At 41.3% G+C, this 139114-nt stretch overlaps 51 non-coding genes across 51 annotated transcripts; all 51 read left to right on the top strand.

The window, feature by feature from the left end:
- Positions 1 to 1689: 1689 nt before the first annotated feature.
- TRNAY-GUA (transfer RNA tyrosine (anticodon GUA)) lies at positions 1690 to 1775 on the top strand. The gene is given in 2 exon segments: positions 1690 to 1726; positions 1740 to 1775. It is a non-coding gene; the product is annotated as a tRNA-Tyr (tRNA).
- Positions 1776 to 2910: 1135 nt separating this feature from the next.
- Positions 2911 to 2996, top strand: TRNAY-GUA (transfer RNA tyrosine (anticodon GUA)). Its single transcript is given in 2 exon segments — positions 2911 to 2947; positions 2961 to 2996. It is a non-coding gene; the product is annotated as a tRNA-Tyr (tRNA).
- A 557-nt stretch (positions 2997 to 3553) lies between these two features.
- On the top strand, positions 3554 to 3639 carry TRNAY-GUA (transfer RNA tyrosine (anticodon GUA)). The gene is given in 2 exon segments: positions 3554 to 3590; positions 3604 to 3639. It is a non-coding gene; the product is annotated as a tRNA-Tyr (tRNA).
- A 562-nt stretch (positions 3640 to 4201) lies between these two features.
- On the top strand, positions 4202 to 4287 carry TRNAY-GUA (transfer RNA tyrosine (anticodon GUA)). The gene is given in 2 exon segments: positions 4202 to 4238; positions 4252 to 4287. It is a non-coding gene; the product is annotated as a tRNA-Tyr (tRNA).
- A 7527-nt stretch (positions 4288 to 11814) lies between these two features.
- TRNAY-GUA (transfer RNA tyrosine (anticodon GUA)) lies at positions 11815 to 11900 on the top strand. The gene is given in 2 exon segments: positions 11815 to 11851; positions 11865 to 11900. It is a non-coding gene; the product is annotated as a tRNA-Tyr (tRNA).
- Positions 11901 to 13678: 1778 nt separating this feature from the next.
- TRNAY-GUA (transfer RNA tyrosine (anticodon GUA)) lies at positions 13679 to 13764 on the top strand. The gene is given in 2 exon segments: positions 13679 to 13715; positions 13729 to 13764. It is a non-coding gene; the product is annotated as a tRNA-Tyr (tRNA).
- A 562-nt stretch (positions 13765 to 14326) lies between these two features.
- TRNAY-GUA (transfer RNA tyrosine (anticodon GUA)) lies at positions 14327 to 14412 on the top strand. The gene is given in 2 exon segments: positions 14327 to 14363; positions 14377 to 14412. It is a non-coding gene; the product is annotated as a tRNA-Tyr (tRNA).
- Positions 14413 to 20738: 6326 nt separating this feature from the next.
- Positions 20739 to 20824, top strand: TRNAY-GUA (transfer RNA tyrosine (anticodon GUA)). The gene is given in 2 exon segments: positions 20739 to 20775; positions 20789 to 20824. It is a non-coding gene; the product is annotated as a tRNA-Tyr (tRNA).
- A 560-nt stretch (positions 20825 to 21384) lies between these two features.
- TRNAS-GGA (transfer RNA serine (anticodon GGA)) lies at positions 21385 to 21470 on the top strand. The gene is given in 2 exon segments: positions 21385 to 21421; positions 21435 to 21470. It is a non-coding gene; the product is annotated as a tRNA-Ser (tRNA).
- A 5728-nt stretch (positions 21471 to 27198) lies between these two features.
- On the top strand, positions 27199 to 27284 carry TRNAY-GUA (transfer RNA tyrosine (anticodon GUA)). Its single transcript is given in 2 exon segments — positions 27199 to 27235; positions 27249 to 27284. It is a non-coding gene; the product is annotated as a tRNA-Tyr (tRNA).
- Positions 27285 to 31948: 4664 nt separating this feature from the next.
- TRNAY-GUA (transfer RNA tyrosine (anticodon GUA)) lies at positions 31949 to 32034 on the top strand. Its single transcript is given in 2 exon segments — positions 31949 to 31985; positions 31999 to 32034. It is a non-coding gene; the product is annotated as a tRNA-Tyr (tRNA).
- Positions 32035 to 32591: 557 nt separating this feature from the next.
- TRNAY-GUA (transfer RNA tyrosine (anticodon GUA)) lies at positions 32592 to 32677 on the top strand. Its single transcript is given in 2 exon segments — positions 32592 to 32628; positions 32642 to 32677. It is a non-coding gene; the product is annotated as a tRNA-Tyr (tRNA).
- A 1206-nt stretch (positions 32678 to 33883) lies between these two features.
- TRNAY-GUA (transfer RNA tyrosine (anticodon GUA)) lies at positions 33884 to 33969 on the top strand. The gene is given in 2 exon segments: positions 33884 to 33920; positions 33934 to 33969. It is a non-coding gene; the product is annotated as a tRNA-Tyr (tRNA).
- Positions 33970 to 34529: 560 nt separating this feature from the next.
- TRNAS-GGA (transfer RNA serine (anticodon GGA)) lies at positions 34530 to 34615 on the top strand. The gene is given in 2 exon segments: positions 34530 to 34566; positions 34580 to 34615. It is a non-coding gene; the product is annotated as a tRNA-Ser (tRNA).
- A 13269-nt stretch (positions 34616 to 47884) lies between these two features.
- Positions 47885 to 47970, top strand: TRNAY-GUA (transfer RNA tyrosine (anticodon GUA)). Its single transcript is given in 2 exon segments — positions 47885 to 47921; positions 47935 to 47970. It is a non-coding gene; the product is annotated as a tRNA-Tyr (tRNA).
- Positions 47971 to 48527: 557 nt separating this feature from the next.
- TRNAY-GUA (transfer RNA tyrosine (anticodon GUA)) lies at positions 48528 to 48613 on the top strand. Its single transcript is given in 2 exon segments — positions 48528 to 48564; positions 48578 to 48613. It is a non-coding gene; the product is annotated as a tRNA-Tyr (tRNA).
- A 562-nt stretch (positions 48614 to 49175) lies between these two features.
- TRNAY-GUA (transfer RNA tyrosine (anticodon GUA)) lies at positions 49176 to 49261 on the top strand. Its single transcript is given in 2 exon segments — positions 49176 to 49212; positions 49226 to 49261. It is a non-coding gene; the product is annotated as a tRNA-Tyr (tRNA).
- A 3716-nt stretch (positions 49262 to 52977) lies between these two features.
- TRNAD-GUC (transfer RNA aspartic acid (anticodon GUC)) lies at positions 52978 to 53063 on the top strand. The gene is given in 2 exon segments: positions 52978 to 53014; positions 53028 to 53063. It is a non-coding gene; the product is annotated as a tRNA-Asp (tRNA).
- Positions 53064 to 54268: 1205 nt separating this feature from the next.
- TRNAY-GUA (transfer RNA tyrosine (anticodon GUA)) lies at positions 54269 to 54354 on the top strand. Its single transcript is given in 2 exon segments — positions 54269 to 54305; positions 54319 to 54354. It is a non-coding gene; the product is annotated as a tRNA-Tyr (tRNA).
- A 4321-nt stretch (positions 54355 to 58675) lies between these two features.
- Positions 58676 to 58761, top strand: TRNAY-GUA (transfer RNA tyrosine (anticodon GUA)). The gene is given in 2 exon segments: positions 58676 to 58712; positions 58726 to 58761. It is a non-coding gene; the product is annotated as a tRNA-Tyr (tRNA).
- Positions 58762 to 59318: 557 nt separating this feature from the next.
- TRNAY-GUA (transfer RNA tyrosine (anticodon GUA)) lies at positions 59319 to 59404 on the top strand. The gene is given in 2 exon segments: positions 59319 to 59355; positions 59369 to 59404. It is a non-coding gene; the product is annotated as a tRNA-Tyr (tRNA).
- Positions 59405 to 59966: 562 nt separating this feature from the next.
- TRNAY-GUA (transfer RNA tyrosine (anticodon GUA)) lies at positions 59967 to 60052 on the top strand. The gene is given in 2 exon segments: positions 59967 to 60003; positions 60017 to 60052. It is a non-coding gene; the product is annotated as a tRNA-Tyr (tRNA).
- Positions 60053 to 63768: 3716 nt separating this feature from the next.
- Positions 63769 to 63854, top strand: TRNAD-GUC (transfer RNA aspartic acid (anticodon GUC)). The gene is given in 2 exon segments: positions 63769 to 63805; positions 63819 to 63854. It is a non-coding gene; the product is annotated as a tRNA-Asp (tRNA).
- A 1205-nt stretch (positions 63855 to 65059) lies between these two features.
- TRNAY-GUA (transfer RNA tyrosine (anticodon GUA)) lies at positions 65060 to 65145 on the top strand. Its single transcript is given in 2 exon segments — positions 65060 to 65096; positions 65110 to 65145. It is a non-coding gene; the product is annotated as a tRNA-Tyr (tRNA).
- Positions 65146 to 68244: 3099 nt separating this feature from the next.
- Positions 68245 to 68330, top strand: TRNAY-GUA (transfer RNA tyrosine (anticodon GUA)). Its single transcript is given in 2 exon segments — positions 68245 to 68281; positions 68295 to 68330. It is a non-coding gene; the product is annotated as a tRNA-Tyr (tRNA).
- A 557-nt stretch (positions 68331 to 68887) lies between these two features.
- On the top strand, positions 68888 to 68973 carry TRNAY-GUA (transfer RNA tyrosine (anticodon GUA)). The gene is given in 2 exon segments: positions 68888 to 68924; positions 68938 to 68973. It is a non-coding gene; the product is annotated as a tRNA-Tyr (tRNA).
- Positions 68974 to 70181: 1208 nt separating this feature from the next.
- On the top strand, positions 70182 to 70267 carry TRNAS-GGA (transfer RNA serine (anticodon GGA)). The gene is given in 2 exon segments: positions 70182 to 70218; positions 70232 to 70267. It is a non-coding gene; the product is annotated as a tRNA-Ser (tRNA).
- A 2450-nt stretch (positions 70268 to 72717) lies between these two features.
- Positions 72718 to 72803, top strand: TRNAY-GUA (transfer RNA tyrosine (anticodon GUA)). Its single transcript is given in 2 exon segments — positions 72718 to 72754; positions 72768 to 72803. It is a non-coding gene; the product is annotated as a tRNA-Tyr (tRNA).
- A 3145-nt stretch (positions 72804 to 75948) lies between these two features.
- TRNAY-AUA (transfer RNA tyrosine (anticodon AUA)) lies at positions 75949 to 76034 on the top strand. Its single transcript is given in 2 exon segments — positions 75949 to 75985; positions 75999 to 76034. It is a non-coding gene; the product is annotated as a tRNA-Tyr (tRNA).
- Positions 76035 to 77839: 1805 nt separating this feature from the next.
- On the top strand, positions 77840 to 77925 carry TRNAY-GUA (transfer RNA tyrosine (anticodon GUA)). Its single transcript is given in 2 exon segments — positions 77840 to 77876; positions 77890 to 77925. It is a non-coding gene; the product is annotated as a tRNA-Tyr (tRNA).
- Positions 77926 to 81002: 3077 nt separating this feature from the next.
- On the top strand, positions 81003 to 81088 carry TRNAY-GUA (transfer RNA tyrosine (anticodon GUA)). Its single transcript is given in 2 exon segments — positions 81003 to 81039; positions 81053 to 81088. It is a non-coding gene; the product is annotated as a tRNA-Tyr (tRNA).
- Positions 81089 to 86769: 5681 nt separating this feature from the next.
- TRNAY-GUA (transfer RNA tyrosine (anticodon GUA)) lies at positions 86770 to 86855 on the top strand. Its single transcript is given in 2 exon segments — positions 86770 to 86806; positions 86820 to 86855. It is a non-coding gene; the product is annotated as a tRNA-Tyr (tRNA).
- A 560-nt stretch (positions 86856 to 87415) lies between these two features.
- TRNAS-GGA (transfer RNA serine (anticodon GGA)) lies at positions 87416 to 87501 on the top strand. Its single transcript is given in 2 exon segments — positions 87416 to 87452; positions 87466 to 87501. It is a non-coding gene; the product is annotated as a tRNA-Ser (tRNA).
- Positions 87502 to 93179: 5678 nt separating this feature from the next.
- On the top strand, positions 93180 to 93265 carry TRNAY-GUA (transfer RNA tyrosine (anticodon GUA)). Its single transcript is given in 2 exon segments — positions 93180 to 93216; positions 93230 to 93265. It is a non-coding gene; the product is annotated as a tRNA-Tyr (tRNA).
- Positions 93266 to 97701: 4436 nt separating this feature from the next.
- On the top strand, positions 97702 to 97787 carry TRNAS-GGA (transfer RNA serine (anticodon GGA)). Its single transcript is given in 2 exon segments — positions 97702 to 97738; positions 97752 to 97787. It is a non-coding gene; the product is annotated as a tRNA-Ser (tRNA).
- Positions 97788 to 100283: 2496 nt separating this feature from the next.
- On the top strand, positions 100284 to 100369 carry TRNAY-GUA (transfer RNA tyrosine (anticodon GUA)). Its single transcript is given in 2 exon segments — positions 100284 to 100320; positions 100334 to 100369. It is a non-coding gene; the product is annotated as a tRNA-Tyr (tRNA).
- Positions 100370 to 100929: 560 nt separating this feature from the next.
- Positions 100930 to 101015, top strand: TRNAS-GGA (transfer RNA serine (anticodon GGA)). The gene is given in 2 exon segments: positions 100930 to 100966; positions 100980 to 101015. It is a non-coding gene; the product is annotated as a tRNA-Ser (tRNA).
- Positions 101016 to 101574: 559 nt separating this feature from the next.
- Positions 101575 to 101660, top strand: TRNAY-GUA (transfer RNA tyrosine (anticodon GUA)). Its single transcript is given in 2 exon segments — positions 101575 to 101611; positions 101625 to 101660. It is a non-coding gene; the product is annotated as a tRNA-Tyr (tRNA).
- A 3097-nt stretch (positions 101661 to 104757) lies between these two features.
- On the top strand, positions 104758 to 104843 carry TRNAY-GUA (transfer RNA tyrosine (anticodon GUA)). The gene is given in 2 exon segments: positions 104758 to 104794; positions 104808 to 104843. It is a non-coding gene; the product is annotated as a tRNA-Tyr (tRNA).
- Positions 104844 to 106698: 1855 nt separating this feature from the next.
- On the top strand, positions 106699 to 106784 carry TRNAS-GGA (transfer RNA serine (anticodon GGA)). The gene is given in 2 exon segments: positions 106699 to 106735; positions 106749 to 106784. It is a non-coding gene; the product is annotated as a tRNA-Ser (tRNA).
- Positions 106785 to 107343: 559 nt separating this feature from the next.
- On the top strand, positions 107344 to 107429 carry TRNAY-GUA (transfer RNA tyrosine (anticodon GUA)). Its single transcript is given in 2 exon segments — positions 107344 to 107380; positions 107394 to 107429. It is a non-coding gene; the product is annotated as a tRNA-Tyr (tRNA).
- A 4989-nt stretch (positions 107430 to 112418) lies between these two features.
- On the top strand, positions 112419 to 112504 carry TRNAS-GGA (transfer RNA serine (anticodon GGA)). Its single transcript is given in 2 exon segments — positions 112419 to 112455; positions 112469 to 112504. It is a non-coding gene; the product is annotated as a tRNA-Ser (tRNA).
- A 559-nt stretch (positions 112505 to 113063) lies between these two features.
- On the top strand, positions 113064 to 113149 carry TRNAY-GUA (transfer RNA tyrosine (anticodon GUA)). Its single transcript is given in 2 exon segments — positions 113064 to 113100; positions 113114 to 113149. It is a non-coding gene; the product is annotated as a tRNA-Tyr (tRNA).
- A 2453-nt stretch (positions 113150 to 115602) lies between these two features.
- On the top strand, positions 115603 to 115688 carry TRNAS-GGA (transfer RNA serine (anticodon GGA)). Its single transcript is given in 2 exon segments — positions 115603 to 115639; positions 115653 to 115688. It is a non-coding gene; the product is annotated as a tRNA-Ser (tRNA).
- Positions 115689 to 119433: 3745 nt separating this feature from the next.
- On the top strand, positions 119434 to 119519 carry TRNAS-GGA (transfer RNA serine (anticodon GGA)). The gene is given in 2 exon segments: positions 119434 to 119470; positions 119484 to 119519. It is a non-coding gene; the product is annotated as a tRNA-Ser (tRNA).
- A 2447-nt stretch (positions 119520 to 121966) lies between these two features.
- Positions 121967 to 122052, top strand: TRNAS-GGA (transfer RNA serine (anticodon GGA)). Its single transcript is given in 2 exon segments — positions 121967 to 122003; positions 122017 to 122052. It is a non-coding gene; the product is annotated as a tRNA-Ser (tRNA).
- Positions 122053 to 129125: 7073 nt separating this feature from the next.
- TRNAY-GUA (transfer RNA tyrosine (anticodon GUA)) lies at positions 129126 to 129211 on the top strand. Its single transcript is given in 2 exon segments — positions 129126 to 129162; positions 129176 to 129211. It is a non-coding gene; the product is annotated as a tRNA-Tyr (tRNA).
- A 1208-nt stretch (positions 129212 to 130419) lies between these two features.
- TRNAY-AUA (transfer RNA tyrosine (anticodon AUA)) lies at positions 130420 to 130505 on the top strand. The gene is given in 2 exon segments: positions 130420 to 130456; positions 130470 to 130505. It is a non-coding gene; the product is annotated as a tRNA-Tyr (tRNA).
- A 560-nt stretch (positions 130506 to 131065) lies between these two features.
- Positions 131066 to 131151, top strand: TRNAS-GGA (transfer RNA serine (anticodon GGA)). The gene is given in 2 exon segments: positions 131066 to 131102; positions 131116 to 131151. It is a non-coding gene; the product is annotated as a tRNA-Ser (tRNA).
- A 4379-nt stretch (positions 131152 to 135530) lies between these two features.
- Positions 135531 to 135616, top strand: TRNAS-GGA (transfer RNA serine (anticodon GGA)). The gene is given in 2 exon segments: positions 135531 to 135567; positions 135581 to 135616. It is a non-coding gene; the product is annotated as a tRNA-Ser (tRNA).
- A 967-nt stretch (positions 135617 to 136583) lies between these two features.
- Positions 136584 to 136669, top strand: TRNAS-GGA (transfer RNA serine (anticodon GGA)). The gene is given in 2 exon segments: positions 136584 to 136620; positions 136634 to 136669. It is a non-coding gene; the product is annotated as a tRNA-Ser (tRNA).
- The last annotated feature ends 2445 nt before the right edge of the window (positions 136670 to 139114 follow it).

Below are 139114 nucleotides of genomic sequence, written 5' to 3'. Positions count from 1 at the left end.
TGGTTTCCTGTGAGGTGTTTTGGATCCCCATCTCTTGCTATGAACTGACAAAACAGCAGAATCCCCTTGACAATTTTGATTTCTCAAGGGAAATGGGAGAACACTATACACCATCCAAGATATTAAAATATTGTCAAGGCCCAACACGGCTGAATACTCTGAGGAGATGGCCTGTGAGGCGCGCCTTTCAACTTTTCCCCCTTAGTATGGTGGTCAGTAACATGCGGGAGACTGCGGAGGGGGTCATTTTTTTAATTGGGAACTGATGTGCTTTTACTCAATTCGGGAACCTCACAAGCTAAATTTGTAGTATTTTGCACGAATTGCAATAGATGTTTGCATGTCGACGGTTGAAGTGGAAGCTCGTATTGAGCTTGCTAGAGACTGATTTGCCAAGCCTTCGATAGCTCAGTTGGTAGAGCGGAGGACTGTCGTGGTAAAACTGGCATCCTTAGGTCGCTGGTTGAAATCCGGATTGAAGGACTTTTGCCAAATGCACATTTTATTGAATACTTGGAAAGTAAAATACTTGGAAAGTAAAATAACAGACAATTTATAATTATATTATATTTCATCACTGAAAATAGATACCTTTTGCTTTGAGGCTGTGGCCACGTTATTTTTCTGTCCGACACCAATCTTCGTTGGTTTACTGTGAGGTATTTTGGATCCCCATCTCTTGCTATGAACTGACAAAACAGCAGAATCCCCTTAACAATCTTGATTTCTCAAGGGAAATGGGAGAACACTATACACCATCCAAGATATTAAAATATTGTCAAGGCCCAACACTGATGAATACTCTGAGGAGATGGCCTGTGAGGCGCCGCCTTTCAACTTTTCCTCCTTAGTATGGTGGTCAGTAACATGCGGGAGACTGCGGAGGGGGTCATTTTTTTAATTGTGAACTGATGTGCTTTTACTCAATTCGGGAACCTCACAAGCCAAATTTGTAGTATTTTGCACGAATTGCAAGAGATGTTTGAATGTCGACGGTTGAAGTGGAAGCTCGTATTGAGCTTGCTAGAGACTGGTTTGCCAAGCCTTGGATAGCTCAGTTGGTACAGCGGAGGACTGTAGTGGTAAAACAGGCATCCTTAGGTCGCTGGTTCAAATCCAGCTCGAAGGACTTTTGCCAAATGCACATTTTATTGAATACTTGGAAAGTAAAATACTTGGAAAGTAAAATAACAGCCAATTTATAATTATATTATATTTCATCACTGAAAATAAATGCCTTTTGCTTTGAGGCTGTGACCATGTTATTTTTCTGTCCAACACGAATCTTCATTGGTTTCCTGTGAGGTGTTTTGGATCCCCATCTCATGCTATGAACTGGCAAAACAGCAGAATCCCCTTGAAAATCTTGATTTCTCAAGGGAAATGAGAGAACACTATTCACCATCCAAGATATTAAAATATTGTCAAGGCCCAACGCGGCTGAATGCTCTGAGGAGATGGCCTGTGAGGTGCCGCCTTTCAACTTTTCCCCCTTAGTATGGTGGTCAGTAACATGCGGGAGACTGCGGAGGGGGTCATTTTTTTAATTGGGAACTGATGTGCTTTTACTCAATTCGGGAACCTCACAAGCCAAATTTGTAGTATTTTGCACGAATTGCAAGAGATGTTTATGAGTCGACGGTTGAAGTGGAAGCTCGTATTGAGTTTGCTAGAGAATGATTTGCCAAGCCTTCGATAGCTCAGTTGGTAGAGCGGAGGACTGTAGTGGTAAAACAGGCATCCTTAGGTCGCTGGTTCAAATCCGGCTCGAAGGACTTTTGCCAAATGCACATTTTATTGAATACTTGGAAAGTAAAATACTTGGAAAGTAAAATAACAGACAATTTATAATTATATTATATTTCATCACTGAAAATAGATGCCTTTTGCTTTGAGGCTGTGGCCACGTTATTTTTCTGTCCAACACGAATCTTCATTGGTTTCCTGTGAGGTGTTTTGGATCCCCATCTCTTGCTATGAACTGGCAAAACAGCAGAATCCCCTTGACAATCTTGATTTCTCAAGGGAAATGAGAGAACACTATACACCATCCAAGATATTAAAATATTGTCAAGGCCCAACACCGCTGAATACTCTGAGGAGATGGCCTGTGAGGTGTCGCCTTTCAACTTTTCCCCCTTAGTATGGTGGTCAGTAACATGCGGGAGACTGCGGAGGGGGTCATTTTTTTAATTGGGAACTGATGTGCTTTTACTCAATTCGGGAACCTCACAAGCCAAGTTTGCTAGAGAATGATTTGCCAAGCCTTTGATAGCTCAGTTGGTAGAGCGGAGGACAGTAGTGGTAAAACAGGCATCCTTAGGTCGCTGGTTCAAATCCGGCTCGAAGGACTTTTGCCAAGTGCACATTTTATTGAATACTTGGAAAGTAAAATACTTGGAAAGTAAAATAACAGACAATTTATAATTATATTATATTTCATCACTGAAAATAGATGCCTTTTGATTTGAGGCTGTGGCCACGTTATTTTTCTGTCCGACACCAATCTTCGTTGGTTTCCTGTGAGGTGTTTTGGATCCCCATCTCTTGCTATGAACTGACAAAACAGCAGAATCCCCTTGACAATCTTGATTTCTCAAGGGAAATGGGAGAACACTATACATCATCCAAGATATTAAAATATTGTCAAGGCCCAACACGGCTGAATACTCTGAGGAGATGGCCTGTGAGGCGCCGCCTTTCAAGTTTTCCCCCTTAGTATGGTGGTCAGTAACATGCAGGAGACTGCAGAGGGGGTCATTTTTTTAATTGGGAACTGATGTGCTTTTACTCAATTCGGGAACCTCACAAGCAAATTTGTAGTATTTTGCACGAATTGCAAGAGATGTTTACAAGTCGACGGTTGAAGTGGAAGCTCGTATTGAGTTTGCTAGAGAATGATTTGCCAAGCCTTCGATAGCTCAGTTGGTAGAGCGGAGGACTGTAGTGGTAAAACAGGCATCCTTAGGTCGCTGGTTCAAATCCGGCTCGAAGGACTTTTGCCAAATGCAAATTTTATTGAATACTTGGAAAGTAAAATACTTGGAAAATAAAATAACAGACAATTTATAATTATATTATATTTCATCACTGAAAATAGATGCCTTTTGCTTTGAGGCTGTGGCCACGTTATGTTTCTGTCCAACACCAATCTTCATTGTTTTCCTGTGAGGTGTTTTGGATCCCCATCTCTTGCTATGAACTGGCAAAACAGCAGAATCCCCTTGACAATCTTGATTTCTCAAGGGAAATGGGAGAACACTATACACCATCCAAGATATTAAAATATTGTCAAGGCCGAACACTGATGAATACTCTGAGATGGCCTGTGAGGCGCCGCCTTTCAACTTTTCCTCCTTAGTATGGTGGTCAGTAACATGCGGGAGACTGCGGAGGGGGTCATTTTTTTAATTGGGAACTGATATGCTTTTACTCAATTCGGGAACCTCACAAGCCAAATTTGTAGTATTTTGCACGAATTGCAAGAGATGTTTACAAGTCGACGGTTGAAGTGGAAGCTTGTATTGAGTTTGCTAGAAAATGATTTGCCAAGCCTTCGATAGCTCAGTTGGTAGAGCGGAGGACTGTAGTGGTAAAACAGGCATCCTTAGGTCGCTGGTTCAAATCCGGCTCGAAGGACTTTTGCCAAATGCAAATTTTATTGAATACTTGGAAAGTAAAATACTTGGAAAATAACATAACAGACAATTTATAATTATATTATATTTCATCACTGAAAATAGATGCCTTTTGCTTTGAGGCTGTGGCCACATTATTTTTCTGTCCAACACCAATCTTCTTTGGTTTCCTGTGAGGTGTTTTTTTGATCCCCATCTCTTGCTATGAACTGGCAAAACAGCATAATCCCCTTGACAATCTTGATTTCTCAAGGAAAATGAGAGAACACTATACACCATCCAAGATATTAAAATATTGTCAAGGCCCAACGCGGCTGAATGCTCTGAGGAGATGGCCTGTGAGGTGCCGCCTTTCAACTTTTCCCCCTTAGTATGGTGGTCAGTAACATGCGGGAGACTGCGGAGGGGGTCATTTTTTTAATTGGGAACTGATGTGCTTTTACTCAATTCGGGAACCTCACAAGCCAAATTTGTAGTATTTTGCACGAATTGCAAGAGATGTTTACAAGTCGACGGTTGAAGTGGAAGCTCGTATTGAGTTTGCTAGAGAATGATTTGCCAAGCCTTCGATAGCTCAGTTGGTAGAGCGGAGGACTGTAGTAGTACAACAGGCATCCTTAGGTTGCTGGTTCAAATCCGGCTCGAAGGACTTTTGCCAAATGCAAATTTTATTGAATACTTGGAAAGTAAAATACTTGGAAAGTAAAATAACAGACAATTTATAATTATATTATATTTCATCACTGAAAATAGATGCCTTTTGCTTTGAGGCTGTGGCCACGTTATTTTTCTGTCCGACACCAATCTTCATTGGTTTCATGTGAGGTGTTTTGGATCCCCATCTATTGCTATGAACTGGCAAAACAGCAGAATCCCCTTGACAATCTTGATTTCTCAAGGGAAATGAGAGAACACTATACACCATCCAAGATATTAAAATATTGTCAAGGCCCAACACAGCTGAATACTCTGAGGAGATGGCCTGTGAGGCGCCGCCTTTCAACTTTTCCCCCTTAGTATGGTGGTCAGTAACATGCGGGAGACCTCGGAGGGGGTCATTTTTTTAATTGTGAACTGATGTGCTTTTACTCAATTCGGGAACCTCACAAGCCAAATTTGTAGTATTTTGCACGAATTGCAAGAGATGTTTGAATGTCGACGGTTGAAGTGAAAGCTCGTATTGAGCTTGCTAGAGACTGATTTGCCAAGCCTTCGATAGCTCAGTTGGTAGAGCAGAGGACTGTAGTGGTAAAACAAGCATCCTTAGGTCGCTGGTTCAAATCCAGATTGAAGGACTTTTGCCAAATGCAAATTGTATTGAATACTTGGAAAGTAAAATGCTTGGAAAATAAAATAACAGACAATTTATAATTATATTATATTTCATCACTGAAAATAGATGCCTTTTGCTTTGAGGCTGTCGCCACGTTATGTTTCTGTCCGACACCAATCTTCGTTGGTTTCCTGTGAGGTGTTTTGGATCCCCATCTCTTGCTATGAACTGACAAAACAGCAGAATCCCCTTGACAATCTTGATTTCTCAAGGGAAATGGGAGAACACTATACATCATCCAAGATATTAAAATATTGTCAAGGCCCAACACGGCTGAATACTCTGAGGAGATGGCCTGTGAGGCGCGCCTTTCAACTTTTCCCCCTTAGTATGGTGGTCAGTAACATGCGGGAGACTGCGGAGGGGGTCATTTTTTTAATTGGGAACTGATGTGCTTTTACTCAATTCGGGAACCTCACAAGCTAAATTTGTAGTATTTTGCACGAATTGCAATAGATGTTTGCATGTCGACGGTTGAAGTGGAAGCTCGTATTGAGCTTGCTAGAGACTGATTTGCCAAGCCTTCGATAGCTCAGTTGGTAGAGCGGAGGACTGTCGTGGTAAAACTGGCATCCTTAAGTCGCTGGTTGAAATCCGGATTGAAGGACTTTTGCCAAATGCAAATTTTATTAAATACTTGGAAAGTAAAATACTTGGAAAATAAAATAACAGACAATTTATAATTATATTATATTTCATCACTGAAAATAGATGCCTTTTGCTTTGAGGCTGTGGCCACGTTATGTTTCTGTCCGACACCAATCTTCGTTGGTTTCCTGTGAGGTGTTTTGGATCCCCATCTCTTGCTATGAACTGACAAAACAGCAGAATCCCCTTGACAATCTTGATTTCTCAAGGGAAATGGGAGAACACTATACACCATCCAAGATATTAAAATATTGTCAAGGCCCAACACGGCTGAATACTCTGAGGAGATGGCCTGTGAGGCGCCGCCTTTCAACTTTTCCCCCTTAGTATGGTGGTCAGTAACATGCGGGAGACCTCGGAGGGGGTCATTTTTTTAATTGTGAACTGATGTGCTTTTACTCAATTCGGGAACCTCACAAGCCAAATTTGTAGTATTTTGCACGAATTGCAAGAGATGTTTGAATGTCGACGGTTGAAGTGAAAGCTCGTATTGAGCTTGCTAGAGACTGATTTGCAAAGCCTTCGATAGCTCAGTTGGTAGAGCAGAGGACTGTAGTGGTAAAACAGGCATCCTTAGGTCGCTGGTTCAAATCCAGATTGAAGGACTTTTGCCAAATGCAAATTGTATTGAATACTTGGAAAGTAAAATGCTTGGAAAATAAAATAACAGACAATTTATAATTATATTATATTTCATCACTGAAAATAGATGCCTTTTGCTTTGAGGCTGTCGCCACGTTATGTTTCTGTCCGACACCAATCTTCGTTGGTTTCCTGTGAGGTGTTTTGGATCCCCATCTCTTGCTATGAACTGACAAAACAGCAGAATCCCCTTGACAATCTTGATTTCTCAAGGGAAATGGGAGAACACTATACACCATCCAAGATATTAAAATATTGTCAAGGCCCAACACGGCTGAATACTCTGAGGAGATGGCCTGTGAGGCGCGCCTTTCAACTTTTCCCCTTTAGTATGGTGGTCAGTAACATGCGGGAGACTGCGGAGGGGGTCATTTTTTTAACTGGGAACTGATGTGCTTTTACTCAATTCGGGAACCTCACAAGCCAAATTTGTAGTATTTTGCACGAATTGCAAGAGATGTTTACAAGTCGACGGTTGAAGTGGAAGCTCGTATTGAGTTTGCTAGAGAATGATTTGCCAAGCCTTCGATAGCTCGTCGCTGGTTCAAATCCGGCTCGAAAGACTTTTGCCAAATGCAAATTTTATTGAATACTTGGAAAGTAAAATACTTGGAAAGTAAAATAAAAGACAATTTATAATTATATTATATTTCATCACTGAAAATAGATGCCTGTTGCTTTGAGGCTGTGGCCACGTTATGTTTCTGTCCAACACGAATCTTCATTGGTTTCATGTGAGGTGTTTTGGATCCCCATCTCTTGCTATGAACTGGCAAAACAGCAGAATCCCCTTGACAATCTTGATTTCTCAAGGGAAATGAGAGAACACTATACACCATCCAAGATATTAAAATATTGTCAAGGCCCAACACAGCTGAATACTCTGAGGAGATGGCCTGTGAGGCGCCGCCTTTCAACTTTTCCCCCTTAGTATGGTGGTCAGTAACATGCGGGAGACCTCGGAGGGGGTCATTTTTTTAATTGTGAACTGATGTGCTTTTACTCAATTCGGGAACCTCACAAGCCAAATTTGTAGTATTTTGCACGAATTGCAAGAGATGTTTGAATGTCGACGGTTGAAGTAAAAGCTCGTATTGAGCTTGCTAGAGACTGATTTGCCAAGCCTTCGATAGCTCAGTTGGTAGAGCAGAGGACTGTAGTGGTAAAACAGGCATCCTTAGGTCGCTGGTTCAAATCCAGATTGAAGGACTTTTGCCAAATGCAAATTTTATTGAATACTTGGAAAGTAAAATGCTTGGAAAATAAAATAACAGACAATTTATAATTATATTATATTTCATCACTGAAAATAGATGCCTTTTGCTTTGAGGCTGTCGCCACGTTATGTTTCTGTCCGACACCAATCTTCGTTGGTTTCCTGTGAGGTGTTTTGGATCCCCATCTCTTGCTATGAACTGACAAAACAGCAGAATCCCCTTGACAATCTTGATTTCTCAAGGGAAATGGGAGAACACTATACACCATCCAAGATATTAAAATATTGTCAAGGCCCAACACGGCTGAATACTCTGAGGAGATGGCCTGTGAGGCGCGCCTTTCAACTTTTCCCCCTTAGTATGGTGGTCAGTAACATGCGGGAGACTGCGGAGGGGGTCATTTTTTTAATTGGGAACTGATGTGCTTTTACTCAATTCGGGAACCTCACAAGCCAAATTTGTAGTATTTTGCACGAATTGCAATAGATGTTTGCATGTCGACGGTTGAAGTGGAAGCTCGTATTAAGCTTGCTAGAGACTGATTTGCCAAGCCTTCGATAGCTCAGTTGGTAGAGCGGAGGACTGTCGTGGTAAAACTGGCATCCTTAGGTCGCTGGTTGAAATCCGGATTGAAGGACTTTTGCCAAATGCACATTTTATTGAATACTTGGAAAGTAAAATACTTGGAAAATAAAATAACAGACAATTTATAATTATATTATATTTCATCACTGAAAATAGATGCCTTTTGCTTTGAGGCTGTGGCCACGTTATGTTTCTGTCCGACACCAATCTTCGTTGGTTTCCTGTGAGGTGTTTTGGATCCCCATCTCTTGCTATGAACTGACAAAACAGCAGAATCCCCTTGACAATCTTGATTTCTCAAGGGAAATGGGAGAACACTATACACCATCCAAGATATTAAAATATTGTCAAGGCCCAACACGGCTGAATACTCTGAGGAGATGGCCTGTGAGGCGCGCCTTTCAACTTTTCCCCTTTAGTATGGTGGTCAGTAACATGCGGGAGACTGCGGAGGGGGTCATTTTTTTAACTTTGAACTGATGTGCTTTTACTCAATTCGGGAACCTCACAAGCCAAATTTGTAGTATTTTGCACGAATTGCAAGAGATGTTTACAAGTCGACGGTTGAAGTGGAAGCTCGTATTGAGTTTGCTAGAGAATGATTTGCCAAGCCTTCGATAGCTCGTCGCTGGTTCAAATCCGGCTCAAAGGACTTTTGCCAAATGCACATTTTATTGAATACTTGGAAAGTAAAATACTTGGAAAGTAAAATAAAAGACAATTTATAATTATATTATATTTCATCACTGAAAATAGATGCCTTTTGCTTTGAGGCTGTGGCCACGTTATTTTTCTGTCCGACACCAATCTTCGTTGGTTTCCTGTGAGGTATTTTGGATCCCCATCTCTTGCTATGAACTGACAAAACAGCAGAATCCCCTTGACAATCTTGATTTCTCAAGGGAAATGGGAGAACACTATACATCATCCAAAATATTAAAATATTGTCAAGGCCCAACACGGCTGAATACTCTGAGGAGATGGCCTGTGAGGCGCCGCCTTTCAAGTTTTCCCCCTTAGTATGGTGGTCAGTAACATGCAGGAGACTGCAGAGGGGGTCATTTTTTTAATTGGGAACTGATGTGCTTTTACTCAATTCGGGAACCTCACAAGCCAAATTTGTAGTATTTTGCACGAATTGCAAGAGATGTTTACAAGTCGACGGTTGAAGTGGAAGCTCGTATTGAGTTTGCTAGAGAATTCTTTGCCAAGCCTTCGATAGCTCAGTTGGTAGAGCGGAGGACTGTAGTGGTAAAACAGGCATCCTTAGGTCGCTGGTTCAAATCCGGCTCGAATGACTTTTGCCAAATGCAAATTTTATTGAATACTTGGAAAGTAAAATACTTGGAAAATAAAATAACAGACAATTTATAATTATATTATATTTCATCACTGAAAATAGATGCCTTTTGCTTTGAGGCTGTGGCCACGTTATGTTTCTGTCCAACACCAATCTTCATTGTTTTCCTGTAAGGTGTTTTGGATCCCCATCTCTTGCTATGAACTGGCAAAACAGCAGAATCCCCTTGACAATCTTGATTTCTCAAGGGAAATGGGAGAACACTATACACCATCCAAGATATTTAAATATTGTCAAGGCCGAACACTGATGAATACTCTGAGGAGATGGCCTGTGAGGCGCCGCCTTTCAACTTTTCCTCCTTAGTATGGTGGTCAGTAACATGCGGGAGACTGCGGAGGGGGTCATTTTTTTAATTGGGAACTGATGTGCTTTTACTCAATTCGGGAACCTCACAAGCTAAATTTGTAGTATTTTGCACGAATTGCAATAGATGTTTGCATGTCGACGGTTGAAGTGGAAGCTCGTATTGAGCTTGCTAGAGACTGATTTGCCAAGCCTTCGATAGCTCAGTTGGTAGAGCGGAGGACTGTCGTGGTAAAACTGGCATCCTTAGGTCGCTGGTTGAAATCCGGATTGAAGGACTTTTGCCAAATGCAAATTTTATTAAATACTTGGAAAGTAAAATACTTGGAAAATAAAATAACAGACAATTTATAATTATATTATATTTCATCACTGAAAATAGATGCCTTTTGCTTTGAGGCTGTGGCCACGTTATGTTTCTGTCCGACACCAATCTTCGTTGGTTTCCTGTGAGGTGTTTTGGATCCCCATCTCTTGCTATGAACTGACAAAACAGCAGAATCCCCTTGACAATCTTGATTTCTCAAGGGAAATGGGAGAACACTATACACCATCCAAGATATTAAAATATTGTCAAGGCCCAACACGGCTGAATACTCTGAGGAGATGGCCTGTGAGGCGCCGCCTTTCAACTTTTCCCCCTTAGTATGGTGGTCAGTAACATGCGGGAGACTGCGGAGGGGGTAATTTTTTTAACTGGGAACTGATGTGCTTTTACTCAATTCGGGAACCTCACAAACCAAATTTGTAGTATTTTGCACGAATTGCAAGAGATGTTTACAAGTCGACGGTTGAAGTGGAAGCTCGTATTGAGTTTGCTAGAGAATGATTTGCCAAGCCTTCGATAGCTCGTCGCTGGTTCAAATCCGGCTCAAAGGACTTTTGCCAAATGCACATTTTATTGAATACTTGGAAAGTAAAATACTTGGAAAGTAAAATAACAGACAATTTATAATTATATTATATTTCATCACTGAAAATAGATACCTTTTGCTTTGAGGCTGTGGCCACGTTATTTTTCTGTCCGACACCAATCTTCGTTGGTTTACTGTGAGGTATTTTGGATCCCCATCTCTTGCTATGAACTGACAAAACAGCAGAATCCCCTTAACAATCTTGATTTCTCAAGGGAAATGGGAGAACACAATACACCATCCAAGATATTAAAATATTGTCAAGGCCCAACACTGATGAATACTCTGAGGAGATGGCCTGTGAGGCGCCGCCTTTCAACTTTTCCTCCTTAGTATGGTGGTCAGTAACATGCGGGAGACTGCGGAGGGGGTCATTTTTTTAATTGTGAACTGATGTGCTTTTACTCAATTCGGGAACCTCACAAGCCAAATTTGTAGTATTTTGCACGAATTGCAAGAGATGTTTGAATGTCGACGGTTGAAGTGGAAGCTCGTATTGAGCTTGCTAGAGACTGGTTTGCCAAGCCTTGGATAGCTCAGTTGGTAGAGTGGAGGACTGTAGTGGTAAAACAGGCATCCTTAGGTCGCTGGTTCAAATCCGGCTCGAAGGACTTTTGCCAAATGCACATTTTATTGAATACTTGGAAAGTAAAATACTTGGAAAGTAAAATAACAGCCAATTTATAATTATATTATATTTCATCACTGAAAATAAATGCCTTTTGCTTTGAGGCTGTGACCATGTTATTTTTCTGTCCAACACGAATCTTCATTGGTTTCCTGTGAGGTGTTTTGGATCCCCATCTCATGCTATGAACTGGCAAAACAGCAGAATCCCCTTGAAAATCTTGATTTCTCAAGGGAAATGAGAGAACACTATTCACCATCCAAGATATTAAAATATTGTCAAGGCCCAACGCGGCTGAATGCTCTGAGGAGATGGCCTGTGAGGTGCCGCCTTTCAACTTTTCCCCCTTAGTATGGTGGTCAGTAACATGCGGGAGACTGCGGAGGGGGTCATTTTTTTAATTGGGAACTGATGTGCTTTTACTCAATTCGGGAACCTCACAAGCCAAATTTGTAGTATTTTGCACGAATTGCAAGAGATGTTTACAAGTCGACGGTTGAAGTGGAAGCTCGTATTGAGTTTGCTAGAGAATGATTTGCCAAGCCTTCGATAGCTCAGTTGGTAGAGCGGAGGACTGTAGTGGTAAAACAGGCATCCTTAGGTCGCTGGTTCAAATCCGGCTCGAAGGACTTTTGCCAAATGCACATTTTATTGAATACTTGGAAAGTAAAATACTTGGAAAGTAAAATAACAGACAATTTATAATTATATTATATTTCATCACTGAAAATAGATGCCTTTTGCTTTGAGGCTGTGGCCACGTTATTTTTCTGTCCAACACGAATCTTCATTGGTTTCCTGTGAGGTGTTTTGGATCCCCATCTCTTGCTATGAACTGGCAAAACAGCAGAATCCCCTTGACAATCTTGATTTCTCAAGGGAAATGAGAGAACACTATACACCATCCAAGATATTAAAATATTGTCAAGGCCCAACACCGCTGAATACTCTGAGGAGATGGCCTGTGAGGTGTCGCCTTTCAACTTTTCCCCCTTAGTATGGTGGTCAGTAACATGCGGGAGACTGCGGAGGGGGTCATTTTTTTAATTGGGAACTGATGTGCTTTTACTCAATTCGGGAACCTCACAAGCCAAGTTTGCTAGAGAATGATTTGCCAAGCCTTTGATAGCTCAGTTGGTAGAGCGGAGGACAGTAGTGGTAAAACAGGCATCCTTAGGTCGCTGGTTCAAATCCGGCTCGAAGGACTTTTGCCAAGTGCACATTTTATTGAATACTTGGAAAGTAAAATACTTGGAAAGTAAAATAACAGACAATTTATAATTATATTATATTTCATCACTGAAAATAGATGCCTTTTGATTTGAGGCTGTGGCCACGTTATTTTTCTGTCCGACACCAATCTTCGTTGGTTTCCTGTGAGGTGTTTTGGATCCCCATCTCTTGCTATGAACTGACAAAACAGCAGAATCCCCTTGACAATCTTGATTTCTCAAGGGAAATGGGAGAACACTATACATCATCCAAGATATTAAAATATTGTCAAGGCCCAACACGGCTGAATACTCTGAGGAGATGGCCTGTGAGGCGCCGCCTTTCAAGTTTTCCCCCTTAGTATGGTGGTCAGTAACATGCAGGAGACTGCAGAGGGGGTCATTTTTTTAATTGGGAACTGATGTGCTTTTACTCAATTCGGGAACCTCACAAGCAAATTTGTAGTATTTTGCACGAATTGCAAGAGATGTTTACAAGTCGACGGTTGAAGTGGAAGCTCGTATTGAGTTTGCTAGAGAATGATTTGCCAAGCCTTCGATAGCTCAGTTGGTAGAGCGGAGGACTGTAGTGGTAAAACAGGCATCCTTAGGTCGCTGGTTCAAATCCGGTTCGAAGGACTTTTGCCAAATGCAAATTTTATTGAATACTTGGAAAGTAAAATACTTGGAAAATAAAATAACAGACAATTTATAATTATATTATATTTCATCACTGAAAATAGATGCCTTTTGCTTTGAGGCTGTGGCCACGTTATGTTTCTGTCCAACACCAATCTTCATTGTTTTCCTGTGAGGTGTTTTGGATCCCCATCTCTTGCTATGAACTGGCAAAACAGCAGAATCCCCTTGACAATCTTGATTTCTCAAGGGAAATGGGAGAACACTATACACCATCCAAGATATTAAAATATTGTCAAGGCCGAACACTGATGAATACTCTGAGATGGCCTGTGAGGCGCCGCCTTTCAACTTTTCCTCCTTAGTATGGTGGTCAGTAACATGCGGGAGACTGCGGAGGGGGTCATTTTTTTAATTGGGAACTGATATGCTTTTACTCAATTCGGGAACCTCACAAGCCAAATTTGTAGTATTTTGCACGAATTGCAAGAGATGTTTACAAGTCGACGGTTGAAGTGGAAGCTTGTATTGAGTTTGCTAGAAAATGATTTGCCAAGCCTTCGATAGCTCAGTTGGTAGAGCGGAGGACTGTAGTGGTAAAACAGGCATCCTTAGGTCGCTGGTTCAAATCCGGCTCGAAGGACTTTTGCCAAATGCAAATTTTATTGAATACTTGGAAAGTAAAATACTTGGAAAATAACATAACAGACAATTTATAATTATATTATATTTCATCACTGAAAATAGATGCCTTTTGCTTTGAGGCTGTGGCCACATTATTTTTCTGTCCAACACCAATCTTCTTTGGTTTCCTGTGAGGTGTTTTTTTGATCCCCATCTCTTGCTATGAACTGGCAAAACAGCATAATCCCCTTGACAATCTTGATTTCTCAAGGAAAATGAGAGAACACTATACACCATCCAAGATATTAAAATATTGTCAAGGCCCAACGCGGCTGAATGCTCTGAGGAGATGGCCTGTGAGGTGCCGCCTTTCAACTTTTCCCCCTTAGTATGGTGGTCAGTAACATGCGGGAGACTGCGGAGGGGGTCATTTTTTTAATTGGGAACTGATGTGCTTTTACTCAATTCGGGAACCTCACAAGCCAAATTTGTAGTATTTTGCACGAATTGCAAGAGATGTTTACAAGTCGACGGTTGAAGTGGAAGCTCGTATTGAGTTTGCTAGAGAATGATTTGCCAAGCCTTCGATAGCTCAGTTGGTAGAGCGGAGGACTGTAGTAGTACAACAGGCATCCTTAGGTCGCTGGTTCAAATCCGGCTCGAAGGACTTTTGCCAAATGCAAATTTTATTGAATACTTGGAAAGTAAAATACTTGGAAAGTAAAATAACAGACAATTTATAATTATATTATATTTCATCACTGAAAATAGATGCCTTTTGCTTTGAGGCTGTGGCCACGTTATTTTTCTGTCCGACACCAATCTTCATTGGTTTCATGTGAGGTGTTTTGGATCCCCATCTATTGCTATGAACTGGCAAAACAGCAGAATCCCCTTGACAATCTTGATTTCTCAAGGGAAATGAGAGAACACTATACACCATCCAAGATATTAAAATATTGTCAAGGCCCAACACAGCTGAATACTCTGAGGAGATGGCCTGTGAGGCGCCGCCTTTCAACTTTTCCCCCTTAGTATGGTGGTCAGTAACATGCGGGAGACCTCGGAGGGGGTCATTTTTTTAATTGTGAACTGATGTGCTTTTACTCAATTCGGGAACCTCACAAGCCAAATTTGTAGTATTTTGCACGAATTGCAAGAGATGTTTGAATGTCGACGGTTGAAGTGAAAGCTCGTATTGAGCTTGCTAGAGACTGATTTGCCAAGCCTTCGATAGCTCAGTTGGTAGAGCAGAGGACTGTAGTGGTAAAACAGGCATCCTTAGGTCGCTGGTTCAAATCCAGATTGAAGGACTTTTGCCAAATGCAAATTGTATTGAATACTTGGAAAGTAAAATGCTTGGAAAATAAAATAACAGACAATTTATAATTATATTATATTTCATCACTGAAAATAGATGCCTTTTGCTTTGAGGCTGTCGCCACGTTATGTTTCTGTCCGACACCAATCTTCGTTGGTTTCCTGTGAGGTGTTTTGGATCCCCATCTCTTGCTATGAACTGACAAAACAGCAGAATCCCCTTGACAATCTTGATTTCTCAAGGGAAATGGGAGAACACTATACATCATCCAAGATATTAAAATATTGTCAAGGCCCAACACGGCTGAATACTCTGAGGAGATGGCCTGTGAGGCGCGCCTTTCAACTTTTCCCCCTTAGTATGGTGGTCAGTAACATGCGGGAGACTGCGGAGGGGGTCATTTTTTTAATTGGGAACTGATGTGCTTTTACTCAATTCGGGAACCTCACAAGCTAAATTTGTAGTATTTTGCACGAATTGCAATAGATGTTTGCATGTCGACGGTTGAAGTGGAAGCTCGTATTGAGCTTGCTAGAGACTGATTTGCCAAGCCTTCGATAGCTCAGTTGGTAGAGCGGAGGACTGTCGTGGTAAAACTGGCATCCTTAAGTCGCTGGTTGAAATCCGGATTGAAGGACTTTTGCCAAATGCAAATTTTATTAAATACTTGGAAAGTAAAATACTTGGAAAATAAAATAACAGACAATTTATAATTATATTATATTTCATCACTGAAAATAGATGCCTTTTGCTTTGAGGCTGTGGCCACGTTATGTTTCTGTCCGACACCAATCTTCGTTGGTTTCCTGTGAGGTGTTTTGGATCCCCATCTCTTGCTATGAACTGACAAAACAGCAGAATCCCCTTGACAATCTTGATTTCTCAAGGGAAATGGGAGAACACTATACACCATCCAAGATATTAAAATATTGTCAAGGCCCAACACGGCTGAATACTCTGAGGAGATGGCCTGTGAGGCGCCGCCTTTCAACTTTTCCCCCTTAGTATGGTGGTCAGTAACATGCGGGAGACTGCGGAGGGGGTCATTTTTTTAACTGGGAACTGATGTGCTTTTACTCAATTCGGGAACCTCACAAACCAAATTTGTAGTATTTTGCACGAATTGCAAGAGATGTTTACAAGTCGACGGTTGAAGTGGAAGCTCGTATTGAGTTTGCTAGAGAATGATTTACCAAGCCTTCGAGAGCTCGTCGCTGGTTCAAATCCGGCTCAAAGGACTTTTGCCAAATGCACATTTTATTGAATACTTGGAAAGTAAAATACTTGGAAAGTAAAATAACAGACAATTTATAATTATATTATATTTCATCACTGAAAATAGATACCTTTTGCTTTGAGGCTGTGGCCACGTTATTTTTCTGTCCGACACCAATCTTCGTTGGTTTACTGTGAGGTATTTTGGATCCCCATCTCTTGCTATGAACTGACAAAACAGCAGAATCCCCTTAACAATCTTGATTTCTCAAGGGAAATGGGAGAACACTATACACCATCCAAGATATTAAAATATTGTCAAGGCCCAACACTGATGAATACTCTGAGGAGATGGCCTGTGAGGCGCCGCCTTTCAACTTTTCCTCCTTAGTATGGTGGTCAGTAACATGCGGGAGACTGCGGAGGGGGTCATTTTTTTAATTGTGAACTGATGTGCTTTTACTCAATTCGGGAACCTCACAAGCCAAATTTGTAGTATTTTGCACGAATTGCAAGAGATGTTTGAATGTCGACGGTTGAAGTGGAAGCTCGTATTGAGCTTGCTAGAGACTGGTTTGCCAAGCCTTGGATAGCTCAGTTGGTAGAGCGGAGGACTGTAGTGGTAAAACAGGCATCCTTAGGTCGCTGGTTAAAATCCGGCTCGAAGGACTTTTGCCAAATGCACATTTTATTGAATACTTGGAAAGTAAAATACTTGGAAAGTAAAATAACAGCCAATTTATAATTATATTATATTTCATCACTGAAAATAAATGCCTTTTGCTTTGAGGCTGTGACCATGTTATTTTTCTGTCCAACACGAATCTTCATTGGTTTCCTGTGAGGTGTTTTGGATCCCCATCTCATGCTATGAACTGGCAAAACAGCAGAATCCCCTTGAAAATCTTGATTTCTCAAGGGAAATGAGAGAACACTATTCACCATCCAAGATATTAAAATATTGTCAAGGCCCAACGCAGCTGAATACTCTGAGGAGATGGCCTGTGAGGTGCCGCCTTTCAACTTTTCCCCCTTAGTATGGTGGTCAGTAACATGCGGGAGACTGCGTAGGGGGTCATTTTTTTAATTGGGAACTGATGTGCTTTTACTCAATTCGGGAACCTCACAAGCCAAATTTGAAGTATTTTGCACGAATTGCAAGAGATGTTTACAAGTCGACGGTTGAAGTGGAAGCTCGTATTGAGTTTGCTAGAGTTGATTCGCCAAGCCTTCGATAGCTCAGTTGGTAGAGCGGAGGACTGTAATGGTAAAACAGGCATCCTTAGGTCGCTGGTTCAAATCCGGCTCAAAGGACTTTTGCCAAATGCACATTTTATTGAATACTTGGAAAGTAAAATACTTGGAAAGTAAAATAACAGACAATTTATAATTATATTATATTTCATCACTGAAAATAGATGCCTTTTGCTTTGAGGCTGTGGCCACGTTATTTTTCTGTCCAACACGAATCTTCATTGGTTTCCTGTCAGGTGTTTTGGATCCCCATCTCTTGCTATGAACTGGCAAAACAGCAGAATCCCCTTGACAATCTTGATTTCTCAAGGGAAATGAGAGAACACTATACACCATCCAAGATATTAAAATATTGTCAAGGCCCAACACGGCTGAATACTCTGAGGAGATGGCCTGCGAGGCGCCGCCTTTCAACTTTTCCCCCTTAGTATGGTGGTCATTAACATGCGGGAGACTGCTGAGGGGGTCATTTTTTTAATTGGGAACTGATGTGCTTTTACTCAATTCGGGAACCTCACAAGCCAAATTTGTAGTATTTTGCACGAATTGCAAGAGATGTTTACAAGTCGACGGTTGAAGTGGAAGCTCGTATTGAGTTTGCTAGAGAATGATTTGCCAAGCCTTCGATAGCTCAGTTGGTAGAGCGGAGCACTGTAGTGGTTAAACAGGCATCCTTAGGTCGCTGGTTCAAATCCGGCTCGAAGGACTTTTGCCAAATGCAAATTTTATTGAATACTTGGAAAGTAAAATACTTGGAAAATAAAATAACAGACAATTTATAATTATATTATATTTCATCACTGAAAATAGATGCCTTTTGCTTTGAGGCTGTGGCCACGTTATGTTTCTGTCCAACACCAATCTTCATTGGTTTCCTGTGAGGTGATTCGGATCTCCATCTCTTGCTATGAACTGGCAAAACAGCAGAATCCCCTTGACAATCTTGATTTCTCAAGGGAAATGAGAGAACAGTATACACCATCCAAGATATTAAAATATTGTCAAGGCCCAACACGGCTGAATACTCTGAGGAGATGGCCTGTGAGGCGCCGCCTTTCAACTTTTCCCCCTTAGTATGGTGGTCAGTAACATGCGGGAGACTGCGGAGGGGGTCATTTTTTTAATTGGGAACTGATGTGCTTTTACTCAATTCGGGAACGTCACAAGCCAAATTTGTAGTATTTTGCACGAATTGCAAGAGATGTTTACAAGTCGACGGTTGAAGTGGAAGCTCGTATTGAGTTTGCTAGAGAACGATTTGCCAAGCCTTGGATAGCTCAGTTGGTAGAGCGGAGGACTGTAGTGGTAAAACAGGCATCCTTAGGTCGCTGGTTCAAATCCGGCTCGAAGGACTTTTGCCAAATGCACATTTTATTGAATACTTGGAAAGTAAAATACTTGGAAAGTAAAATAACAGCCAATTTATAATTATATTATATTTCATCACTGAAAATAAATGCCTTTTGCTTTGAGGCTGTGACCATGTTATTTTTCTGTCCAACACGAATCTTCATTGGTTTCCTGTGAGGTGTTTTGGATCCCCATCTCATGCTATGAACTGGCAAAACAGCAGAATCCCCTTGAAAATCTTGATTTCTCAAGGGAAATGAGAGAACACTATTCACCATCCAAGATATTAAAATATTGTCAAGGCCCAACGCAGCTGAATACTCTGAGGAGATGGCCTGTGAGGTGCCGCCTTTCAACTTTTCCCCCTTAGTATGGTGGTCAGTAACATGCGGGAGACTGCGTAGGGGGTCATTTTTTTAATTGGGAACTGATGTGCTTTTACTCAATTCGGGAACCTCACAAGCCAAATTTGTAGTATTTTGCACGAATTGCAAGAGATGTTTACAAGTCGACGGTTGAAGTGGAAGCTCGTATTGAGTTTGCTAGAGTTGATTTGCCAAGCCTTCGATAGCTCAGTTGGTAGAGCGGAGGACTGTAATGGTAAAACAGGCATCCTTAGGTCGCTGGTTCAAATCTGGCTCAAAGGACTTTTGCCAAATGCACATTTTATTGAATACTTGGAAAGTAAAATACTTGGAAAGTAAAATAACAGACAATTTATAATTATATTATATTTCATCACTGAAAATAGATGCCTTTTGCTTTGAGGCTGTGGCCACGTTATTTTTCTGTCCAACACGAATCTTCATTGGTTTCCTGTCAGGTGTTTTGGATCCCCATCTCTTGCTATGAACTGGCAAAACAGCAGAATCCCCTTGACAATCTTGATTTCTCAAGGGAAATGAGAGAACACTATACACCATCCAAGATATTAAAATATTGTCAAGGCCCAACACGGCTGAATACTCTGAGGAGATGGCCTGCGAGGCGCCGCCTTTCAACTTTTCCCCCTTAGTATGGTGGTCATTAACATGCGGGAGACTGCTGAGGGGGTCATTTTTTTAATTGGGAACTGATGTGCTTTTACTCAATTCGGGAACCTCACAAGCCAAATTTGTAGTATTTTGCACGAATTGCAAGAGATGTTTACAAGTCGACGGTTGAAGTGGAAGCTCGTATTGAGTTTGCTAGAGAATGATTTGCCATGCCTTCGATAGCTCAGTTGGTAGAGCTGAGCACTGTAGTGGTTAAACAGGCATCCTTAGGTCGCTGGTTCAAATCCGGCTCGAAGGACTTTTGCCAAATGCAAATTTTATTGAATACTTGGAAAGTAAAATACTTGGAAAATAAAATAACAGACAATTTATAATTATATTATATTTCATCACTGAAAATAGATGCCTTTTGCTTTGAGGCTGTGGCCACGTTATGTTTCTGTCCAACACCAATCTTCATTGGTTTCCTGTGAGGTGATTCGGATCTCCATCTCTTGCTATGAACTGGCAAAACAGCAGAATCCCCTTGACAATCTTGATTTCTCAAGGGAAATGAGAGAACAGTATACACCATCCAAGATATTAAAATATTGTCAAGGCCCAACACGGCTGAATACTCTGAGGAGATGGCCTGTGAGGCGCCGCCTTTCAACTTTTCCCCCTTAGTATGGTGGTCAGTAACATGCGGGAGACTGCAGAGGGGGTCATTTTTTTAATTGGGAACTGATGTGCTTTTACTCAATTCGGGAACGTCACAAGCCAAATTTGTAGTATTTTGCACGAATTGCAAGAGATGTTTACAAGTCGACGGTTGAAGTGGAAGCTCGTATTGAGTTTGCTAGAGAACGATTTGCCAAGCCTTCGATAGCTCAGTTGGTAGAGCGGAGGACTGTAGTGGTAAAACAGGCATCCTTAGGTCGCTGGTTCAAATCCGGCTCGAAGGACTTTTGCCAAATGCACATTTTATTGAATACTTGGAAAGTAAAATACTTGGAAAGTAAAATAACAGACAATTTATAATTATATTATATTTCATCACTGAAAATAGATGCCTTTTGCTTTGAGGCTGTGGCCACGTTATTTTTCTGTCCGACACCAATCTTCGTTGGTTTCCTGTGAGGTATTTTGGATCCCCATCTCTTGCTATGAACTGACAAAACAGCAGAATCCCCTTGACAATCTTGATTTCTCAAGGGAAATGGGAGAACACTATACACCATCCAAGATATTAAAATATTGTCAAGGCCGAACACTGATGAATACTCTGAGGAGATGGCCTGTGAGGCGCCGCCTTTCAACTTTTCCTCCTTTGTATGGTGGTCAGTAACATGCGGGAGACTGCGGAGGGGGTCATTTTTTTAATTGTGAACTGATGTGCTTTTACTCAATTCGGGAACCTCACAAGCCAAATTTGTAGTATTTTGCACGAATTGCAAGAGATGTTTGAATGTCGACGGTTGAAGTGGAAACTCGTATTGAGCTTGCTAGAGACTGATTTGCCAAGCCTTCGATAGCTCAGTTGGTAGAGCGGAGGACTGGAGTGGTAAAACAGGTATCCTTAGGTCACTGGTTCAAATTCGGCTCGAAGGACTTTTGCCAAATGCACATTTTATTGAATACTTGGAAAGTAAAATACTTGGAAAGTAAAATAACAGACAATTTATAATTATATTATATTTCATCACTGAAAATAGATGCCTTTTGATTTGAGGCTGTGGCCACGTTATTTTTCTGTCCGACACCAATCTTCGTTGGTTTCCTGTGAGGTGTTTTGGATCCCCATCTCTTGCTATGAACTGACAAAACAGCAGAATCCCCTTGACAATCTTGATTTCTCAAGGGAAATGGGAGAACACTATACATCATCCAAAATATTAAAATATTGTCAAGGCCCAACACGGCTGAATACTCTGAGGAGATGGCCTGTGAGGCGCCGCCTTTCAAGTTTTCCCCCTTAGTATGGTGGTCAGTAACATGCAGGAGACTGCAGAGGGGGTCATTTTTTTAATTGGGAACTGATGTGCTTTTACTCAATTCGGGAACCTCACAAGCCAAATTTGTAGTATTTTGCACGAATTGCAAGAGATGTTTACAAGTCGACGGTTGAAGTGGAAGCTCGTATTGAGTTTGCTAGAGAATGCTTTGCCAAGCCTTCGATAGCTCAGTTGGTAGAGCGGAGGACTGTAGTGGTAAAACAGGCATCCTTAGGTCGCTGGTTCAAATCCGGCTCGAAAGACTTTTGCCAAATGCAAATTTTATTGAATACTTGTAAAGTAAAATACTTGCAAAGTAAAATAACAGACAATTTATGATTATATTATATTTCATCACTGAAAATAGATGCCTGTTGCTTTGAGGCTGTGGCCACGTTATGTTTCTGTCCAACAAGAATCTTCATTGGTTTCATGTGAGGTGTTTTGGATCCCCATCTCTTGCTATGAACTGGCAAAACAGCAGAATCCCCTTGACAATCTTGATTTCTCAAGGGAAATGGGAGAACACTATACACCATCCAAGATATTAAAATATTGTCAAGGCCGAACACTGATGAATACTCTGAGGAGATGGCCTGTGAGGCGCCGCCTTTCAACTTTTCCCCCTTAGTATGGTGGTCAGTAACATGCGGGAGACCTCGGAGGGGGTCATTTTTTTAATTGTGAACTGATGTGCTTTTACTCAATTCGGGAACCTCACAAGCCATTGGGAACTGATGTGCTTTTACTCAATTCGGGAACCTCACAAGCCAAATTTGTAGTATTTTGCACGAATTGCAAGAGATGTTTACAAGTCGACGGTTGAAGTGGAAGCTCGTATTGAGTTTGCTAGAGAATGATTTGCCAAGCCTTCGATAGCTCAGTTGGTAGAGCGGAGCACTGTAGTGGTTAAACAGGCATCCTTAGGTCGCTGGTTCAAATCCGGCTCGAAGGACTTTTGCCAAATGCAAATTTTATTGAATACTTGGAAAGTAAAATACTTGGAAAATAAAATAACAGACAATTTATAATTATATTATATTTCATCACTGAAAATAGATGCCTTTTGCTTTGAGGCTGTGGCCACGTTATGTTTCTGTCCAACACCAATCTTCATTGGTTTCCTGTGAGGTGATTCGGATCTCCATCTCTTGCTATGAACTGGCAAAACAGCAGAATCCCCTTGACAATCTTGATTTCTCAAGGGAAATGAGAGAACAGTATACACCATCCAAGATATTAAAATATTGTCAAGGCCCAACACGGCTGAATACTCTGAGGAGATGGCCTGTGAGGCGCCGCCTTTCAACTTTTCCCCCTTAGTATGGTGGTCAGTAACATGCGGGAGACTGCGGAGGGGGTCATTTTTTTAATTGGGAACTGATGTGCTTTTACTCAATTCGGGAACGTCACAAGCCAAATTTGTAGTATTTTGCACGAATTGCAAGAGATGTTTACAAGTCGACGGTTGAAGTGGAAGCTCGTATTGAGTTTGCTAGAGAACGATTTGCCAAGCCTTGGATAGCTCAGTTGGTAGAGCGGAGGACTGTAGTGGTAAAACAGGCATCCTTAGGTCGCTGGTTCAAATCCGGCTCGAAGGACTTTTGCCAAATGCACATTTTATTGAATACTTGGAAAGTAAAATACTTGGAAAGTAAAATAACAGCCAATTTATAATTATATTATATTTCATCACTGAAAATAAATGCCTTTTGCTTTGAGGCTGTGACCATGTTATTTTTCTGTCCAACACGAATCTTCATTGGTTTCCTGTGAGGTGTTTTGGATCCCCATCTCATGCTATGAACTGGCAAAACAGCAGAATCCCCTTGAAAATCTTGATTTCTCAAGGGAAATGAGAGAACACTATACACCATCCAAGATATTAAAATATTGTCAAGGCCCAACACAGCTGAATACTCTGAGGAGATGGCCTGTGAGGCGCCGCCTTTCAACTTTTCCCCCTTAGTATGGTGGTCAGTAACATGCGGGAGACCTCGGAGGGGGTCATTTTTTTAATTGTGAACTGATGTGCTTTTACTCAATTCGGGAACCTCACAAGCCAAATTTGTAGTATTTTGCACGAATTGCAAGAGATGTTTGAATGTCGACGGTTGAAGTGAAAGCTCGTATTGAGCTTGCTAGAGACTGATTTGCCAAGCCTTCGATAGCTCAGTTGGTAGAGCAGAGGACTGTAGTGGTAAAACAGGCATCCTTAGGTCGCTGGTTCAAATCCAGATTGAAGGACTTTTGCCAAATGCAAATTGTATTGAATACTTGGAAAGTAAAATGCTTGGAAAATAAAATAACAGACAATTTATAATTATATTATATTTCATCACTGAAAATAGATGCCTTTTGCTTTGAGGCTGTCGCCACGTTATGTTTCTGTCCGACACCAATCTTCGTTGGTTTCCTGTGAGGTGTTTTGGATCCCCATCTCTTGCTATGAACTGACAAAACAGCAGAATCCCCTTGACAATCTTGATTTCTCAAGGGAAATGGGAGAACACTATACATCATCCAAGATATTAAAATATTGTCAAGGCCCAACACGGCTGAATACTCTGAGGAGATGGCCTGTGAGGCGCGCCTTTCAACTTTTCCCCCTTAGTATGGTGGTCAGTAACATGCGGGAGACTGCGGAGGGGGTCATTTTTTTAATTGGGAACTGATGTGCTTTTACTCAATTTGGGAACCTCACAAGCTAAATTTGTAGTATTTTGCACGAATTGCAATAGATGTTTGCATGTCGACGGTTGAAGTGGAAGCTCGTATTGAGCTTGCTAGAGACTGATTTGCCAAGCCTTCGATAGCTCAGTTGGTAGAGCGGAGGACTGTCGTGGTAAAACTGGCATCCTTAAGTCGCTGGTTGAAATCCGGATTGAAGGACTTTTGCCAAATGCAAATTTTATTAAATACTTGGAAAGTAAAATACTTGGAAAATAAAATAACAGACAATTTATAATTATATTATATTTCATCACTGAAAATAGATGCCTTTTGCTTTGAGGCTGTGGCCACGTTATGTTTCTGTCCGACACCAATCTTCGTTGGTTTCCTGTGAGGTGTTTTGGATCCCCATCTCTTGCTATGAACTGACAAAACAGCAGAATCCCCTTGACAATCTTGATTTCTCAAGGGAAATGGGAGAACACTATACACCATCCAAGATATTAAAATATTGTCAAGGCCCAACACGGCTGAATACTCTGAGGAGATGGCCTGTGAGGCGCCGCCTTTCAACTTTTCCCCCTTAGTATGGTGGTCAGTAACATGCGGGAGACTGCGGAGGGGGTCATTTTTTTAACTGGGAACTGATGTGCTTTTACTCAATTCGGGAACCTCACAAACCAAATTTGTAGTATTTTGCACGAATTGCAAGAGATGTTTACAAGTCGACGGTTGAAGTGGAAGCTCGTATTGAGTTTGCTAGAGAATGATTTACCAAGCCTTCGAGAGCTCGTCGCTGGTTCAAATCCGGCTCAAAGGACTTTTGCCAAATGCACATTTTATTGAATACTTGGAAAGTAAAATACTTGGAAAGTAAAATAACAGACAATTTATAATTATATTATATTTCATCACTGAAAATAGATACCTTTTGCTTTGAGGCTGTGGCCACGTTATTTTTCTGTCCGACACCAATCTTCGTTGGTTTACTGTGAGGTATTTTGGATCCCCATCTCTTGCTATGAACTGACAAAACAGCAGAATCCCCTTAACAATCTTGATTTCTCAAGGGAAATGGGAGAACACTATACACCATCCAAGATATTAAAATATTGTCAAGGCCCAACACTGATGAATACTCTGAGGAGATGGCCTGTGAGGCGCCGCCTTTCAACTTTTCCTCCTTAGTATGGTGGTCAGTAACATGCGGGAGACTGCGGAGGGGGTCATTTTTTTAATTGTGAACTGATGTGCTTTTACTCAATTCGGGAACCTCACAAGCCAAATTTGTAGTATTTTGCACGAATTGCAAGAGATGTTTGAATGTCGACGGTTGAAGTGGAAGCTCGTATTGAGCTTGCTAGAGACTGGTTTGCCAAGCCTTGGATAGCTCAGTTGGTAGAGCGGAGGACTGTAGTGGTAAAACAGGCATCCTTAGGTCGCTGGTTCAAATCCGGCTCGAAGGACTTTTGCCAAATGCACATTTTATTGAATACTTGGAAAGTAAAATACTTGGAAAGTAAAATAACAGCCAATTTATAATTATATTATATTTCATCACTGAAAATAAATGCCTTTTGCTTTGAGGCTGTGACCACGTTATTTTTCTGTCCAACACGAATCTTCATTGGTTTCCTGTCAGGTGTTTTGGATCCCCATCTCTTGCTATGAACTGGCAAAACAGCAGAATCCCCTTGACAATCTTGATTTCTCAAGGGAAATGAGAGAACACTATACACCATCCAAGATATTAAAATATTGTCAAGGCCCAACACTGCTGAATACTCTGAGGAGATGGCCTGCGAGGCGCCGCCTGTCAACTTTTCCCTCTTAGTATGGTGGTCATTAACATGCGGGAGACTGCTGAGGGGGTCATTTTTTTAATTGGGAACTGATGTGCTTTTACTCAATTCGGGAACCTCACAAGCCAAATTTGTAGTATTTTGCACGAATTGCAAGAGATGTTTACAAGTCGACGGTTGAAGTGGAAGCTCGTATTGAGTTTGCTAGAGAATGATTTGCCAAGCCTTCGATAGCTCAGTTGGTAGAGCTGAGCACTGTAGTGGTTAAACAGGCATCCTTAGGTCGCTGGTTCAAATCCGGCTCGAAGGACTTTTGCCAAATGCAAATTTTATTGAATACTTGGAAAGTAAAATACTTGGAAAATAAAATAACAGACAATTTATAATTATATTATATTTCATCACTGAAAATAGATGCCTTTTGCTTTGAGGCTGTGGCCACGTTATGTTTCTGTCCAACACCAATCTTCATTGGTTTCCTGTGAGGTGATTCGGATCTCCATCTCTTGCTATGAACTGGCAAAACAGCAGAATCCCCTTGACAATCTTGATTTCTCAAGGGAAATGAGAGAACAGTATACACCATCCAAGATATTAAAATATTGTCAAGGCCCAACACGGCTGAATACTCTGAGGAGATGGCCTGTGAGGCGCCGCCTTTCAACTTTTCCCCCTTAGTATGGTGGTCAGTAACATGCGGGAGACTGCAGAGGGGGTCATTTTTTTAATTGGGAACTGATGTGCTTTTACTCAATTCGGGAACGTCACAAGCCAAATTTGTAGTATTTTGCACGAATTGCAAGAGATGTTTACAAGTCGACGGTTGAAGTGGAAGCTCGTATTGAGTTTGCTAGAGAACGATTTGCCAAGCCTTCGATAGCTCAGTTGGTAGAGCGGAGGACTGTAGTGGTAAAACAGGCATCCTTAGGTCGCTGGTTCAAATCCGGCTCGAAGGACTTTTGCCAAATGCACATTTTATTGAATACTTGGAAAGTAAAATACTTGGAAAGTAAAATAACAGACAATTTATAATTATATTATATTTCATCACTGAAAATAAATGCCTTTTGCTTTGAGGCTGTGACCATGTTATTTTTCTGTCCAACACGAATCTTCATTGGTTTCCTGTGAGGTGTTTTGGATCCCGATCCAAAACGACAAGTCGACGGTTGAAGTGGAAGCTCGTATTGAGTTTGCTAGAATGGATTTGCCAAGCCTTCGATAGCTCAGTTGGTAGAGCGGAGGACTGTAATGGTAAAACAGGCATCCTTAGGTCGCTGGTTCAAATCCGGCTCAAAGGACTTTTGCCAAATGCACATTTTATTGAATACTTGGAAAGTAAAATACTTGGAAAGTAAAATAACAGACAATTTATAATTATATTATATTTCATCACTGAAAATAGATGCCTTTTGCTTTGAGGCTGTGGCCACGTTATTTTTCTGTCCAACACGAATCTTCATTGGTTTCCTGTCAGGTGTTTTGGATCCCCATCTCTTGCTATGAACTGGCAAAACAGCAGAATCCCCTTGACAATCTTGATTTCTCAAGGGAAATGAGAGAACACTATACACCATCCAAGATATTAAAATATTGTCAAGGCCCAACACAGCTGAATACTCTGAGGAGATGGCCTGTGAGGCGCCGCCTTTCAACTTTTCCCCCTTAGTATGGTGGTCAGTAACATGCGGGAGACCTCGGAGGGGGTCATTTTTTTAATTGTGAACTGATGTGCTTTTACTCAATTCGGGAACCTCACAAGCCAAATTTGTAGTATTTTGCACGAATTGCAAGAGATGTTTGAATGTCGACGGTTGAAGTAAAAGCTCGTATTGAGCTTGCTAGAGACTGATTTGCCAAGCCTTCGATAGCTCAGTTGGTAGAGCAGAGGACTGTAGTGGTAAAACAGGCATCCTTAGGTCGCTGGTTCAAATCCAGATTGAAGGACTTTTGCCAAATGCAAATTTTATTGAATACTTGGAAAGTAAAATGCTTGGAAAATAAAATAACAGACAATTTATAATTATATTATATTTCATCACTGAAAATAGATGCCTTTTGCTTTGAGGCTGTCGCCACGTTATGTTTCTGTCCGACACCAATCTTCGTTGGTTTCCTGTGAGGTGTTTTGGATCCCCATCTCTTGCTATGAACTGACAAAACAGCAGAATCCCCTTGACAATCTTGATTTCTCAAGGGAAATGGGAGAACACTATACACCATCCAAGATATTAAAATATTGTCAAGGCCCAACACGGCTGAATACTCTGAGGAGATGGCCTGTGAGGCGCGCCTTTCAACTTTTCCCCCTTAGTATGGTGGTCAGTAACATTCGGGAGACTGCGGAGGGGGTCATTTTTTTAATTGGGAACTGATGTGCTTTTACTCAATTCGGGAACCTCACAAGCCAAATTTGTAGTATTTTGCACGAATTGCAATAGATGTTTGCATGTCGACGGTTGAAGTGGAAGCTCGTATTGAGCTTGCTAGAGACTGATTTGCCAAGCCTTCGATAGCTCAGTTGGTAGAGCGGAGGACTGTCGTGGTAAAACTGGCATCCTTAGGTCGCTGGTTGAAATCCGGATTGAAGGACTTTTGCCAAATGCACATTTTATTGAATACTTGGAAAGTAAAATACTTGGAAAATAAAATAACAGACAATTTATAATTATATTATATTTCATCACTGAAAATAGATGCCTTTTGCTTTGAGGCTGTGGCCACGTTATGTTTCTGTCCGACACCAATCTTCGTTGGTTTCCTGTGAGGTGTTTTGGATCCCCATCTCTTGCTATGAACTGACAAAACAGCAGAATCCCCTTGACAATCTTGATTTCTCAAGGGAAATGGGAGAACACTATACACCATCCAAGATATTAAAATATTGTCAAGGCCCAACACGGCTGAATACTCTGAGGAGATGGCCTGTGAGGCGCGCCTTTCAACTTTTCCCCTTTAGTATGGTGGTCAGTAACATGCGGGAGACTGCGGAGGGGGTCATTTTTTTAACTGGGAACTGATGTGCTTTTACTCAATTCGGGAACCTCACAAGCCAAATTTGTAGTATTTTGCACGAATTGCAAGAGATGTTTACAAGTCGACGGTTGAAGTGGAAGCTCGTATTGAGTTTGCTAGAGAATGATTTGCCAAGCCTTCGATAGCTCGTCGCTGGTTCAAATCCGGCTCAAAGGACTTTTGCCAAATGCACATTTTATTGAATACTTGGAAAGTAAAATACTTGGAAAGTAAAATAAAAGACAATTTATAATTATATTATATTTCATCACTGAAAATAGATGCCTTTTGCTTTGAGGCTGTCGCCACGTTATTTTTCTGTCCGACACCAATCTTCGTTGGTTTCCTGTGAGGTATTTTGGATCCCCATCTCTTGCTATGAACTGACAAAACAGCAGAATCCCCTTGACAATCTTGATTTCTCAAGGGAAATGGGAGAACACTATACATCATCCAAAATATTAAAATATTGTCAAGGCCCAACACGGCTGAATACTCTGAGGAGATGGCCTGTGAGGCGCCGCCTTTCAACTTTTCCCCCTTAGTATGGTGGTCATTAACATGCGGGAGACTGCTGAGGGGGTCATTTTTTTAATTGGGAACTGATGTGCTTTTACTCAATTCGGGAACCTCACAAGCCAAATTTGTAGTATTTTGCACGAATTGCAAGAGATGTTTACAAGTCGACGGTTGAAGTGGAAGCTCGTATTGAGTTTGCTAGAGAATGATTTGCCAAGCCTTCGATAGCTCAGTTGGTAGAGCTGAGCACTGTAGTGGTTAAACAGGCATCCTTAGGTCGCTGGTTCAAATCCGGCTCGAAGGACTTTTGCCAAATGCAAATTTTATTGAATACTTGGAAAGTAAAATACTTGGAAAATAAAATAACAGACAATTTATAATTATATTATATTTCATCACTGAAAATAGATGCCTTTTGCTTTGAGGCTGTGGCCACGTTATGTTTCTGTCCAACACCAATCTTCATTGGTTTCCTGTGAGGTGATTCGGATCTCCATCTCTTGCTATGAACTGGCAAAACAGCAGAATCCCCTTGACAATCTTGATTTCTCAAGGGAAATGAGAGAACAGTATACACCATCCAAGATATTAAAATATTGTCAAGGCCCAACACGGCTGAATACTCTGAGGAGATGGCCTGTGAGGCGCCGCCTTTCAAGTTTTCCCCCTTAGTATGGTGGTCAGTAACATGCAGGAGACTGCAGAGGGGGTCATTTTTTTAATTGTGAACTGATGTGCTTTTACTCAATTCGGGAACCTCACAAGCCAAATTTGTAGTATTTTGCACGAATTGCAAGAGATGTTTACAAGTCGACGGTTGAAGTGGAAGCTCGTATTGAGTTTGCTAGAGAATTCTTTGCCAAGCCTTCGATAGCTCAGTTGGTAGAGCGGAGGACTGTAGTGGTAAAACAGGCATCCTTAGGTCGCTGGTTCAAATCCGGCTCGAATGACTTTTGCCAAATGCAAATTTTATTGAATACTTGGAAAGTAAAATACTTGGAAAATAAAATAACAGACAATTTATAATTATATTATATTTCATCACTGAAAATAGATGCCTTTTGCTTTGAGGCTGTGGCCACGTTATGTTTCTGTCCAACACCAATCTTCATTGTTTTCCTGTAAGGTGTTTTGGATCCCCATCTCTTGCTATGAACTGGCAAAACAGCAGAATCCCCTTGACAATCTTGATTTCTCAAGGGAAATGGGAGAACACTATACACCATCCAAGATATTTAAATATTGTCAAGGCCGAACACTGATGAATACTCTGAGGAGATGGCCTGTGAGGCGCCGCCTTTCAACTTTTCCTCCTTAGTATGGTGGTCAGTAACATGCGGGAGACTGCGGAGGGGGTCATTTTTTTAATTGGGAACTGATGTGCTTTTACTCAATTCGGGAACCTCACAAGCCAAGTTTGCTAGAGAATGATTTGCCAAGCCTTTGATAGCTCAGTTGGTAGAGCGGAGGACAGTAGTGGTAAAACAGGCATCCTTAGGTCGCTGGTTCAAATCCGGCTCGAAGGACTTTTGCCAAGTGCACATTTTATTGAATACTTGGAAAGTAAAATACTTGGAAAGTAAAATAACAGACAATTTATAATTATATTATATTTCATCACTGAAAATAGATGCCTTTTGATTTGAGGCTGTGGCCACGTTATTTTTCTGTCCGACACCAATCTTCGTTGGTTTCCTGTGAGGTGTTTTGGATCCCCATCTCTTGCTATGAACTGACAAAACAGCAGAATCCCCTTGACAATCTTGATTTCTCAAGGGAAATGGGAGAACACTATACATCATCCAAGATATTAAAATATTGTCAAGGCCCAACACGGCTGAATACTCTGAGGAGATGGCCTGTGAGGCGCCGCCTTTCAAGTTTTCCCCCTTAGTATGGTGGTCAGTAACATGCAGGAGACTGCAGAGGGGGTCATTTTTTTAATTGGGAACTGATGTGCTTTTACTCAATTCGGGAACCTCACAAGCCAAATTTGTAGTATTTTGCACGAATTGCAAGAGATGTTTACAAGTCGACGGTTGAAGTGGAAGCTCGTATTGAGTTTGCTAGAGAATGATTTGCCAAGCCTTCGATAGCTCAGTTGGTAGAGCGGAGGACTGTAGTGGTAAAACAGGCATCCTTAGGTCGCTGGTTCAAATCCGGCTCGAAGGACTTTTGCCAAATGCAAATTTTATTGAATACTTGGAAAGTAAAATACTTGGAAAATAAAATAACAGACAATTTATAATTATATTATATTTCATCACTGAAAATAGATGCCTTTTGCTTTGAGGCTGTGGCCACGTTATGTTTCTGTCCAACACCAATCTTCATTGTTTTCCTGTGAGGTGTTTTGGATCCCCATCTCTTGCTATGAACTGGCAAAACAGCAGAATCCCCTTGACAATCTTGATTTCTCAAGGGAAATGGTAGAACACTATACACCATCCAAGATATTAAAATATTGTCAAGGCCGAACACTGATGAATACTCTGAGATGGCCTGTGAGGCGCCGCCTTTCAACTTTTCCTCCTTAGTATGGTGGTCAGTAACATGCGGGAGACTGCGGAGGGGGTCATTTTTTTAATTGGGAACTGATATGCTTTTACTCAATTCGGGAACCTCACAAGCCAAATTTGTAGTATTTTGCACGAATTGCAAGAGATGTTTACAAGTCGACGGTTGAAGTGGAAGCTTGTATTGAGTTTGCTAGAAAATGATTTGCCAAGCCTTCGATAGCTCAGTTGGTAGAGCGGAGGACTGTAGTGGTAAAACAGGCATCCTTAGGTCGCTGGTTCAAATCCGGCTCGAAGGACTTTTGCCAAATGCAAATTTTATTGAATACTTGGAAAGTAAAATACTTGGAAAATAACATAACAGACAATTTATAATTATATTATATTTCATCACTGAAAATAGATGCCTTTTGCTTTGAGGCTGTGGCCACGTTATTTTTCTGTCCAACACGAATCTTCATTGGTTTCCTGTCAGGTGTTTTGGATCCCCATCTCTTGCTATGAACTGGCAAAACAGCAGAATCCCCTTGACAATCTTGATTTCTCAAGGGAAATGAGAGAACACTATACACCATCCAAGATATTAAAATATTGTCAAGGCCCAACACGGCTGAATACTCTGAGGAGATGGCCTGCGAGGCGCCGCCTTTCAACTTTTCCCCCTTAGTATGGTGGTCATTAACATGCGGGAGACTGCTGAGGGGGTCATTTTTTTAATTAGGAACTGATGTGCTTTTACTCAATTCGGGAACCTCACAAGCCAAATTTGTAGTATTTTGCACGAATTGCAAGAGATGTTTACAAGTCGACGGTTGAAGTGGAAGCTCGTATTGAGTTTGCTAGAGAATGATTTGCCAAGCCTTCGATAGCTCAGTTGGTAGAGCTGAGCACTGTAGTGGTTAAACAGGCATCCTTAGGTCGCTGGTTCAAATCCGGCTCGAAGGACTTTTGCCAAATGCAAATTTTATTGAATACTTGGAAAGTAAAATACTTGGAAAATAAAATAACAGACAATTTATAATTATATTATATTTCATCACTGAAAATAGATGCCTTTTGCTTTGAGGCTGTGGCCACGTTATGTTTCTGTCCAACACCAATCTTCATTGGTTTCCTGTGAGGTGATTCGGATCTCCATCTCTTGCTATGAACTGGCAAAACAGCAGAATCCCCTTGACAATCTTGATTTCTCAAGGGAAATGAGAGAACAGTATACACCATCCAAGATATTAAAATATTGTCAAGGCCCAACACGGCTGAATACTCTGAGGAGATGGCCTGTGAGGCGCCGCCTTTCAACTTTTCCCCCTTAGTATGGTGGTCAGTAACATGCGGGAGACTGCAGAGGGGGTCATTTTTTTAATTGGGAACTGATGTGCTTTTACTCAATTCGGGAACGTCACAAGCCAAATTTGTAGTATTTTGCACGAATTGCAAGAGATGTTTACAAGTCGACGGTTGAAGTGGAAGCTCGTATTGAGTTTGCTAGAGAACGATTTGCCAAGCCTTCGATAGCTCAGTTGGTAGAGCGGAGGACTGTAGTGGTAAAACAGGCATCCTTAGGTCGCTGGTTCAAATCCGGCTCGAAGGACTTTTGCCAAATGCACATTTTATTGAATACTTGGAAAGTAAAATACTTGGAAAGTAAAATAACAGACAATTTATAATTATATTATATTTCATCACTGAAAATAGATGCCTTTTGCTTTGAGGCTGTGGCCACGTTATTTTTCTGTCCGACACCAATCTTCGTTGGTTTCCTGTGAGGTATTTTGGATCCCCATCTCTTGCTATGAACTGACAAAACAGCAGAATCCCCTTGACAATCTTGATTTCTCAAGGGAAATGGGAGAACACTATACACCATCCAAGATATTAAAATATTGTCAAGGCCGAACACTGATGAATACTCTGAGGAGATGGCCTGTGAGGCGCCGCCTTTCAACTTTTCCTCCTTTGTATGGTGGTCAGTAACATGCGGGAGACTGCGGAGGGGGTCATTTTTTTAATTGTGAACTGATGTGCTTTTACTCAATTCGGGAACCTCACAAGCCAAATTTGTAGTATTTTGCACGAATTGCAAGAGATGTTTGAATGTCGACGGTTGAAGTGGAAACTCGTATTGAGCTTGCTAGAGACTGATTTGCCAAGCCTTCGATAGCTCAGTTGGTAGAGCGGAGGACTGGAGTGGTAAAACAGGTATCCTTAGGTCACTGGTTCAAATTCGGCTCGAAGGACTTTTGCCAAATGCACATTTTATTGAATACTTGGAAAGTAAAATACTTGGAAAGTAAAATAACAGACAATTTATAATTATATTATATTTCATCACTGAAAATAGATGCCTTTTGATTTGAGGCTGTGGCCACGTTATTTTTCTGTCCGACACCAATCTTCGTTGGTTTCCTGTGAGGTGTTTTGGATCCCCATCTCTTGCTATGAACTGACAAAACAGCAGAATCCCCTTGACAATCTTGATTTCTCAAGGGAAATGGGAGAACACTATACATCATCCAAAATATTAAAATATTGTCAAGGCCCAACACGGCTGAATACTCTGAGGAGATGGCCTGTGAGGCGCCGCCTTTCAAGTTTTCCCCCTTAGTATGGTGGTCAGTAACATGCAGGAGACTGCAGAGGGGGTCATTTTTTTAATTGGGAACTGATGTGCTTTTACTCAATTCGGGAACCTCACAAGCCAAATTTGTAGTATTTTGCACGAATTGCAAGAGATGTTTACAAGTCGACGGTTGAAGTGGAAGCTCGTATTGAGTTTGCTAGAGAATGCTTTGCCAAGCCTTCGATAGCTCAGTTGGTAGAGCGGAGGACTGTAGTGGTAAAACAGGCATCCTTAGGTCGCTGGTTCAAATCCGGCTCGAAAGACTTTTGCCAAATGCAAATTTTATTGAATACTTGTAAAGTAAAATACTTGCAAAGTAAAATAACAGACAATTTATGATTATATTATATTTCATCACTGAAAATAGATGCCTGTTGCTTTGAGGCTGTGGCCACGTTATGTTTCTGTCCAACAAGAATCTTCATTGGTTTCATGTGAGGTGTTTTGGATCCCCATCTCTTGCTATGAACTGGCAAAACAGCAGAATCCCCTTGACAATCTTGATTTCTCAAGGGAAATGGGAGAACACTATACACCATCCAAGATATTAAAATATTGTCAAGGCCGAACACTGATGAATACTCTGAGGAGATGGCCTGTGAGGCGCCGCCTTTCAACTTTTCCCCCTTAGTATGGTGGTCAGTAACATGCGGGAGACCTCGGAGGGGGTCATTTTTTTAATTGTGAACTGATGTGCTTTTACTCAATTCGGGAACCTCACAAGCCAAATTTGTAGTATTTTGCACGAATTGCAAGAGATGTTTGAATGTCGACGGTTGAAGTGAAAGCTCGTATTGAGCTTGCTAGAGACTGATTTGCAAAGCCTTCGATAGCTCAGTTGGTAGAGCAGAGGACTGTAGTGGTAAAACAGGCATCCTTAGGTCGCTGGTTCAAATCCAGATTGAAGGACTTTTGCCAAATGCAAATTTTATTGAATACTTGGAAAGTAAAATGCTTGGAAAATAAAATAACAGACAATTTATAATTATATTATATTTCATCACTGAAAATAGATGCCTTTTGCTTTGAGGCTGTCGCCACGTTATGTTTCTGTCCGACACCAATCTTCGTTGGTTTCCTGTGAGGTGTTTTGGATCCCCATCTCTTGCTATGAACTGACAAAACAGCAGAATCCCCTTGACAATCTTGATTTCTCAAGGGAAATGAGAGAACACTATACACCATCCAAGATATTAAAATATTGTCAAGGCCCAACACGGCTGAATACTCTGAGGAGATGGCCTGCGAGGCGCCGCCTTTCAACTTTTCCCCCTTAGTATGGTGGTCATTAACATGCGGGAGACTGCTGAGGGGGTCATTTTTTTAATTGGGAACTGATGTGCTTTTACTCAATTCGGGAACCTCACAAGCCAAATTTGTAGTATTTTGCACGAATTGCAAGAGATGTTTACAAGTCGACGGTTGAAGTGGAAGCTCGTATTGAGTTTGCTAGAGAATGATTTGCCAAGCCTTCGATAGCTCAGTTGGTAGAGCGGAGCACTGTAGTGCTTAAACAGGCATCCTTAGGTCGCTGGTTCAAATCCGGCTCGAAGGACTTTTGCCAAATGCAAATTTTATTGAATACTTGGAAAGTAAAATACTTGGAAAGTAAAATAACAGACAATTTATAATTATATTATATTTCATCACTGAAAATAGATGCCTTTTGCTTTGAGGCTGTGGCCACGTTATTTTTCTGTCCGACACCAATCTTCATTGGTTTCATGTGAGGTGTTTTGGATCCCCATCTATTGCTATGAACTGGCAAAACAGCAGAATCCCCTTGACAATCTTGATTTCTCAAGGGAAATGAGAGAACACTATACACCATCCAAGATATTAAAATATTGTCAAGGCCCAACACAGCTGAATACTCTGAGGAGATGGCCTGTGAGGCGCCGCCTTTCAACTTTTCCCCCTTAGTATGGTGGTCAGTAACATGCGGGAGACCTCGGAGGGGGTCATTTTTTTAATTGTGAACTGATGTGCTTTTACTCAATTCGGGAACCTCACAAGCCAAATTTGTAGTATTTTGCACGAATTGCAAGAGATGTTTGAATGTCGACGGTTGAAGTGAAAGCTCGTATTGAGCTTGCTAGAGACTGATTTGCCAAGCCTTCGATAGCTCAGTTGGTAGAGCAGAGGACTGTAGTGGTAAAACAGGCATCCTTAGGTCGCTGGTTCAAATCCAGATTGAAGGACTTTTGCCAAATGCAAATTGTATTGAATACTTGGAAAGTAAAATGCTTGGAAAATAAAATAACAGACAATTTATAATTATATTATATTTCATCACTGAAAATAGATGCCTTTTGCTTTGAGGCTGTCGCCACGTTATGTTTCTGTCCGACACCAATCTTCGTTGGTTTCCTGTGAGGTGTTTTGGATCCCCATCTCTTGCTATGAACTGACAAAACAGCAGAATCCCCTTGACAATCTTGATTTCTCAAGGGAAATGGGAGAACACTATACATCATCCAAGATATTAAAATATTGTCAAGGCCCAACACGGCTGAATACTCTGAGGAGATGGCCTGTGAGGCGCGCCTTTCAACTTTTCCCCCTTAGTATGGTGGTCAGTAACATGCGGGAGACTGCGGAGGGGGTCATTTTTTTAATTGGGAACTGATGTGCTTTTACTCAATTTGGGAACCTCACAAGCTAAATTTGTAGTATTTTGCACGAATTGCAATAGATGTTTGCATGTCGACGGTTGAAGTGGAAGCTCGTATTGAGCTTGCTAGAGACTGATTTGCCAAGCCTTCGATAGCTCAGTTGGTAGAGCGGAGGACTGTCGTGGTAAAACTGGCATCCTTAAGTCGCTGGTTGAAATCCGGATTGAAGGACTTTTGCCAAATGCAAATTTTATTAAATACTTGGAAAGTAAAATACTTGGAAAATAAAATAACAGACAATTTATAATTATATTATATTTCATCACTGAAAATAGATGCCTTTTGCTTTGAGGCTGTGGCCACGTTATGTTTCTGTCCGACACCAATCTTCGTTGGTTTCCTGTGAGGTGTTTTGGATCCCCATCTCTTGCTATGAACTGACAAAACAGCAGAATCCCCTTGACAATCTTGATTTCTCAAGGGAAATGGGAGAACACTATACACCATCCAAGATATTAAAATATTGTCAAGGCCCACCACGGCTGAATACTCTGAGGAGATGGCCTGTGAGGCGCCGCCTTTCAACTTTTCCCCCTTAGTATGGTGGTCAGTAACATGCGGGAGACTGCGGAGGGGGTCATTTTTTTAACTGGGAACTGATGTGCTTTTACTCAATTCGGGAACCTCACAAACCAAATTTGTAGTATTTTGCACGAATTGCAAGAGATGTTTACAAGTCGATGGTTGAAGTGGAAGCTCGTATTGAGTTTGCTAGAGAATGATTTACCAAGCCTTCGAGAGCTCGTCGCTGGTTCAAATCCGGCTCAAAGGACTTTTGCCAAATGCACATTTTATTGAATACTTGGAAAGTAAAATACTTGGAAAGTAAAATAACAGACAATTTATAATTATATTATATTTCATCACTGAAAATAGATACCTTTTGCTTTGAGGCTGTGGCCACGTTATTTTTCTGTCCGACACCAATCTTCGTTGGTTTACTGTGAGGTATTTTGGATCCCCATCTCTTGCTATGAACTGACAAAACAGCAGAATCCCCTTAACAATCTTGATTTCTCAAGGGAAATGGGAGAACACTATACACCATCCAAGATATTAAAATATTGTCAAGGCCCAACACTGATGAATACTCTGAGGAGATGGCCTGTGAGGCGCCGCCTTTCAACTTTTCCTCCTTAGTATGGTGGTCAGTAACATGCGGGAGACTGCGGAGGGGGTCATTTTTTTAATTGTGAACTGATGTGCTTTTACTCAATTCGGGAACCTCACAAGCCAAATTTGTAGTATTTTGCACGAATTGCAAGAGATGTTTGAATGTCGACGGTTGAAGTGGAAGCTCGTATTGAGCTTGCTAGAGACTGGTTTGCCAAGCCTTGGATAGCTCAGTTGGTAGAGCGGAGGACTGTAGTGGTAAAACAGGCATCCTTAGGTCGCTGGTTCAAATCCGGCTCGAAGGACTTTTGCCAAATGCACATTTTATTGAATACTTGGAAAGTAAAATACTTGGAAAGTAAAATAACAGCCAATTTATAATTATATTATATTTCATCACTGAAAATAAATGCCTTTTGCTTTGAGGCTGTGACCATGTTATTTTTCTGTCCAACACGAATCTTCATTGGTTTCCTGTGAGGTGTTTTGGATCCCCATCTCATGCTATGAACTGGCAAAACAGCAGAATCCCCTTGAAAATCTTGATTTCTCAAGGGAAATGAGAGAACACTATTCACCATCCAAGATATTAAAATATTGTCAAGGCCCAACGCAGCTGAATACTCTGAGGAGATGGCCTGTGAGGTGCCGCCTTTCAACTTTTCCCCCTTAGTATGGTGGTCAGTAACATGCGGGAGACTGCGTAGGGGGTCATTTTTTTAATTGGGAACTGATGTGCTTTTACTCAATTCGGGAACCTCACAAGCCAAATTTGTAGTATTTTGCACGAATTGCAAGAGATGTTTACAAGTCGACGGTTGAAGTGGAAGCTCGTATTGAGTTTGCTAGAGTTGATTTGCCAAGCCTTCGATAGCTCAGTTGGTAGAGCGGAGGACTGTAATGGTAAAACAGGCATCCTTAGGTCGCTGGTTCAAATCCGGCTCAAAGGACTTTTGCCAAATGCACATTTTATTGAATACTTGGAAAGTAAAATACTTGGAAAGTAAAATAACAGACAATTTATAATTATATTATATTTCATCACTGAAAATAGATGCCTTTTGCTTTGAGGCTGTGGCCACGTTATTTTTCTGTCCGACACCAATCTTCGTTGGTTTCCTGTGAGGTGTTTTGGATCCCCATCTCTTGCTATGAACTGACAAAACAGCAGAATCCCCTTGACAATCTTGATTTCTCAAGGGAAATGAGAGAACACTATACACCATCCAAGATATTAAAATATTGTCAAGGCCCAACACGGCTGAATACTCTGAGGAGATGGCCTGCGAGGCGCCGCCTTTCAACTTTTCCCCCTTAGTATGGTGGTCATTAACATGCGGGAGACTGCTGAGGGGGTCATTTTTTTAATTGGGAACTGATGTGCTTTTACTCAATTCGGGAACCTCACAAGCCAAATTTGTAGTATTTTGCACGAATTGCAAGAGATGTTTACAAGTCGACGGTTGAAGTGGAAGCTCGTATTGAGTTTGCTAGAGAATGATTTGCCAAGCCTTCGATAGCTCAGTTGGTAGAGCGGAGCACTGTAGTGGTTAAACAGGCATCCTTAGGTCGCTGGTTCAAATCCGGCTCGAAGGACTTTTGCCAAATGCAAATTTTATTGAATACTTGGAAAGTAAAATACTTGGAAAATAAAATAACAGACAATTTATAATTATATTATATTTCATCACTGAAAATAGATGCCTTTTGCTTTGAGGCTGTGGCCACGTTATGTTTCTGTCCAACACCAATCTTCATTGGTTTCCTGTGAGGTGATTCGGATCTCCATCTCTTGCTATGAACTGGCAAAACAGCAGAATCCCCTTGACAATCTTGATTTCTCAAGGGAAATGAGAGAACAGTATACACCATCCAAGATATTAAAATATTGTCAAGGCCCAACACGGCTGAATACTCTGAGGAGATGGCCTGTGAGGCGCCGCCTTTCAACTTTTCCCCCTTAGTATGGTGGTCAGTAACATGCGGGAGACTGCGGAGGGGGTCATTTTTTTAATTGGGAACTGATGTGCTTTTACTCAATTCGGGAACGTCACAAGCCAAATTTGTAGTATTTTGCACGAATTGCAAGAGATGTTTACAAGTCGACGGTTGAAGTGGAAGCTCGTATTGAGTTTGCTAGAGAACGATTTGCCAAGCCTTGGATAGCTCAGTTGGTAGAGCGGAGGACTGTAGTGGTAAAACAGGCATCCTTAGGTCGCTGGTTCAAATCCGGCTCGAAGGACTTTTGCCAAATGCACATTTTATTGAATACTTGGAAAGTAAAATACTTGGAAAGTAAAATAACAGCCAATTTATAATTATATTATATTTCATCACTGAAAATAAATGCCTTTTGCTTTGAGGCTGTGACCATGTTATTTTTCTGTCCAACACGAATCTTCATTGGTTTCCTGTGAGGTGTTTTGGATCCCCATCTCATGCTATGAACTGGCAAAACAGCAGAATCCCCTTGAAAATCTTGATTTCTCAAGGGAAATGAGAGAACACTATACACCATCCAAGATATTAAAATATTGTCAAGGCCCAACACAGCTGAATACTCTGAGGAGATGGCCTGTGAGGCGCCGCCTTTCAACTTTTCCCCCTTAGTATGGTGGTCAGTAACATGCGGGAGACCTCGGAGGGGGTCATTTTTTTAATTGTGAACTGATGTGCTTTTACTCAATTCGGGAACCTCACAAGCCAAATTTGTAGTATTTTGCACGAATTGCAAGAGATGTTTGAATGTCGACGGTTGAAGTGAAAGCTCGTATTGAGCTTGCTAGAGACTGATTTGCCAAGCCTTCGATAGCTCAGTTGGTAGAGCAGAGGACTGTAGTGGTAAAACAGGCATCCTTAGGTCGCTGGTTCAAATCCAGATTGAAGGACTTTTGCCAAATGCAAATTGTATTGAATACTTGGAAAGTAAAATGCTTGGAAAATAAAATAACAGACAATTTATAATTATATTATATTTCATCACTGAAAATAGATGCCTTTTGCTTTGAGGCTGTCGCCACGTTATGTTTCTGTCCGACACCAATCTTCGTTGGTTTCCTGTGAGGTGTTTTGGATCCCCATCTCTTGCTATGAACTGACAAAACAGCAGAATCCCCTTGACAATCTTGATTTCTCAAGGGAAATGGGAGAACACTATACATCATCCAAGATATTAAAATATTGTCAAGGCCCAACACGGCTGAATACTCTGAGGAGATGGCCTGTGAGGCGCGCCTTTCAACTTTTCCCCCTTAGTATGGTGGTCAGTAACATGCGGGAGACTGCGGAGGGGGTCATTTTTTTAATTGGGAACTGATGTGCTTTTACTCAATTTGGGAACCTCACAAGCTAAATTTGTAGTATTTTGCACGAATTGCAATAGATGTTTGCATGTCGACGGTTGAAGTGGAAGCTCGTATTGAGCTTGCTAGAGACTGATTTGCCAAGCCTTCGATAGCTCAGTTGGTAGAGCGGAGGACTGTCGTGGTAAAACTGGCATCCTTAAGTCGCTGGTTGAAATCCGGATTGAAGGACTTTTGCCAAATGCAAATTTTATTAAATACTTGGAAAGTAAAATACTTGGAAAATAAAATAACAGACAATTTATAATTATATTATATTTCATCACTGAAAATAGATGCCTTTTGCTTTGAGGCTGTGGCCACGTTATGTTTCTGTCCGACACCAATCTTCGTTGGTTTCCTGTGAGGTGTTTTGGATCCCCATCTCTTGCTATGAACTGACAAAACAGCAGAATCCCCTTGACAATCTTGATTTCTCAAGGGAAATGGGAGAACACTATACACCATCCAAGATATTAAAATATTGTCAAGGCCCAACACGGCTGAATACTCTGAGGAGATGGCCTGTGAGGCGCCGCCTTTCAACTTTTCCCCCTTAGTATGGTGGTCAGTAACATGCGGGAGACTGCGGAGGGGGTCATTTTTTTAACTGGGAACTGATGTGCTTTTACTCAATTCGGGAACCTCACAAACCAAATTTGTAGTATTTTGCACGAATTGCAAGAGATGTTTACAAGTCGACGGTTGAAGTGGAAGCTCGTATTGAGTTTGCTAGAGAATGATTTACCAAGCCTTCGAGAGCTCGTCGCTGGTTCAAATCCGGCTCAAAGGACTTTTGCCAAATGCACATTTTATTGAATACTTGGAAAGTAAAATACTTGGAAAGTAAAATAACAGACAATTTATAATTATATTATATTTCATCACTGAAAATAGATACCTTTTGCTTTGAGGCTGTGGCCACGTTATTTTTCTGTCCGACACCAATCTTCGTTGGTTTACTGTGAGGTATTTTGGATCCCCATCTCTTGCTATGAACTGACAAAACAGCAGAATCCCCTTAACAATCTTGATTTCTCAAGGGAAATGGGAGAACACTATACACCATCCAAGATATTAAAATATTGTCAAGGCCCAACACTGATGAATACTCTGAGGAGATGGCCTGTGAGGCATCGCCTTTCAACTTTTCCTCCTTAGTATGGTGGTCAGTAACATGCGGGAGACTGCGGAGGGGGTCATTTTTTTAATTGTGAACTGATGTGCTTTTACTCAATTCGGGAACCTCACAAGCCAAATTTGTAGTATTTTGCACGAATTGCAAGAGATGTTTGAATGTCGACGGTTGAAGTGGAAGCTCGTATTGAGCTTGCTAGAGACTGGTTTGCCAAGCCTTGGATAGCTCAGTTGGTAGAGCGGAGGACTGTAGTGGTAAAACAGGCATCCTTAGGTCGCTGGTTCAAATCCGGCTCGAAGGACTTTTGCCAAATGCACATTTTATTGAATACTTGGAAAGTAAAATACTTGGAAAGTAAAATAACAGCCAATTTATAATTATATTATATTTCATCACTGAAAATAAATGCCTTTTGCTTTGAGGCTGTGACCATGTTATTTTTCTGTCCAACACGAATCTTCATTGGTTTCCTGTGAGGTGTTTTGGATCCCCATCTCATGCTATGAACTGGCAAAACAGCAGAATCCCCTTGAAAATCTTGATTTCTCAAGGGAAATGAGAGAACACTATTCACCATCCAAGATATTAAAATATTGTCAAGGCCCAACGCAGCTGAATACTCTGAGGAGATGGCCTGTGAGGTGCCGCCTTTCAACTTTTCCCCCTTAGTATGGTGGTCAGTAACATGCGGGAGACTGCGTAGGGGGTCATTTTTTTAATTGGGAACTGATGTGCTTTTACTCAATTCGGGAACCTCACAAGCCAAATTTGTAGTATTTTGCACGAATTGCAAGAGATGTTTACAAGTCGACGGTTGAAGTGGAAGCTCGTATTGAGTTTGCTAGAGTTGATTTGCCAAGCCTTCGATAGCTCAGTTGGTAGAGCGGAGGACTGTAATGGTAAAACAGGCATCCTTAGGTCGCTGGTTCAAATCCGGCTCAAAGGACTTTTGCCAAATGCACATTTTATTGAATACTTGGAAAGTAAAATACTTGGAAAGTAAAATAACAGACAATTTATAATTATATTATATTTCATCACTGAAAATAGATGCCTTTTGCTTTGAGGCTGTGGCCACGTTATTTTTCTGTCCAACACGAATCTTCATTGGTTTCCTGTCAGGTGTTTTGGATCCCCATCTCTTGCTATGAACTGGCAAAACAGCAGAATCCCCTTGACAATCTTGATTTCTCAAGGGAAATGAGAGAACACTATACACCATCCAAGATATTAAAATATTGTCAAGGCCCAACACAGCTGAATACTCTGAGGAGATGGCCTGTGAGGCGCCGCCTTTCAACTTTTCCCCCTTAGTATGGTGGTCAGTAACATGCGGGAGACCTCGGAGGGGGTCATTTTTTTAATTGTGAACTGATGTGCTTTTACTCAATTCGGGAACCTCACAAGCCAAATTTGTAGTATTTTGCACGAATTGCAAGAGATGTTTGAATGTCGACGGTTGAAGTAAAAGCTCGTATTGAGCTTGCTAGAGACTGATTTGCCAAGCCTTCGATAGCTCAGTTGGTAGAGCAGAGGACTGTAGTGGTAAAACAGGCATCCTTAGGTCGCTGGTTCAAATCCAGATTGAAGGACTTTTGCCAAATGCAAATTTTATTGAATACTTGGAAAGTAAAATGCTTGGAAAATAAAATAACAGACAATTTATAATTATATTATATTTCATCACTGAAAATAGATGCCTTTTGCTTTGAGGCTGTCGCCACGTTATGTTTCTGTCCGACACCAATCTTCGTTGGTTTCCTGTGAGGTGTTTTGGATCCCCATCTCTTGCTATGAACTGACAAAACAGCAGAATCCCCTTGACAATCTTGATTTCTCAAGGGAAATGGGAGAACACTATACACCATCCAAGATATTAAAATATTGTCAAGGCCCAACACGGCTGAATACTCTGAGGAGATGGCCTGTGAGGCGCGCCTTTCAACTTTTCCCCCTTAGAATGGTGGTCAGTAACATGCGGGAGACTGCGGAGGGGGTCATTTTTTTAATTGGGAACTGATGTGCTTTTACTCAATTCGGGAACCTCACAAGCCAAATTTGTAGTATTTTGCACGAATTGCAATAGATGTTTGCATGTCGACGGTTGAAGTGGAAGCTCGTATTGAGCTTGCTAGAGACTGATTTGCCAAGCCTTCGATAGCTCAGTTGGTAGAGCGGAGGACTGTCGTGGTAAAACTGGCATCCTTAGGTCGCTGGTTGAAATCCGGATTGAAGGACTTTTGCCAAATGCACATTTTATTGAATACTTGGAAAGTAAAATACTTGGAAAATAAAATAACAGACAATTTATAATTATATTATATTTCATCACTGAAAATAGATGCCTTTTGCTTTGAGGCTGTGGCCACGTTATGTTTCTGTCCGACACCAATCTTCGTTGGTTTCCTGTGAGGTGTTTTGGATCCCCATCTCTTGCTATGAACTGACAAAACAGCAGAATCCCCTTGACAATCTTGATTTCTCAAGGGAAATGGGAGAACACTATACACCATCCAAGATATTAAAATATTGTCAAGGCCCAACACGGCTGAATACTCTGAGGAGATGGCCTGTGAGGCGCGCCTTTCAACTTTTCCCCTTTAGTATGGTGGTCAGTAACATGCGGGAGACTGCGGAGGGGGTCATTTTTTTAACTGGGAACTGATGTGCTTTTACTCAATTCGGGAACCTCACGAGCCAAATTTGTAGTATTTTGCACGAATTGCAAGAGATGTTTACAAGTCGACGGTTGAAGTGGAAGCTCGTATTGAGTTTGCTAGAGAATGATTTGCCAAGCCTTCGATAGCTCGTCGCTGGTTCAAATCCGGCTCAAAGGACTTTTGCCAAATGCACATTTTATTGAATACTTGGAAAGTAAAATACTTGGAAAGTAAAATAAAAGACAATTTATAATTATATTATATTTCATCACTGAAAATAGATGCCTTTTGCTTTGAGGCTGTGGCCACGTTATTTTTCTGTCCGACACCAATCTTCGTTGGTTTCCTGTGAGGTATTTTGGATCCCCATCTCTTGCTATGAACTGACAAAACAGCAGAATCCCCTTGACAATCTTGATTTCTCAAGGGAAATGGGAGAACACTATACATCATCCAAAATATTAAAATATTGTCAAGGCCCAACACGGCTGAATACTCTGAGGAGATGGCCTGTGAGGCGCCGCCTTTCAAGTTTTCCCCCTTAGTATGGTGGTCAGTAACATGCAGGAGACTGCAGAGGGGGTCATTTTTTTAATTGTGAACTGATGTGCTTTTACTCAATTCGGGAACCTCACAAGCCAAATTTGTAGTATTTTGCACGAATTGCAAGAGATGTTTACAAGTCGACGGTTGAAGTGGAAGCTCGTATTGAGTTTGCTAGAGAATTCTTTGCCAAGCCTTCGATAGCTCAGTTGGTAGAGCGGAGGACTGTAGTGGTAAAACAGGCATCCTTAGGTCGCTGGTTCAAATCCGGCTCGAATGACTTTTGCCAAATGCAAATTTTATTGAATACTTGGAAAGTAAAATACTTGGAAAATAAAATAACAGACAATTTATAATTATATTATATTTCATCACTGAAAATAGATGCCTTTTGCTTTGAGGCTGTGGCCACGTTATGTTTCTGTCCAACACCAATCTTCATTGTTTTCCTGTAAGGTGTTTTGGATCCCCATCTCTTGCTATGAACTGGCAAAACAGCAGAATCCCCTTGACAATCTTGATTTCTCAAGGGAAATGGGAGAACACTATACACCATCCAAGATATTTAAATATTGTCAAGGCCGAACACTGATGAATACTCTGAGGAGATGGCCTGTGAGGCGCCGCCTTTCAACTTTTCCTCCTTAGTATGGTGGTCAGTAACATGCGGGAGACTGCGGAGGGGGTCATTTTTTTAATTGGGAACTGATGTGCTTTTACTCAATTCGGGAACCTCACAAGCCAAGTTTGCTAGAGAATGATTTGCCAAGCCTTTGATAGCTCAGTTGGTAGAGCGGAGGACAGTAGTGGTAAAACAGGCATCCTTAGGTCGCTGGTTCAAATCCGGCTCGAAGGACTTTTGCCAAGTGCACATTTTATTGAATACTTGGAAAGTAAAATACTTGGAAAGTAAAATAACAGACAATTTATAATTATATTATATTTCATCACTGAAAATAGATGCCTTTTGATTTGAGGCTGTGGCCACGTTATTTTTCTGTCCGACACCAATCTTCGTTGGTTTCCTGTGAGGTGTTTTGGATCCCCATCTCTTGCTATGAACTGACAAAACAGCAGAATCCCCTTGACAATCTTGATTTCTCAAGGGAAATGGGAGAACACTATACATCATCCAAGATATTAAAATATTGTCAAGGCCCAACACGGCTGAATACTCTGAGGAGATGGCCTGTGAGGCGCCGCCTTTCAAGTTTTCCCCCTTAGTATGGTGGTCAGTAACATGCAGGAGACTGCAGAGGGGGTCATTTTTTTAATTGGGAACTGATGTGCTTTTACTCAATTCGGGAACCTCACAAGCCAAATTTGTAGTATTTTGCACGAATTGCAAGAGATGTTTACAAGTCGACGGTTGAAGTGGAAGCTCGTATTGAGTTTGCTAGAGAATGATTTGCCAAGCCTTCGATAGCTCAGTTGGTAGAGCGGAGGACTGTAGTGGTAAAACAGGCATCCTTAGGTCGCTGGTTCAAATCCGGCTCGAAGGACTTTTGCCAAATGCAAATTTTATTGAATACTTGGAAAGTAAAATACTTGGAAAATAAAATAACAGACAATTTATAATTATATTATATTTCATCACTGAAAATAGATGCCTTTTGCTTTGAGGCTGTGGCCACGTTATGTTTCTGTCCAACACCAATCTTCATTGTTTTCCTGTGAGGTGTTTTGGATCCCCATCTCTTGCTATGAACTGGCAAAACAGCAGAATCCCCTTGACAATCTTGATTTCTCAAGGGAAATGGTAGAACACTATACACCATCCAAGATATTAAAATATTGTCAAGGCCGAACACTGATGAATACTCTGAGATGGCCTGTGAGGCGCCGCCTTTCAACTTTTCCTCCTTAGTATGGTGGTCAGTAACATGCGGGAGACTGCGGAGGGGGTCATTTTTTTAATTGGGAACTGATATGCTTTTACTCAATTCGGGAACCTCACAAGCCAAATTTGTAGTATTTTGCACGAATTGCAAGAGATGTTTACAAGTCGACGGTTGAAGTGGAAGCTTGTATTGAGTTTGCTAGAAAATGATTTGCCAAGCCTTCGATAGCTCAGTTGGTAGAGCGGAGGACTGTAGTGGTAAAACAGGCATCCTTAGGTCGCTGGTTCAAATCCGGCTCGAAGGACTTTTGCCAAATGCAAATTTTATTGAATACTTGGAAAGTAAAATACTTGGAAAATAACATAACAGACAATTTATAATTATATTATATTTCATCACTGAAAATAGATGCCTTTTGCTTTGAGGCTGTGGCCACATTATTTTTCTGTCCAACACCAATCTTCTTTGGTTTCCTGTGAGGTGTTTTTTTGATCCCCATCTCTTGCTATGAACTAGCAAAACAGCATAATCCCCTTGACAATCTTGATTTCTCAAGGAAAATGAGAGAACACTATACACCATCCAAGATATTAAAATATTGTCAAGGCCCAACGCGGCTGAATGCTCTGAGGAGATGGCCTGTGAGGTGCCGCCTTTCAACTTTTCCCCCTTAGTATGGTGGTCAGTAACATGCGGGAGACTGCGGAGGGGGTCATTTTTTTAATTGGGAACTGATGTGCTTTTACTCAATTCGGGAACCTCACAAGCCAAATTTGTAGTATTTTGCACGAATTGCAAGAGATGTTTACAAGTCGACGGTTGAAGTGGAAGCTCGTATTGAGTTTGCTAGAGAATGATTTGCCAAGCCTTCGATAGCTCAGTTGGTAGAGCGGAGGACTGTAGTAGTACAACAGGCATCCTTAGGTCGCTGGTTCAAATCCGGCTCGAAGGACTTTTGCCAAATGCAAATTTTATTGAATACTTGGAAAGTAAAATACTTGGAAAGTAAAATAACAGACAATTTATAATTATATTATATTTCATCACTGAAAATAGATGCCTTTTGCTTTGAGGCTGTGGCCACGTTATTTTTCTGTCCGACACCAATCTTCATTGGTTTCATGTGAGGTGTTTTGGATCCCCATCTATTGCTATGAACTGGCAAAACAGCAGAATCCCCTTGACAATCTTGATTTCTCAAGGGAAATGAGAGAACACTATACACCATCCAAGATATTAAAATATTGTCAAGGCCCAACACAGCTGAATACTCTGAGGAGATGGCCTGTGAGGCGCCGCCTTTCAACTTTTCCCCCTTAGTATGGTGGTCAGTAACATGCGGGAGACCTCGGAGGGGTTCATTTTTTTAATTGTGAACTGATGTGCTTTTACTCAATTCGGGAACCTCACAAGCCAAATTTGTAGTATTTTGCACGAATTGCAAGAGATGTTTGAATGTCGACGGTTGAAGTAAAAGCTCGTATTGAGCTTGCTAGAGACTGATTTGCCAAGCCTTCGATAGCTCAGTTGGTAGAGCGGAGGACTGTAGTGGTAAAACAGGCATCCTTAGGTCGCTGGTTCAAATCCGGCTCGAATGACTTTTGCCAAATGCAAATTTTATTGAATACTTGGAAAGTAAAATACTTGGAAAATAAAATAACAGACAATTTATAATTATATTATATTTCATCACTGAAAATAGATGCCTTTTGCTTTGAGGCTGTGGCCACGTTATGTTTCTGTCCAACACCAATCTTCATTGTTTTCCTGTGAGGTGTTTTGGATCCCCATCTCTTGCTATGAACTGGCAAAACAGCAGAATCCCCTTGACAATCTTGATTTCTCAAGGGAAATGGGAGAACACTATACACCATCCAAGATATTTAAATATTGTCAAGGCCGAACACTGATGAATACTCTGAGGAGATGGCCTGTGAGGCGCCGCCTTTCAACTTTTCCTCCTTAGTATGGTGGTCAGTAACATGCGGGAGACTGCGGAGGGGGTCATTTTTTTAATTGGGAACTGATGTGCTTTTACTCAATTCGGGAACCTCACAAGCCAAGTTTGCTAGAGAATGATTTGCCAAGCCTTTGATAGCTCAGTTGGTAGAGCGGAGAACAGTAGTGGTAAAACAGGCATCCTTAGGTCGCTGGTTCAAATCCGGCTCGAAGGACTTTTGCCAAGTGCACATTTTATTGAATACTTGGAAAGTAAAATACTTGGAAAGTAAAATAACAGACAATTTATAATTATATTATATTTCATCACTGAAAATAGATGCCTTTTGATTTGAGGCTGTGGCCACGTTATTTTTCTGTCCGACACCAATCTTCGTTGGTTTCCTGTGAGGTGTTTTGGATCCCCATCTCTTGCTATGAACTGACAAAACAGCAGAATCCCCTTGACAATCTTGATTTCTCAAGGGAAATGGGAGAACACTATACATCATCCAAGATATTAAAATATTGTCAAGGCCCAACACGGCTGAATACTCTGAGGAGATGGCCTGTGAGGCGCCGCCTTTCAAGTTTTCCCCCTTAGTATGGTGGTCAGTAACATGCAGGAGACTGCAGAGGGGGTCATTTTTTTAATTGGGAACTGATGTGCTTTTACTCAATTCGGGAACCTCACAAGCCAAATTTGTAGTATTTTGCACGAATTGCAAGAGATGTTTACAAGTCGACGGTTGAAGTGGAAGCTCGTATTGAGTTTGCTAGAGAATGATTTGTCAAGCCTTCGATAGCTCAGTTGGTAGAGGGGAGGACTGTAGTGGTAAAACAGGCATCCTTAGGTCGCTGGTTCAAATCCGGCTCGAAGGTCTTTTGCCAAATGCAAATTTTATTGAATACTTGGAAAGTAAAATACTTGGAAAATAAAATAACAGACAATTTATAATTATATTATATTTCATCACTGAAAATAGATGCCTTTTGCTTTGAGGCTGTGGCCACGTTATGTTTCTGTCCAACACCAATCTTCATTGTTTTCCTGTGAGGTGTTTTGGATCCCCATCTCTTGCTATGAACTGGCAAAACAGCAGAATCCCCTTGACAATCTTGATTTCTCAAGGGAAATGGGAGAACACTATACACCATCCAAGATATTAAAATATTGTCAAGGCCGAACACTGATGAATACTCTGAGATGGCCTGTGAGGCGCCGCCTTTCAACTTTTCCTCCTTAGTATGGTGGTCAGTAACATGCGGGAGACTGCGGAGGGGGTCATTTTTTTAATTGGGAACTGATGTGCTTTTACTCAATTCGGGAACCTCACAAGCCAAATTTGTAGTATTTTGCACGAATTGCAAGAGATGTTTACAAGTCGACGGTTGAAGTGGAAGCTCGTATTGAGTTTGCTAGAGAATGATTTGCCAAGCCTTCGATAGCTCAGTTGGTAGAGCAGAGGACTGTAGTAGTACAACAGGCATCCTTAGGTCGCTGGTTCAAATCTGGCTCGAAAGACTTTTGCCAAATGCAAATTTTATTGAATACTTGGAAAGTAAAATACTTGGAAAGTAAAATAACAGACAATTTATGATTATATTATATTTCATCACTGAAAATAGATGCCTGTTGCTTTGAGGCTGTGGCCACGTTATGTTTCTGTCCAACACGAATCTTCATTGGTTTCATGTGAGGTGTTTTGGATCCCCATCTCTTGCTATGAACTGGCAAAACAGCAGAATCCCCTTGACAATCTTGATTTCTCAAGGGAAATGAGAGAACACTATACACCATCCAAGATATTAAAATATTGTCAAGGCCCAACACAGCTGAATACTCTGAGGAGATGGCCTGTGAGGCGCCGCCTTTCAACTTTTCCCCCTTAGTATGGTGGTCAGTAACATGCGGGAGACCTCGGAGGGGGTCATTTTTTTAATTGTGAACTGATGTGCTTTTACTCAATTCGGGAACCTCACAAGCCAAATTTGTAGTATTTTGCACGAATTGCAAGAGATGTTTGAATGTCGACGGTTGAAGTAAAAGCTCGTATTGAGCTTGCTAGAGACTGATTTGCCAAGCCTTCGATAGCTCAGTTGGTAGAGCAGAGGACTGTAGTGGTAAAACAGGCATCCTTAGGTCGCTGGTTCAAATCCAGATTGAAGCACTTTTGCCAAATGCAAATTTTATTGAATACTTGGAAAGTAAAATGCTTGGAAAATAAAATAACAGACAATTTATAATTATATTATATTTCATCACTGAAAATAGATGCCTTTTGCTTTGAGGCTGTCGCCACGTTATGTTTCTGTCCGACACCAATCTTCGTTGGTTTCCTGTGAGGTGTTTTGGATCCCCATCTCTTGCTATGAACTGACAAAACAGCAGAATCCCCTTGACAATCTTGATTTCTCAAGGGAAATGGGAGAACACTATACACCATCCAAGATATTAAAATATTGTCAAGGCCCAACACGGCTGAATACTCTGAGGAGATGGCCTGTGAGGCGTGCCTTTCAACTTTTCCCCCTTAGTATGGTGGTCAGTAACATGCGGGAGACTGCGGAGGGGGTCATTTTTTTAATTGGGAGCTGATGTGCTTTTACTCAATTCGGGAACCTCACAAGCCAAATTTGTAGTATTTTGCACGAATTGCAATAGATGTTTGCATGTCGACGGTTGAAGTGGAAGCTCGTATTGAGCTTGCTAGAGACTGATTTGCCAAGCCTTCGATAGCTCAGTTGGTAGAGCGGAGGACTGTCGTGGTAAAACTGGCATCCTTAGGTCGCTGGTTGAAATCCGGCTCGAAGGACTTTTGCCAAGTGCACATTTTATTGAATACTTGGAAAGTAAAATACTTGGAAAATAAAATAACAGACAATTTATAATTATATTATATTTCATCACTGAAAATAGATGCCTTTTGCTTTGAGGCTGTCGCCACGTTATGTTTCTGTCCGACACCAATCTTCGTTGGTTTCCTGTGAGGTGTTTTGGATCCCCATCTCTTGCTATGAACTGACAAAACAGCAGAATCCCCTTGACAATCTTGATTTCTCAAGGGAAATGGGAGAACACTATACATCATCCAAGATATTAAAATATTGTCAAGGCCCAACACGGCTGAATACTCTGAGGAGATGGCCTGTGAGGCGCCGCCTTTCAAGTTTTCCCCCTTAGTATGGTGGTCAGTAACATGCAGGAGACTGCAGAGGGGGTCATTTTTTTAATTGGGAACTGATGTGCTTTTACTCAATTCGGGAACCTCACAAGCCAAATTTGTAGTATTTTGCACGAATTGCAAGAGATGTTTACAAGTCGACGGTTGAAGTGGAAGCTCGTATTGAGTTTGCTAGAGAATGCTTTGCCAAGCCTTCGATAGCTCAGTTGGTAGAGCGGAGGACTGTAGTGGTAAAACAGGCATCCTTAGGTCGCTGGTTCAAATCCGGCTCGAATGACTTTTGCCAAATGCAAATTTTATTGAATACTTGGAAAGTAAAATACTTGGAAAATAAAATAACAGACAATTTATAATTATATTATATTTCATCACTGAAAATAGATGCCTTTTGCTTTGAGGCTGTGGCCACGTTATGTTTCTGTCCAACACCAATCTTCATTGTTTTCCTGTGAGGTGTTTTGGATCCCCATCTCTTGCTATGAACTGGCAAAACAGCAGAATCCCCTTGACAATCTTGATTTCTCAAGGGAAATGGGAGAACACTATACACCATCCAAGATATTTAAATATTGTCAAGGCCGAACACTGATGAATACTCTGAGGAGATGGCCTGTGAGGCGCCGCCTTTCAACTTTTCCTCCTTAGTATGGTGGTCAGTAACATGCGGGAGACTGCGGAGGGGGCATTTTTTTAATTGGGAACTGATGTGCTTTTACTCAATTCGGGAACCTCACAAGCCAAATTTGTAGTATTTTGCACGAATTGCAAGAGATGTTTACAAGTCGACGGTTGAAGTGGAAGCTTGTATTGAGTTTGCTAGAAAATGATTTGCCAAGCCTTCGATAGCTCAGTTGGTAGAGTGGAGGACTGTAGTGGTAAAACAGGCATCCTTAGGTCGCTGGTTCAAATCCGGCTCGAAGGACTTTTGCCAAATGCACATTTTATTGAATACTTGGAAAGTAAAATACTTGGAAAATAACATAACAGACAATTTATAATTATATTATATTTCATCACTGAAAATAGATGCCTTTTGCTTTGAGGCTGTGGCCACATTATTTTTCTGTCCAACACCAATCTTCTTTGGTTTCCTGTGAGGTGTTTTTTTGATCCCCATCTCTTGCTATGAACTGGCAAAACAGCATAATCCCCTTGACAATCTTGATTTCTCAAGGAAAATGAGAGAACACTATACACCATCCAAGATATTAAAATATTGTCAAGGCCCAACGCGGCTGAATGCTCTGAGGAGATGGCCTGTGAGGTGCCGCCTTTCAACTTTTCCCCCTTAGTATGGTGGTCAGTAACATGCGGGAGACTGCGGAGGGGGTCATTTTTTTAATTGGGAACTGATGTGCTTTTACTCAATTCGGGAACCTCACAAGCCAAATTTGTAGTATTTTGCACGAATTGCAAGAGATGTTTACAAGTCGACGGTTGAAGTGGAAGCTCGTATTGAGTTTGCTAGAGAATGATTTGCCAAGCCTTCGATAGCTCAGTTGGTAGAGCAGAGGACTGTAGTAGTACAACAGGCATCCTTAGGTCGCTGGTTCAAATCTGGCTCGAAAGACTTTTGCCAAATGCAAATTTTATTGAATACTTGGAAAGTAAAATACTTGGAAAGTAAAATAACAGACAATTTATGATTATATTATATTTCATCACTGAAAATAGATGCCTGTTGCTTTGAGGCTGTGGCCACGTTATGTTTCTGTCCAACACGAATCTTCATTGGTTTCATGTGAGGTGTTTTGGATCCCCATCTCTTGCTATGAACTGGCAAAACAGCAGAATCCCCTTGACAATCTTGATTTCTCAAGGGAAATGAGAGAACACTATACACCATCCAAGATATTAAAATATTGTCAAGGCTCAACACAGCTGAATACTCTGAGGAGATGGCCTGTGAGGCGCCGCCTTTCAACTTTTCCCCCTTAGTATGGTGGTCAGTAACATGCGGGAGACCTCGGAGGGGGTCATTTTTTTAATTGTGAACTGATGTGCTTTTACTCAATTCGGGAACCTCACAAGCCAAATTTGTAGTATTTTGCACGAATTGCAAGAGATGTTTGAATGTCGACGGTTGAAGTAAAAGCTCGTATTGAGCTTGCTAGAGACTGATTTGCCAAGCCTTCGATAGCTCAGTTGGTAGAGCAGAGGACTGTAGTGGTAAAACAGGCATCCTTAGGTCGCTGGTTCAAATCCAGATTGAAGGACTTTTGCCAAATGCAAATTTTATTGAATACTTGGAAAGTAAAATGCTTGGAAAATAAAATAACAGACAATTTATAATTATATTATATTTCATCACTGAAAATAGATGCCTTTTGCTTTGAGGCTGTGGCCACGTTATGTTTCTGTCCGACACCAATCTTCGTTGGTTTCCTGTGAGGTGTTTTGGATCCCCATCTCTTGCTATGAACTGACAAAACAGCAGAATCCCCTTGACAATCTTGATTTCTCAAGGGAAATGGGAGAACACTATACACCATCCAAGATATTAAAATATTGTCAAGGCCCAACACGGCTGAATACTCTGAGGAGATGGCCTGTGAGGCGCGCCTTTCAACTTTTCCCCCTTAGAATGGTGGTCAGTAACATGCGGGAGACTGCGGAGGGGGTCATTTTTTTAATTGGGAACTGATGTGCTTTTACTCAATTCGGGAACCTCACAAGCCAAATTTGTAGTATTTTGCACGAATTGCAATAGATGTTTGCATGTCGACGGTTGAAGTGGAAGCTCGTATTGAGCTTGCTAGAGACTGATTTGCCAAGCCTTCGATAGCTCAGTTGGTAGAGCGGAGGACTGTCGTGGTAAAACTGGCATCCTTAGGTCGCTGGTTGAAATCCGGATTGAAGGACTTTTGCCAAATGCACATTTTATTGAATACTTGGAAAGTAAAATACTTGGAAAATAAAATAACAGACAATTTATAATTATATTATATTTCATCACTGAAAATAGATGCCTTTTGCTTTGAGGCTGTGGCCACGTTATGTTTCTGTCCGACACCAATCTTCGTTGGTTTCCTGTGAGGTGTTTTGGATCCCCATCTCTTGCTATGAACTGACAAAACAGCAGAATCCCCTTGACAATCTTGATTTCTCAAGGGAAATGGGAGAACACTATACACCATCCAAGATATTAAAATATTGTCAAGGCCCAACACGGCTGAATACTCTGAGGAGATGGCCTGTGAGGCGCGCCTTTCAACTTTTCCCCTTTAGTATGGTGGTCAGTAACATGCGGGAGACTGCGGAGGGGGTCATTTTTTTAACTGGGAACTGATGTGCTTTTACTCAATTCGGGAACCTCACGAGCCAAATTTGTAGTATTTTGCACGAATTGCAAGAGATGTTTACAAGTCGACGGTTGAAGTGGAAGCTCGTATTGAGTTTGCTAGAGAATGATTTGCCAAGCCTTCGATAGCTCGTCGCTGGTTCAAATCCGGCTCAAAGGACTTTTGCCAAATGCACATTTTATTGAATACTTGGAAAGTAAAATACTTGGAAAGTAAAATAAAAGACAATTTATAATTATATTATATTTCATCACTGAAAATAGATGCCTTTTGCTTTGAGGCTGTGGCCACGTTATTTTTCTGTCCGACACCAATCTTCGTTGGTTTCCTGTGAGGTATTTTGGATCCCCATCTCTTGCTATGAACTGACAAAACAGCAGAATCCCCTTGACAATCTTGATTTCTCAAGGGAAATGGGAGAACACTATACATCATCCAAAATATTAAAATATTGTCAAGGCCCAACACGGCTGAATACTCTGAGGAGATGGCCTGTGAGGCGCCGCCTTTCAAGTTTTCCCCCTTAGTATGGTGGTCAGTAACATGCAGGAGACTGCAGAGGGGGTCATTTTTTTAATTGTGAACTGATGTGCTTTTACTCAATTCGGGAACCTCACAAGCCAAATTTGTAGTATTTTGCACGAATTGCAAGAGATGTTTACAAGTCGACGGTTGAAGTGGAAGCTCGTATTGAGTTTGCTAGAGAATTCTTTGCCAAGCCTTCGATAGCTCAGTTGGTAGAGCGGAGGACTGTAGTGGTAAAACAGGCATCCTTAGGTCGCTGGTTCAAATCCGGCTCGAATGACTTTTGCCAAATGCAAATTTTATTGAATACTTGGAAAGTAAAATACTTGGAAAATAAAATAACAGACAATTTATAATTATATTATATTTCATCACTGAAAATAGATGCCTTTTGCTTTGAGGCTGTGGCCACGTTATGTTTCTGTCCAACACCAATCTTCATTGTTTTCCTGTAAGGTGTTTTGGATCCCCATCTCTTGCTATGAACTGGCAAAACAGCAGAATCCCCTTGACAATCTTGATTTCTCAAGGGAAATGGGAGAACACTATACACCATCCAAGATATTTAAATATTGTCAAGGCCGAACACTGATGAATACTCTGAGGAGATGGCCTGTGAGGCGCCGCCTTTCAACTTTTCCTCCTTAGTATGGTGGTCAGTAACATGCGGGAGACTGCGGAGGGGGTCATTTTTTTAATTGGGAACTGATGTGCTTTTACTCAATTCGGGAACCTCACAAGCCAAGTTTGCTAGAGAATGATTTGCCAAGCCTTTGATAGCTCAGTTGGTAGAGCGGAGGACAGTAGTGGTAAAACAGGCATCCTTAGGTCGCTGGTTCAAATCCGGCTCGAAGGACTTTTGCCAAGTGCACATTTTATTGAATACTTGGAAAGTAAAATACTTGGAAAGTAAAATAACAGACAATTTATAATTATATTATATTTCATCACTGAAAATAGATGCCTTTTGATTTGAGGCTGTGGCCACGTTATTTTTCTGTCCGACACCAATCTTCGTTGGTTTCCTGTGAGGTGTTTTGGATCCCCATCTCTTGCTATGAACTGACAAAACAGCAGAATCCCCTTGACAATCTTGATTTCTCAAGGGAAATGGGAGAACACTATACATCATCCAAGATATTAAAATATTGTCAAGGCCCAACACGGCTGAATACTCTGAGGAGATGGCCTGTGAGGCGCCGCCTTTCAAGTTTTCCCCCTTAGTATGGTGGTCAGTAACATGCAGGAGACTGCAGAGGGGGTCATTTTTTTAATTGGGAACTGATGTGCTTTTACTCAATTCGGGAACCTCACAAGCCAAATTTGTAGTATTTTGCACGAATTGCAAGAGATGTTTACAAGTCGACGGTTGAAGTGGAAGCTCGTATTGAGTTTGCTAGAGAATGATTTGCCAAGCCTTCGATAGCTCAGTTGGTAGAGCGGAGGACTGTAGTGGTAAAACAGGCATCCTTAGGTCGCTGGTTCAAATCCGGCTCGAAGGACTTTTGCCAAATGCAAATTTTATTGAATACTTGGAAAGTAAAATACTTGGAAAATAAAATAACAGACAATTTATAATTATATTATATTTCATCACTGAAAATAGATGCCTTTTGCTTTGAGGCTGTGGCCACGTTATGTTTCTGTCCAACACCAATCTTCATTGTTTTCCTGTGAGGTGTTTTGGATCCCCATCTCTTGCTATGAACTGGCAAAACAGCAGAATCCCCTTGACAATCTTGATTTCTCAAGGGAAATGGTAGAACACTATACACCATCCAAGATATTAAAATATTGTCAAGGCCGAACACTGATGAATACTCTGAGATGGCCTGTGAGGCGCCGCCTTTCAACTTTTCCTCCTTAGTATGGTGGTCAGTAACATGCGGGAGACTGCGGAGGGGGTCATTTTTTTAATTGGGAACTGATATGCTTTTACTCAATTCGGGAACCTCACAAGCCAAATTTGTAGTATTTTGCACGAATTGCAAGAGATGTTTACAAGTCGACGGTTGAAGTGGAAGCTTGTATTGAGTTTGCTAGAAAATGATTTGCCAAGCCTTCGATAGCTCAGTTGGTAGAGCGGAGGACTGTAGTGGTAAAACAGGCATCCTTAGGTCGCTGGTTCAAATCCGGCTCGAAGGACTTTTGCCAAATGCAAATTTTATTGAATACTTGGAAAGTAAAATACTTGGAAAATAACATAACAGACAATTTATAATTATATTATATTTCATCACTGAAAATAGATGCCTTTTGCTTTGAGGCTGTGGCCACATTATTTTTCTGTCCAACACCAATCTTCTTTGGTTTCCTGTGAGGTGTTTTTTTGATCCCCATCTCTTGCTATGAACTAGCAAAACAGCATAATCCCCTTGACAATCTTGATTTCTCAAGGAAAATGAGAGAACACTATACACCATCCAAGATATTAAAATATTGTCAAGGCCCAACGCGGCTGAATGCTCTGAGGAGATGGCCTGTGAGGTGCCGCCTTTCAACTTTTCCCCCTTAGTATGGTGGTCAGTAACATGCGGGAGACTGCGGAGGGGGTCATTTTTTTAATTGGGAACTGATGTGCTTTTACTCAATTCGGGAACCTCACAAGCCAAATTTGTAGTATTTTGCACGAATTGCAAGAGATGTTTACAAGTCGACGGTTGAAGTGGAAGCTCGTATTGAGTTTGCTAGAGAATGATTTGCCAAGCCTTCGATAGCTCAGTTGGTAGAGCGGAGGACTGTAGTAGTACAACAGGCATCCTTAGGTCGCTGGTTCAAATCCGGCTCGAAGGACTTTTGCCAAATGCAAATTTTATTGAATACTTGGAAAGTAAAATACTTGGAAAGTAAAATAACAGACAATTTATAATTATATTATATTTCATCACTGAAAATAGATGCCTTTTGCTTTGAGGCTGTGGCCACGTTATTTTTCTGTCCGACACCAATCTTCATTGGTTTCATGTGAGGTGTTTTGGATCCCCATCTATTGCTATGAACTGGCAAAACAGCAGAATCCCCTTGACAATCTTGATTTCTCAAGGGAAATGAGAGAACACTATACACCATCCAAGATATTAAAATATTGTCAAGGCCCAACACAGCTGAATACTCTGAGGAGATGGCCTGTGAGGCGCCGCCTTTCAACTTTTCCCCCTTAGTATGGTGGTCAGTAACATGCGGGAGACCTCGGAGGGGGTCATTTTTTTAATTGTGAACTGATGTGCTTTTACTCAATTCGGGAACCTCACAAGCCAAATTTGTAGTATTTTGCACGAATTGCAAGAGATGTTTGAATGTCGACGGTTGAAGTAAAAGCTCGTATTGAGCTTGCTAGAGACTGATTTGCCAAGCCTTCGATAGCTCAGTTGGTAGAGCGGAGGACTGTAGTGGTAAAACAGGCATCCTTAGGTCGCTGGTTCAAATCCGGCTCGAATGACTTTTGCCAAATGCAAATTTTATTGAATACTTGGAAAGTAAAATACTTGGAAAATAAAATAACAGACAATTTATAATTATATTATATTTCATCACTGAAAATAGATGCCTTTTGCTTTGAGGCTGTGGCCACGTTATGTTTCTGTCCAACACCAATCTTCATTGTTTTCCTGTGAGGTGTTTTGGATCCCCATCTCTTGCTATGAACTGGCAAAACAGCAGAATCCCCTTGACAATCTTGATTTCTCAAGGGAAATGGGAGAACACTATACACCATCCAAGATATTTAAATATTGTCAAGGCCGAACACTGATGAATACTCTGAGGAGATGGCCTGTGAGGCGCCGCCTTTCAACTTTTCCTCCTTAGTATGGTGGTCAGTAACATGCGGGAGACTGCGGAGGGGGTCATTTTTTTAATTGGGAACTGATGTGCTTTTACTCAATTCGGGAACCTCACAAGCCAAGTTTGCTAGAGAATGATTTGCCAAGCCTTTGATAGCTCAGTTGGTAGAGCGGAGAACAGTAGTGGTAAAACAGGCATCCTTAGGTCGCTGGTTCAAATCCGGCTCGAAGGACTTTTGCCAAGTGCACATTTTATTGAATACTTGGAAAGTAAAATACTTGGAAAGTAAAATAACAGACAATTTATAATTATATTATATTTCATCACTGAAAATAGATGCCTTTTGATTTGAGGCTGTGGCCACGTTATTTTTCTGTCCGACACCAATCTTCGTTGGTTTCCTGTGAGGTGTTTTGGATCCCCATCTCTTGCTATGAACTGACAAAACAGCAGAATCCCCTTGACAATCTTGATTTCTCAAGGGAAATGGGAGAACACTATACATCATCCAAGATATTAAAATATTGTCAAGGCCCAACACGGCTGAATACTCTGAGGAGATGGCCTGTGAGGCGCCGCCTTTCAAGTTTTCCCCCTTAGTATGGTGGTCAGTAACATGCAGGAGACTGCAGAGGGGGTCATTTTTTTAATTGGGAACTGATGTGCTTTTACTCAATTCGGGAACCTCACAAGCCAAATTTGTAGTATTTTGCACGAATTGCAAGAGATGTTTACAAGTCGACGGTTGAAGTGGAAGCTCGTATTGAGTTTGCTAGAGAATGATTTGTCAAGCCTTCGATAGCTCAGTTGGTAGAGGGGAGGACTGTAGTGGTAAAACAGGCATCCTTAGGTCGCTGGTTCAAATCCGGCTCGAAGGTCTTTTGCCAAATGCAAATTTTATTGAATACTTGGAAAGTAAAATACTTGGAAAATAAAATAACAGACAATTTATAATTATATTATATTTCATCACTGAAAATAGATGCCTTTTGCTTTGAGGCTGTGGCCACGTTATGTTTCTGTCCAACACCAATCTTCATTGTTTTCCTGTGAGGTGTTTTGGATCCCCATCTCTTGCTATGAACTGGCAAAACAGCAGAATCCCCTTGACAATCTTGATTTCTCAAGGGAAATGGGAGAACACTATACACCATCCAAGATATTAAAATATTGTCAAGGCCGAACACTGATGAATACTCTGAGATGGCCTGTGAGGCGCCGCCTTTCAACTTTTCCTCCTTAGTATGGTGGTCAGTAACATGCGGGAGACTGCGGAGGGGGTCATTTTTTTAATTGGGAACTGATGTGCTTTTACTCAATTCGGGAACCTCACAAGCCAAATTTGTAGTATTTTGCACGAATTGCAAGAGATGTTTACAAGTCGACGGTTGAAGTGGAAGCTCGTATTGAGTTTGCTAGAGAATGATTTGCCAAGCCTTCGATAGCTCAGTTGGTAGAGCAGAGGACTGTAGTAGTACAACAGGCATCCTTAGGTCGCTGGTTCAAATCTGGCTCGAAAGACTTTTGCCAAATGCAAATTTTATTGAATACTTGGAAAGTAAAATACTTGGAAAGTAAAATAACAGACAATTTATGATTATATTATATTTCATCACTGAAAATAGATGCCTGTTGCTTTGAGGCTGTGGCCACGTTATGTTTCTGTCCAACACGAATCTTCATTGGTTTCATGTGAGGTGTTTTGGATCCCCATCTCTTGCTATGAACTGGCAAAACAGCAGAATCCCCTTGACAATCTTGATTTCTCAAGGGAAATGAGAGAACACTATACACCATCCAAGATATTAAAATATTGTCAAGGCCCAACACAGCTGAATACTCTGAGGAGATGGCCTGTGAGGCGCCGCCTTTCAACTTTTCCCCCTTAGTATGGTGGTCAGTAACATGCGGGAGACCTCGGAGGGGGTCATTTTTTTAATTGTGAACTGATGTGCTTTTACTCAATTCGGGAACCTCACAAGCCAAATTTGTAGTATTTTGCACGAATTGCAAGAGATGTTTGAATGTCGACGGTTGAAGTAAAAGCTCGTATTGAGCTTGCTAGAGACTGATTTGCCAAGCCTTCGATAGCTCAGTTGGTAGAGCAGAGGACTGTAGTGGTAAAACAGGCATCCTTAGGTCGCTGGTTCAAATCCAGATTGAAGCACTTTTGCCAAATGCAAATTTTATTGAATACTTGGAAAGTAAAATGCTTGGAAAATAAAATAACAGACAATTTATAATTATATTATATTTCATCACTGAAAATAGATGCCTTTTGCTTTGAGGCTGTCGCCACGTTATGTTTCTGTCCGACACCAATCTTCGTTGGTTTCCTGTGAGGTGTTTTGGATCCCCATCTCTTGCTATGAACTGACAAAACAGCAGAATCCCCTTGACAATCTTGATTTCTCAAGGGAAATGGGAGAACACTATACACCATCCAAGATATTAAAATATTGTCAAGGCCCAACACGGCTGAATACTCTGAGGAGATGGCCTGTGAGGCGTGCCTTTCAACTTTTCCCCCTTAGTATGGTGGTCAGTAACATGCGGGAGACTGCGGAGGGGGTCATTTTTTTAATTGGGAACTGATGTGCTTTTACTCAATTCGGGAACCTCACAAGCCAAATTTGTAGTATTTTGCACGAATTGCAATAGATGTTTGCATGTCGACGGTTGAAGTGGAAGCTCGTATTGAGCTTGCTAGAGACTGATTTGCCAAGCCTTCGATAGCTCAGTTGGTAGAGCGGAGGACTGTCGTGGTAAAACTGGCATCCTTAGGTCGCTGGTTGAAATCCGGCTCGAAGGACTTTTGCCAAGTGCACATTTTATTGAATACTTGGAAAGTAAAATACTTGGAAAATAAAATAACAGACAATTTATAATTATATTATATTTCATCACTGAAAATAGATGCCTTTTGCTTTGAGGCTGTCGCCACGTTATGTTTCTGTCCGACACCAATCTTCGTTGGTTTCCTGTGAGGTGTTTTGGATCCCCATCTCTTGCTATGAACTGACAAAACAGCAGAATCCCCTTGACAATCTTGATTTCTCAAGGGAAATGGGAGAACACTATACATCATCCAAGATATTAAAATATTGTCAAGGCCCAACACGGCTGAATACTCTGAGGAGATGGCCTGTGAGGCGCCGCCTTTCAAGTTTTCCCCCTTAGTATGGTGGTCAGTAACATGCAGGAGACTGCAGAGGGGGTCATTTTTTTAATTGGGAACTGATGTGCTTTTACTCAATTCGGGAACCTCACAAGCCAAATTTGTAGTATTTTGCACGAATTGCAAGAGATGTTTACAAGTCGACGGTTGAAGTGGAAGCTCGTATTGAGTTTGCTAGAGAATGCTTTGCCAAGCCTTCGATAGCTCAGTTGGTAGAGCGGAGGACTGTAGTGGTAAAACAGGCATCCTTAGGTCGCTGGTTCAAATCCGGCTCGAATGACTTTTGCCAAATGCAAATTTTATTGAATACTTGGAAAGTAAAATACTTGGAAAATAAAATAACAGACAATTTATAATTATATTATATTTCATCACTGAAAATAGATGCCTTTTGCTTTGAGGCTGTGGCCACGTTATGTTTCTGTCCAACACCAATCTTCATTGTTTTCCTGTGAGGTGTTTTGGATCCCCATCTCTTGCTATGAACTGGCAAAACAGCAGAATCCCCTTGACAATCTTGATTTCTCAAGGGAAATGGGAGAACACTATACACCATCCAAGATATTTAAATATTGTCAAGGCCGAACACTGATGAATACTCTGAGGAGATGGCCTGTGAGGCGCCGCCTTTCAACTTTTCCTCCTTAGTATGGTGGTCAGTAACATGCGGGAGACTGCGGAGGGGGCATTTTTTTAATTGGGAACTGATGTGCTTTTACTCAATTCGGGAACCTCACAAGCCAAATTTGTAGTATTTTGCACGAATTGCAAGAGATGTTTACAAGTCGACGGTTGAAGTGGAAGCTTGTATTGAGTTTGCTAGAAAATGATTTGCCAAGCCTTCGATAGCTCAGTTGGTAGAGTGGAGGACTGTAGTGGTAAAACAGGCATCCTTAGGTCGCTGGTTCAAATCCGGCTCGAAGGACTTTTGCCAAATGCACATTTTATTGAATACTTGGAAAGTAAAATACTTGGAAAATAACATAACAGACAATTTATAATTATATTATATTTCATCACTGAAAATAGATGCCTTTTGCTTTGAGGCTGTGGCCACATTATTTTTCTGTCCAACACCAATCTTCTTTGGTTTCCTGTGAGGTGTTTTTTTGATCCCCATCTCTTGCTATGAACTGGCAAAACAGCATAATCCCCTTGACAATCTTGATTTCTCAAGGAAAATGAGAGAACACTATACACCATCCAAGATATTAAAATATTGTCAAGGCCCAACGCGGCTGAATGCTCTGAGGAGATGGCCTGTGAGGTGCCGCCTTTCAACTTTTCCCCCTTAGTATGGTGGTCAGTAACATGCGGGAGACTGCGGAGGGGGTCATTTTTTTAATTGGGAACTGATGTGCTTTTACTCAATTCGGGAACCTCACAAGCCAAATTTGTAGTATTTTGCACGAATTGCAAGAGATGTTTACAAGTCGACGGTTGAAGTGGAAGCTCGTATTGAGTTTGCTAGAGAATGATTTGCCAAGCCTTCGATAGCTCAGTTGGTAGAGCAGAGGACTGTAGTAGTACAACAGGCATCCTTAGGTCGCTGGTTCAAATCTGGCTCGAAAGACTTTTGCCAAATGCAAATTTTATTGAATACTTGGAAAGTAAAATACTTGGAAAGTAAAATAACAGACAATTTATGATTATATTATATTTCATCACTGAAAATAGATGCCTGTTGCTTTGAGGCTGTGGCCACGTTATGTTTCTGTCCAACACGAATCTTCATTGGTTTCATGTGAGGTGTTTTGGATCCCCATCTCTTGCTATGAACTGGCAAAACAGCAGAATCCCCTTGACAATCTTGATTTCTCAAGGGAAATGAGAGAACACTATACACCATCCAAGATATTAAAATATTGTCAAGGCTCAACACAGCTGAATACTCTGAGGAGATGGCCTGTGAGGCGCCGCCTTTCAACTTTTCCCCCTTAGTATGGTGGTCAGTAACATGCGGGAGACCTCGGAGGGGGTCATTTTTTTAATTGTGAACTGATGTGCTTTTACTCAATTCGGGAACCTCACAAGCCAAATTTGTAGTATTTTGCACGAATTGCAAGAGATGTTTGAATGTCGACGGTTGAAGTAAAAGCTCGTATTGAGCTTGCTAGAGACTGATTTGCCAAGCCTTCGATAGCTCAGTTGGTAGAGCAGAGGACTGTAGTGGTAAAACAGGCATCCTTAGGTCGCTGGTTCAAATCCAGATTGAAGGACTTTTGCCAAATGCAAATTTTATTGAATACTTGGAAAGTAAAATGCTTGGAAAATAAAATAACAGACAATTTATAATTATATTATATTTCATCACTGAAAATAGATGCCTTTTGCTTTGAGGCTGTGGCCACGTTATGTTTCTGTCCGACACCAATCTTCGTTGGTTTCCTGTGAGGTGTTTTGGATCCCCATCTCTTGCTATGAACTGACAAAACAGCAGAATCCCCTTGACAATCTTGATTTCTCAAGGGAAATGGGAGAACACTATACACCATCCAAGATATTAAAATATTGTCAAGGCCCAACACGGCTGAATACTCTGAGGAGATGTCCTGTGAGGCGCGCCTTTCAACTTTTCCCCTTTAGTATGGTGGTCAGTAACATGCGGGAGACTGCGGAGGGGGTCATTTTTTTAACTGGGAACTGATGTGCTTTTACTCAATTCGGGAACCTCACAAGCCAAATTTGTAGTATTTTGCACGAATTGCAAGAGATGTTTACAAGTCGACGGTTGAAGTGGAAGCTCGTATTGAGTTTGCTAGAGAATGATTTGCCAAGCCTTCGATAGCTCGTCGCTGGTTCAAATCCGGCTCAAAGGACTTTTGCCAAATGCACATTTTATTGAATACTTGGAAAGTAAAATACTTGGAAAGTAAAATAACAGACAATTTATAATTATATTATATTTCATCACTGAAAATAGATGCCTTTTGCTTTGAGGCTGTGGCCACGTTATTTTTCTGTCCGACACCAATCTTCATTGGTTTCATGTGAGGTGTTTTGGATCCCCATCTATTGCTATGAACTGGCAAAACAGCAGAATCCCCTTGACAATCTCGATTTCTCAAGGGAAATGAGAGAACACTATACACCATCCAAGATATTAAAATATTGTCAAGGCCCAACACAGCTGAATACTCTGAGGAGATGGCCTGTGAGGCGCCGCCTTTCAACTTTTCCTCCTTAGTATGGTGGTCAGTAACATGCGGGAGACTGCGGAGGGGGTCATTTTTTTAATTGGGAACTGATGTGCTTTTACTCAATTCGGGAACCTCACAAGCCAAATTTGTAGTATTTTGCACGAATTGCAATAGATGTTTGCATGTCGACGGTTGAAGTGGAAGCTCGTATTGAGCTTGCTAGAGACTGATTTGCCAAGCCTTCGATAGCTCAGTTGGTAGAGCGGAGGACTGTCGTGGTAAAACTGGCATCCTTAGGTCGCTGGTTGAAATCCGGATTGAAGGACTTTTGCCAAATGCACATTTTATTGAATACTTGGAAAGTAAAATACTTGGAAAATAAAATAACAGACAATTTATAATTATATTATATTTCATCACTGAAAATAGATGCCTTTTGCTTTGAGGCTGTGGCCACGTTATGTTTCTGTCCGACACCAATCTTCGTTGGTTTCCTGTGAGGTGTTTTGGATCCCCATCTCTTGCTATGAACTGACAAAACAGCAGAATCCCCTTGACAATCTTGATTTCTCAAGGGAAATGGGAGAACACTATACACCATCCAAGATATTAAAATATTGTCAAGGCCCAACACGGCTGAATACTCTGAGGAGATGGCCTGTGAGGCGCGCCTTTCAACTTTTCCCCTTTAGTATGGTGGTCAGTAACATGCGGGAGACTGCGGAGGGGGTCATTTTTTTAACTGGGAACTGATGTGCTTTTACTCAATTCGGGAACCTCACAAGCCAAATTTGTAGTATTTTGCACGAATTGCAAGAGATGTTTACAAGTCGACGGTTGAAGTGGAAGCTCGTATTGAGTTTGCTAGAGAATGATTTGCCAAGCCTTCGATAGCTCAGTTGGTAGAGCGGAGGACTGTAGTGGTAAAACAGGCATCCTTAGGTCGCTGGTTCAAATCCGGCTCGAAGGACTTTTGCCAAATGCAAATTTTATTGAATACTTGGAAAGTAAAATACTTGGAAAATAAAATAACAGACAATTTATAATTATATTATATTTCATCACTGAAAATAGATGCCTTTTGCTTTGAGGCTGTGGCCACGTTATGTTTCTGTCCAACACCAATCTTCATTGTTTTCCTGTGAGGTGTTTTGGATCCCCATCTCTTGCTATGAACTGGCAAAACAGCAGAATCCCCTTGACAATCTTGATTTCTCAAGGGAAATGGGAGAACACTATACACCATCCAAGATATTAAAATATTGTCAAGGCCGAACACTGATGAATACTCTGAGATGGCCTGTGAGGCGCCGCCTTTCAACTTTTCCTCCTTAGTATGGTGGTCAGTAACATGCGGGAGACTGCGGAGGGGGTCATTTTTTTAATTGGGAACTGATATGCTTTTACTCAATTCGGGAACCTCACAAGCCAAATTTGTAGTATTTTGCACGAATTGCAAGAGATGTTTACAAGTCGACGGTTGAAGTGGAAGCTTGTATTGAGTTTGCTAGAAAATGATTTGCCAAGCCTTCGATAGCTCAGTTGGTAGAGCGGAGGACTGTAGTGGTAAAACAGGCATCCTTAGGTCGCTGGTTCAAATCCGGCTCGAAGGACTTTTGCCAAATGCAAATTTTATTGAATACTTGGAAAGTAAAATACTTGGAAAAAACCATAACAGACAATTTATAATTATATTATATTTCATCACTGAAAATAGATGCCTTTTGCTTTGAGGCTGTGGCCACATTATTTTTCTGTCCAACACCAATCTTCTTTGGTTTCCTGTGAGGTGTTTTTTTGATCCCCATCTCTTGCTATGAACTGGCAAAACAGCATAATCCCCTTGACAATCTTGATTTCTCAAGGAAAATGAGAGAACACTATACACCATCCAAGATATTAAAATATTGTCAAGGCCCAACGCGGCTGAATGCTCTGAGGAGATGGCCTGTGAGGTGCCGCCTTTCAACTTTTCCCCCTTAGTATGGTGGTCAGTAACATGCGGGAGACTGCGGAGGGGGTCATTTTTTTAATTGGGAACTGATGTGCTTTTACTCAATTCGGGAACCTCACAAGCCAAATTTGTAGTATTTTGCACGAATTGCAAGAGATGTTTACAAGTCGACGGTTGAAGTGGAAGCTCGTATTGAGTTTGCTAGAGAATGATTTGCCAAGCCTTCGATAGCTCAGTTGGTAGAGCGGAGCACTGTAGTGGTTAAACAGGCATCCTTAGGTCGCTGGTTCAAATCCGGCTCGAAGGAATTTTGCCAAATGCAAATTTTATTGAATACTTGGAAAGTAAAATACTTGGAAAATAAAATAACAGACAATTTATAATTATATTATATTTCATCACTGAAAATAGATGCCTTTTGCTTTGAGGCTGTGGCCACGTTATGTTTCTGTCCAACACCAATCTTCATTGGTTTCCTGTGAGGTGATTCGGATCCCCATCTCTTGCTATGAACTGGCAAAACAGCAGAATCCCCTTGACAATCTTGATTTCTCAAGGGAAATGAGAGAACAGTATACACCATCCAAGATATTAAAATATTGTCAAGGCCCAACACGGCTGAATACTCTGAGGAGATGGCCTGTGAGGCGCCGCCTTTCAACTTTTCCTCCTTTGTATGGTGGTCAGTAACATGCGGGAGACTGCGGAGGGGGTCATTTTTTTAATTGTGAACTGATGTGCTTTTACTCAATTCGGGAACCTCACAAGCCAAATTTGTAGTATTTTGCACGAATTGCAAGAGATGTTTGAATGTCGACGGTTGAAGTGGAAACTCGTATTGAGCTTGCTAGAGACTGATTTGCCAAGCCTTCGATAGCTCAGTTGGTAGAGCGGAGGACTGGAGTGGTAAAACAGGTATCCTTAGGTCACTGGTTCAAATTCGGCTCGAAGGACTTTTGCCAAATGCACATTTTATTGAATACTTGGAAAGTAAAATACTTGGAAAGTAAAATAACAGACAATTTATAATTATATTATATTTCATCACTGAAAATAGATGCCTTTTGCTTTGAGGCTGTGACCACGTTATTTTTCTGTCCAACACGAATCTTCATTGGTTTCCTGTGAGGTGTTTTGGATCCCCATCTCTTGCTATGAACTGGCAAAACAGCAGAATCCCCTTGACAATCTTGATTTCTCAAGGGAAATGAGAGAACACTATACACCATCCAAGATATTAAAATATTGTCAAGGCCCAACGCGGCTGAATACTCTGAGGAGATGGCCTGTGAGGCGCCGCCTTTCAACTTTTCCCCCTTAGTATGGTGGTCAGTAACATGCGGGAGACTGCGGAGGGGGTCATTTTTTTAATTGGGAACTGATGTGCTTTTACTCAATTCGGGAACCTCACAAGCCAAATTTGTAGTATTTTGCACGAATTGCAAGAGATGTTTACAAGTCGACGGTTGAAGTCGAAGCTCGTATTGAGTTTGCTAGAGTTGATGTCCCAAGCCTTCGATAGCTCAGTTGGTAGAGGGAGGACTGTAGTGATAAAACAGGCATCCTTAGGTCGCTGGTTCAAATCCGGCTTGAAGGACTTTTGCCAAGTGCACATTTTATTGAATACTTGGAAAGTAAAATACTTGGAAAGTAAAATAACAGACAATTTATAATTATATTATATTTCATCACTGAAAATAGATGCCTTTTGATTTGAGGCTGTGGCCACGTTATTTTTCTGTCCGACACCAATCTTCGTTGGTTTCCTGTGAGGTGTTTTGGATCACCATCTCTTGCTATGAACTGGCAAAACAGCAGAATCCCCTTGACAATCTTGATTTCTCAAGGGAAATGAGATAACACTATACACCATCCAAGATATTAAAATATTGTCAAGGCCCAACGCGGCTGAATACTCTGAGGAGATGGCCTGTGAGGCGCCACCTTTCAACTTTTCCCCCTTACTATGGTGGTCAGTAACATGCGGGAGACTGCGGAGGGGGTCATTTTTTTAATTGGGAACTGATGTGCTTTTACTCAATTCGGGAACCTCACAAGCCAAATTTGTAGTATTTTGCACGAATTGCAAGAGATGTTTACAAGTCGACGGTTGAAGTGGAAGCTCGTATTGAGTTTGCTAGAGAATTATTTGCCAAGCCTTCGATAGCTCGTCGCTGGTTCAAATCCGGCTCAAAAGACTTTTGCCAAATGCACATTTTATTGAATACTTGGAAAGTAAAATACTTGGAAAGTAAAATAAAAGACAATTTATAATTATATTATATTTCATCACTGAAAATAGATGCCTTTTGCTTTGAGGCTGTGGCCACGTTATTTTTCTGTCCGACACCAATCTTCGTTGGTTTCCTGTGAGGTATTTTGGATCCCCATCTCTTGCTATGAACTGACAAAACAGCAGAATCCCCTTGACAATCTTGATTTCTCAAGGGAAATGGGAGAACACTATACATCATCCAAAATATTAAAATATTGTCAAGGCCCAACACGGCTGAATACTCTGAGGAGATGGCCTGTGAGGCGCCGCCTTTCAAGTTTTCCCCCTTAGTATGGTGGTCAGTAACATGCAGGAGACTGCAGAGGGGGTCATTTTTTTAATTGGGAACTAATGTGCTTTTACTCAATTCGGGAACCTCACAAGCCAAATTTGTAGTATTTTGCACGAATTGCAAGAGATGTTTACAAGTCGACGGTTGAAGTGGAAGCTCGTATTGAGTTTGCTAGAGAATGCTTTGCCAAGCCTTCGATAGCTCAGTTGGTAGAGCGGAGGACTGTAGTGGTAAAACAGGCATCCTTAGGTCGCTGGTTCAAATCCGGCTCGAATGAATTTTGCCAAATGCAAATTTTATTGAATACTTGGAAAGTAAAATACTTGGAAAATAAAATAACAGACAATTTATAATTATATTATATTTCATCACTGAAAATAGATGCCTTTTGCTTTGAGGCTGTGGCCACGTTATGTTTCTGTCCAACACCAATCTTCATTGTTTTTCTGTGAGGTGTTTTGGATCCCCATCTCTTGCTATGAACTGGCAAAACAGCAGAATCCCCTTGACAATCTTGATTTCTCAAGGGAAATGGGAGAACACTATACACCATCCAAGATATTTAAATATTGTCAAGGCCGAACACTGATGAATACTCTGAGGAGATGGCCTGTGAGGCGCCGCCTTTCAACTTTTCCTCCTTAGTATGGTGGTCAGTAACATGCGGGAGACTGCGGAGGGGGCATTTTTTTAATTGGGAACTGATGTGCTTTTACTCAATTCGGGAACCTCACAAGCCAAATTTGTAGTATTTTGCACGAATTGCAAGAGATGTTTACAAGTCGACGGTTGAAGTGGAAGCTTGTATTGAGTTTGCTAGAAAATGATTTGCCAAGCCTTCGATAGCTCAGTTGGTAGAGCGGAGGACTGTAGTGGTAAAACAGGCATCCTTAGGTCGCTGGTTCAAATCCGGCTCGAAGGACTTTTGCCAAATGCAAATTTTATTGAATACTTGGAAAGTAAAATACTTGGAAAATAACATAACAGACAATTTATAATTATATTATATTTCATCACTGAAAATAGATGCCTTTTGCTTTGAGGCTGTGGCCACATTATTTTTCTGTCCAACACCAATCTTCTTTGGTTTCCTGTGAGGTGTTTTTTTGATCCCCATCTCTTGCTATGAACTGGCAAAACAGCATAATCCCCTTGACAATCTTGATTTCTCAAGGAAAATGAGAGAACACTATACACCATCCAAGATATTAAAATATTGTCAAGGCCCAACGCGGCTGAATGCTCTGAGGAGATGGCCTGTGAGGTGCCGCCTTTCAACTTTTCCCCCTTAGTATGGTGGTCAGTAACATGCGGGAGACTGCGGAGGGGGTCATTTTTTTAATTGGGAACTGATGTGCTTTTACTCAATTCGGGAACCTCACAAGCCAAATTTGTAGTATTTTGCACGAATTGCAAGAGATGTATACAAGTCGACGGTTGAAGTGGAAGCTCGTATTGAGTTTGCTAGAGAATGATTTGCCAAGCCTTCGATAGCTCAGTTGGTAGAGCAGAGGACTGTAGTAGTACAACAGGCATCCTTAGGTCGCTGGTTCAAATCTGGCTCGAAAGACTTTTGCCAAATGCAAATTTTATTGAATACTTGGAAAGTAAAATACTTGGAAAATAAAATAACAGATAATTTATGATTATATTATATTTCATCACTGAAAATAGATGCCTGTTGCTTTGAGGCTGTGGCCACGTTATGTTTCTGTCCACCACGAATCTTCATTGGTTTCATGTGAGGTGTTTTGGATCCCCATCTCTTGCTATGAACTGGCAAAACAGCAGAATCCCCTTGACAATCTTGATTTCTCAAGGGAAATGAGAGAACACTATACACCATCCAAGATATTAAAATATTGTCAAGGCCCAACACAGCTGAATACTCTGAGGAGATGGCCTGTGAGGCGCCGCCTTTCAACTTTTCCCCCTTAGTATGGTGGTCAGTAACATGCGGGAGACCTCGGAGGGGGTCATTTTTTTAATTGTGAACTGATGTGCTTTTACTCAATTCGGGAACCTCACAAGCCAAATTTGTAGTATTTTGCACGAATTGCAAGAGATGTTTGAATGTCGACGGTTGAAGTAAAAGCTCGTATTGAGCTTGCTAGAGACTGATTTGCCAAGCCTTCGATAGCTCAGTTGGTAGAGCAGAGGACTGTAGTGGTAAAACAGGCATCCTTAGGTCGCTGGTTCAAATCCAGATTGAAGGACTTTTGCCAAATGCAAATTTTATTGAATACTTGGAAAGTAAAATGCTTGGAAAATAAAATAACAGACAATTTATAATTATATTATATTTCATCACTGAAAATAGATGCCTTTTGCTTTGAGGCTGTCGCCACGTTATGTTTCTGTCCGACACCAATCTTCGTTGGTTTCCTGTGAGGTGTTTTGGATCCCCATCTCTTGCTATGAACTGACAAAACAGCAGAATCCCCTTGACAATCTTGATTTCTCAAGGGAAATGGGAGAACACTATACACCATCCAAGATATTAAAATATTGTCAAGGCCCAACACGGCTGAATACTCTGAGGAGATGGCCTGTGAGGCGCGCCTTTCAACTTTTCCCCCTTAGTATGGTGGTCAGTAACATGCGGGAGACTGCGGAGGGGGTCATTTTTTTAATTGGGAACTGATGTGCTTTTACTCAATTCGGGAACCTCACAAGCCAAATTTGTAGTATTTTGCACGAATTGCAATAGATGTTTGCATGTCGACGGTTGAAGTGGAAGCTCGTATTGAGCTTGCTAGAGACTGTTTTGCCAAGCCTTCGATAGCTCAGTTGGTAGAGCGGAGGACTGTCGTGGTAAAACTGGCATCCTTAGGTTGCTGGTTGAAATCCGGATTGAAGGACTTTTGCCAAATGCACATTTTATTGAATACTTGGAAAGTAAAATACTTGGAAAATAAAATAACAGACAATTTATAATTATATTATATTTCATCACTGAAAATAGATGCCTTTTGCTTTGAGGCTGTGGCCACGTTATGTTTCTGTCCGACACCAATCTTCGTTGGTTTCCTGTGAGGTGTTTTGGATCCCCATCTCTTGCTATGAACTGACAAAACAGCAGAATCCCCTTGACAATCTTGATTTCTCAAGGGAAATGGGAGAACACTATACATCATCCAAAATATTAAAATATTGTCAAGGCCCAACACGGCTGAATACTCTGAGGAGATGGCCTGTGAGGCGCCGCCTTTCAAGTTTTCCCCCTTAGTATGGTGGTCAGTAACATGCAGGAGACTGCAGAGGGGGTCATTTTTTGAATTGGGAACTGATGTGCTTTTACTCAATTCGGGAACCTCACAAGCCAAATTTGTAGTATTTTGCACGAATTGCAAGAGATGTTTACAAGTCGACGGTTGAAGTGGAAGCTCGTATTGAGTTTGCTAGAGAATGCTTTGCCAAGCCTTCGATAGCTCAGTTGGTAGAGCTGAAGACTGTAGTGGTAAAACAGGCATCCTTAGGTCGCTGGTTCAAATCCGGCTCGAAAGACTTTTGCCAAATGCAAATTTTATTGAATACTTGGAACGTAAAATACTTGGAAAGTAAAATAACAGACAATTTATGATTATATTATATTTCATCACTGAAAATAGATGCCTGTTGCTTTGAGGCTGTGGCCACGTTATGTTTCTGTCCAACACAAATCTTCATTGGTTTCATGTGAGGTGTTTTGGATCCCCATCTCTTGCTATGAACTGGCAAAACAGCAGAATCCCCTTGACAATCTTGATTTCTCAAGGGAAATGAGAGAACACTATACACCATCCAAGATATTAAAATATTGTCAAGGCCCAACACAGCTGAATACTCTGAGGAGATGGCCTGTGAGGGGCCGCCTTTCAACTTTTCCCCCTTAGTATGGTGGTCAGTAACATGCGGGAGACCTCGGAGGGGGTCATTTTTTTAATTGTGAACTGATGTGCTTTTACTCAATTCGGGAACCTCACAAGCCAAATTTGTAGTATTTTGCACGAATTGCAAGAGATGTTTGAATGTCGACGGTTGAAGTGAAAGCTCGTATTGAGCTTGCTAGAGACTGATTTGCAAAGCCTTCGATAGCTCAGTTGGTAGAGCAGAGGACTATAGTGGTAAAACAGGCATCCTTAGGTCGCTGGTTCAAATCCAGATTGAAGGACTTTTGCCAAATGCAAATTTTATTGAATACTTGGAAAGTAAAATGCTTGGAAAATAAAATAACAGACAATTTATAATTATATTATATTTCATCACTGAAAATAGATGCCTTTTGCTTTGAGGCTGTCGCCACGTTATGTTTCTGTCCGACACCAATCTTCGTTGGTTTCCTGTGAGGTGTTTTGGATCCCCATCTCTTGCTATGAACTGACAAAACAGCAGAATCCCCTTGACAATCTTGATTTCTCAAGGGAAATGGGAGAACACTATACACCATCCAAGATATTAAAATATTGTCAAGGCCCAACACGGCTGAATACTCTGAGGAGATGGCCTGTGAGGCGCGCCTTTCAACTTTTCCCCTTTAGTATGGTGGTCAGTAACATGCGGGAGACTGCGGAGGGGGTCATTTTTTTAACTGGGAACTGATGTGCTTTTACTCAATTCGGGAACCTCACAAGCCAAATTTGTAGTATTTTGCACGAATTGCAAGAGATGTTTACAAGTCGACGGTTGAAGTGGAAGCTCGTATTGAGTTTGCTAGAGAATGATTTGCCAAGCCTTCGATAGCTCGTCGCTGGTTCAAATCCGGCTCAAAGGACTTTTGCCAAATGCACATTTTATTGAATACTTGGAAAGTAAAATACTTGGAAAGTAAAATAAAAGACAATTTATAATTATATTATATTTCATCACTGAAAATAGATGCCTTTTGCTTTGAGGCTGTGGCCACGTTATTTTTCTGTCCGACACCAATCTTCGTTGGTTTCCTGTGAGGTATTTTGGATCCCCATCTCTTGCTATGAACTGACAAAACAGCAGAATCCCCTTGACAATCTTGATTTCTCAAGGGAAATGGGAGAACACTATACATCATCCAAAATATTAAAATATTGTCAAGGCCCAACACGGCTGAATACTCTGAGGAGATGGCCTGTGAGGCGCCGCCTTTCAAGTTTTCCCCCTTAGTATGGTGGTCAGTAACATGCAGGAGACTGCAGAGGGGGTCATTTTTTTAATTGGGAACTGATGTGCTTTTACTCAATTCGGGAACCTCACAAGCCAAATTTGTAGTATTTTGCACGAATTGCAAGAGATGTTTACAAGTCGACGGTTGAAGTGGAAGCTCGTATTGAGTTTGCTAGAGAATGCTTTGCCAAGCCTTCGATAGCTCAGTTGGTAGAGCGGAGGACTGTAGTGGTAAAACAGGCATCCTTAGGTCGCTGGTTCAAATCCGGCTCGAATGACTTTTGCCAAATGCAAATTTTATTGAATACTTGGAAAGTAAAATACTTGGAAAATAAAATAACAGACAATTTATAATTATATTATATTTCATCACTGAAAATAGATGCCTTTTGCTTTGAGGCTGTGGCCACGTTATGTTTCTGTCCAACACCAATCTTCATTGTTTTCCTGTGAGGTGTTTTGGATCCCCATCTCTTGCTATGAACTGGCAAAACAGCAGAATCCCCTTGACAATCTTGATTTCTCAAGGGAAATGGGAGAACACTATACACCATCCAAGATATTTAAATATTGTCAAGGCCGAACACTGATGAATACTCTGAGGAGATGGCCTGTGAGGCGCCGCCTTTCAACTTTTCCTCCTTAGTATGGTGGTCAGTAACATGCGGGAGACTGCGGAGGGGGCATTTTTTTAATTGGGAACTGATGTGCTTTTACTCAATTCGGGAACCTCACAAGCCAAATTTGTAGTATTTTGCACGAATTGCAAGAGATGTTTACAAGTCGACGGTTGAAGTGGAAGCTTGTATTGAGTTTGCTAGAAAATGATTTGCCAAGCCTTCGATAGCTCAGTTGGTAGAGCGGAGGACTGTAGTGGTAAAACAGGCATCCTTAGGTCGCTGGTTCAAATCCGGCTCGAAGGACTTTTGCCAAATGCAAATTTTATTGAATACTTGGAAAGTAAAATACTTGGAAAATAACATAACAGACAATTTATAATTATATTATATTTCATCACTGAAAATAGATGCCTTTTGCTTTGAGGCTGTGGCCACATTATTTTTCTGTCCAACACCAATCTTCATTGGTTTCCTGTGAGGTGTTTCTTTGATCCCCATCTCTTGCTATGAACTGGCAAAACAGCATAATCCCCTTGACAATCTTGATTTCTCAAGGAAAATGAGAGAACACTATACACCATCCAAGATATTAAAATATTGTCAAGGCCCAACGCGGCTGAATGCTCTGAGGAGATGGCCTGTGAGGTGCCGCCTTTCAACTTTTCCCCCCTTAGTATGGTGGTCAGTAACATGCGGGAGACTGCGGAGGGGGTCATTTTTTAAATTGGGAACTGATGTGCTTTTACTCAATTCGGGAACCTCACAAGCCAAATTTGTAGTATTTTGCACGAATTGCAAGAGATGTTTACAAGTCGACGGTTGAAGTGGAAGCTCGTATTGAGTTTGCTAGAGAATGATTTGCCAAGCCTTTGATAGCTCAGTTGGTAGAGCAGAGGACTGTAGTAGTACAACAGGCATCCTTAGGTCGCTGGTTCAAATCTGGCTCGAAAGACTTTTGCCAAATGCAAATTTTATTGAATACTTGGAAAGTAAAATACTTGGAAAGTAAAATAACAGACAATTTATGATTATATTATATTTCATCACTGAAAATAGATGCCTGTTGCTTTGAGGCTGTGGCCACGTTATGTTTCTGTCCAACACGAATCTTCATTTGTTTCATGTGAGGTGTTTTGGATCCCCATCTCTTGCTATGAACTGGCAAAACAGCAGAATCCCCTTGACAATCTTGATTTCTCAAGGGAAATGAGAGAACACTATACACCATCCAAGATATTAAAATATTGTCAAGGCCCAACACAGCTGAATACTCTGAGGAGATGGCCTGTGAGGCGCCGCCTTTCAACTTTTCCCCCTTAGTATGGTGGTCAGTAACATGCGGGAGACCTCGGAGGGGGTCATTTTTTTAATTGTGAACTGATGTGCTTTTACTCAATTCGGGAACCTCACAAGCCAAATTTGTAGTATTTTGCACGAATTGCAAGAGATGTTTGAATGTCGACGGTTGAAGTAAAAGCTCGTATTGAGCTTGCTAGAGACTGATTTGCCAAGCCTTCGATAGCTCAGTTGGTAGAGCAGAGGACTGTAGTGGTAAAACAGGCATCCTTAGGTCGCTGGTTCAAATCCAGATTGAAGGACTTTTGCCAAATGCAAATTTTATTGAATACTTGGAAAGTAAAATGCTTGGAAAATAAAATAACAGACAATTTATAATTATATTATATTTCATCACTGAAAATAGATGCCTTTTGCTTTGAGGCTGTGGCCACGTTATGTTTCTGTCCGACACCAATCTTCGTTGGTTTCCTGTGAGGTGTTTTGGATCCCCATCTCTTGCTATGAACTGACAAAACAGCAGAATCCCCTTGACAATCTTGATTTCTCAAGGGAAATGGGAGAACACTATACACCATCCAAGATATTAAAATATTGTCAAGGCCCAACACGGCTGAATACTCTGAGGAGATGGCCTGTGAGGCGCCGCCTTTCAACTTTTCCCCCTTAGTATGGTGGTCAGTAACATGCGGGAGACTGCGGAGGGGGTCATTTTTTTAACTGGGAACTGATGTGCTTTTACTCAATTCGGGAACCTCACAAGCCAAATTTGTAGTATTTTGCACGAATTGCAAGAGATGTTTACAAGTCGACGGTTGAAGTGGAAGCTCGTATTGAGTTTGCTAGAGAATGATTTGCCAAGCCTTCGATAGCTCAGTTGGTAGAGCAGAGGACTGTAGTGGTAAAACAGGCATCCTTAGGTTGCTGGTTCAAATCCGGCTCGAAGGACTTTTGCCAAATGCACATTTTATTGAATACTTGGAAAGTAAAATACTTGGAAAGTAAAATAACAGACAATTTATAATTATATTATATTTCATCACTGAAAATAGATGCCTTTTGCTTTGAGGCTGTGGCCACGTTATTTTTCTGTCCAACACGAATCTTCATTGGTTTCCTGTGAGGTGTTTTGGATCCCCATCTCTTGCTATGAACTGGCAAAACAGCAGAATCCCCTTGACAATCTTGATTTCTCAAGGGAAATGAGAGAACACTATACACCATCCAAGATATTAAAATATTGTCAAGGCCCAACACCGCTGAATACTCTGAGGAGATGGCCTGTGAGGTGTCGCCTTTCAACTTTTCCCCCTTAGTATGGTGGTCAGTAACATGCGGGAGACTGCGGAGGGGGTCATTTTTTTAATTGGGAACTGATGTGCTTTTACTCAATTCGGGAACCTCACAAGCCAAGTTTGCTAGAGAATGATTTGCCAAGCCTTTGATAGCTCAGTTGGTAGAGCGGAGGACAGTAGTGGTAAAACAGGCATCCTTAGGTCGCTGGTTCAAATCCGGCTCGAAGGACTTTTGCCAAGTGCACATTTTATTGAATACTTGGAAAGTAAAATACTTGGAAAGTAAAATAACAGACAATTTATAATTATATTATATTTCATCACTGAAAATAGATGCCTTTTGATTTGAGGCTGTGGCCACGTTATTTTTCTGTCCGACACCAATCTTCGTTGGTTTCCTGTGAGGTGTTTTGGATCCCCATCTCTTGCTATGAACTGACAAAACAGCAGAATCCCCTTGACAATCTTGATTTCTCAAGGGAAATGGGAGAACACTATACATCATCCAAGATATTAAAATATTGTCAAGGCCCAACACGGCTGAATACTCTGAGGAGATGGCCTGTGAGGCGCCGCCTTTCAAGTTTTCCCCCTTAGTATGGTGGTCAGTAACATGCAGGAGACTGCAGAGGGGGTCATTTTTTTAATTGGGAACTGATGTGCTTTTACTCAATTCGGGAACCTCACAAGCCAAATTTGTAGTATTTTGCACGAATTGCAAGAGATGTTTACAAGTCGACGGTTGAAGTGGAAGCTCGTATTGAGTTTGCTAGAGAATGATTTGCCAAACCTTCGATAGCTCAGTTGGTAGAGCAGAGGACTGTAGTGGTAAAACAGGCATCCTTAGGTCGCTGGTTCAAATCCGGCTCGAAGGACTTTTGCCAAATGCAAATTTTATTGAATACTTGGAAAGTAAAATACTTGGAAAATAAAATAACAGACAATTTATAATTATATTATATTTCATCACTGAAAATAGATGCCTTTTGCTTTGAGGCTGTGGCCACGTTATGTTTCTGTCCAACACCAATCTTCATTGTTTTCCTGTGAGGTGTTTTGGATCCCCATCTCTTGCTATGAACTGGCAAAACAGCAGAATCCCCCTGACAATCTTGATTTCTCAAGGGAAATGAGAGAACACTATACACCATCCAAGATATTAAAATATTGTCAAGGCCCAACACGGCTGAATACTCTGAGGAGATGGCCTGTGAGGCGCCGCCTTTCAACTTTTCCCCCTTAGTATGGTGGTCATTAACATGCGGGAGACTGCTGAGGGGGTCATTTTTTTAATTGGGAACTGATGTGCTTTTACTCAATTCGGGAACCTCACAAGCCAAATTTGTAGTATTTTGCACGAATTGCAAGAGATGTTTACAAGTCGACGGTTGAAGTGGAAACTCGTATTGAGTTTGCTAGAGAATGATTTGCCAAGCCTTCGATAGCTCAGTTGGTAGAGCGGAGCACTGTAGTGGTTAAACAGGCATCCTTAGGTCGCTGGTTCAAATCCGGCTCGAAGGACTTTTGCCAAATGCAAATTTTATTGAATACTTGGAAAGTAAAATACTTGGAAAATAAAATAACAGACAATTTATAATTATATTATATTTCATCACTGAAAATAGATGCCTTTTGCTTTGAGGCTGTGGCCACGTTATGTTTCTGTCCAACACCAATCTTCATTGGTTTCCTGTGAGGTGATTCGGATCCCCATCTCTTGCTATGAACTGGCAAAACAGCAGAATCCCCTTGACAATCTTGATTTCTCAAGGGAAATGAGAGAACAGTATACACCATCCAAGATATTAAAATATTGTCAAGGCCCAACACGGCTGAATACTCTGAGGAGATGGCCTGTGAGGCGCCGCCTTTCAACTTTTCCCCCTTAGTATGGTGGTCAGTAACATGCGGGAGACTGCTGAGGGGGTCATTTTTTTAATTGGGAACTGATGTGCTTTTACTCAATTCGGGAACCTCACAAGCCAAATTTGTAGTATTTTGCACGAATTGCAAGAGATGTTTACAAGTCGACGGTTGAAGTGGAAGCTCGTATTGAGTTTGCTAGAGAATGATTTGCCAAGCCTTCGATAGCTCAGTTGGTAGAGCGGAGGAATGTAGTAGTACAACAGGCATCCTTAGGTCGCTGGTTCAAATCCGGCTCGAAGGACTTTTGCCAAATGCAAATTTTATTGAATACTTGGAAAGTAAAATACTTGGAAAGTAAAATAACAGACAATTTATAATTATATTATATTTCATCACTGAAAATAGATGCCTTTTGCTTTGAGGCTGTGGCCACGTTATTTTTCTGTCCGACACCAATCTTCATTGGTTTCATGTGAGGTGTTTTGGATCCCCATCTATTGCTATGAACTGGCAAAACAGCAGAATCCCCTTGACAATCTTGATTTCTCAAGGGAAATGAGAGAACACTATACACCATCCAAGATATTAAAATATTGTCAAGGCCCAACACAGCTGAATACTCTGAGGAGATGGCCGGTGAGGCGCCGCCTTTCAACTTTTCCCCCTTAGTATGGTGGTCAGTAACATGCGGGAGACCTCGGAGGGGGTCATTTTTTTAATTGTGAACTGATGTGCTTTTACTCAATTCGGGAACCTCACAAGCCAAATTTGTAGTATTTTGCACGAATTGCAAGAGATGTTTGAATGTCGACGGTTGAAGTGAAAGCTCGTATTGAGCTTGCTAGAGACTGATTTGCCAAGCCTTCGATAGCTCAGTTGGTAGAGCAGAGGACTGTAGTGGTAAAACAGGCATCCTTAGGTCGCTGGTTCAAATCCAGATTGAAGGACTTTTGCCAAATGCAAATTGTATTGAATACTTGGAAAGTAAAATGCTTGGAAAATAAAATAACAGACAATTTATAAATATATTATATTTCATCACTGAAAATAGATGCCTTTTGCTTTGAGGCTGTCGCCACGTTATGTTTCTGTCCGACACCAATCTTCGTTGGTTTCCTGTGAGGTGTTTTGGATCCCCATCTCTTGCTATGAACTGACAAAACAGCAGAATCCCCTTGACAATCTTGATTTCTCAAGGGAAATGGGAGAACACTATACATCATCCAAGATATTAAAATATTGTCAAGGCCCAACACGGCTGAATACTCTGAGGAGATGGCCTGTGAGGCGCGCCTTTCAACTTTTCCCCCTTAGTATGGTGGTCAGTAACATGCGGGAGACTGCGGAGGGGGTCATTTTTTTAATTGGGAACTGATGTGCTTTTACTCAATTCGGGAACCTCACAAGCTAAATTTGTAGTATTTTGCACGAATTGCAATAGATGTTTGCATGTCGACGGTTGAAGTGGAAGCTCGTATTGAGCTTGCTAGAGACTGATTTGCCAAGCCTTCGATAGCTCAGTTGGTAGAGCGGAGGACTGTCGTGGTAAAACTGGCATCCTTAGGTCGCTGGTTGAAATCCGGATTGAAGGACTTTTGCCAAATGCAAATTTTATTAAATACTTGGAAAGTAAAATACTTGGAAAATAAAATAACAGACAATTTATAATTATATTATATTTCATCACTGAAAATAGATGCCTTTTGCTTTGAGGCTGTGGCCACGTTATGTTTCTGTCCGACACCAATCTTCGTTGGTTTCCTGTGAGGTGTTTTGGATCCCCATCTCTTGCTATGAACTGACAAAACAGCAGAATCCCCTTGACAATCTTGATTTCTCAAGGGAAATGGGAGAACACTATACACCATCCAAGATATTAAAATATTGTCAAGGCCCAACACGGCTGAATACTCTGAGGAGATGGCCTGTGAGGCGCCGCCTTTCAACTTTTCCCCCTTAGTATGGTGGTCAGTAACATGCGGGAGACTGCGGAGGGGGTCATTTTTTTAACTGGGAACTGATGTGCTTTTACTCAATTCGGGAACCTCACAAGCCAAATTTGTAGTATTTTGCACGAATTGCAAGAGATGTTTACAAGTCGACGGTTGAAGTGGAAGCTCGTATTGAGTTTGCTAGAGAATGATTTGCCAAGCCTTCGATAGCTCGTCGCTGGTTCAAATCCGGCTCAAAGGACTTTTGCCAAATGCACATTTTATTGAATACTTGGAAAGTAAAATACTTGGAAAGTAAAATAACAGACAATTTATAATTATATTATATTTCATCACTGAAAATAGATACCTTTTGCTTTGAGGCTGTGGCCACGTTATTTTTCTGTCCGACACCAATCTTCGTTGGTTTACTGTGAGGTATTTTGGATCCCCATCTCTTGCTATGAACTGACAAAACAGCAGAATCCCCTTAACAATCTTGATTTCTCAAGGGAAATGGGAGAACACTATACACCATCCAAGATATTAAAATATTGTCAAGGCCCAACACTGATGAATACTCTGAGGAGATGGCCTGTGAGGCGCCGCCTTTCAACTTTTCCTCCTTAGTATGGTGGTCAGTAACATGCGGGAGACTGCGGAGGGGGTCATTTTTTTAATTGTGAACTGATGTGCTTTTACTCAATTCGGGAACCTCACAAGCCAAATTTGTAGTATTTTGCACGAATTGCAAGAGATGTTTGAATGTCGACGGTTGAAGTGGAAGCTCGTATTGAGCTTGCTAGAGACTGGTTTGCCAAGCCTTGGATAGCTCAGTTGGTAGAGGGGAGGACTGTAGTGGTAAAACAGGCATCCTTAGGTCGCTGGTTCAAATCCGGTTCGAAGGACTTTTGCCAAATGCACATTTTATTGAATACTTGGAAAGTAAAATACTTGGAAAGTAAAATAACAGCCAATTTATAATTATATTATATTTCATCACTGAAAATAAATGCCTTTTGCTTTGAGGCTGTGACCATGTTATTTTTCTGTCCAACACGAATCTTCATTGGTTTCCTGTGAGGTGTTTTGGATCCCCATCTCATGCTATGAACTGGCAAAACAGCAGAATCCCCTTGACAATCTTGATTTCTCAAGGGAAATGAGAGAACACTATTCACCATCCAAGATATTAAAATATTGTCAAGGCCCAACGCGGCTGAATACTCTGAGGAGATGGCCTGTGAGGTGCCGCCTTTCAACTTTTCCCCCTTAGTATGGTGGTCAGTAACATGCGGGAGACTGCGTAGGGGGTCATTTTTTTAATTGGGAACTGATGTGCTTTTACTCAATTCGGGAACCTCACAAGCCAAATTTGTAGTATTTTGCACGAATTGCAAGAGATGTTTACAAGTCGACGGTTGAAGTGGAAGCTCGTATTGAGTTTGCTAGAGTTGATTTGCCAAGCCTTCGATAGCTCAGTTGGTAGAGCGGAGGACTGTAATGGTAAAACAGGCATCCTTAGGTCGCTGGTTCAAATCCGGCTCAAAGGACTTTTGCCAAATGCACATTTTATTGAATACTTGGAAAGTAAAATACTTGGAAAGTAAAATAACAGACAATTTATAATTATATTATATTTCATCACTGAAAATAGATGCCTTTTGCTTTGAGGCTGTGGCCACGTTATTTTTCTGTCCAACACGAATCTTCATTGGTTTCCTGTCAGGTGTTTTGGATCCCCATCTCTTGCTATGAACTGGCAAAACAGCAGAATCCCCCTGACAATCTTGATTTCTCAAGGGAAATGAGAGAACACTATACACCATCCAAGATATTAAAATATTGTCAAGGCCCAACACGGCTGAATACTCTGAGGAGATGGCCTGTGAGGCGCCGCCTTTCAACTTTTCCCCCTTAGTATGGTGGTCATTAACATGCGGGAGACTGCTGAGGGGGTCATTTTTTTAATTGGGAACTGATGTGCTTTTACTCAATTCGGGAACCTCACAAGCCAAATTTGTAGTATTTTGCACGAATTGCAAGAGATGTTTACAAGTCGACGGTTGAAGTGGAAACTCGTATTGAGTTTGCTAGAAAATGATTTGCCAAGCCTTCGATAGCTCAGTTGGTAGAGCGGAGCACTGTAGTGGTTAAACAGGCATCCTTAGGTCGCTGGTTCAAATCCGGCTCGAAGGACTTTTGCCAAATGCAAATTTTATTGAATACTTGGAAAGTAAAATACTTGGAAAATAAAATAACAGACAATTTATAATTATATTATATTTCATCACTGAAAATAGATGCCTTTTGCTTTGAGGCTGTGGCCACGTTATGTTTCTGTCCAACACCAATCTTCATTGGTTTCCTGTGAGGTGATTCGGATCCCCATCTCTTGCTATGAACTGGCAAAACAGCAGAATCCCCTTGACAATCTTGATTTCTCAAGGGAAATGAGAGAACAGTATACACCATCCAAGATATTAAAATATTGTCAAGGCCCAACACGGCTGAATACTCTGAGGAGATGGCCTGTGAGGCGCCGCCTTTCAACTTTTCCCCCTTAGTATGGTGGTCAGTAACATGCGGGAGACTGCGGAGGGGGTCATTTTTTTAATTGGGAACTGATGTGCTTTTACTCAATTCGGGAACGTCACAAGCCAAATTTGTAGTATTTTGCACGAATTGCAAGAGATGTTTACAAGTCGACGGTTGAAGTGGAAGCTCGTATTGAGTTTGCTAGAGAACGATTTGCCAAGCCTTCGATAGCTCAGTTGGTAGAGTGGAGGACTGTAGTGGTAAAACAGGCATCCTTAGGTCGCTGGTTCAAATCCGGCTCGAAGGACTTTTGCCAAATGCACATTTTATTGAATAGTTGGAAAGTAAAATACTTGGAAAGTAAAATAACAGACAATTTATAATTATATTATATTTCATCACTGAAAATAGATGCCTTTTGCTTTGAGGCTGTGGCCACGTTATTTTTCTGTCCGACACCAATCTTCGTTGGTTTCCTGTGAGGTATTTTGGATCCCCATCTCTTGCTATGAACTGACAAAACAGCAGAATCCCCTTGACAATCTTGATTTCTCAAGGGAAATGGGAGAACACTATACACCATCCAAGATATTAAAATATTGTCAAGGCCGAACACTGATGAATACTCTGAGGAGATGGCCTGTGAGGCGCCGCCTTTCAACTTTTCCTCCTTTGTATGGTGGTCAGTAACATGCGGGAGACTGCGGAGGGGGTCATTTTTTTAATTGTGAACTGATGTGCTTTTACTCAATTCGGGAACCTCACAAGCCAAATTTGTAGTATTTTGCACGAATTGCAAGAGATGTTTGAATGTCGACGGTTGAAGTGGAAACTCGTATTGAGCTTGCTAGAGACTGATTTGCCAAGCCTTCGATAGCTCAGTTGGTAGAGCGGAGGACTGGAGTGGTAAAACAGGTATCCTTAGGTCACTGGTTCAAATTCGGCTCGAAGGACTTTTGCCAAATGCACATTTTATTGAATACTTGGAAAGTAAAATACTTGGAAAGTAAAATAACAGACAATTTATAATTATATTATATTTCATCACTGAAAATAGATGCCTTTTGCTTTGAGGCTGTGACCACGTTATTTTTCTGTCCAACACGAATCTTCATTGGTTTCCTGTGAGGTGTTTTGGATCCCCATCTCTTGCTATGAACTGGCAAAACAGCAGAATCCCCTTGACAATCTTGATTTCTCAAGGGAAATGAGAGAACACTATACACCATCCAAGATATTAAAATATTGTCAAGGCCCAACGCGGCTAAATACTCTGAGGAGATGGCCTGTGAGGAGCCGCCTTTCAACTTTTCCCCCTTAGTATGGTGGTCAGTAACATGCGGGAGACTGCGGAGGGGGTCATTTTTTTAATTGGGAACTGATGTGCTTTTACTCAATTCGGGAACCTCACAAGCCAAATTTGTAGTATTTTGCACGAATTGCAAGAGATGTTTACAAGTCGACGGTTGAAGTCGAAGCTCGTATTGAGTTTGCTAGAGTTGATGTGCCAAGCCTACGATAGCTCAGTTGGTAGAGCAGAGGACTGTAGTGGTAAAACAGGCATCCTTAGGTCGCTGGTTCAAATCCGGCTCGAAGGACTTCTGCCAAGTGCACATTTTATTGAATACTTGGAAAGTAAAATACTTGGAAAGTAAAATAACAGACAATTTATAATTATATTATATTTCATCACTGAAAATAGATGCCTTTTGATTTGAGGCTGTGGCCACGTTATTTTTCTGTCCGACACCAATCTTCGTTGGTTTCCTGTGAGGTGTTTTGGATCCCCATCTCTTGCTATGAACTGACAAAACAGCAGAATCCCCTTGACAATCTTGATTTCTCAAGGGAAATGGGAGAACACTATACATCACCCAAAATATTAAAATATTGTCAAGGCCCAACACGGCTGAATACTCTGAGGAGATGGCCTGTGAGGCGCCGCCTTTCAAGTTTTCCCCCTTAGTATGGTGGTCAGTAACATGCAGGAGACTGCAGAGGGGGTCATTTTTTTAATTGGGAACTGATGTGCTTTTACTCAATTCGGGAACCTCACAAGCCAAATTTGTAGTATTTTGCACGAATTTCAAGAGATGTTTGAATGTCGACGGTTGAAGTGAAAGCTCGTATTGAGCTTGCTAGAGACTGATTTGAAAAGCCTTCGATAGCTCAGTTGGTAGAGCAGAGGACTGTAGTGGTAAAACAGGCATCCTTAGGTCGCTGGTTCAAATCCAGATTGAAGGACTTTTGCCAAATGCAAATTTTATTGAATACTTGGAAAGTAAAATGCTTGGAAAATAAAATAACAGACAATTTATAATTATATTATATTTCATCACTGAAAATAGATGCCTTTTGCTTTGAGGCTGTCACCACGTTATGTTTCTGTCCGACACCAATCTTCGTTGGTTTCCTGTGAGGTGTTTTGGATCCCCATCTCTTGCTATGAACTGACAAAACAGCAGAATCCCCTTGACAATCTTGATTTCTCAAGGGAAATGGGAGAACACTATACACCATCCAAGATATTAAAATATTGTCAAGGCCCAACACGGCTGAATACTCTGAGGAGATGGCCTGTGAGGCGCGCCTTTCAACTTTTCCCCTTTAGTATGGTGGTCAGTAACATGCGGGAGACTGCGGAGGGGGTCATTTTTTTAACTGGGAACTGATGTGCTTTTACTCAATTCGGGAACCACACAAGCCAAATTTGTAGTATTTTGCACGAATTGCAAGAGATGTTTACAAGTCGACGGTTGAAGTGGAAGCTCGTATTGAGTTTGCTAGAGAATGATTTGCCAAGCCTTCGATAGCTCAGTTGGTAGAGCGGAGCACTGTAGTGGTTAAACAGGCATCCTTAGGTCGCTGGTTCAAATCCGGCTCGAAGGACTTTTGCCAAATGCAAATTTTATTGAATACGTGGAAAGTAAAATACTTGGAAAATAAAATAACAGACAATTTATAATTATATTATATTTCATCACTGAAAATAGATGCCTTTTGCTTTGAGGCTGTGGCCACGTTATGTTTCTGTCCAACACCAATCTTCATTGGTTTCCTGTGAGGTGATTCGGATCCCCATCTCTTGCTATGAACTGGCAAAACAGCAGAATCCCCTTGACAATCTTGATTTCTCAAGGGAAATGAGAGAACAGTATACACCATCCAAGATATTAAAATATTGTCAAGGCCCAACACGGCTGAATACTCTGAGGAGATGGCCTGTGAGGCGCCGCCTTTCAACTTTTCCCCCTTAGTATGGTGGTCAGTAACATGCGGGAGACTGCGGAGGGGGTCATTTTTTTAATTGGGAACTGATGTGCTTTTACTCAATTCGGGAACGTCACAAGCCAAATTTGTAGTATTTTGCACGAATTGCAAGAGATGTTTACAAGTCGACGGTTGAAGTGGAAGCTCGTATTGAGTTTGCTAGAGAACGATTTGCCAAGCCTTCGATAGCTCAGTTGGTAGAGCGGAGGACTGTAGTGGTAAAACAGGCATCCTTAGGTCGCTGGTTCAAATCCGGCTCAAAGGACTTTTGCCAAATGCACATTTTATTGAATACTTGGAAAGTAAAATACTTGGAAAGTAAAATAACAGACAATTTATAATTATATTATATTTCATCACTGAAAATAGATGCCTTTTGCTTTGAGGCTGTGGCCACGTTATTTTTCTGTCCGACACCAATCTTCGTTGGTTTCCTGTGAGGTATTTTGGATCCCCATCTCTTGCTATGAACTGACAAAACAGCAGAATCCCCTTGACAATCTTGATTTCTCAAGGGAAATGGGAGAACACTATACACCATCCAAGATATTAAAATATTGTCAAGGCCGAACACTGATGAATACTCTGAGGAGATGGCCTGTGAGGCGCCGCCTTTCAACTTTTCCTCCTTTGTATGGTGGTCAGTAACATGCGGGAGACTGCGGAGGGGGTCATTTTTTTAATTGTGAACTGATGTGCTTTTACTCAATTCGGGAACCTCACAAGCCAAATTTGTAGTATTTTGCACGAATTGCAAGAGATGTTTACAAGTCGACGGTTGAAGTCGAAGCTCGTATTGAGTTTGCTAGAGTTGATGTGCCAAGCCTTCGATAGCTCAGTTGGTAGAGCAGAGGACTGTAGTGGTAAAACAGGCATCCTTAGGTCGCTGTTTCAAATCCGGCTCGAAGGACTTTTGCCAAGTGCACATTTTATTGAATACTTGCAAAGTAAAATACTTGGAAAGTAAAATAACAGACAATTTATAATTATATTATATTTCATCACTGAAAATAGATGCCTTTTGATTTGAGGCTGTGGCCACGTTATTTTTCTGTCCGACACCAATCTTCGTTGGTTTCCTGTGAGGTGTTTTGGATCCCCATCTCTTGCTATGAACTGACAAAACAGCAGAATCCCCTTGACAATCTTGATTTCTCAAGGGAAATGGGAGAACACTATACATCATCCAAAATATTAAAATATTGTCAAGGCCCAACACGGCTGAATACTCTGAGGAGATGGCCTGTGAGGCGCCGCCTTTCAAGTTTTCCCCCTTAGTATGGTGGTCAGTAACATGCAGGAGACTGCAGAGGGGGTCATTTTTTTAATTGGGAACTGATGTGCTTTTACTCAATTCGGGAACCTCACAAGCCAAATTTGTAGTATTTTGCACGAATTGCAAGAGATGTTTACAAGTCGACGGTTGAAGTGGAAGCTCGTATTGAGTTTGCTAGAGAATGCTTTGCCAAGCCTTCGATAGCTCAGTTGGTAGAGCGGAGGACTGTAGTGGTAAGACAGGCATCCTTAGGTCGCTGGTTCAAATCCGGCTCGAAAGACTTTTGCCAAATGCAAATTTTATTGAATACTTGGAAAGTAAAATACTTGGAAAGTAAAATAACAGACAATTTATGATTATATTATATTTCATCACTGAAAATAGATGCCTGTTGCTTTGAGGCTTTGGCCACGTTATGTTTCTGTCCAACACGAATCTTCATTGGTTTCATGTGAGGTGTTTTGGATCCCCATCTCTTGCTATGAACTGGCAAAACAGCAGAATCCCCTTGACAATCTTGATTTCTCAAGGGAAATGAGAGAACACTATACACCATCCAAGATATTAAAATATTGTCAAGGCCCAACACAGCTGAATACTCTGAGGAGATGGCCTGTGAGGCGCCGCCTTTCAACTTTTCCCCCTTAGTATGGTGGTCAGTAACATGCGGGAGACCTCGGAGGGGGTCATTTTTTTAATTGTGAACTGATGTGCTTTTACTCAATTCGGGAACCTCACAAGCCAAATTTGTAGTATTTTGCACGAATTGCAAGAGATGTTTGAATGTCGACGGTTGAAGTGAAAGCTCGTATTGAGCTTGCTAGAGACTGATTTGCAAAGCCTTTGATAGCTCAGTTGGTAGAGCAGAGGACTGTAGTGGTAAAACAGGCATCCTTAGGTCGCTGGTTCAAATCCAGATTGACAGACTTTTGCCAAATGCAAATTTTATTGAATACTTGGAAAGTAAAATGCTTGGAAAATAAAATAACAGACAATTTATAATTATATTATATTTCATCACTGAAAATAGATGCCTTTTGCTTTGAGGCTGTCGCCACTTTATGTTTCTGTCCGACACCAATCTTCGTTGGTTTCCTGTGAGGTGTTTTGGATCCCCATCTCTTGCTATGAACTGACAAAACAGCAGAATCCCCTTGACAATCTTGATTTCTCAAGGGAAATGGGAGAACACTATACACCATCCAAGATATTAAAATATTGTCAAGGCCCAACACGGCTGAATACTCTGAGGAGATGGCCTGTGAGGCGCGCCTTTCAACTTTTCCCCTTTAGTATGGTGGTCAGTAACATGCGGGAGACTGCGGAGGGGGTCATTTTTTTAACTGGGAACTGATGTGCTTTTACTCAATTCGGGAACCTCACAAGCCAAATTTGTAGTATTTTGCACGAATTGCAAGAGATGTTTACAAGTCGACGGTTGAAGTGGAAGCTCGTATTGAGTTTGCTAGAGAATGATTTGCCAAGCCTTCGATAGCTCGTCGCTGGTTCAAATCCGGCTCAAAGGACTTTTGCCAAATGCAAATTTTATTGAATACTTGGAAAGTAAAATACTTGGAAAATAAAATAACAGACAATTTATAATTATATTATATTTCATCACTGAAAATAGATGCCTTTTGCTTTGAGGCTGTGGCCACGTTATGTTTCTGTCCAACACCAATCTTCATTGTTTTCCTGTGAGGTGTTTTGGATCCCCATCTCTTGCTATGAACTGGCAAAACAGCAGAATCCCCTTGACAATCTTGATTTCTCAAGGGAAATGGGAGAACACTATACACCATCCAAGATATTTAAATATTGTCAAGGCCGAACACTGATGAATACTCTGAGGAGATGGCCTGTGAGGCGCCGCCTTTCAACTTTTCCTCCTTAGTATGGTGGTCAGTAACATGCGGGAGACTGCGGAGGGGGCATTTTTTTAATTGGGAACTGATGTGCTTTTACTCAATTCGGGAACCTCACAAGCCAAATTTGCAGTATTTTGCACGAATTGCAAGAGATGTTTACAAGTCGACGGTTGAAGTGGAAGCTTGTATTGAGTTTGCTAGAAAATGATTTGCCAAGCCTTCGATAGCTCAGTTGGTAGAGCGGAGGACTGTAGTGGTAAAACAGGCATCCTTAGGTCGCTGGTTCAAATCCGGCTCGAAGGACTTTTGCCAAATGCAAATTTTATTGAATACTTAGAAAGTAAAATACTTGGAAAATAACATAACAGACAATTTATAATTATATTACATTTCATCACTGAAAATAGATGCCTTTTGCTTTGAGGCTGTGGCCACATTATTTTTCTGTCCAACACCAATCTTCTTTGGTTTCCTGTGAGGTGTTTTTTTGATCCCCATCTCTTGCTATGAACTGGCAAAACAGCATAATCCCCTTGACAATCTTGATTTCTCAAGGAAAATGAGAGAACACTATACACCATCCAAGATATTAAAATATTGTCAAGGCCCAACGCGGCTGAATGCTCTGAGGAGATGGCCTGTGAGGTGCCGCCTTTCAACTTTTCCCCCTTAGTATGGTGGTCAGTAACATGCGGGAGACTGCGGAGGGGGTCATTTTTTTAATTGGGAACTGATGTGCTTTTACTCAATTCGGGAACCTCACAAGCCAAATTTGTAGTATTTTGCACGAATTGCAAGAGATGTTTACAAGTCGACGGTTGAAGTGGAAGCTCATATTGAGTTTGCTAGAGAATGGTTTGCCAAGCCTTCGATAGCTCAGTTGGTAGAGCAGAGGACTGTAGTAGTACAACAGGCATCCTTGGGTCGCTGGTTCAAATCTGGCTCGAAAGACTTTTGCCAAATGCAAATTTTATTGAATACTTGGAAAGTAAAATACTTGGAAAGTAAAATAACAGACAATTTATGATTATATTATATTTCATCACTGAAAATAGATGCCTGTTGCTTTGAGGCTGTGGCCACGTTATGTTTCTGTCCAACACGAATCTTCATTGGTTTCATGTGAGGTGTTTTGGATCCCCATCTCTTGCTATGAACTGGCAAAACAGCAGAATCCCCTTGACAATCTTGATTTCTCAAGGGAAATGAGAGAACACTATACACCATCCAAGATATTAAAATATTGTCAAGGCCCAACACAGCTGAATACTCTGAGGAGATGGCCTGTGAGGCGCCGCCTTTCAACTTTTCCCCCTTAGTATGGTGGTCAGTAACATGCGGGAGACCTCGGAGGGGGTAATTTTTTTAATTGTGAACTGATGTGCTTTTACTCAATTCGGGAACCTCACAAGCCAAATTTGTAGTATTTTGCACGAATTGCAAGAGATGTTTGAATGTCGACGGTTGAAGTAAAAGCTCGTATTGAGCTTGCTAGAGACTGATTTGCCAAGCCTTCGATAGCTCAGTTGGTAGAGCAGAGGACTGTAGTGGTAAAACAGGCATCCTTAGGTCGCTGGTTCAAATCCAGATTGAAGGACTTTTGCCAAATGCAAATTTTATTGAATACTTGGAAAGTAAAATGCTTGGAAAATAAAATAACAGACAATTTATAATTATATTATATTTCATCACTGAAAATAGATGCCTTTTGCTTTGAGGCTGTCGCCACGTTATGTTTCTGTCCGACACCAATCTTCGTTGGTTTCCTGTGAGGTATTTTGGATCCCCATCTCTTGCTATGAACTGACAAAACAGCAGAATCCCCTTGACAATCTTGATTTCTCAAGGGAAATGGGAGAACACTATACACCATCCAAGATATTAAAATATTGTCAAGGCCCAACACGGCTGAATACTCTGAGGAGATGGCCTGTGAGGCGCGCCTTTCAACTTTTCCCCCTTAGTATGGTGGTCAGTAACATGCGGGAGACTGCGGAGGGGGTCATTTTTTTAATTGGGAACTGATGTGCTTTTACTCAATTCGGGAACCTCACAAGCCAAATTTGTAGTATTTTGCACGAATTGCAATAGATGTTTGCATGTCGACGGTTGAAGTGGAAGCTCGTATTGAGCTTGCTAGAGACTGATTTGCCAAGCCTTCGATAGCTCAGTTCGTAGAGCGGAGGACTGTCGTGGTAAAACTGGCATCCTTAGGTCGCTGGTTGAAATCCGGATTGAAGGACTTTTGCCAAATGCACATTTTATTGAATACTTGTAAAGTAAAATACTTGGAAAATAAAATAACAGACAATTTATAATTATATTATATTTCATCACTGAAAATAGATGCCTTTTGCTTTGAGGCTGTGGCCACGTTATTTTTCTGTCCGACACCAATCTTCGTTGGTTTCCTGTGAGGTATTTTGGATCCCCATCTCTTGCTATGAACTGACAAAACAGCAGAATCCCCTTGACAATCTTGATTTCTCAAGGGAAATGGGAGAACACTATACACCATCCAAGATATTAAAATATTGTCAAGGCCCAACACTGATGAATACTCTGAGGAGATGGCCTGTGAGGCGCCGCCTTTCAACTTTTCCTCCTTAGTATGGTGGTCAGTAACATGCGGGAGACTGCGGAGGGGGTCATTTTTTTAATTGTGAACTGATGTGCTTTTACTCAATTCGGGAACCTCACAAGCCAAATTTGTAGTATTTTGCACGAATTGCAAGAGATGTTTGAATGTCGACGGTTGAAGTGGAAGCTCGTATTGAGCTTGCTAGAGACTGGTTTGCCAAGCCTTGGATAGCTCAGTTGGTAGAGCGGAGGACTGTAGTGGTATAACAGGCATCCTTAGGTCGCTGGTTCAAATCTGGTTCGAAGGACTTTTGCCAAATGCACATTTTATTGAATACTTGGAAAGTAAAATACTTGGAAAGTAAAATAACAGCCAATTTATAATTATATTATATTTCATCACTGAAAATAAATGCCTTTTGCTTTGAGGCTGTGACCATGTTATTTTTCTGTCCAACACGAATCTTCATTGGTTTCCTGTGAGGTGTTTTGGATCCCCATCTCATGCTATGAACTGGCAAAACAGCAGAATCCCCTTGACAATCTTGATTTCTCAAGGGAAATGAGAGAACACTATTCACCATCCAAGATATTAAAATATTGTCAAGGCCCAACGCGGCTGAATACTCTGAGGAGATGGCCTGTGAGGTGCCGCCTTTCAACTTTTCCCCCTTAGTATGGTGGTCAGTAACATGCGGGAGACTGCGTAGGGGGTCATTTTTTTAATTCGGAACTGATGTGCTTTTACTCAATTCGGGAACCTCACAAGCCAAATTTGTAGTATTTTGCACGAATTGCAAGAGATGTTTACAAGTCGACGGTTGAAGTGGAAGCTCGTATTGAGTTTGCTAGAGTTGATTTGCCAAGCCTTCGATAGCTCAGTTGGTAGAGCGGAGGACTGTAATGGTAAAACAGGCATCCTTAGGTCGCTGGTTCAAATCCGGCTCAAAGGACTTTTGCCAAATGCACATTTTATTGAATACTTGGAAAGTAAAATACTTGGAAAGTAAAATAACAGACAATTTATAATTATATTATATTTCATCACTGAAAATAGATGCCTTTTGCTTTGAGGCTGTGGCCACGTTATTTTTCTGTCCAACACGAATCTTCATTGGTTTCCTGTCAGGTGTTTTGGATCCCCATCTCTTGCTATGAACTGGCAAAACAGCAGAATCCCCTTGACAATCTTGATTTCTCAAGGGAAATGAGAGAACACTATACACCATCCAAGATATTAAAATATTGTCAAGGCCCAACACGGCTGAATACTCTGAGGAGATGGCCTGTGAGGCGCCGCCTTTCAACTTTTCCCCCTTAGTATGGTGGTCATTAACATGCGGGAGACTGCTGAGGGGGTCATTTTTTTAATTGGGAACTGATGTGCTTTTACTCAATTCGGGAACCTCACAAGCCAAATTTGTAGTATTTTGCACGAATTGCAAGAGATGTTTACAAGTCGACGGTTGAAGTGGAAACTCGTATTGAGTTTGCTAGAGAATGATTTGCCAAGCCTTTGATAGCTCAGTTGGTAGAGTGGAGCACTGTAGTGGTTAAACAGGCATCCTTAGGTTGCTGGTTCAAATCCGGCTTGAAGGACTTTTGCCAAATGCAAATTTTATTGAATACTTGGAAAGTAAAATACTTGGAAAATAAAATAACAGACAATTTATAATTATATTATATTTCATCACTGAAAATAGATGCCTTTTGCTTTGAGGCTGTGGCCACGTTATGTTTCTGTCCAACACCAATCTTCATTGGTTTCCTGTGAGGTGATTCGGATCCCCATCTCTTGCTATGAACTGGCAAAACAGCAGAATCCCCTTGACAATCTTGATTTCTCAAGGGAAATGGGAGAACACTATACACCATCCAAGATATTAAAATATTGTCAAGGCCGAACACTGATGAAAACTCTGAGGAGATGGCCTGTGAGGCGCCGCCTTTCAACTTTTCCTCCTTTGTATGGTGGTCAGTAACATGCGGGAGACTGCGGAGGGGGTCATTTTTTTAATTGTGAACTGATGTGCTTTTACTCAATTCGGGAACCTCACAAGCCAAATTTGTAGTATTTTGCACGAATTGCAAGAGATGTTTGAATGTCGACGGTTGAAGTGGAAACTCGTATTGAGCTTGCTAGAGACTGATTTGCCAAGCCTTCGATAGCTCAGTTGGTAGAGCGGAGGACTGGAGTGGTAAAACAGGTATCCTTAGGTCACTGGTTCAAATTCGGCTCGAAGGACTTTTGCCAAATGCACATTTTATTGAATACTTGGAAAGTAAAATACTTGGAAAGTAAAATAACAGACAATTTATAATTATATTATATTTCATCACTGAAAATAGATGCCTTTTGCTTTGAGGCTGTGACCACGTTATTTTTCTGTCCAACACGAATCTTCATTGGTTTCCTGTGAGGTGTTTTGGATCCCCATCTCTTGCTATGAACTGGCAAAACAGCAGAATCCCCTTGACAATCTTGATTTCTCAAGGGAAATGAGAGAACACTATACACCATCCAAGATATTAAAATATTGTCAAGGCCCAACGCGGCTGAATACTCTGAGGAGATGGCCTGTGAGGCGCCGCCTTTCAACTTTTCCCCCTTAGTATGGTGGTCAGTAACATGCGGGAGACTGCGGAGGGGGTCATTTTTTTAATTGGGAACTGATGTGCTTTTACTCAATTCGGGAACCTCACAAGCCAAATTTGTAGTATTTTGCACGAATTGCAAGAGATGTTTACAAGTCGACGTTTGAAGTCGAAGCTCGTATTGAGTTTGCTAGAGTTGATGTGCCAAGCCTACGATAGCTCAGTTGGTAGAGCAGAGGACTGTAGTGGTAAAACAGGCATCCTTAGGTCGCTGGTTCAAATCCGGCTCGAAGGACTTTTGCCAAGTGCACATTTTATTGAATACTTGGAAAGTAAAATACTTGGAAAGTAAAATAACAGACAATTTATAATTATATTATATTTCATCACTGAAAATAGATGCCTTTTGATTTGAGGCTGTGGCCACGTTATTTTTCTGTCCGACACCAATCTTCGTTGGTTTCCTGTGAGGTGTTTTGGATCCCCATCTCTTGCTATGAACTGACAAAACAGCAGAATCCCCTTGACAATCTTGATTTCTCAAGGGAAATGGGAGAACACTATACATCACCCAAAATATTAAAATATTGTCAAGGCCCAACACGGCTGAATACTCTGAGGAGATGGCCTGTGAGGCTCCGCCTTTCAAGTTTTCCCCCTTAGTATGGTGGTCAGTAACATGCAGGAGACTGCAGAGGGGGTCATTTTTTTAATTGGGAACTGATGTGCTTTTACTCAATTCGGGAACCTCACAAGCCAAATTTGTAGTATTTTGCACGAATTGCAAGAGATGTTTGAATGTCGACGGTTGAAGTGAAAGCTCGTATTGAGCTTGCTAGAGAGTGATTTGAAAAGCCTTCGATAGCTCAGTTGGTAGAGCAGAGGACTGTAGTGGTAAAACAGGCATCATTAGGTCGCTGGTTCAAATCCAGATTGAAGGACTTTTGCCAAATGCAAATTTTATTGAATACTTGGAAAGTAAAATGCTTGGAAAATAAAATAACAGACAATTTATAATTATATTATATTTCATCACTGAAAATAGATGCCTTTTGCTTTGAGGCTGTCGCCACGTTATGTTTCTGTCCGACACCAATCTTCGTTGGTTTCCTGTGAGGTGTTTTGGATCCCCATCTCTTGCTATGAACTGACAAAACAGCAGAATCCCCTTGACAATCTTGATTTCTCAAGGGAAATGGGAGAACACTATACACCATCCAAGATATTAAAATATTGTCAAGGCCCAACACGGCTGAATACTCTGAGGAGATGGCCTGTGAGGCGCGCCTTTCAACTTTTCCCCTTTAGTATGGTGGTCAGTAACATGCGGGAGACTGCGGAGGGGGTCATTTTTTTAACTGGGAACTGATGTGCTTTTACTCAATTCGGGAACCACACAAGCCAAATTTGTAGTATTTTGCACGAATTGCAAGAGATGTTTACAAGTCGACGGTTGAAGTGGAAGCTCGTATTGAGTTTGCTAGAGAATGATTTGCCAAGCCTTCGATAGCTCAGTTGGTAGAGCGGAGCACTGTAGTGGTTAAACAGGCATCCTTAGGTCGCTGGTTCAAATCCGGCTCGAAGGACTTTTGCCAAATGCAAATTTTATTGAATACTTGGAAAGTAAAATACTTGGAAAATAAAATAACAGACAATTTATAATTATATTATATTTCATCACTGAAAATAGATGCCTTTTGCTTTGAGGCTGTGGCCACGTTATGTTTCTGTCCAACACCAATCTTCATTGGTTTCCTGTGAGGTGATTCGGATCCCCATCTCTTGCTATGAACTGGCAAAACAGCAGAATCCCCTTGACAATCTTGATTTCTCAAGGGAAATGAGAGAACAGTATACACCATCCAAGATATTAAAATATTGTCAAGGCCCAACACGGCTGAATACTCTGAGGAGATGGCCTGTGAGGCGCCGCCTTTCAACTTTTCCCCCTTAGTATGGTGGTCAGTAACATGCGGGAGACTGCGGAGGGGGTCATTTTTTTAATTGGGAACTTATGTGCTTTTACTCAATTCGGGAACGTCACAAGCCAAATTTGTAGTATTTTGCACGAATTGCAAGAGATGTTTACAAGTCGACGGTTGAAGTGGAAGCTCGTATTGAGTTTGCTAGAGAACGATTTGCCAAGCCTTCGATAGCTCAGTTGGTAGAGCGGAGGACTGTAGTGGTAAAACAGGCATCCTTAGGTCGCTGGTTCAAATCCGGCTCGAAGGACTTTTGCCAAATGCACATTTTATTGAATACTTGGAAAGTAAAATACTTGGAAAGTAAAATAACAGACAATTTATAATTATATTATATTTCATCACTGAAAATAGATGCCTTTTGCTTTGAGGCTGTGGCCACGTTATTTTTCTGTCCGACACCAATCTTCGTTGGTTTCCTGTGAGGTATTTTGGATCCCCATCTCTTGCTATGAACTGACAAAACAGCAGAATCCCCTTGACAATCTTGATTTCTCAAGGGAAATGGGAGAACACTATACACCATCCAAGATATTAAAATATTGTCAAGGCCGAACACTGATGAATACTCTGAGGAGATGGCCTGTGAGGCGCCGCCTTTCAACTTTTCCTCCTTTGTATGGTGGTCAGTAACATGCGGGAGACTGCGGAGGGGGTCATTTTTTTAATTGTGAACTGATGTGCTTTTACTCAATTCGGGAACCTCACAAGCCAAATTTGTAGTATTTTGCACGAATTGCAAGAGATGTTTGAATGTCGACGGTTGAAGTGGAAACTCGTATTGAGCTTGCTAGAGACTGATTTGCCAAGCCTTCGATAGCTCAGTTGGTAGAGCGGAGGACTGGAGTGGTAAAACAGGTATCCTTAGGTCACTGGTTCAAATTCGGCTCGAAGGACTTTTGCCAAATGCACATTTTATTGAATACTTGGAAAGTAAAATACTTGGAAAGTAAAATAACAGACAATTTATAATTATATTATATTTCATCACTGAAAATAGATGCCTTTTGCTTTGAGGCTGTGACCACGTTATTTTTCTGTCCAACACGAATCTTCATTGGTTTCCTGTGAGGTGTTTTGGATCCCCATCTCTTGCTATGAACTGGCAAAACAGCAGAATCCCCTTGAAAATCTTGATTTCTCAAGGGAAATGAGAGAACACTATACACCATCCAAGATATTAAAATATTGTCAAGGCCCAATGCGGCTGAATACTCTGAGGAGATGGCCTGTGAGGCGCCGCCTTTCAACTTTTCCCCCTTAGTATGGTGGTCAGTAACATGCGGGAGACTGCGGAGGGGGTCATTTTTTTAATTGGGAACTGATGTGCTTTTACTCAATTCGGGAACCTCACAAGCCAAATTTGTAGTATTTTGCACGAATTGCAAGAGATGTTTACAAGTCGACGGTTGAAGTCGAAGCTCGTATTGAGTTTGCTAGAGTTGATGTGCCAAGCCTTCGATAGCTCAGTTGGTAGAGCAGAGGACTGTAGTGGTAAAACAGGCATCCTTAGGTCGCTGGTTCAAATCCGGCTCGAAGGACTTTTGCCAAGTGCACATTTTATTGAATACTTGGAAAGTAAAATACTTGGAAAGTAAAATAACAGACAATTTATAATTATATTATATTTCATCACTGAAAATAGATGCCTTTTGATTTGAGGCTGTGGCCACGTTATTTTTCTGTCCGACACCAATCTTCGTTGGTTTCCTGTGAGGTGTTTTGGATCCCCATCTCTTGCTATGAACTGACAAAACAGCAGAATCCCCTTGACAATCTTGATTTCTCAAGGGAAATGGGAGAACACTATACATCATCCAAAATATTAAAATATTGTCAAGGCCCAACACGGCTGAATACTCTGAGGAGATGGCCTGTGAGGCGCCGCCTTTCAAGTTTTCCCCCTTAGTATGGTGGTCAGTAACATGCAGGAGACTGCAGAGGGGGTCATTTTTTTAATTGGGAACTGATGTGCTTTTACTCAATTCGGGAACCTCACAAGCCAAATTTGTAGTATTTTGCACGAATTGCAAGAGATGTTTACAAGTCGACGGTTGAAGTGGAAGCTCGTATTGAGTTTGCTAGAGAATGCTTTGCCAAGCCTTCGATAGCTCAGTTGGTAGAGCGGAGGACTGTAGTGGTAAAACAGGCATCCTTAGGTCGCTGGTTCAAATCCGGCTCGAAAGACTTTTGCCAAATGCAAATTTTATTGAATACTTGGAAAGTAAAATACTTGGAAAGTAAAATAACAGACAATTTATGATTATATTATATTTCATCACTGAAAATAGATGCCTGTTGCTTTGAGGCTTTGGCCACGTTATGTTTCTGTCCAACACGAATCTTCATTGGTTTCATGTGAGGTGTTTTGGATCCCCATCTCTTGCTATGAACTGGCAAAACAGCAGAATCCCCTTGACAATCTTGATTTCTCAAGGGAAATGAGAGAACACTATACACCATCCAAGATATTAAAATATTGTCAAGGCCCAACACAGCTGAATACTCTGAGGAGATGGCCTGTGAGGCGCCGCCTTTCAACTTTTCCCCCTTAGTATGGTGGTCAGTAACATGCGGGAGACCTCGGAGGGGGTCATTTTTTTAATTGTGAACTGATGTGCTTTTACTCAATTCGGGAACCTCACAAGCCAAATTTGTAGTATTTTGCACGAATTGCAAGAGATGTTTGAATGTCGACGGTTGAAGTGAAAGCTCGTATTGAGCTTGCTAGAGACTGATTTGCAAAGCCTTTGATAGCTCAGTTGGTAGAGCAGAGGACTGTAGTGGTAAAACAGGCATCCTTAGGTCGCTGGTTCAAATCCAGATTGACAGACTTTTGCCAAATGCAAATTTTATTGAATACTTGGAAAGTAAAATGCTTGGAAAATAAAATAACAGACAATTTATAATTATATTATATTTCATCACTGAAAATAGATGCCTTTTGCTTTGAGGCTGCCGCCACGTTATGTTTCTGTCCGACACCAATCTTCGTTGGTTTCCTGTGAGGTGTTTTGGATCCCCATCTCTTGCTATGAACTGACAAAACAGCAGAATCCCCTTGACAATCTTGATTTCTCAAGGGAAATGGGAGAACACTATACACCATTCAAGATATTAAAATATTGTCAAGGCCCAACACGGCTGAATACTCTGAGGAGATGGCCTGTGAGGCGCGCCTTTCAACTTTTCCCCTTTAGTATGGTGGTCAGTAACATGCGGGAGACTGCGGAGGGGGTCATTTTTTTAACTGGGAACTGATGTGCTTTTACTCAATTCGGGAACCTCACAAGCCAAATTTGTAGTATTTTGCACGAATTGCAAGAGATGTTTACAAGTCGACGGTTGAAGTGGAAGCTCGTATTGAGTTTGCTAGAGAATGATTTGCCAAGCCTTCGATAGCTCGTCGCTGGTTCAAATCCGGCTCAAAGGACTTTTGCCAAATGCACATTTTATTGAATACTTGGAAAGTAAAATACTTGGAAAGTAAAATAAAAGACAATTTATAATTATATTATATTTCATCACTGAAAATAGATGCCTTTTGCTTTGAGGCTGTGGCCACTTTATTTTTCTGTCCGACACCAATCTTCGTTGGTTTCCTGTGAGGTATTTTGGATCCCCATCTCTTGCTATGAACTGACAAAACAGCAGAATCCCCTTGACAATCTTGATTTCTCAAGGGAAATGGGAGAACACTATACATCATCCAAAATATTAAAATATTGTCAAGGCCCAACACGGCTGAATACTCTGAGGAGATGGCCTGTGAGGCGCCGCCTTTCAAGTTTTCCCCCTTAGTATGGTGGTCAGTAACATGCAGGAGACTGCAGAGGGGGTCATTTTTTTAATTGGGAACTGATGTGCTTTTACTCAATTCGGGAACCTCACAAGCCAAATTTGTAGTATTTTGCACGAATTGCAAGAGATGTTTACAAGTCGACGGTTGAAGTGGAAGCTCGTATTGAGTTTGCTAGAGAATACTTTGCCAAGCCTTCGATAGCTCAGTTGGTAGAGCGGAGGACTGTAGTGGTAAAACAGGCATCCTTAGGTCGCTGGTTCAAATCCGGCTCGAATGACTTTTGCCAAATGCAAATTTTATTGAATACTTGGAAAGTAAAATACTTGGAAAATAAAATAACAGACAATTTATAATTATATTATATTTCATCACTGAAAATAGATGCCTTTTGCTTTGAGGCTGTGGCCACGTTATGTTTCTGTCCAACACCAATCTTCATTGTTTTCCTGTGAGGTGTTTTGGATCCCCATCTCTTGCTATGAACTGGCAAAACAGCAGAATCCCCTTGACAATCTTGATTTCTCAAGGGAAATGGGAGAACACTATACACCATCCAAGATATTTAAATATTGTCAAGGCCGAACACTGATGAATACTCTGAGGAGATGGCCTGTGAGGCGCCGCCTTTCAACTTTTCCTCCTTAGTATGGTGGTCAGTAACATGCGGGAGACTGCGGAGGGGGCATTTTTTTAATTGGGAACTGATGTGCTTTTACTCAATTCGGGAACCTCACAAGCCAAATTTGCAGTATTTTGCACGAATTGCAAGAGATGTTTACAAGTCGACGGTTGAAGTGGAAGCTTGTATTGAGTTTGCTAGAAAATGATTTGCCAAGCCTTCGATAGCTCAGTTGGTAGAGCGGAGGACTGTAGTGGTAAAACAGGCATCCTTAGGTCGCTGGTTCAAATCCGGCTCGAAGGACTTTTGCCAAATGCAAATTTTATTGAATACTTGGAAAGTAAAATACTTGGAAAATAACATAACAGACAATTTATAATTATATTACATTTCATCACTGAAAATAGATGCCTTTTGCTTTGAGGCTGTGGCCACATTTTTTTTCTGTCCAACACCAATCTTCTTTGGTTTCCTGTGAGGTGTTTTTTTGATCCCCATCTCTTGCTATGAACTGGCAAAACAGCATAATCCCCTTGGCAATCTTGATTTCTCAAGGAAAATGAGAGAACACTATACACCATCCAAGATATTAAAATATTGTCAAGGCCCAACGCGGCTGAATGCTCTGAGGAGATGGCCTGTGAGGTGCCGCCTTTCAACTTTTCCCCCTTAGTATGGTGGTCAGTAACATGCGGGAGACTGCGGAGGGGGTCATTTTTTTAATTGGGAACTGATGTGCTTTTACTCAATTCGGGAACCTCACAAGCCAAATTTGTAGTATTTTGCACGAATTGCAAGAGATGTTTACAAGTCGACGGTTGAAGTGGAAGCTCATATTGAGTTTGCTAGAGAATGGTTTGCCAAGCCTTCGATAGCTCAGTTGGTAGAGCAGAGGACTGTAGTAGTACAACAGGCATCCTTAGGTCGCTGGTTCAAATCTGGCTCGAAAGACTTTTGCCAAATGCAAATTTTATTGAATACTTGGAAAGTAAAATACTTGGAAAGTAAAATAACAGACAATTTATGATTATATTATATTTCATCACTGAAAATAGATGCCTGTTGCTTTGAGGCTGTGGCCACGTTATGTTTCTGTCCAACACGAATCTTCATTGGTTTCATGTGAGGTGTTTTGGATCCCCATCTCTTGCTATGAACTGGCAAAACAGCAGAATCCCCTTGACAATCTTGATTTCTCAAGGGAAATGAGAGAACACTATACACCATCCAAGATATTAAAATATTGTCAAGGCCCAACACAGCTGAATACTCTGAGGAGATGGCCTGTGAGGCGCCGCCTTTCAACTTTTCCCCCTTAGTATGGTGGTCAGTAACATGCGGGAGACCTCGGAGGGGGTCATTTTTTTAATTGTGAACTGATGTGCTTTTACTCAATTCGGGAACCTCACAAGCCAAATTTGTAGTATTTTGCACGAATTGCAAGAGATGTTTGAATGTCGACGGTTGAAGTAAAAGCTCGTATTGAGCTTGCTAGAGACTGATTTGCCAAGCCTTCGATAGCTCAGTTGGTGGAGCGGAGGACTGTAGTGGTAAAACAGGCATCCTTAGGTGGCTGGTTCAAATCCGGCTCGAAGGAATTTTTGCCAAATGCACATTTTATTGAATACTTGGAAAGTAAAATACTTGGAAAGTAAAATAACAGACAATTTATAATTATATTATATTTCATCACTGAAAATAGATGCCTTTTGCTTTGAGGCTGTGGCCACGTTATTTTTCTGTCCGACACCAATCTTCGTTGGTTTCCTGTGAGGTATTTTGGATCCCCATCTCTTGCTATGAACTGACAAAACAGCAGAATCCCCTTGACAATCTTGATTTCTCAAGGGAAATGGGAGAACACTATACACCATCCAAGATATTAAAATATTGTCAAGGCCGAACACTGATGAATACTCTGAGGAGATGGCCTGTGAGGCGCCGCCTTTCAACTTTTCCTCCTTTGTATGGTGGTCAGTAACATGCGGGAGACTGCGGAGGGGGTCATTTTTTTAATTGGGAACTGATGTGCTTTTACTCAATTCGGGAACCTCACAAGCCAAATTTGTAGTATTTTGCACGAATTGCAAGAGATGTTTGAATGTCGACGGTTGAAGTGGAAACTCGTATTGAGCTTGCTAGAGACTGATTTGCCAAGCCTTCGATAGCTCAGTTGGTAGAGCGGAGGACTGGAGTGGTAAAACAGGTATCCTTAGGTCACTGGTTCAAATTCGGCTCGAAGGACTTTTGCCAAATGCACATTTTATTGAATACTTGGAAAGTAAAATACTTGGAAAGTAAAATAACAGACAATTTATAATTATATTATATTTCATCACTGAAAATAGATGCCTTTTGCTTTGAGGCTGTGACCACGTTATTTTTCTGTCCAACACGAATCTTCATTGGTTTCCTGTGAGGTGTTTTGGATCCCCATCTCTTGCTATGAACTGGCAAAACAGCAGAATCCCCTTGACAATCTTGATTTCTCAAGGGAAATGAGAGAACACTATACACCATCCAAGATATTAAAATATTGTCAAGGCCCAACGCGGCTGAATACTCTGAGGAGATGGCCTGTGAGGCGCCGCATTTCAACTTTTCCCCCTTAGTATGGTGGTCAGTAACATGCGGGAGACTGCGGAGGGGGTCATTTTTTTAATTGGGAACTGATGTGCTTTTACTCAATTCGGGAACCTCACAAGCCAAATTTGTAGTATTTTGCACGAATTGCAAGAGATGTTTACAAGTCGACGGTTGAAGTCGAAGCTCGTATTGAGTTTGCTAGAGTTGATGTGCCAAGCCTTCGATAGCTCAGTTGGTAGAGCGGAGGACTGTAGTGGTAAAACAGGCATCCTTAGGTCGCTGGTTCAAATCCGGCTCGAAGGACTTTTGCCAAGTGCACATTTTATTGAATACTTGGAAAGTAAAATACTTGGAAAGTAAAATAACAGACAATTTATAATTATATTATATTTCATCACTGAAAATAGATGCCTTTTGATTTGAGGCTGTGGCCACGTTATTTTTCTGTCCGACACCAATCTTCGTTGGTTTCCTGTGAGGTGTTTTGGATCCCCATCTCTTGCTATGAACTGACAAAACAGCAGAATCCCCTTGACAATCTTGATTTCTCAAGGGAAATGTGAGAACACTATACATCATCCAAAATATTAAAATATTGTCAAGGCCCAACACGGCTGAATACTCTGAGGAGATGGCCTGTGAGGCGCCACCTTTCAAGTTTTCCCCCTTAGTATGGTGGTCAGTAACATGCAGGAGACTGCAGAGGGGGTCATTTTTTTAATTGGGAACTGATGTGCTTTTACTCAATTCGGGAACCTCACAAGCCAAATTTGTAGTATTTTGCACGAATTGCAAGAGATGTTTACAAGTCGACGGTTGAAGTGGAAGCTCGTATTGAGTTTGCTAGAGAATGCTTTGCCAAGCCTTCGATAGCTCAGTTGGTAGAGCGGAGGACTGTAGTGGTAAAACAGGCATCCTTAGGTCGCTGGTTCAAATCCGGCTCGAAAGACTTTTGCCAAATGCAAATTTTATTGAATACTTGGAAAGTAAAATACTTGGAAAGTAAAATAACAGACAATTTATGATTATATTATATTTCATCACTGAAAATAGATGCCTGTTGCTTTGAGGCTTTGGCCACGTTATGTTTCTGTCCAACACGAATCTTCATTGGTTTCATGTGAGGTGTTTTGGATCCCCATCTCTTGCTATGAACTGGCAAAACAGCAGAATCCCCTTGACAATCTTGATTTCTCAAGGGAAATGAGAGAACACTATACACCATCCAAGATATTAAAATATTGTCAAGGCCCAACACAGCTGAATACTCTGAGGAGATGGCCTGTGAGGCGCCGCCTTTCAACTTTTCCCCCTTAGTATGGTGGTCAGTAACATGCGGGAGACCTCGGAGGGGGTCATTTTTTTAATTGTGAACTGATGTGCTTTTACTCAATTCGGGAACCTCACAAGCCAAATTTGTAGTATTTTGCACGAATTGCAAGAGATGTTTGAATGTCGACGGTTGAAGTGAAAGCTCGTATTGAGCTTGCTAGAGACTGATTTGCAAAGCCTTCGATAGCTCAGTTGGTAGAGCAGAGGACTGTAGTGGTAAAACAGGCATCCTTAGGTTGCTGGTTCAAATCCAGATTGAAGGACTTTTGCCAAATGCAAATTTTATTGAATACTTGGAAAGTAAAATGCTTGGAAAATAAAATAACAGACAATTTATAATTATATTATATTTCATCACTGAAAATAGATGCCTTTTGCTTTGAGGCTGTCGCCACGTTATGTTTCTGTCCGACACCAATCTTCGTTGGTTTCCTGTGAGGTGTTTTGGATCCCCATCTCTTGCTATGAACTGACAAAACAGCAGAATCCCCTTGACAATCTTGATTTCTCAAGGGAAATGGGAGAACACTATACACCATCCAAGATATTAAAATATTGTCAAGGCCCAACACAGCTGAATACTCTGAGGAGATGGCCTGTGAGGCGCGCCTTTCAACTTTTCCCCTTTAGTATGGTGGTCAGTAACATGCGGGAGACTGCGGAGGGGGTCATTTTTTTAACTGGGAACTGATGTGCTTTTACTCAATTCGGGAACCTCACAAGCCAAATTTGTAGTATTTTGCACGAATTGCAAGAGATGTTTACAAGTCGACGGTTGAAGTGGAAGCTCGTATTGAGTTTGCTAGAGAATGATTTGCCAAGCCTTCGATAGCTCGTCGCTGGTTCAAATCCGGCTCAAAGGACTTTTGCCAAATGCACATTTTATTGAATACTTGGAAAGTAAAATACTTGGAAAGTAAAATAAAAGACAATTTATAATTATATTATATTTCATCACTGAAAATAGATGCCTTTTGCTTTGAGGCTGTGGCCACGTTATTTTTCTGTCCGACACCAATCTTCGTTGGTTTCCTGTGAGGTATTTTGGATCCCCATCTCTTGCTATGAACTGACAAAACAGCAGAATCCCCTTGACAATCTTGATTTCTCAAGGGAAATGGGAGAACACTATACATCATCCAAAATATTAAAATATTGTCAAGGCCCAACACGGCTGAATACTCTGAGGAGATGGCCTGTGAGGCGCCGCCTTTCAAGTTTTCCCCCTTAGTATGGTGGTCAGTAACATGCAGGAGACTGCAGAGGGGGTCATTTTTTTAATTGGGAACTGATGTGCTTTTACTCAATTCGGGAACCTCACAAGCCAAATTTGTAGTATTTTGCACGAATTGCAAGAGATGTTTACAAGTCGACGGTTGAAGTGGAAGCTCGTATTGAGTTTGCTAGAAAATACTTTGCCAAGCCTTCGATAGCTCAGTTGGTAGAGCGGAGGACTGCAGTGGTAAAACAGGCATCCCTAGGTCGCTGGTTCAAATCCGGCTCGAATGACTTTTGCCAAATGCAAATTTTATTGAATACTTGGAAAGTAAAATACTTGGAAAATAAAATAACAGACAATTTATAATTATATTATATTTCATCACTGAAAATAGATGCCTTTTGCTTTGAGGCTGTGGCCACGTTATGTTTCTGTCCAACACCAATCTTCATTGTTTTCCTGTGAGGTGTTTTGGATCCCCATCTCTTGCTATGAACTGACAAAACAGCAGAATCCCCTTGACAATCTTGATTTCTCAAGGGAAATGGGAGAACACTATACACCATCCAAGATATTTAAATATTGTCAAGGCCGAACAATGATGAATACTCTGAGGAGATGGCCTGTGAGGCGCCGCCTTTCAACTTTTCCTCCTTAGTATGGTGGTCAGTAACATGCGGGAGACTGCGGAGGGGGCATTTTTTTAATTGGGAACTGATGTGCTTTTACTCAATTCGGGAACCTCACAAGCCAAATTTGCAGTATTTTGCACGAATTGCAAGAGATGTTTACAAGTCGACGGTTGAAGTGGAAGCTCGTATTGAGCTTGCTAGAGAATGGTTTGCCAAGCCTTCGATAGCTCAGTTGGTAGAGCAGAGGACTGTAGTAGTACAACAGGCATCCTTAGGTCGCTGGTTCAAATCTGGCTCGAAAGACTTTTGCCAAATGCAAATTTTATTGAATACTTGGAAAGTAAAATACTTGGAAAGTAAAATAACAGACAATTTATGATTATATTATATTTCATCACTGAAAATAGATGCCTGTTGCTTTGAGGCTGTGGCCACGTTATGTTTCTGTCCAACACGAATCTTCATTGGTTTCATGTGAGGTGTTTTGGATCCCCATCTCTTGCTATGAACTGGCAAAACAGCAGAATCCCCTTGACAATCTTGATTTCTCAAGGGAAATGAGAGAACACTATACACCATCCAAGATATTAAAATATTGTCAAGGCCCAACACAGCTGAATACTCTGAGGAGATGGCCTGTGAGGCGCCGCCTTTCAACTTTTCCCCCTTAGTATGGTGGTCAGTAACATGCGGGAGACTCGGAGGGGGTCATTTTTTTAATTGTGAACTGATGTGCTTTTACTCAATTCGGGAACCTCACAAGCCAAATTTGTAGTATTTTGCACGAATTGCAAGAGATGTTTGAATGTCGACGGTTGAAGTAAAAGCTCGTATTGAGCTTGCTAGAGACTGTTTTGCCAAGCCTTCGATAGCTCAGTTGGTAGAGCGGAGGACTGTCGTGGTAAAACTGGCATCCTTAGGTCGCTGGTTGAAATCCGGATTGAAGGACTTTTGCCAAATGCACATTTTATTGAATACTTGGAAAGTAAAATACTTGGAAAATAAAATAACAGACAATTTATAATTATATTATATTTCATCACTGAAAATAGATGCCTTTTGCTTTGAGGCTGTGGCCACGTTATGTTTCTGTCCGACACCAATCTTCGTTGGTTTCCTGTGAGGTGTTTTGGATCCCCATCTCTTGCTATGAACTGACAAAACAGCAGAATCCCCTTGACAATCTTGATTTCTCAAGGGAAATGGGAGAACACTATACACCATCCAAGATATTAAAATATTGTCAAGGCCCAACACGGCTGAATACTCTGAGGAGATGGCCTGTGAGGCGCCGCCTTTCAACTTTTCCCCCTTAGTATGGTGGTCAGTAACATGCGGGAGACTGCGGAGGGGGTCATTTTTTTAACTGGGAACTGATGTGCTTTTACTCAATTCGGGAACCTCACAAGCCAAATTTGTAGTATTTTGCACGAATTGCAAGAGATGTTTACAAGTCGACGGTTGAAGTGGAAGCTCGTATTGAGTTTGCTAGAGAATGATTTGCCAAGCCTTCGATAGCTCGTCGCTGGTTCAAATCCGGCTCAAAGGACTTTTGCCAAATGCACATTTTATTGAATACTTGGAAAGTAAAATACTTGGAAAGTAAAATAAAAGACAATTTATAATTATATTATATTTCATCACTGAAAATAGATGCCTTTTGCTTTGAGGCTGTGGCCACGTTATTTTTCTGTCCGACACCAATCTTCGTTGGTTTCCTGTGAGGTATTTTGGATCCCCATCTCTTGCTATGAACTGACAAAACAGCAGAATCCCCTTGACAATCTTGATTTCTCAAGGGAAATGGGAGACCACTATACACCATCCAAGATATTAAAATATTGTCAAGGCCCAACACTGATGAATACTCTGAGGAGATGGCCTGTGAGGCGCCGCCTTTCAACTTTTCCTCCTTAGTATGGTGGTCAGTAACATGCGGGAGACTGCGGAGGGGGTCATTTTTTTAATTGTGAACTGATGTGCTTTTACTCAATTCGGGAACCTCACAAGCCAAATTTGTAGTATTTTGCACGAATTGCAAGAGATGTTTGAATGTCGACGGTTGAAGTGGAAGCTCGTATTGAGCTTGCTAGAGAATGATTTGCCAAGCCTTCGATAGCTCAGTTGGTAGAGCGGAGGACTGGAGTGGTAAAACAGGCATCCTTAGGTCACTGGTTCAAATCCGGCTCAAAGGACTTTTGCCAAATGCACATTTTATTGAATACTTGGAAAGTAAAATACTTGGAAAGTAAAATAACAGACAATTTATAATTATATTATATTTCATCACTGAAAATAGATGCCTTTTGCTTTGAGGCTGTGACCACGTTATTTTTCTCTCCAACACGAATCTTCATTGGTTTCCTGTGAGGTGTTTTGGATCCCCATCTCTTGCTATGAACTGGCAAAACAGCAGAATCCCCTTGACAATCTTGATTTCTCAAGGGAAATGAGAGTACACTATACACCATCCAAGATATTAAAATATTGTCAAGGCCCAAGGCGGCTGAATACTCTGAGGAGATGGCCTGTGAGGCGCCGCCTTTCAACTTTTCCCCCTTAGTATGGTGGTCAGTAACATGCGGGAGACTGCGCAGGGGGTCATTTTTTTAATTGGGAACTGATGTGCTTTTACTCAATTCGGGAACCTCACAAGCCAAATTTGTAGTATTTTGCACGAATTGCAAGAGATGTTTACAAGTCGACGGTTGAAGTCGAAGCTCGTATTGAGTTTGCTAGAATTGATGTGCCAAGCCTTCGATAGCTCAGTTGGTAGAGCGGAGGACTGTAGTGGTAAAACAGGCATCCTTAGGTCGCTGGTTCAAATCCGGCTCGAAGGACTTTTGCCAAGTGCACATTTTATTGAATACTTGGAAAGTAAAATACTTGGAAAGTAAAATAACAGACAATTTATAATTATATTATATTTCATCACTGAAAATAGATGCCTTTTGATTTGAGGCTGTGGCCACGTTATTTTTCTGTCCGACACCAATCTTCGTTGGTTTCCTGTGAGGTGTTTTGGATCCCCATCTCTTGCTATGAACTGACAAAACAGCAGAATCCCCTTGACAATCTTGATTTCTCAAGGGAAATGGGAGAACACTATACATCATCCAAAATATTAAAATATTGTCAAGGCCCAACACGGCTGAATACTCTGAGGAGATGGCCTGTGAGGCGCCGCCTTTCAAGTTTTCCCCCTTAGTATGGTGGTCAGTAACATGCAGGAGACTGCAGAGGGGGTCATTTTTTTAATTGGGAACTGATGTGCTTTTACTCAATTCGGGAACCTCACAAGCCAAATTTGTAGTATTTTGCACGAATTGCAAGAGATGTTTACAAGTCGACGGTTGAAGTGGAAGCTCGTATTGAGTTTGCTAGAGAATGCTTTGTCAAGCCTTCGATAGCTCAGTTGGTAGAGCGGAGGACTGTAGTGGTAAAACAGGCATCCTTAGGTCGCTGCTTCAAATCCGGCTCGAAAGACTTTTGCCAAATGCAAATTTTATTGAATACTTGGAAAGTAAAATACTTGGAAAGTAAAATAACAGACAATTTATGATTATATTATATTTCATCACTGAAAATAGATGCCTGTTGCTTTGAGGCTGTGGCCACGTTATGTTTCTGTCCAACACGAATCTTCATTGGTTTCATGTGAGGTGTTTTGGATCCCCATCTCTTGCTATGAACTGGCAAAACAGCAGAATCCCCTTGACAATCTTGATTTCTCAAGGGAAATGAGAGAACACTATACACCATCCAAGATATTAAAATATTGTCAAGGCCCAACACAGCTGAATACTCTGAGGAGATGGCCTGTGAGGCGCCGCCTTTCAACTTTTCCCCCTTAGTATGGTGGTCAGTAACATGCGGGAGACTGCGGAGGGGGTCATTTTTTTAATTGGGAACTGATGTGCTTTTACTCAATTCGGGAACCTCACAAGCCAAATTTGTAGTATTTTGCACGAATTGCAATAGATGTTTGCATGTCGACGGTTGAAGTGGAAGCTCGTATTGAGCTTGCTAGAGACTGATTTGCCAAGCCTTCGATAGCTCAGTTGGTAGAGCGTAGGACTGTCGTGGTAAAACTGGCATCCTTAGGTCGCTGGTTGAAATCCGGATTGAAGGACTTTTGCCAAATGCACATTTTATTGAATACTTGGAAAGTAAAATACTTGGAAAATAAAATAACAGACAATTTATAATTATATTATATTTCATCACTGAAAATAGATGCCTTTTGCTTTGAGGCTGTGGCCACGTTATGTTTCTGTCCGACACCAATCTTCGTTGGTTTCCTGTGAGGTGTTTTGGATCCCCATCTCTTGCTATGAACTGACAAAACAGCAGAATCCCCTTGACAATCTTGATTTCTCAAGGGAAATGGGAGAACACTATACACCATCCAAGATATTAAAATATTGTCAAGGCCCAACACGGCTGAATACTCTGAGGAGATGGCCTGTGAGGCGCCGCCTTTCAACTTTTCCCCTTTAGTATGGTGGTCAGTAAAATGCGGGAGACTGCGGAGGGGGTCATTTTTTTAACTGGGAACTGATGTGCTTTTACTCAATTCGGGAACCTCACAAGCCAAATTTGTAGTATTTTGCACGAATTGCAAGAGATGTTTACAAGTCGACGGTTGAAGTGGAAGCTCGTATTGAGTTTGCTAGAGAATGATTTGCCAAGCCTTCGATAGCTCGTCGCTGGTTCAAATCCGGCTCAAAGGACTTTTGCCAAATGCACATTTTATTGAATACTTGGAAAGTAAAATACTTGGAAAGTAAAATAAAAGACAATTTATAATTATATTATATTTCATCACTGAAAATAGATGCCTTTTGCTTTGAGGCTGTGGCCACGTTATTTTTCTGTCCGACACCAATCTTCGTTGGTTTCCTGTGAGGTGTTTTGGATCCCCATCTCTTGCTATGAACTGACAAAACAGCAGAATCCCCTTGACAATCTTGATTTCTCAAGGGAAATGGGAGAACACTATACACCATCCAAGATATTAAAATATTGTCAAGGCCCAACACTGATGAATACTCTGAGGAGATGGCCTGTGAGGCGCCGCCTTTCAAGTTTTCCCCCTTAGTATGGTGGTCAGTAACATGCAGGAGACTGCAGAGGGGGTCATTTTTTTAATTGGGAACTGATGTGCTTTTACTCAATTCGGGAACCTCACAAGCCAAATTTGTAGTATTTTGCACGAATTGCAAGAGATGTTTGAATGTCGACGGTTGAAGTGGAAGCTCGTATTGAGCTTGCTAGAGAATGATTTGCCAAGCCTTCGATAGCTCAGTTGGTAGAGCGGAGGACTGGAGTGGTAAAACAGGCATCCTTAGGTCACTGGTTCAAATCCGGCTCGAAGGACTTTTGCCAAATGCACATTTTATTGAATACTTGGAAAGTAAAATACTTGGAAAGTAAAATAACAGACAATTTATAATTATATTATATTTCATCACTGAAAATAGATGCCTTTTGCTTTGAGGCTGTGACCACGTTATTTTTCTGTCCAACACGAATCTTCATTGGTTTCCTGTGAGGTGTTTTGGATCCCCATCTCTTGCTATGAACTGGCAAAACAGCAGAATCCCCTTGACAATCTTGATTTCTCAAGGGAAATGAGAGAACACTATACACCATCCAAGATATTAAAATATTGTCAAGGCCCAACGCGGCTGAATACTCTGAGGAGATGGCCTGTGAGGCGCCGCCTTTCAACTTTTCCCCCTTAGTATGGTGGTCAGTAACATGCGGGAGACTGCGGAGGGGGTCATTTTTTTAACTGGGAACTGATGTGCTTTTACTCAATTCGGGAACCTCACAAGCCAAATTTGTAGTATTTTGCACGAATTGCAAGAGATGTTTACAAGTCGACGGTTGAAGTGGAAGCTCGTATTGAGTTTGCTAGAGAATGATTTGCCAAGCCTTCGATAGCTCGTCGCTGGTTCAAATCCGGCTCAAAGGACTTTTGCCAAATGCACATTTTATTGAATACTTGGAAAGTAAAATACTTGGAAAGTAAAATAAAAGACAATTTATAATTATATTATATTTCATCACTGAAAATAGATGCCTTTTGCTTTGAGGCTGTGGCCACGTTATTTTTCTGTCCGACACCAATCTTCGTTGGTTTCCTGTGAGGTATTTTGGATCCCCATCTCTTGCTATGAACTGACAAAACAGCAGAATCCCCTTGACAATCTTGATTTCTCAAGGGAAATGGGAGAACACTATACACCATCCAAGATATTAAAATATTGTCAAGGCCCAACACTGATGAATACTCTGAGGAGATGGCCTGTGAGGCGCCGCCTTTCAACTTTTCCTCCTTAGTATGGTGGTCAGTAACATGCGGGAGACTGCGGAGGGGGTCATTTTTTTAATTGTGAACTGATGTGCTTTTACTCAATTCGGGAACCTCACAAGCCAAATTTGTAGTATTTTGCACGAATTGCAAGAGATGTTTGAATGTCGACGGTTGAAGTGGAAGCTCGTATTGAGCTTGCTAGAGACTGATTTGCCAAGCCTTGGATAGCTCAGTTGGTAGAGCCGAGGACTGTAGTGGTAAAACAGGCATCCTTAGGTCGCTGGTTCAAATCCGGCTCGAAGGACTTTTGCCAAATGCAAATTTTATTGAATACTTGGAAAGTAAAATACTTGGAAAGTAAAATAACAGACAATTTATGATTATATTATATTTCATCACTGAAAATAGATGCCTGTTGCTTTGAGGCTGTGGCCACGTTATGTTTCTGTCCAACACGAATCTTCATTGGTTTCATGTGAGGTGTTTTGGATCCCTATCTCTTGCTATGAACTGGCAAAACAGCAGAATCCCCTTGACAATCTTGATTTCTCAAGGGAAATGAGAGAACACTATACACCATCCAAGATATTAAAATATTGTCAAGGCCCAACACAGCTGAATACTCTGAGGAGATGGCCTGTGAGGCGCCGCCTTTCAACTTTTCCCCCTTAGTATGGTGGTCAGTAACATGCGGGAGACCTCGGAGGGGGTCATTTTTTTAATTGTGAACTGATGTGCTTTTACTCAATTCGGGAACCTCACAAGCCAAATTTGTAGTATTTTGCACGAATTGCAAGAGATGTTTGAATGTCGACGGTTGAAGTGAAAGCTCGTATTGAGCTTGCTAGAGACTGATTTGCAAAGCCTTCGATAGCTCAGTTGGTAGAGCAGAGGACTGTAGTGGTAAAACAGGCATCCTTAGGTCGCTGGTTCAAATCCAGCTCCAAGGACTTTTGCCAAATGCACATTTTATTGAATACTTGGAAAGTAAAATACTTGGAAAGTAAAATAACAGACAATTTATAATTATATTATATTTCATCACTGAAAATAGATGCCTTTTGCTTTGAGGCTGTGACCACGTTATTTTTCTGTCCAACACGAATCTTCATTGGTTTCCTGTGAGGTGTTTTGGATCCCCATCTCTTGCTATGAACTGGCAAAACAGCAGAATCCCCTTGACAATCTTGATTTCTCAAGGGAAATGAGAGAACACTATACACCATCCAAGATATTAAAATATTGTCAAGGCCCAAGGCGGCTGAATACTCTGAGGAGATGGCCTGTGAGGCGCCGCCTTTCAAGTTTTCCCCCTTAGTATGGTGGTCAGTAACATGCAGGAGACTGCAGAGGGGGTCATTTTTTTAATTGGGAACTGATGTGCTTTTACTCAATTCGGGAACCTCACAAGCCAAATTTGTAGTATTTTGCACGAATTGCAAGAGATGTTTACAAGTCGACGGTTGAAGTGGAAGCTCGTATTGAGTTTGCTAGAGAATGCTTTGTCAAGCCTTCGATAGCTCAGTTGGTAGAGCGGAGGACTGTAGTGGTAAAACAGGCATCCTTAGGTCGCTGGTTCAAATCCGGCTCGAAAGACTTTTGCCAAATGCAAATTTTATTGAATACTTGGAAAGTAAAATACTTGGAAAGTAAAATAACAGACAATTTATGATTATATTATATTTCATCACTGAAAATAGATGCCTGTTGCTTTGAGGCTGTGGCCACGTTATGTTTCTGTCCAACACGAATCTTCATTGGTTTCATGTGAGGTGTTTTGGATCCCCATCTCTTGCTATGAACTGGCAAAACAGCAGAATCCCCTTGACAATCTTGATTTCTCAAGGGAAATGAGAGAACACTATACACCATCCAAGATATTAAAATATTGTCAAGGCCCAACACAGCTGAATACTCTGAGGAGATGGCCTGTGAGGCGCCGCCTTTCAACTTTTCCCCCTTAGTATGGTGGTCAGTAACATGCGGGAGACCTCGGAGGGGGTCATTTTTTTAATTGTGAACTGATGTGCTTTTACTCAATTCGGGAACCTCACAAGCCAAATTTGTAGTATTTTGCACGAATTGCAAGAGATGTTTGAATGTCGACGGTTGAAGTGAAAGCTCGTATTGAGCTTGCTAGAGATTGATTTGCAAAGCCTTCGATAGCTCAGTTGGTAGAGCAGAGTACTGTAGTGGTAAAACAGGCATCCTTAGGTCGCTGGTTCAAATCCGGCTCGAAGGACTTTTGCCAAATGCACATTTTATTGAATACTTGGAAAGTAAAATACTTGGAAAGTAAAATAACAGACAATTTATAATTATATTATATTTCATCACTGAAAATAGATGCCTTTTGCTTTGAGGCTGTGGCCACGTTATTTTTCTGTCCGACACCAATCTTCGTTGGTTTCCTGTGAGGTATTTTGGATCCCCATCTCTTGCTATGAACTGACAAAACAGCAGAATCCCCTTGACAATCTTGATTTCTCAAGGGAAATGGGAGAACACTATACACCATCCAAGATATTAAAATATTGTCAAGGCCGAACACTGATGAATACTCTGAGGAGATGGCCTGTGAGGCGCCGCCTTTCAACTTTTCCTCCTTTGTATGGTGGTCAGTAACATGCGTGAGACTGCGGAGGGGGTCATTTTTTTAATTGTGAACTGATGTGCTTTTACTCAATTCGGGAACCTCACAAGCCAAATTTGTAGTATTTTGCACGAATTGCAAGAGATGTTTGAATGTCGACGGTTGAAGTGGAAGCTCGTATTGAGCTTGCTAGAGAATGATTTGCCAAGCCTTCGATAGCTCAGTTGGTAGAGCGGAGGACTGGAGTGGTAAAACAGGCATCCTTAGGTCACTGGTTCAAATCCGGCTCGAAGGACTTTTGCCAAATGCACATTTTATTGAATACTTGGAAAGTAAAATACTTGGAAAGTAAAATAACAGACAATTTATAATTATATTATATTTCATCACTGAAAATAGATGCCTTTTGCTTTGAGGCTGTGACCACGTTATTTTTCTGTCCAACACGAATCTTCATTGGTTTCCTGTGAGGTGTTTTGGATCCCCATCTCTTGCTATGAACTGGCAAAACAGCAGAATCCCCTTGACAATCTTGATTTCTCAAGGGAAATGAGAGAACACTATACACCATCCAAGATATTAAAATATTGTCAAGGCCCAAGGCGGCTGAATACTCTGAGGAGATGGCCTGTGAGGCGCCGCCTTTCAACTTTTCCCCCTTAGTATGGTGGTCAGTAACATGCGGGAGACTGCGGAGGGGGTCATTTTTTTAATTGGGAACTGATGTGCTTTTACTCAATTCGGGAACCTCACAAGCCAAATTTGTAGTATTTTGCACGAATTGCAAGAGATGTTTACAAGTCGACGGTTGAAGTCGAAGCTCGTATTGAGTTTGCTAGAGTTGATGTGCCAAGCCTTCGATAGCTCAGTTGGTAGAGGACTGTAGTGGTAAAACAGGCATCCTTAGGTCGCTGGTTCAAATCCGGCTCGAATGACTTTTGCCAAGTGCACATTTTATTGAATACTTGGAAAGTAAAATACTTGGAAAGTAAAATAACAGACAATTTATAATTATATTATATTTCATCACTGAAAATAGATGCCTTTTGATTTGAGGCTGTGGCCACGTTATTTTTCTGTCCGACACCAATCTTCGTTGGTTTCCTGTGAGGTGTTTTGGATCCCCATCTCTTGCTATGAACTGGCAAAACAGCAGAATCCCCTTGACAATCTTGATTTCTCAAGGGAAATGAGAGAACACTATGCACCATCCAAGATATTAAAATATTGTCAAGGCCCAACACAGCTGAATACTCTGAGGAGATGGCCTGTGAGGCGCCGCCTTTCAACTTTTCCCCCTTAGTATGGTGGTCAGTAACATGCGGGAGACTGCGGAGGGGGTCATTTTTTTAATTGGGAACTGATGTGCTTTTACTCAATTCGGGAACCTCACAAGCCAAATTTGTAGTATTTTGCACGAATTGCAATAGATGTTTGCATGTCGACGGTTGAAGTGGAAGCTCGTATTGAGCTTGCTAGAGACTGATTTGCCAAGCCTTCGATAGCTCAGTTGGTAGAGCGTAGGACTGTCGTGGTAAAACTGGCATCCTTAGGTCGCTGGTTGAAATCCGGATTGAAGGACTTTTGCCAAATGCACATTTTATTGAATACTTGGAAAGTAAAATACTTGGAAAATAAAATAACAGACAATTTATAATTATATTATATTTCATCACTGAAAATAGATGCCTTTTGCTTTGAGGCTGTGGCCACGTTATGTTTCTGTCCGACACCAATCTTCGTTGGTTTCCTGTGAGGTGTTTTGGATCCCCATCTCTTGCTATGAACTGACAAAACAGCAGAATCCCCTTGACAATCTTGATTTCTCAAGGGAAATGGGAGAACACTATACACCATCCAAGATATTAAAATATTGTCAAGGCCCAACACGGCTGAATACTCTGAGGAGATGGCCTGTGAGGCGCCGCCTTTCAACTTTTCCCCTTTAGTATGGTGGTCAGTAAAATGCGGGAGACTGCGGAGGGGGTCATTTTTTTAACTGGGAACTGATGTGCTTTTACTCAATTCGGGAACCTCACAAGCCAAATTTGTAGTATTTTGCACGAATTGCAAGAGATGTTTACAAGTCGACGGTTGAAGTGGAAGCTCGTATTGAGTTTGCTAGAGAATGATTTGCCAAGCCTTCGATAGCTCGTCGCTGGTTCAAATCCGGCTCAAAGGACTTTTGCCAAATGCACATTTTATTGAATACTTGGAAAGTAAAATACTTGGAAAGTAAAATAAAAGACAATTTATAATTATATTATATTTCATCACTGAAAATAGATGCCTTTTGCTTTGAGGCTGTGGCCACGTTATTTTTCTGTCCGACACCAATCTTCGTTGGTTTCCTGTGAGGTGTTTTGGATCCCCATCTCTTGCTATGAACTGACAAAACAGCAGAATCCCCTTGACAATCTTGATTTCTCAAGGGAAATGGGAGAACACTATACACCATCCAAGATATTAAAATATTGTCAAGGCCCAACACTGATGAATACTCTGAGGAGATGGCCTGTGAGGCGCCGCCTTTCAAGTTTTCCCCCTTAGTATGGTGGTCAGTAACATGCAGGAGACTGCAGAGGGGGTCATTTTTTTAATTGGGAACTGATGTGCTTTTACTCAATTCGGGAACCTCACAAGCCAAATTTGTAGTATTTTGCACGAATTGCAAGAGATGTTTGAATGTCGACGGTTGAAGTGGAAGCTCGTATTGAGCTTGCTAGAGAATGATTTGCCAAGCCTTCGATAGCTCAGTTGGTAGAGCGGAGGACTGGAGTGGTAAAACAGGCATCCTTAGGTCACTGGTTCAAATCCGACTCGAAGGACTTTTGCCAAATGCACATTTTATTGAATACTTGGAAAGTAAAATACTTGGAAAGTAAAATAACAGACAATTTATAATTATATTATATTTCATCACTGAAAATAGATGCCTTTTGCTTTGAGGCTGTGACCACGTTATTTTTCTGTCCAACACGAATCTTCATTGGTTTCCTGTGAGGTGTTTTGGATCCCCATCTCTTGCTATGAACTGGCAAAACAGCAGAATCCCCTTGACAATCTTGATTTCTCAAGGGAAATGGGAGAACACTATACACCATCCAAGATATTAAAATATTGTCAAGGCCCAACACTGATGAATACTCTGAGGAGATGGCCTGTGAGGCGCCGCCTTTCAACTTTTCCTCCTTAGTATGGTGGTCAGTAACATGCGGGAGACTGCGGAGGGGGTCATTTTTTTAATTGTGAACTGATGTGCTTTTACTCAATTCGGGAACCTCACAAGCCAAATTTGTAGTATTTTGCACGAATTGCAAGAGATGTTTGAATGTCGACGGTTGAAGTGGAAGCTCGTATTGAGCTTGCTAGAAACTGATTTGCCAATCCTTGGATAGCTCAGTTGGTAGAGCCGAGGACTGTAGTGGTAAAACAGGAATCCTTAGGTCGCTGGTTCAAATCCGGCTCGAAGGACTTTTGCCAAATGCACATTTTATTGAATACTTGGAAAGTAAAATACTTGGAAAGTAAAATAACAGACAATTTATAATTATATTATATTTCATCACTGAAAATAGATGCCTTTTGATTTGAGGCTGTGGCCACGTTATTTTTCTGTCCGACACCAATCTTCGTTGGTTTCCTGTGAGGTGTTTTGGATCCCCATCTCTTGCTATGAACTGACAAAACAGCAGAATCCCCTTGACAATCTTGATTTCTCAAGGGAAATGGGAGAACACTATACATCATCCAAAATATTAAAATATTGTCAAGGCCCAACACGGCTGAATACTCTGAGGAGATGGCCTGTGAGGCGCCGCCTTTCAAGTTTTCCCCCTTAGTATGGTGGTCAGTAACATGCAGGAGACTGCAGAGGGGGTCATTTTTTTAATTGGGAACTGATGTGCTTTTACTCAATTCGGGAACCTCACAAGCCAAATTTGTAGTATTTTGCACGAATTGCAAGAGATGTTTACAAGTCGACGGTTGAAGTGGAAGCTCGTATTGAGTTTGCTAGAGAATGCTTTGTCAAGCCTTCGATAGCTCAGTTGGTAGAGCGGAGGACTGTAGTGGTAAAACGGGCATCCTTAGGTCGCTGGTTCAAATCCGGCTCGAAAGACTTTTGCCAAATGCAAATTTTATTGAATACTTGGAAAGTAAAATACTTGGAAAGTAAAATAACAGACAATTTATGATTATATTATATTTCATCACTGAAAATAGATGCCTGTTGCTTTGAGGCTGTGGCCACGTTATGTTTCTGTCCAACACGAATCTTCATTGGTTTCATGTGAGGTGTTTTGGATCCCCATCTCTTGCTATGAACTGGCAAAACAGCAGAATCCCCTTGACAATCTTGATTTCTCAAGGGAAATGAGAGAACACTATACACCATCCAAGATATTAAAATATTGTCAAGGCCCAACACAGCTGAATACTCTGAGGAGATGGCCTGTGAGGCGCCGCCTTTCAACTTTTCCCCCTTAGTATGGTGGTCAGTAACATGCGGGAGACCTCGGAGGGGGTCATTTTTTTAATTGTGAACTGATGTGCTTTTACTCAATTCGGGAACCTCACAAGCCAAATTTGTAGTATTTTGCACGAATTGCAAGAGATGTTTGAATGTCGACGGTTGAAGTGAAAGCTCGTATTGAGCTTGCTAGAGACTGATTTGCAAAGCCTTCGATAGCTCAGTTGGTAGAGCAGAGGACTGTAGTGGTAAAACAGGCATCCTTAGGTCGCTGGTTCAAATCCAGATTGAAGGACTTTTGCCAAATGCAAATTTTATTGAATACTTGGAAAGTAAAATGCTTGGAAAATAAAATAACAGACAATTTATAATTATATTATATTTCATCACTGAAAATAGATGCCTTTTGCTTTGAGGCTGTCGCCACGTTATGTTTCTGTCCGACACCAATCTTCGTTGGTTTCCTGTGAGGTGTTTTGGATCCCCATCTCTTGCTATGAACTGACGAAACAGCAGAATCCCCTTGACAATCTTGATTTCTCAAGGGAAATGGGAGAACACTATACACCATCCAAGATAATAAAATATTGTCAAGGCCCAACACGGCTGAATACTCTGAGGAGATGGCCTGTGAGGCGCGCCTTTCAACTTTTCCCCCTTAGTATGGTGGTCAGTAACATGCGGGAGACTGCGGAGGGGGTCATTTTTTTAATTGGGAACTGATGTGCTTTTACTCAATTCGGGAACCTCACAAGCCAAATTTGTAGTATTTTGCACGAATTGCAATAGATGTTTGCATGTCGACGGTTGAAGTGGAAGCTCGTATTGAGCTTGCTAGAGACTGATTTGCCAAGCCTTCGATAGCTCAGTTGGTAGAGCGTAGGACTGTCGTGGTAAAACTGGCATCCTTAGGTCGCTGGTTGAAATCCGGATTGAAGGACTTTTGCCAAATGCACATTTTATTGAATACTTGGAAAGTAAAATACTTGGAAAATAAAATAACAGACAATTTATAATTATATTATATTTCATCACTGAAAATAGATGCCTTTTGCTTTGAGGCTGTGGCCACGTTATGTTTCTGTCCGACACCAATCTTCGTTGGTTTCCTGTGAGTGTTTTGGATCCTCATCTCTTGCTATGAACTGACAAAACAGCAGAATCCCCTTGACAATCTTGATTTCTCAAGGGAAATGGGAGAACACTATACACCATCCAAGATATTAAAATATTGTCAAGGCCCAACACGGCTGAATACTCTGAGGAGATGGCCTGTGAGGCGCCGCCTTTCAACTTTTCCCCTTTAGTATGGTGGTCAGTAAAATGCGGGAGACTGCGGAGGGGGTAATTTTTTTAACTGGGAACTGATGTGCTTTTACTCAATTCGGGAACCTCACAAGCCAAATTTGTAGTATTTTGCACGAATTGCAAGAGATGTTTACAAGTCGACGGTTGAAGTGGAAGCTCGTATTGAGTTTGCTAGAGAATGATTTGCCAAGCCTTCGATAGCTCGTCGCTGGTTCAAATCCGGCTCAAAGGACTTTTGCCAAATGCACATTTTATTGAATACTTGGAAAGTAAAATACTTGGAAAGTAAAATAAAAGACTATTCATAATTATATTATATTTCATCACTGAAAATAGATGCCTTTTGCTTTGAGGCTGTGGCCACGTTATTTTTCTGTCCGACACCAATCTTCGTTGGTTTCCTGTGAGGTATTTTGGATCCCCATCTCTTGCTATGAACTGACAAAACAGCAGAATCCCCTTGACAATCTTGATTTCTCAAGGGAAATGGGAGAACACTATACATCATCCAAAATATTAAAATATTGTCAAGGCCCAACACGGCTGAATACTCTGAGGAGATGGCCTGTGAGGCGCCGCCTTTCAAGTTTTCCCCCTTAGTATGGTGGTCAGTAACATGCAGGAGACTGCAGAGGGGGTCATTTTTTTAATTGGGAACTGATGTGCTTTTACTCAATTCGGGAACCTCACAAGCCAAATTTGTAGTATTTTGCACGAATTGCAATAGATGTTTGCATGTCGACGGTTGAAGTGGAAGCTCGTATTGAGCTTGCTAGAGACTGATTTGCCAATTTATAATTGGGAACTGATGTGCTTTTACTCAATTCGGGAACCTCACAAGCCAAATTTGTAGTATTTTGCACGAATTGCAAGAGATGTTTACAAGTCGACGGTTGAAGTGGAAGCTCGTATTGAGTTTGCTAGAGAATGCTTTGTCAAGCCTTCGATAGCTCAGTTGGTAGAGCGGAGGACTGTAGTGGTAAAACGGGCATCCTTAGGTCGCTGGTTCAAATCCGGCTCGAAAGACTTTTGCCAAATGCAAATTTTATTGAATACTTGGAAAGTAAAATACTTGGAAAGTAAAATAACAGACAATTTATGATTATATTATATTTCATCACTGAAAATAGATGCCTGTTGCTTTGAGGCTGTGGCCACGTTATGTTTCTGTCCAACACGAATCTTCATTGGTTTCATGTGAGGTGTTTTGGATCCCCATCTCTTGCTATGAACTGGCAAAACAGCAGAATCCCCTTGACAATCTTGATTTCTCAAGGGAAATGAGAGAACACTATACACCATCCAAGATATTAAAATATTGTCAAGGCCCAACACAGCTGAATACTCTGAGGAGATGGCCTGTGAGGCGCCGCCTTTCAACTTTTCCCCCTTAGTATGGTGGTCAGTAACATGCGGGAGACCTCGGAGGGGGTCATTTTTTTAATTGTGAACTGATGTGCTTTTACTCAATTCGGGAACCTCACAAGCCAAATTTGTAGTATTTTGCACGAATTGCAAGAGATGTTTGAATGTCGACGGTTGAAGTGAAAGCTCGTATTGAGCTTGCTAGAGACTGATTTGCAAAGCCTTCGATAGCTCAGTTGGTAGAGCAGAGGACTGTAGTGGTAAAACAGGCATCCTTAGGTCGCTGGTTCAAATCCAGATTGAAGGACTTTTGCCAAATGCAAATTTTATTGAATACTTGGAAAGTAAAATGCTTGGAAAATAAAATAACAGACAATTTATAATTATATTATATTTCATCACTGAAAATAGATGCCTTTTGCTTTGAGGCTGTCGCCACGTTATGTTTCTGTCCGACACCAATCTTCGTTGGTTTCCTGTGAGGTGTTTTGGATCCCCATCTCTTGCTATGAACTGACGAAACAGCAGAATCCCCTTGACAATCTTGATTTCTCAAGGGAAATGGGAGAACACTATACACCATCCAAGATAATAAAATATTGTCAAGGCCCAACACGGCTGAATACTCTGAGGAGATGGCCTGTGAGGCGCGCCTTTCAACTTTTCCCCCTTAGTATGGTGGTCAGTAACATGCGGGAGACTGCGGAGGGGGTCATTTTTTTAATTGGGAACTGATGTGCTTTTACTCAATTCGGGAACCTCACAAGCCAAATTTGTAGTATTTTGCACGAATTGCAATAGATGTTTGCATGTCGACGGTTGAAGTGGAAGCTCGTATTGAGCTTGCTAGAGACTGATTTGCCAAGCCTTCGATAGCTCAGTTGGTAGAGCGTAGGACTGTCGTGGTAAAACTGGCATCCTTAGGTCGCTGGTTGAAATCCGGATTGAAGGACTTTTGCCAAATGCACATTTTATTGAATACTTGGAAAGTAAAATACTTGGAAAATAAAATAACAGACAATTTATAATTATATTATATTTCATCACTGAAAATAGATGCCTTTTGCTTTGAGGCTGTGGCCACGTTATGTTTCTGTCCGACACCAATCTTCGTTGGTTTCCTGTGAGTGTTTTGGATCCTCATCTCTTGCTATGAACTGACAAAACAGCAGAATCCCCTTGACAATCTTGATTTCTCAAGGGAAATGGGAGAACACTATACACCATCCAAGATATTAAAATATTGTCAAGGCCCAACACGGCTGAATACTCTGAGGAGATGGCCTGTGAGGCGCCGCCTTTCAACTTTTCCCCTTTAGTATGGTGGTCAGTAAAATGCGGGAGACTGCGGAGGGGGTAATTTTTTTAACTGGGAACTGATGTGCTTTTACTCAATTCGGGAACCTCACAAGCCAAATTTGTAGTATTTTGCACGAATTGCAAGAGATGTTTACAAGTCGACGGTTGAAGTGGAAGCTCGTATTGAGTTTGCTAGAGAATGATTTGCCAAGCCTTCGATAGCTCGTCGCTGGTTCAAATCCGGCTCAAAGGACTTTTGCCAAATGCACATTTTATTGAATACTTGGAAAGTAAAATACTTGGAAAGTAAAATAAAAGACTATTCATAATTATATTATATTTCATCACTGAAAATAGATGCCTTTTGCTTTGAGGCTGTGGCCACGTTATTTTTCTGTCCGACACCAATCTTCGTTGGTTTCCTGTGAGGTATTTTGGATCCCCATCTCTTGCTATGAACTGACAAAACAGCAGAATCCCCTTGACAATCTTGATTTCTCAAGGGAAATGGGAGAACACTATACATCATCCAAAATATTAAAATATTGTCAAGGCCCAACACGGCTGAATACTCTGAGGAGATGGCCTGTGAGGCGCCGCCTTTCAAGTTTTCCCCCTTAGTATGGTGGTCAGTAACATGCAGGAGACTGCAGAGGGGGTCATTTTTTTAATTGGGAACTGATGTGCTTTTACTCAATTCGGGAACCTCACAAGCCAAATTTGTAGTATTTTGCACGAATTGCAAGAGATGTTTACAAGTCGACGGTTGAAGTGGAAGCTCGTATTGAGTTTGCTAGAGAATGCTTTGCCAAGCCTTCGATAGCTCAGTTGGTAGAGCGGAGGACTGTAGTGGTAAAACAGGCATCCTTAGGTCGCTGGTTCAAATCCGGCTCGAATGACTTTTGCCAAATGCAAATTTTATTGAATACTTGGAAAGTAAAATACTTGGAAAATAAAATAACAGACAATTTATAATTATATTATATTTCATCACTGAAAATAGATGCCTTTTGCTTTGAGGCTGTGGCCACGTTATGTTTCTGTCCAACACCAATCTTCATTGTTTTCCTGTGAGGTGTTTTGGATCCCCATCTCTTGCTATGAACTGGCAAAACAGCAGAATCCCCTTGACAATCTTGATTTCTCAAGGGAAATGGGAGAACACTATACACCATCCAAGATATTTAAATATTGTCAAGGCCGAACACTGATGAATACTCTGAGGAGATGGCCTGTGAGGCGCCGCCTTTCAACTTTTCCTCCTTAGTATGGTGGTCAGTAACATGCGGGAGACTGCGGAGGGGGCATTTTTTTAATTGGGAACTGATGTGCTTTTACTCAATTCGGGAACCTCGCAAGCCAAATTTGTAGTATTTTGCACGAATTGCAAGAGATGTTTACAAGTCGACGGTTGAAGTGGAAGCTTGTATTGAGTTTGCTAGAAAATGATTTGCCAAGCCTTCGATAGCTCAGTTGGTAGAGCGGAGGACTGTAGTGGTAAAACAGGCATCCTTAGGTCGCTGGTTCAAATCCGGCTCGAAGGACTTTTGCCAAATGCAAATTTTATTGAATACTTGGAAAGTAAAATACTTGGAAAATAACATAACAGACAATTTATAATTATATTATATTTCATCACTGAAAATAGATGCCTTTTGCTTTGAGGCTGTGGCCACATTATTTTTCTGTCCAACACCAATCTTCTTTGGTTTCCTGTGAGGTGTTTTTTTGATCCCCATCTCTTGCTATGAACTGGCAAAACAGCATAATCCCCTTGACAATCTTGATTTCTCAAGGAAAATGAGAGAACACTATACACCATCCAAGATATTAAAATATTGTCAAGGCCCAACGCGGCTGAATGCTCTGAGGAGATGGCCTGTGAGGTGCCGCCTTTCAACTTTTCCCCCTTAGTATGGTGGTCAGTAACATGCGGGAGACTGCGGAGGGGGTCATTTTTTTAATTGGGAACTGATGTGCTTTTACTCAATTCGGGAACCTCACAAGCCAAATTTGTAGTATTTTGCACGAATTGCAAGAGATGTTTACAAGTCGACGGTTGAAGTGGAAGCTCGTATTGAGTTTGCTAGAGAATGATTTGCCAAGCCTTCGATAGCTCAGTTGGTAGAGCAGAGGACTGTAGTAGTACAACAGGCATCCTTAGGTCGCTGGTTCAAATCTGGCTCGAAAGACTTTTGCCAAATGCAAATTTTATTGAATACTTGGAAAGTAAAATACTTGGAAAGTAAAATAACAGACAATTTATGATTATATTATATTTCATCACTGAAAATAGATGCCTGTTGCTTTGAGGCTGTGGCCACGTTATGTTTCTGTCCAACACGAATCTTCATTGGTTTCATGTGAGGTGTTTTGGATCCCCATCTCTTGCTATGAACTGGCAAAACAGCAGAATCCCCTTGACAATCTTGATTTCTCAAGGGAAATGAGAGAACACTATACACCATCCAAGATATTAAAATATTGTCAAGGCCCAACACAGCTGAATACTCTGAGGAGATGGCCTGTGAGGCGCCGCCTTTCAACTTTTCCCCCTTAGTATGGTGGTCAGTAACATGCGGGAGACCTCGGAGGGGGTCATTTTTTTAATTGTGAACTGATGTGCTTTTACTCAATTCGGGAACCTCACAAGCCAAATTTGTAGTATTTTGCACGAATTGCAAGAGATGTTTGAATGTCGACGGTTGAAGTAAAAGCTCGTATTGAGCTTGCTAGAGACTGATTTGCCAAGCCTTGGATAGCTCAGTTGGTAGAGCAGAGGACTATAGTGGTAAAACAGGCATCCTTAGGTCGCTGGTTCAAATCCAGATTGAAGGACTTTTGCCAAATGCAAATTTTATTGAATATTTGGAAAGTAAAATGCTTGGAAAATAAAATAACAGACAATTTATAATTATATTATATTTCATCACTGAAAATAGATGCCTTTTGCTTTGAGGCTGTCGCCACGTTATGTTTCTGTCCGACACCAATCTTCGTTGGTTTCCTGTGAGGTGTTTTGGATCCCCATCTCTTGCTATGAACTGACAAAACAGCAGAATCCCCTTGACAATCTTGATTTCTCAAGGGAAATGGGAGAACACTATACACCATCCAAGATATTAAAATATTGTCAAGGCCGAACACTGATGAATACTCTGAGGAGATGGCCTGTGAGGTGCCGCCTTTCAACTTTTCCTCCTTTGTATGGTGGTCAGTAACATGCGGGAGACTGCGGAGGGGGTCATTTTTTTAATTGTGAACTGATGTGCTTTTACTCAATTCGGGAACCTCACAAGCCAAATTTGTAGTATTTTGCACGAATTGCAAGAGATGTTTGAATGTCGACGGTTGAAGTGGAAGCTCGTATTGAGCTTGCTAGAGAATGATTTGCCAAGCCTTCGATAGCTCAGTTGGTAGAGCGGAGGACTGGAGTGGTAAAACAGGCATCCTTAGGTCACTGGTTCAAATCCGGCTCGAAGGACTTTTGCCAAATGCACATTTTATTGAATACTTGGAAAGTAAAATACTTGGAAAGTAAAACAACAGACAATTTATAATTATATTATATTTCATCACTGAAAATAGATGCCTTTTGCTTTGAGGCTGTGACCACGTTATTTTTCTGTCCAACACGAATCTTCATTGGTTTCCTGTGAGGTGTTTTGGATCCCCATCTCTTGCTATGAACTGGCAAAACAGCAGAATCCCCTTGACAATCTTGATTTCTCAAGGGAAATGAGAGAACACTATACACCATCCAAGATATTAAAATATTGTCAAGGCCCAACGCGGCTGAATACTCTGAGGAGATGGCCTGTGAGGTGCCGCCTTTCAACTTTTCCCCCTTAGTATGGTGGTCAGTAACATGCGGGAGACTGCGGAGGGGGTCATTTTTTTAATTGGGAACTGATGTGCTTTTACTCAATTCGGGAACCTCACAAGCCAAATTTGTAGTATTTTGCACGAATTGCAAGAGATGTTTACAAGTCGACGGTTGAAGTGGAAGCTCGTATTGAGTTTGCTAGAGAATGATTTGCCAAGCCTTCGATAGCTCAGTTGGTAGAGCAGAGGACTGTAGTAGTACAACAGGCATCCTTAGGTCGCTGGTTCAAATCCGGCTCGAAAGACTTTTGCCAAATGCAAATTTTATTGAATACTTGGAAAGTAAAATACTTGGAAAGTAAAATAACAGACAATTTATGATTATATTATATTTCATCACTGAAAATAGATGCCTGTTGCTTTGAGGCTGTGGCCACGTTATGTTTCTGTCCAACACGAATCTTCATTGGTTTCATGTGAGGTGTTTTGGATCCCCATCTCTTGCTATGAACTGGCAAAACAGCAGAATCCCCTTGACAATCTTGATTTCTCAAGGGAAATGAGAGAACACTATACACCATCCAAGATATTAAAATATTGTCAAGGCCCAACACAGCTGAATACTCTGAGGAGATGGCCTGTGAGGCGCCGCCTTTCAACTTTTCCCCCTTAGTATGGTGGTCAGTAACATGCGGGAGACCTCGGAGGGGGTCATTTTTTTAATTGTGAACTGATGTGCTTTTACTCAATTCGGGAACCTCACAAGCCAAATTTGTAGTATTTTGCACGAATTGCAAGAGATGTTTGAATGTCGACGGTTGAAGTGAAAGCTCGTATTGAGCTTGCTAGAGACTGATTTGCCAAGCCTTCGATAGCTCAGTTGGTAGAGCAGAGGACTGTAGTGGTAAAACAGGCATCCTTAGGTCGCTGGTTCAAATCCAGATTGAAGGACTTTTGGCAAATGCAAATTTTATTGAATACTTGGAAAGTAAAATGCTTGGAAAATAAAATAACAGACAATTTATAATTATATTATATTTCATCACTGAAAATAGATTCCTTTTGCTTTGAGGCTGTCGCCACGTTATGTTTCTGTCCGACACCAATCTTCGTTGGTTTCCTGTGAGGTGTTTTGGATCCCCATCTCTTGCTATGAACTGACAAAACAGCAGAATCCCCTTGACAATCTTGATTTCTCAAGGGAAATGGGAGAACACTATACACCATCCAAGATATTAAAATATTGTCAAGGCCCAACACGGCTGAATACTCTGAGGAGATGGCCTGTGAGGCGCGCCTTTCAACTTTTCCCCCTTAGTATGGTGGTCAGTAACATGCGGGAGACTGCGGAGGGGGTCATTTTTTTAATTGGGAACTGATGTGCTTTTACTCAATTCGGGAACCTCACAAGCCAAATTTGTAGTATTTTGCACGAATTGCAATAGATGTTTGCATGTCGACGGTTGAAGTGGAAGCTCGTATTGAGCTTGCTAAAGACTGATTTGCCAAGCCTTCGATAGCTCAGTTGGTAGAGCGGAGGACTGTCGTGGTAAAACTGGCATCCTTAGGTCGCTGGTTGAAATCCGGATTGAAGGACTTTTGCCAAATGCACATTTTATTGAATACTTGGAAAGTAAAATACTTGGAAAATAAAATAATAGACAATTTATAATTATATTATATTTCATCACTGAAAATAGATGCCTTTTGCTTTGAGGCTGTGGCCACGTTATGTTTCTGTCCGACACCAATCTTCGTTGGTTTCCTGTGAGGTGTTTTGGATCCCCATCTCTTGCTATGAACTGACAAAACAGCAGAATCCCCTTGACAATCTTGATTTCTCAAGGGAAATGGGAGAACACTATACACCATCCAAGATATTAAAATATTGTCAAGGCCCAACACGGCTGAATACTCTGAGGAGATGGCCTGTGAGGCGCCGCCTTTCAACTTTTCCCCCTTAGTATGGTGGTCAGTAAAATGCGGGAGACTGCGGAGGGGGTCATTTTTTTAACTGGGAACTGATGTGCTTTTACTCAATTCGGGAACCTCACAAGCCAAATTTGTAGTATTTTGCACGAATTGCAAGAGATGTTTACAAGTCGACGGTTGAAGTGGAAGCTCGTATTGAGTTTGCTAGAGAATGATTTGCCAAGCCTTCGATAGCTCGTCGCTGGTTCAAATCCGGCTCAAAGGACTTTTGCCAAATGCACATTTTATTGAATACTTGGAAAGTAAAATACTTGGAAAGTAAAATAAAAGACAATTTATAATTATATTATATTTCATCACTGAAAATAGATGCCTTTTGCTTTGAGGCTGTGGCCACGTTATTTTTCTGTCCGACACCAATCTTCATTGGTTTCCTGTGAGGTGTTTTGGATCCCCATCTCTTGCTATGAACTGGCAAAACAGCAGAATCCCCTTGACAATCTTGATTTCTCAAGGGAAACGAGAGAACACTATACACCATCCAAGATATAAAAATATTGTCAGGCCCAACACTGCTGAATACTCTGAGGAGATGACCTCTCAGGCCCCGCCTTTCAACTTTTCCTCCTTAGTATATTGGTCAGTATCGCTGCATGAAATGCGGGAGACCGAGGAGGGGGTTATTTTTTTAGTTGGGAACTGATCTGCCTTTACCAATTAGGGAACCTCACAAGCCAAATTTGAAGTATTTTGCACAAATTGCAAGCAATGTTTACAGGTCGACGGTTGAAGTGGAAGCTCGTATTGAGCTTGCTAGAAAATAATTTGCCTAGCCCTGGATAGCTCCGTTGGTAGAGTGGAGGAGTATAGGGGTGAAACAAGCAACCTTAGGTCTCTGGTTCAAATCTGGCTCAAAGTACTTTTGCCAAATGCCATTTTATTGAATACTTGGAAAGTAAAAGAACAACAATTTTTAATTATATTAATCTTTGTCACTGAAAATAGATGCCTTTTGTCTTGAGGCTGTGACCACGTTATTTTTGTGTCCGACACCAATCTTCGTTGGTTTCCTGTGAGGTATTTTGGATCCCCATCTCTTGCTATGAACTGACAAAACAGCTGAATCCCCTTGACAATCTTGATTTCTCAAGGGAAATGAGAGAACAGTATACACCATCCAAGATATTAAAATATTGTCAAGGCCCAACACTGATGAATACTCTGAGGAGTTGGCCTGTGAGGCGCCGCCTTTCAACTTTTCCTCCTTAGTATGGTGGTCAGTAACATGCGGGAGACTGCGGAGGGGGTCATTTTTTTAATTGTGAACTGATGTGCTTTTACTCAATTCGGGAACCTCACAAGCCAAATTTGTAGTATTTTGCACGAATTGCAAGAGATGTTTGAATGTCGACGGTTGAAGTGAAAGCTCGTATTGAGCTTGCTAGAGACTGATTTGCCAAGCCTTGGATAGCTCAGTTGGTAGAGCGGAGGACTGTAGTGGTAAAACAGGCATCCTTAGGTCGCTGGTTCAAATCCGGCTCGAAGGACTTTTGCCAAATGCACATTTTATTGAATACTTGGAAAGTAAAATACTTGGAAAGTAAAATAACAGCCAATTTATAATTATATTATATTTCATCACTGAAAATAAATGCCTTTTGCTTTGGGGCTGTGACCATGTTATTTTTCTGTCCAACACGAATCTTCATTGGTTTCCTGTGAGGTGTTTTGGATCCCCATCTCATGCTATGAACTGGCAAAACAGCAGAATCCCCTTGACAATCTTGATTTCTCAAGGGAAATGAGAGAACACTATTCACCATCCAAGATATTAAAATATTGTCAAGGCCCAACGCGGCTGAATACTCTGAGGAGATGGCCTGTGAGGTGCCGCCTTTCAACTTTTCCCCCTTAGTATGGTGGTCAGTAACATGCGGGAGACTGCGTAGGGGGTCATTTTTTTAATTGGGAACTGATGTGCTTTTACTCAATTCGGGAACCTCACAAGCCAAATTTGTAGTATTTTGCACGAATTGCAAGAGATGTTTACAAGTCGACGGTTGAAGTGGAAGCTCGTATTGAGTTTGCTAGAGTTGATTTGCCAAGCCTTCGATAGCTCAGTTGGTAGAGCGGAGGACTGGAGTGGTAAAACAGGCATCCTTAGGTCACTGGTTCAAATCCGGCTCGAAGGACTTTTGCCAAATGCACATTTTATTGAATACTTGGAAAGTAAAATACTTGGAAAGTAAAATAACAGACAATTTATAATTATATTATATTTCATCACTGAAAATAGATGCCTTTTGCTTTGAGGCTGTGACCACGTTATTTTTCTGTCCAACACGAATCTTCATTGGTTTCCTGTGAGGTGTTTTGGATCCCCATCTCTTGCTATGAACTGGCAAAACAGCAGAATCCCCTTGACAATCTTGATTTCTCAAGGGAAATGAGAGAACACTATACACCATCCAAGATATTAAAATATTGTCAAGGCCCAACGCGGCTGAATACTCTGAGGTAGATGCTCAGTTGGTAGAGCGGAGGACTGTAGTGGTAAAACAGGCATCCTTAGGTCGCTGGTTCAAATCCGGCTCGAAGGACTTTTGCCAAATGCACATTTTATTGAATACTTGGAAAGTAAAATACTTGGAAAGTAAAATAACAGCCAATTTATAATTATATTATATTTCATCACTGAAAATAAATGCCTTTTGCTTTGGGGCTGTGACCATGTTATTTTTCTGTCCAACACGAATCTTCATTGGTTTCCTGTGAGGTGTTTTGGATCCCCATCTCATGCTATGAACTGGCAAAACAGCAGAATCCCCTTGACAATCTTGATTTCTCAAGGGAAATGAGAGAACACTATTCACCATCCAAGATATTAAAATATTGTCAAGGCCCAACGCGGCTGAATACTCTGAGGAGATGGCCTGTGAGGTGCCGCCTTTCAACTTTTCCCCCTTAGTATGGTGGTCAGTAACATGCGGGAGACTGCGTAGGGGGTCATTTTTTTAATTGGGAACTGATGTGCTTTTACTCAATTCGGGAACCTCACAAGCCAAATTTGTAGTATTTTGCACGAATTGCAAGAGATGTTTACAAGTCGACGGTTGAAGTGGAAGCTCGTATTGAGTTTGCTAGAGTTGATTTGCCAAGCCTTCGATAGCTCAGTTGGTAGAGCGGAGGACTGGAGTGGTAAAACGGGCATCCTTAGGTCACTGGTTCAAATCCGGCTCGAAGGACTTTTGCCAAATGCACATTTTATTGAATACTTGGAAAGTAAAATACTTGGAAAGTAAAATAACAGACAATTTATAATTATATTATATTTCATCACTGAAAATAGATGCCTTTTGCTTTGAGGCTGTGACCACGTTATTTTTCTGTCCAACACGAATCTTCATTGGTTTCCTGTGAGGTGTTTTGGATCCCCATCTCTTGCTATGAACTGGCAAAACAGCAGAATCCCCTTGACAATCTTGATTTCTCAAGGGAAATGAGAGAACACTATACACCATCCAAGATATTAAAATATTGTCAAGGCCCAACGCGGCTGAATACTCTGAGGAGATGGCCTGTGAGGTGCCGCCTTTCAACTTTTCCCCCTTAGTATGGTGGTCAGTAACATGCGGGAGACTGCGGAGGGGGTCATTTTTTTAATTGGGAACTGATGTGCTTTTACTCAATTCGGGAACCTCACAAGCCAAATTTGTAGTATTTTGCACGAATTGCAAGAGATGTTTACAAGTCGACGGTTGAAGTGGAAGCTCGTATTGAGTTTGCTAGAGAATGATTTGCCAAGCCTTCGATAGCTCAGTTGGTAGAGCAAAGGACTGTAGTAGTACAACGGGCATCCTTAGGTTGCTGGTTCAAATCCGGCTCGAAAGACTTTTGCCAAATGCAAATTTTATTGAATACTTGGAAAGTAAAATACTTGGAAAGTAAAATAACAGACAATTTATGATTATATTATATTTCATCACTGAAAATAGATGCCTGTTGCTTTGAGGCTGTGGCCACGTTATGTTTCTGTCCAACACGAATCTTCATTGGTTTCATGTGAGGTGTTTTGGATCCCCATCTCTTGCTATGAACTGGCAAAACAGCAGAATCCCCTTGACAATCTTGATTTCTCAAGGGAAATGAGAGAACACTATACACCATCCAAGATATTAAAATATTGTCAAGGCCCAACACAGCTGAATACTCTGAGGAGATGGCCTGTGAGGCGCCGCCTTTCAACTTTTCCCCCTTAGTATGGTGGTCAGTAACATGCGGGAGACCTCGGAGGGGGTCATTTTTTTAATTGTGTACTGATGTGCTTTTACTCAATTCGGGAACCTCACAAGCCAAATTTGTAGTATTTTGCACGAATTGCAAGAGATGTTTGAATGTCGACGGTTGAAGTGAAAGCTCGTATTGAGCTTGCTAGAGACTGATTTGCCAAGCCTTCGATAGCTCAGTTGGTAGAGCAGAGGACTGTAGTGGTAAAACAGGCATCCTTAGGTCGCTGGTTCAAATCCAGATTGAAGGACTTTTGCCAAATGCAAATTTTATTGAATACTTGGAAAGTAAAATGCTTGGAAAATAAAATAACAGACAATTTATAATTATATTATATTTCATCACTGAAAATAGATGCCTTTTGCTTTGAGGCTGTCGCCACGTTATGTTTCTGTCCGACACCAATCTTCGTTGGTTTCCTGTGAGGTGTTTTGGATCCCCATCTCTTGCTATGAACTGACAAAACAGCAGAATCTCCTTGACAATCTTGATTTCTCAAGGGAAATGGGAGAACACTATACACCATCCAAGATATTAAAATATTGTCAAGGCCCAACACGGCTGAATACTCTGAGGAGATGGCCTGTGAGGCGCGCCTTTCAACTTTTCCCCCTTAGTATGGTGGTCAGTAACATGCGGGAGACTGCGGAGGGGGTCATTTTTTTAATTGGGAACTGATGTGCTTTTACTCAATTCGGGAACCTCACAAGCCAAATTTGTAGTATTTTGCACGAATTGCAATAGATGTTTGCATGTCGACGGTTGAAGTGGAAGCTCGTATTGAGCTTGCTAAAGACTGATTTGCCAAGCCTTCGATAGCTCAGTTGGTAGAGCGGAGGACTGTCGTGGTAAAACTGGCATCCTTAGGTCGCTAGTTGAAATCCGGATTGAAGGACTTTTGCCAAATGCACATTTTATTGAATACTTGGAAAGTAAAATACTTGGAAAGTAAAATAAAAGACAATTTATAATTATATTATATTTCATCACTGAAAATAGATGCCTTTTGCTTTGAGGCTGTGGCCACGTTATTTTTCTGTCCGACACCAATCTTCGTTGGTTTCCTGTGAGGTATTTTGGATCCCCATCTCTTGCTATGAACTGACAAAACAGCAGAATCCCCTTGACAATCTTGATTTCTCAAGGGAAATGGGAGAACACTATACACCATCCAAGATATTAAAATATTGTCAAGGCCCAACACTGATGAATACTCTGAGGAGATGGCCTGTGAGGCGCCGCCTTTCAACTTTTCCTCCTTAGTATGGTGGTCAGTAACATGCGGGAGACTGCGGAGGGGGTCATTTTTTTAATTGTGAACTGATGTGCTTTTACTCAATTCGGGAACCTCACAAGCCAAATTTGTAGTATTTTGCACGAATTGCAAGAGATGTTTGAATGTC

The sequence above is a fragment of the Ambystoma mexicanum genome, chromosome 1p (assembly GCF_040938575.1).
Source record: "Ambystoma mexicanum isolate Mex_15411 chromosome 1p, UKY_AmexF1_1, whole genome shotgun sequence".
NCBI lineage: Eukaryota > Metazoa > Chordata > Amphibia > Caudata > Ambystomatidae > Ambystoma > Ambystoma mexicanum.
The sequence above is the reverse complement of the archived record's forward strand: the minus strand, read 5'-3'. Positions and strand labels throughout refer to the sequence as shown.